Source organism: Pseudoliparis swirei, chromosome 6 (genome assembly GCF_029220125.1).
Source record: "Pseudoliparis swirei isolate HS2019 ecotype Mariana Trench chromosome 6, NWPU_hadal_v1, whole genome shotgun sequence".
In the NCBI taxonomy this organism is placed as follows: Eukaryota; Metazoa; Chordata; class Actinopteri; order Perciformes; family Liparidae; genus Pseudoliparis; species Pseudoliparis swirei.
The window spans coordinates 25045743-25175586 of NC_079393.1; the positions used below are offsets into that span (position 1 = coordinate 25045743).

The 129844-nt window shown below is 43.0% G+C and overlaps 3 protein-coding genes and 1 long non-coding RNA gene across 4 annotated transcripts; 2 read left to right on the top strand and 2 right to left on the bottom strand.

Annotated features, from left to right (window-relative positions):
• The first annotated feature begins 7123 nt into the window (after positions 1-7123).
• Positions 7124-14137, top strand: olfml1 (olfactomedin-like 1). Its single transcript, XM_056417551.1, has 8 exons — positions 7124-7554; positions 8716-8819; positions 9844-10034; positions 10150-10253; positions 10989-11180; positions 12330-12510; positions 12592-12751; positions 13736-14137. Exons 1-8 carry the CDS (start codon positions 7426-7428, stop codon positions 13890-13892), a joined length of 1218 nt encoding a protein of 405 aa, XP_056273526.1. The 5' UTR covers positions 7124-7425; the 3' UTR covers positions 13893-14137.
• Positions 14138-15034: 897 nt separating this feature from the next.
• si:ch211-266k8.4 (carabin) lies at positions 15035-107549 on the top strand. Its single transcript, XM_056415753.1, has 16 exons — positions 15035-15242; positions 20313-20400; positions 21084-21191; positions 28172-28364; positions 28601-28726; positions 29405-29528; positions 30136-30205; positions 35715-35829; positions 36145-36262; positions 42459-42565; positions 62929-63027; positions 64584-64777; positions 70575-70681; positions 75739-76024; positions 98359-102215; positions 102363-107549. Exons 1-15 carry the CDS (start codon positions 15079-15081, stop codon positions 98467-98469), a joined length of 2010 nt encoding a protein of 669 aa, XP_056271728.1. The 5' UTR covers positions 15035-15078; the 3' UTR covers positions 98470-102215; positions 102363-107549.
• On the bottom strand, positions 40277-41809 carry LOC130194696 (uncharacterized). The gene is made up of 2 exons (XR_008831940.1): positions 41520-41809; positions 40277-40952 (listed from the first exon to the last, which is right to left on the bottom strand). It is a non-coding gene; the product is annotated as an uncharacterized LOC130194696 (long non-coding RNA).
• Positions 107550-112793: 5244 nt separating the features above from the next.
• On the bottom strand, positions 112794-115533 carry rassf10a (Ras association domain family member 10a). The gene has a single exon (XM_056416850.1). The coding sequence runs from the start codon at positions 115193-115195 to the stop codon at positions 113750-113752; it is 1446 nt and encodes a 481-aa protein (XP_056272825.1). The 5' UTR covers positions 115196-115533; the 3' UTR covers positions 112794-113749.
• Between the last annotated feature and the right edge of the window lie 14311 nt (positions 115534-129844).

Sequence of the window (129844 nt, forward strand, 5' to 3'; positions counted from 1 at the left end):
CTTTCCTCTTTGACAGAGCTTATAGTTAGGGCTGAATCAGGTTTGCCCTGGTCCAGCCCCTTGATATGCTGCTATAGGCTTATAGCTGCCGGGGGACGTTTTAGGATGCACTGAGTACCTATCTCCTCTTTTTCTCTCCTTAAGGATGAATTTTCATCTCTCAATCACACGTTACTAACTCTGCTTTCTCCCGGAGTCCTTTTGACTTCACGCCTCATGGGGTCATCGGACCCTATGAGACGACGTAGATCCTATCTCCCTGATGGATCATCGAGGTCTGGGTCCTGGAATTCCTGCTCCTGACTACGCCACTGTCCTGTTGAGACTCCGCCCACTGTTGAGACTCCGCCCACTCCTCCTCCCCACCGCCATCTGCCTGATGGATCGTGGAATATGCCTACTATGAACTATTCATACACTCTGTCATATTCATTGAATGTATTTTAACTCTAAATCTGTCCTTCTGTACACATTACATCTATTGCATCTGTCCATCCTGGAGAGGGATCCTCCTCTGTTGCTCTCCTGAAGGTTTCTTCCCTTTTTTTCCCCCTGAAGGGTTATTTGGGAGTTTTTCCTGGTCCGATGTGAGGTTTTGGGGCAGGGATGTCTATGTGTACAGATTGTAAAGCACTCCGAGACAAATTTGTAATTTGTGAAATTGGGCTATACAAATAAACTGAATTGAATTGAATTAACATTGCCTTCAGATTGGGGGATGCACAGGCTTAAGCACATCCAGAGCTAACCTGAGAAGGGGCATCATAAAGGCCAAGCACTGCTACAAGCTGAAGATAGAGGGTCACTTTTCCAACACTGACCCCAGGCGCATGTGGCAGGGCATCCAGGCCATCACCGACTACAGACCAAGCAACGCCTACTCCACCGCTACAGACATCTCCTTCCTGAACGAGCTGAATGACTTTTATGGTCGCTTCGAGAGGGACAACAGGGACACTGCCACCAAGATGCCACTCAGCTGACCCCCCCTCTCCTCTCACACTCTCCACCACTGAAGTATTCACAGCACTGAGGAGGATCAATGGACGCAAGGCTGCTGGTCCTGACGGTATTCCTGGACGTGTGCTCAGGGCATGTGCGGAGCAGCTCGCTGGGCCATTTACTGACATTTTCAACCTGTCCCTTGCCCAAGCTGCTGTGCCTAAATGTTTCAAGACCACGTCCATCGTGCCGGTGCCAAAACACTCCAAGCCAACTTGCCTCAATGACTACCACCCTGTTGCACTCACTCCCATTGTCATGAAGTGCTTTGAGCGGCTGGTTCTGGCCCACATGAATGTTTCCTTCCCACCCACACTGGACCCACACCAGTTTGCCTACCGCAGCAATAGGAGCATAGACGATGCAGTCTCCACAGTACTGCACTCTGTGCTCACACATCTGGAAAATAACAACAGTTATGCACGACTGCTATTTTTGGACTTCAGCTCTGCATTCAACACCGTCATCCCCTCCAAGCTAATCACTAAACTTGGAGAGCTGGGCACCAACACCTCCCTCTGCAACTGGATTATGGACTTCCTGACCAACAGAGCACAGTATGTAAGGTCAGGCAACATCTGCTCCGCCACACTCAACACCGGTGTGCCACAGGGCTGTGTGCTAAGCCCATTCCAGTACTCCCTCTTCACCCATGACTGTCAGTCTGTATGTGGAACCAACTCCATCATCAAATTTGCAGACGACACAACAGTGATTGGTCTCATCAGCAACAACAATGAGACAGCATACAGGGAAGAGGTACAGCACCTGGCCATGTGGTGCGCCGACAATAACCAGCTCCTTAACACAAGCAAAACCAAGGAGCTCATCGTGGACTTCAGGAAGAAGAACAAGAGCACGCACGACCCCATCCACATCAACGGGATGGCCGTCGAGCGTGTTTCCAGCTTCAAGTTCCTGGGGACCCATATCTCGGAGGACCTGTCCGGGAACACCAACACCTCCAGCCTCGTTAAGAAAGCTCACCAGCGCCTCTTCTTTCTGAGGACACTGAAGAAGAATCACCTGTCTTCAGCCATCCTGGTGAATTTCTACCGCTGTGTGATCGAGAGCATCCTTACCAACTGTGTTACAGTCTGGTACGGCAGCTGCTCTGAGAGACTGCAACGGGTGGCGAAAACTGCCCAACGTATCACAGGTACTCCACTCCCAAGCATTGAGGAGGTCCAGAAGAAACGCTGTCTGCATCGAGCTCGCGGCATCCTGAAGGACTCTTCTCACCCTGCTCACAGACTGTTCTCCCTTCTGCCCTCAGGCAGGCGCTTCAGGAGCTTACGGTCAAGGACCAGCCGTCTGAGGAACAGCTTCTTCCACAGAGCTGTTACTCTTTTGAACTCTACCCCCCTCTGATCATCATACACTCTCTATCCGCACTGTAGACACTTTGCCATTTGTTGCACTATTGAGTTAATATGCACTGAATACTTGCACTAGTTTAGCAACCCCAGGAATATATATTTATATCTCCGCATTATTTATAACCTGTATATCATGTATTTATTATGATACTTTCTGTTGCACTTCTGGTTAGATGCCAAACTGCATTTCGTTGCTCTGTACTTGTACATGTGTAATGACAATAAAGTTGAATCTAATCTAATCTTCACTACCAAATGCAACAGCGGATGAGAAATTAGAGGCTAAGCAGTGGAGGTTCCACAGTGTTGACGCTGCGGTGAAGTTTGCTTGAATTAAACCTAATTAATTTCCATACCTGGGGTTGACTTGGCATTCACCTTGGCTTGCTGCCCCAGGGAGCGTCCTGGTAATTACATTTTTAAGCGCGCAGCCACGGGAAGTAGGACGACCCACAGAGTGGCAGAGAGACAGGGCAGAGAGAAAAGGTCAGAGAACAAGTGTGAAACAATACTCGGAACAAGGGGGCAGATAAACAGATATTTTCCATTTAGCTATATGTAATGGGAATGATGAGGCGGTTAAGGAAGAATGGGATTAGTCGTTGTGAGTGGAGAGGGTTAGTCAACACGCTGTCAGTCCCCAACTCTGTTTTTCAAAATAAACTTCCAACGTAAATTATACTTGGTTAGGGTTATGTCAAAGAAGTACTTTTGCTGTGATTTTGCTGAAAATAACAAACCTCCGTTTGTTACATAATTCACTTACTCGCCGTTACCTAAGTACGTAAGTTATGTAAAAAAGGTAAGGTAAAACACTGAAGGGAATGGTTTTACAATGGAGTTAGTTGAAAGCCAAGTGAGTCTCAAACAGTAGCTAAAAATAAATACCGGCCCAAAAGGGCCATGGCTGTATTTAACGAGTTGGGTTTGAAAACATGTTGGGAAAGTGGCGAAAAAATAGAAACAAGACTGAGGATCTACAGCCATGCTAGCTACTTCATGAGGCTTTGATTGGGCACAGTGGTGCCTTAAGTTCAAATGACCGTAGCATGCTCAGCATTAGCAGGTAGCCATGTTTACCATCTTATGCTGCGTTCACACGAAAAGCTTTGCGAAATTTCCGCTGGAGTAGATTTCATGCAAAATCAAAGCACAGACGCAAATGGCGCGAATGGCGCAGCGGCGTGAATGGCCGCCGACGTTTGTTGTATTACCACAACAAATATACAGCAGAAATAGTGGGTATTTTTCCATGGTGATAACCGCTTCCACGGAGTAAAGCAATGGAGATAAGCCACGCCCCCTTTAAGGCGTGAATGAAGGGAATGAAGCGATTGATGTGAATAAACCACAAATAGTCGGGAGTGTAAACTCACTCGAGTAAAGCGAATATTCGCATTTTGGTGTCAACGCAGCATTTGCGTCTCCCCATGCTAAACACAAAGGACAACCAAGGCTGATGGGAATGTCCTCGTTGCACTGGAGGAAAGGTGTGAGCAGCGGTTTGCCTTTTTCGTAAATGTGGTTATTTGCCTCCTCGCAGGACGTTTGATGAGAAGATACACTCTCATCTGTACGTTCGCTATAAGGCTGCAGCTACAGATACTTGATGACTGGAAATGGATTAATTAAATATATTGGCTCTGTACAAATCAGAATCTGCCAGCCAGCAACCCTAAAGCTCACAATAGTCTTTTCTTTTTACTTCTTGTCCTCGTCCACCATTCAACCTCTACAGAGTGGGCTGTGTCCGGGCAGAACCTGTTTACATCGACTGGTATTAAAGCCTCATCTACCAAAAACTAAAACTGTCTGTAAAAAGGTCAAAGTTGACATCGCTCATTCTATCACTCAAAGACACACATTCAATCACACACGTACACTTGCACCCTTGAATACACAAGTGCACACGTACACATTTGCAAATGTACTGTTTGTTATTGTTTTATGTTTGTTATGGTCTGTCAAGGGATTATGCCAATTAGCAGAAGCTACAATATGGCAGAGTGCATCAAATGGTGACATTAATGTTTTAACTGTACGTGGTCCCTTTTAAATAAAGATAATAATAATAACATACACAAATATATCCAGGCACAAAGTAATTGTCGAACTTTGAGAGAGAAACTGCTGAGGAAAACAGCTCAAAGGAGCACAAAAAAACAATATGAGCAAAAATAAAATCAGAGATATAGCTTTGAAATCCAACACACACACAAACACACACTCACATATACATATACACACATACACACACAAAGCTCCATGGATTGCTCATGTCAGTTCTGAAAGTGAACACAGTTGGATATCTTGCTGAGACTCTCCGGATATTTTATATGTCTCTTCCACAAACTATATAAATTTTTAATGAGGTCACATCACGTTGCATGTGTACGTGTAGGTGGGGGGGGGGAGGGGGAGTTGCTTACAAGTAATCTGATCCCCGAAAACAAGACAAAAGCCGTACATGGTTTTACCTTGCCACGGTTACTGACTCGCTAAAAAAAACAAATGCTTTCTTGTGGGCTGTTTTTTTTTTTTACAGTTGCCAACCCAACATTTCTTTACTCTTTTTTCAAATGCACTACAACATTACCACATTTCTCTTCATCAACATGCAGCTCAGCAAACCATCAAAATGCATGTGATACACATACAGGGCCCAGTCGTACACCTGGTGCAATGCAATGCGGCCTAAATAAGTAGTGCAATAAAGTAGTTCAACAAAGTTGAGCAACAAAGTAGTGCAACAAAGTAGTGCAACAAAGTGGGGCAACAAAGTAGTGCAACAAAGTGAATCAACAAAGCGCTGCAACAAAGTAGTGCAACAAAGTAATTCAACAAAGTAGTGCAACAAAGTAGTGCAACAAAGTAGTGCAACAAAGTAGTGCAACAAAGTGAATCAACAAAGCGCTGCAACAAAGTAGTGCAACAAAGTAGTGCAACAAAGTAGTTCAACAAAGTAGTGCAACAAAGTAGTTCAACAAAGTAGTGCAACAAAGTGGTGCAACAAAGTAGTTCAACAAAGTAGTGCAACAAAGTAGTGCAACAAAGTGGTGCAACAAAGTAGTGCAACAAAGCGCTGCAACAAAGTAGTTCAACAAAGTAGTGCAACAAAGTAGTGCAACAAAGTGGTGCAACAAAGTAGTGCAACAAAGCGCTGTAACAAAGTAGTTCAACAAAGTAGTGCAACAAAGTAGTGCAACAAAGTGGTGCAACAAAGTAGTGCAACAAAGTGAATCAACAAAGCGCTGCAACAAAGTAGTGCAACAAAGTAGTTCAACAAAGTAGTGCAACAAAGTAGTGCAACAAAGTGGTGCAACAAAGTAGTGCAACAAAGTGGGGCAACAAAGTAGTGCAACAAAGTGAATCAACAAAGCGGTGCAACAAAGCGGTGCAAAGCACAGTGCAGTATAACTGCTATTTCTAGTTTCAGACCAACGCGTTTTGCCAAACTCGGCACAGCAGAAGTCAATGTGGACTTCACGGTCACTGTGACGTTGCTTTAATTAAAAATGCATTGATTTCAAATGTCATGAGCTGTTGGCTCACTTCAGCTCAACCCCCCTCGAACCTCTGTGTTTTTAAAGAAGCATATGCATTTAAAACTGTTACGGCTCGATTTCAAAACTTAGCATGAATGAAAAATAATTTAAAATGCAGGAACTCCTAATGGGGGGGGGGACCACACGCACACACACACACACACACAATGAACGGCTGGACTCGGAGTGTGCCGTGGTACTCTTGCTGTGAAGTGGCACCATCTCCTGGTAGGAACCCGCTTACAGAGGCCTGAGAGCGATGACACGCTTTAAAGATTTCCACAGAAGATGTTACGATGTGTGTCACGATGGGTTGGCGTGACCTCCATTTACCCTTGCCGTGTTCACGCCGAGCTCTCGGCTCTGTGAGCAGCGTGCGCCAGGACTCGAGCGTTCCGATAAAAAACTGACAACCAGATGTTGTCTGTCAGAACAGAACAGGAAACGGGCCCAGGTGGCTCTCAGGAAAAAGTCTCAAAAAAAGAAGAAAATAGCACCAGATGGACAACCAACAGCAGCCACCCGGGAATTATTCATAAATGTCAGTGACCAAAATCACAGATAATAATAAGACCAGAAACTAAGTCAGATATCTGCTCATTTCTTTCTGTTCTGACTTGCACAGCCACCAGTCTCATTCAGTCTTACAATAAGCACTGCTTTTGGAGGTGACGGTGATATTAGATGATATGATGCAATTCTCTTACGTTGTCCTCTAGAATTACAGAAGCAAGAAATGACAAGGCAGCTGCGCAATACTTGCTTTGTGTCTGTATAATATATCCTCAAAAATAAAGCCCGTAATCCAGCCGGGTGGAAACACCCTTTGTGTCTTGAAAGAAGATGCAATACTAGAGAACCTTTTTTCTGATTTAGAACCTTTCAACTGTGTGTATTTATTCCCACTGACCTGGTGCAGTGTTACAAGTGTGTCAACCAGCTCTTGTTCCCGTGTGCTGACTCGGGGACGTGTCATTGGGCCATCTGGAGATTATTATTACAATAGAACATTTCAGGGTAGGACAGCAGAGTCTGAACCCTCTCCCTCTCTCTCTCTCTCTCTCTCTCTCTCTCCCCGTCCCCCACTTATCTTTTGTATTTTCCCTCTCAGGCCTCAAATACACAAACTCCAGAGAAGGGAATAGGGTTGGTTGAGAAACTGAAAGAAAGAGAGAGAGAGAGAGAGGGAGCGAGGGACTGGGAGGGACTGTGCGAGGGTGAGGTTCACTTGGATCCAAATCTACCCAAGACAAGCAGGACAGAAAGCTCTGCGGCTGCAACTCTTTAACGTAAACTGAACACAGCAGCCATTAAAGGACCGTTGGGGATTTTTCTTTCAACATAGCAGAGACTTTTTTAAACCCAGACTCAACCCGTATATGAATCCATCTTTTAGTGGTTTTTTTTCTTTTCAGTGTGCAAGACCGTTTTCAGTGAAGTTTCACAACTTCATTGCAGCTGCGGTTTGAGCTCGTGACCTGTCGACAGAAGGCCAAGACATGTCGGGCAGGCTGGTTCTTGTCCTTCCGCTGTGTCTCTATCTGGCTGTGGGTTTAGTCCAGAGCCAGGGCTCCTCCCAGGATGCCTTCATCATCCAGTACCTGGAGAGGAGACTGTTTCAGATAGAGGTAAGGTTCTCGATGAATGCCGCATCCGCCAGGGTGATAACATTTCTCGTGAGAAACGCAAATCCAACCTTAAAATGAACAATTTTGAAAAATGAGTTACATATGAATCAGAACATCTGGCTGCCATCTGGTTGTGGCGTCCTTTCATTTTTTTTAAACCGCCCGCCCTCCTGTGACGGGTTATCTGGCAACAAATATGTGTTGCGTGAGTCGGAAAGATCTGTAGAGATACTGCACGGATCAGTGAGGTCATGAACTAGAATGTTCTAGAACAGGGGTTCCCAAACTTTTTAGGCCACGCACCCCCTTCTACATCCCGACCGGGTTCACGCACCCCCAATCCCCCACACCTTGCGAGTGACTTTTTATTTTTCTTTGCTCCGAGAAGAGTTGTTGACGGGGGGGGCATCCGTCCCGATGCGCGCACAGACCGGCGTCGGAGCTCTGCGGACGTATTGAGCACCCCTGCATTCAAGCATTAAATAACCAAGAGTTTTTTTCAGCGTGAGAAATACGATGTGTGGCGTGAGTGCGTGACTTAAGACCGAAATGCGTGAGTCTCACGCTCAATGCGTGACACTTGAGAGCCCTGAGAATGTTTAATATTAATTATTACACCATTAGACCACCATTACATTTTTCCTCTCGCGCACCCCCTAGAGACAGCTCGCGCACCCCCAGGGGTGCGCGCACCACACTTTGGGAATCCCTGTTCTAGAATGTACTAGAATGTACTCAATGCTGTCCAGTACCAGAATGAGTACTTAAAGTGTTACAGTAACCAGTGTTGGAATGTAACTAAGTACATTAACTGGCCTTTACAATACTTTTGAGGTACTCGCACTTGGCTTAAGTATTTCCACTCAACAATACTTCATACACACAGTGTTGCACTCTGGGACTCATGCACAGCAGTCTCACAAGCATGTCGGAGAACCCAGTTGGCCTACAGGTACAGGTCTCTGTGGAGCCAGGGTTTATTTTGTGGTTTGTCTATTCTGGGCTACTGTAGACACACAAAACACATCAATTGTTAGTTTTAGGGGATCACACACTAATAAAAACAAAGTATTGAGTATTCCATTTCTGCCCATGAATCTCAAAGTACATGTATTCTTGCTTTAATCCTGTAATTACAACATGTTTTCTCTGTGTCATCAGGAGCGTCTGAATGAATGTGAGCAAAAGACAGTGAGCGTCACCCAGAAGACCTATGACCTCTCGTCTGAAATCAGGGGTTATCTGTCCACTGTCAGTGTTCTGAAGTAGGCCGGTTCAAAAAACAGTGAAAACACTTTGTCATGTGACTTAATGAAGAAACTGCAGCAGACACTTACAGCTGCAGTTGATCATTTAAATGAAAATACCTTGTTTCACTGTGAGCACCAACTGTCACTGTCAGTAGTACATGAGAGAGATAATCTGTCAGTAAACGAGGTTCCCCTGCCTCCTTTTAGTGCTCCTTATGACATCGGCAAGATTCCTGGTCCGTGAACATTTATTGACAGCTTCGTTGGTGACTCCCTTGCCCTGATTGGTTGTTTTTCTTTTGGGGCGTGGTGCACTCTTGCAAAATGCCATTAGGAGCACTTAACAGGAGGCAGAGGAACCGTGATCAATCCAATTCAATTCTGTTTATTTTGGAAAGCTCAATATCAAAAATTCCGAGTTTGCCTCAGAGGGCATAACAGTCTGTACACATACGACACCCCTGTCCCAGGACCTCACATCGGATCAGGAAAAACTGAACTCAGAATGTATGAATAGTTCATAGTCGGCATGGACCATGATCCAGAGCTCCACAATTCATGAGACAGAAGGAAAGCCATGACAGGAGGCATCAGACCCAGCCAGGTCCAATGGACCCTATGAGACGTGAAGTCACAAAGACTCCGGGAGGAAGCAAAGTTAATAATGTGCGATGGAGAGATGTAAATTCATCCATAAGTAGAGAGAGAGAAGAGGAGATAGTTGCTCAGTGTATCCTAAAACAGCAGCCTATAAGCCTATTGCAGCATTTCTAGGAGCTGGACCAGGTGAACCTGATTCAGCCCGAACTATAAGAAATATTAAAGAGGAAAGTCTTAAGTCTACTCTTAAATGAGGTGACTGTGTCTGAGTCCCGGACTGAAAGTAGAAGCTGGTTCAATAAAAGAGGAGCACCCATGTCTCACATGCTACTGTCAGATTATAGTGACAGTTAGAGCAAATATGTCGACAAGTTATTTGGATCAAAATGACCAACAGCAGCTTTAATGTGTGTGAGAATCTAATTATTTGTCTCCGTAGATCAGAGGTGAGGAGCCAGGTGGACAGCGTGTCTGAGCGTGTCGAGCGGGTGGAGAGGGAGTTGGAATATCTTGAAAACAAGATGCCCACACAGACCGATATCGAGATGGAAGGGTCCCTGCTGGAGCAACAGATACAGGCTGCTGAGCTGGACCTGCAGCAGAAGAAAGCCAAGATCAGAGTGGAGAATGGTAGGAATGGTGGGCCAAGAAATATAAAAGATACTAAATGTACTGTACAAGTGTACAGTAGTGTGTGTTGTACGTTGTGTGCGACACCTTGTTCTTTTCTCTCCGACATCCCCAGACTGCAGAACGGCACTGAGTCTAATCAAGTCTCTCAAGATTGTGAAGAAGGCAGGAGACACCTACGGTTCCTGGTTCAAGGACCCCACTGAAGGATCAGAAAAGGTCTGTTCTGTTTGAAACGATGATGTAATGATGGGCTGCTTCCAGCGGGGAGATGGCTGATGTTCTTTCTGGCCAGAAGACTGGGCTTATCTTCTTCTCAGCGTGGAGCTGCTGGTGGACTGATGGATATTAATTGTGGGATAATTACATTTATCAGGAATGGAGATATGGAATGAAATAAAACACACCTGCTGTTAACAGTTGATTGAACTATCATAGATATGGGTTCAAGCAAACTTTGAGAAAAGTTTATTTATTTATAAAGTTGTTCGGCTTCCATCACAAACCAAAATATGCTTCCTTGTCCAAACCCAGTTGTCTGCTCCCAACAAATGCAAGAAATCTAAAACACAATGTCACCTGTTCTCCCACAGTTAAAAAAACTGTGCTCCTGCCAATCTAGCAACACCTGACCCTAGTGCTCCCCTGATTATATTGGCCATTGTCTTAATTGACAGTGGCATTACGCCCCCTACTGGTGGGAGGTCCACGAAATAGAAACACACAAAATGGCTCTTACAATGTATTTTACTGTATCTTGTTATGGTAGATTAGCTTTGACTTTCAACGCAGTAGGGGCAGCCTGGCCCGTCTGAGGCATCAGAATGGAAGTGATAAATGGTTGCAAATAAGCAAAGATGCATTACTACCACCTATCATTGGTATCACATTTAAACCAAGATTGGGGGAGTCAAACCTGAGTTCCACAATAAAGATGTTCTTCTACTCTTTCAGGTCTACCTGCTCAGCGGCATTCGTAACGACACTCTGAATGAGTACGTCTCTCTGCACAGTTTCACGGAGAGGACCACCACACCCCCAGTGAGGGAGGTGCGGCTGCCTTCAGATTGGCAGGGGACAGGTCAAGTGGTCTACAATGGATTCCTCTACTACCACAAGGCAGACACTCCCAACCAGATCGTGAAGGTGTGTGGAATCAATGTTGAATACTGTTGATTTGCATTAAGTTTTTCAAATATAATTTAATAAAATAGTGTGTTCATACAGTGGTCATGTTGAAGGATCCTATTGTTTTCCAAACTGCTGTGCAGTTTTTGGCTGGAAACTGACTTCAGATCCTTTCAAAGGAGCTTAGTCATGGGAATTTTGTATTTTTTTTGGCTCTATTTTCCTGTTAGCTGAGGTCAGTGAGCCAACAATGCCAACATAAACAATTCTGTTACAGTGAAAGGAGTGGAATTTTCTCAAGATACTTTTAGTGTTTTAGAACAGAACGTTTACTGGGGAAAAGTGTGTGTGTGTGTTTTTTTCTTTAAATACAGGAGAAACACGTGTTCTCTTAAAAGTAAGTACCATAGATGCATATCCATAAACCAGTAACCGAATCCTATTTACTTTGAGGATCCTGGCGTTTTCCTCTAGCGCCTCCAAAAGGTTGAGTCAGGGTTAGGTTGTCACTGAAATCATGAATTTTTATTTTCTGTTTTGTATTGATGTGAATTATCGAGCAGAGTTAGATTTTTTTTTAATAGCTAGCTTTGTAAGTTACCCACAAAAATATTGTTAAATATTATAACTAACGACTTGGCAGTACCGGTAGGCTCTGAGGTCCACGAGTGGGTATGAATAGCTGGTCTAAAATGCATTAAGGGCATTTCTGAACCAAAGTTGTGCTCGTTAAACGGTGCATAAGCAAGACTTATGGGGCAAAGGGGTGTATTGAGTCTCTAAATAAATCATTCTGTGGGCTTTGCCATCTAAATGGCGGACTGGAGAAGCAGGTAGTTGTCTGCTTTGAAAATGCCGTTTCTGAAAGGCTAAACACAGTGGATTGAAGCAGAATATTTCATTAGATAAAACATATTGGGACTTTTTTAAATGACAATGGCTATCTTTTCTTGCTTTTTTTCTCCAATACATTTGGGTTTTGGTAGCGGATGTAAGATAGGACCCTTTTTCCTTGCTGACACAAACCTTGTTAGTTCACACATCCAAGTATTAGGTTGGAAACTTTAGATTTGTTTTCAGTTATAGCAGACAAGTTGCCTGATATAACTGAAAACAAATCTAAACTATATCACGGTAGAATTTATGAATCAATTTCTATACATAAAGGTAGACTTGTTGAATGGTACTATGGTGGACAGTACACTGGTACCAGGAGCGGGTCGTCTACCGGTCTACAGTCTGAACCCCAACACCTACCTGGACCTGGCTGTGGACGAACTCGGCCTCTGGGTGATCCATGCCGACCCTGAGTACGAAGGAAACCTGGTCATCACCAAACTGGATAAAGGTAGACACTACCCACATCTATGCATGTACATACATTTAAGAGTAACTTGCTATATATTAGCACTTTGTTTCTCCCCATCAGCGAGTCTGGCAGTAGAGTACACCTGGGATACTCAGTGTAGGAGCCAGGATGCCGAAGGAGCCTTCCTGATATGCGGGACCCTCTATGTGGTCTACAACACGCGCTATGGGGGTCGCTCCACCATACAGTGTCTCTACGACATCCATGACACCATCCACAGGTCGGACTACACACACACAGTATCGCCCAAATACTCACACAAACTTGTACTCTTAGCCCTCCCGTTACCTTTGGGATCAATTTGACCCCATTACATTTTTAACGTCTCAAAATATATAATTCATGTTAAAGGAGCCCTGTCCTGTAGCCTACTTGGGCTACTGAGGCGTTTTGGTTTCCTCTGGTCTTCTGCTGCTTGCTGCGATTGGTCCCGACAATTGCCTCCGACACGTTGAATGTTATTGAAACGTTTTAATGTTGTGAAGTCCGGTATAACACAAAGACTAGCTCACTGCGATACGGTCAAAACCCTTTCCCGTTCCGAGGTCAAAACACCTGCCGTCGCCAATTACATCTTGATGACATAATATAGGTGTACAAAAATACCCTCAACAGCGCCACCCAGTGTATACATAAAACATACATGTACCCTCACAACATTTGGCTCTTACAATTCACATCATGTTTTTTTATTTACATTCATAACTTTTCCTAATCTACACACATCTGTTTTGGTTGTTTTGTATGATATTGAGGTCATTATAACATGCAATGTTATAATATTCAAAAAGCTTTAGGGCCCTAACATAACCATCTGTAGTGAGAAAACCACTGATAGTGGAAATATGGTTCCCATGAAGATATTGATAGTTCACACAACATGGGCAACATGTATAAGTTTTTACATCAGCCTTCTAAACACTTTCTTATTTAATAGGGGTATTTAGGTAGTCAACAAACACACATAAAGTACCTGACACTTAAACTTGGGAAATGTTTTGAATTATAATAATGTTCTGGAGAATACAATTTAACTCAAGGGTAAAAGATGTTCGTATATTTGAAGGTAACAGGAGGGTTCAACTATCCGCATGTGTAAACAAAAGAAAAATGGACACCAGATCTTTTGAATCCACATTTGCAACTGAAGTGATCGTCATCATTTGATTCTCCATCCCCCTTCTCTGAACCACCCGGTCTGCAGCAATGAGAGTCCCGTGATGTTCTTCCCGAAGCGCTACACCAGCCACAGCAGCATCCACTACCACCCCGGAGAGAAACAGCTTTACGCCTGGGACGACGGCTACCAGATGGTATACAAGCTTGTGACGCGCATAAATGACCAAGTCACTGCAGAGTGAAGATGCTCGACAGTGTTTATCTTTTCATAAACTTGCGTTATCACCGAAGTTATGCAAAAAACATCACAAAGAAATGCATACTTTTGATGAGTATATTGTAATCTACTGTTGGCAATGGATATATATACCTCCATCACTATTAATCCTTCTACAGATCAACCAAAGGCATGTTATAAATCCATTCATCCATCCATCCTTATAGGCTTTTCACTTTGTATTTTCGCAATAAAGAACATTTAAGTGTTGTGTGTTTTCACTTGCCTTCAATGAATGATGATTTTATAGCATGTACAGTAAGATTGGCTGTGCCATTTTGAACTGTTAATGTCATTGTTTATGTGTTTATCACTTGTTTGCCAACTGTGCAAAGCTGTGACTTTATTTTATGAAGTTGTCACATTAAAGATCTCTATTTCTTCTTCTTGTATAAATATAACTGGAAACATTCATCATTAGACAACGAATAATCAAGCCAGAAAAACAATATAGGCAATAGAAACAAGTGCAAGAAGATGGTGAATAGATGGTGAATTTTGCTAATTTGATAGGGTGAATAAAAAAGTTTCTTGATTTATGAGATAAGAGTTGTGAGGTAAGTTGGAAGCTTAAACAGTATATCTTTACACTGTACATCACAAGATGATTAGTCCTTCCTGTACACATATAATGACAAAGAGAGCGGTGATGAGTGCGAAATGTGTCATCAGTGACAAAGCATAAAACTGAAAAAAGTGATTCTTATGAGGCAGCAGCACAACAGAATGTGACTTTAATAAGGTACAAACACATTCCCAAATGTCCCTGCAAAGAGAGGTAATGGGTGTCATTCCTACGGCATATGGTCAGGGTCACGTGTAGAGAATAGCTGGTCTTCTGCATTCAAAATAAGTCTATGATTAAGAAAAATATCTGCAAAGCGTTTGACTTTTTCTATCAGTGGTTGGCTAATCTGTGAATCAGCCCGCGCTCCTCTTCCTCGTGTCTCTATCACCTCGTGCTCGTAATGCATCTCTTCTCTGTTTGAACCGTCTCTGATTCATCCCGCCCACTTTCTTTTGGTTGGTGGTGACGCGTGGCAAAGGGGGCGGGTCTAATGTGACTGTTGAGTTTTGACAAGACAGCGGGGACTGAACGCGCTGGCTCTCTGTTTTTTGTCGGGTGGCCGAAAAGTGCATTCAACAAACGAATGTCTTTCAAAGCCACGAGAAGGAGAAGCCGGAGCAGCGGTTACGCCGCCAGGACAATCTCCACGACGAGGCGGCGCAGTGACAACTCGCGTTTCGATGAATTCGGCTTCGCGCTGACCAAACGGAAGGACCAGAAACTCCATCACCGAAGTCATGATTACAGGTGCGCGCGGGGAGGGTTCGTTGACGTGAACTAGCTGCAAGCAATAGCGAGTTCAGCCAACCTGCTGAGTTAACTGTTAGTCAGCTAGTTAATTAAGTTAGCTTGTATGTCGAAAGTTCTCGAAGACTGTTAAGTTAGACGCTTGCATGAGTTAACTGAAGTTTCATTGTGTTCAGTTTCGTTCGGTTGTTGACGTGAAGTGAACGTATTTACGTTATATGACGTCACGTGCCATTCATTTGGCTACTGCGGTCAAGCCAGCCGCCACTTCGAAAAACACAGTCAAGCCAGCCCGCAAGATTTTTTTCAGTACACGTATATACCAGGCATTACGGTGCGAGTGTGTGAAAACTGTTTTCAAAATAAGAGCGAACTTCCGGTGAACGTGATATGATGAAACACGTCTTTAAATACAGATATAGTGATAGATTAAACTAATTGAAGAGATGAAAAATCACGAATGGTATTCATGATGAACACATGAAATGAAAGAAAGTAATTATTCCAATATTGGGATATTCTGATTTAGAATTTCAAAATGAAAGCTAAAGAAAATCACATTCATGCGCAAATGGGTGTCTAATTTCAGAATAGATTTAGAACACAATGGTGCGTAGTTACAAAATACTTTCACTTCTGATTCATGGTAGAGTACCTCAATGTGTCATCCAGAGATGATCAAGACATTCTGACGTTTGATTTCTAAATGAAAGCACTTCATAAAGAAAATAATAGTTATATATTTCCAATATTTGATATTTCTTTGAAGCAAATCTGTAAGTTTCTTGATAAAAATTACACTGTGGTCTTGTTAATGGTGACCTCTGCTAGGCCCATGAATATTTTCATGAGATATTACTGTGTAGATTTTGAATGAATTCAATTTAAAGTTAGCAAAAAATAAACATTATTAATATTATGGCAATATTTGGATTTTATTTTAAGCAAATCTGTAAGTTTCTTGAAAAAAGTTACACTGCAGTCTTGTTATTGGTGACCTCTGCTAGGCCCATGAATATTTTCATGATATATTACTGTAGATTTTGAATGAATTCAATTTAAAGTTAGCAAAAAATAAATATTATTAATATTATGGCAATATTTGGATTTTATTTTAAGCAAATCTGTAACTTTCTTGAAAAAAGTTACACTGCAGTCTTGTTATTGGTGGCCTCTGCTAGGCCCATGAATATTTTCATGAGATATTACTGTGTAGATTTTGAATAAATTCAATTTAAATTTAGCAAAAAATTAATATTATTAATATTATGGCAATATTTGGTTTTTATTTTAAGCAAATCTGAAACTTTCTTGAAAAAGGGTACACTGCAGTCTTGTTAGTGGTGACCTCTGCTAGGTCCATGAATATTTTCATGAGATATTATTGTGTAGATTTGGAATGAATTCAATTCAAAGTTAGCGAGAAATAAATATTATTCATATTATGGCAATATTTGGATTTTATTTTAAGCAAATCTGAAACTTTCTTGAAAAAAGGTACAATGCAGTCTTGTTAGTGGTGACCTCTGCTAGGCCCATGAATATTCTCATGAGATATTACTGTGTAGATTTTGAATGAATTCAATTCAAAGTTAGCGAGAAATAAATATTATTAATATTATGACAATATTTGGATTTTATTTTAAGCAAATCTGAAACTTTCTTGAAGAAAGGTACAATGCAGTCTTGTTAGTGGTGACCTCTGCTAGGCCCATGAATATTTTCATGAGATATTACTGTGTAGATTTGGAATGAATTCAATTCAAAGTTAGCGGGAAATAAATATTATGGCAATATTTGGATTTTATTTTAAGCAAATCTGAAACTTTCTTGAAAAAAGCTACACTGCAGTCTTGTTAAGGGTGACCTCTGCTAGTTCCATGATTATTCTCATGAGATATTACTGTGTAGATTCATAGAAGGACTTTCCATATTTGTTTTCCAAAATATTTTATTTTGGGAATTAAAGGCACAAACTGCAGCTCCAGCTGCTTGCCCTGGCTCTCTTCAGGCCTTCATTGTCCATGTTGAGGCATTCTTCGTGGTACCAATTAATGCATCCGTCACATTGGATCTAGAAAATTCAAGAAAGTTTCAGATTTGCTTAAAATAAAATCCAAATATTGCCATAATATTAATAATATTTATTTTTCGCTAACTTTAAATTGAATTTATTCGAAATCCCCACAGTAATATCTCATGAAAATAATGATGGACCTAGCTGAGGTCACCACTAACAAGACATCATTGTACCTTTTTTCAAGAAAGTTACAGATTTGCTTAAAATAAAATCCAAATATTGCCATAATATTAATAATATCTATTTCTCGCTAACTTTGAATTGAATTCATTCAAAATCTACACAGTAATATCTCATGAGAATCATGGACCTAGCAGAGGTCACCCTTAACAAGACTGCAGTGTACCTTTTTTCAAGAAAGTTTCAGATTTGCTTAAAATAAAATCCAAATATTGCCATAATATTAATAATATTTATTTTTCGCTAACTTTAAATTGAATTCATTCGAAATCCCCACAGTAATATCTCATGAAAATAATCATGGACCTAGCTGAGGTCACCACTAACAAGACTGCATTGTACCTTTTTTCAAGAAAGTTACAGATTTGCTTAAAATAAAATCCAAATATTGCCATAATATTAATAATATCTATTTCTCGCTAACTTTGAATTGAATTCATTCAAAATCTACACAGTAATATCTCATGAGAATAATCATGGACCTAGCAGAGGTCACCCTTAACAAGACTGCATTGTACCTTTTTTCAAGAAAGTTTCAGATTTGCTTAAAATAAAATCCAAATATTGCCTTAATATTAATAATATTTATTTTTTGCTAAATTTAAATTGAATTTATTCAAAATCTACACAGTAATATCTCATGAGAATAATCATGGGCCTAGCAGAGGTCACCAATAACAAGACTGCAGTGTACCTTTTTTCAAGAAAGTTACAGATTTGCTTAAAATAAAATCCAAATATTGCCATAATATTAATAATATTTATTTTTTGCTAACTTTAAATTGAATTCATTCAAAATCTACACAGTAATATCTCATGAAAATATTCATGGGCCTAGCAGAGGTCACCACTAACAAGACTGCATTGTACCTTTTTTCAAGAAAGTTTCAGATTTGCTTAAAATAAAATCCAAATATTGCCATAATATGAATAATATTTATTTCTCGCTAACTTTGAATTGAATTCATTCAAAATCCAAATAGTAATATCTCATGAAAATATTCATGGGCCTAGCAGAGGTCACCACTAACAAGACTGCATTGTACCTTTTTTCAAGAAAGTTTCAGATTTGCTTAAAATAAAATCCAAATATTGCCATAATATTAATAATATTTATTTTTTGCTAAATTTAAATTGAATTTATTCAAAATCTACACAGTAATATCTCATGAAAATATTCATGGGCCTAGCAGAGGCCACCAATAACAAGACTGCAGTGTAACTTTTTTCAAGAAAGTTACAGATTTGCTTAAAATAAAATCCAAATATTGCCATAATATTAATAATATTTATTTTTTGCTAACTTTAAATTGAATTCATTCAAAATCTACAGTAATATATCATGAAAATATTCATGGGCCTAGCAGAGGTCACCAATAACAAGACTGCAGTGTAACTTTTTTCAAGAAACTTACAGATTTGCTTAAAATAAAATCCAAATATTGCCATAATATTAATAATATTTATTTTTTGCTAACTTTAAATTGAATTCATTCAAAATCTACACAGTAATATCTCATGAAAATATTCATGGGCCTAGCAGAGGTCACCATTAACAAGACCACAGTGTAATTTTTATCAAGAAACTTACAGATTTGCTTCAAAGAAATATCAAATATTGGAAATATATAACTATTATTTTCTTTATGAAGTGCTTTCATTTAGAAATCAAACGTCAGAATGTCTTGATCATCTCTGGATGACACATTGAGGTACTCTACCATGAATCAGAAGTGAAAGTATTTTGTAACTACGCACCATTGTGTTCTAAATCTATTCTGAAATTAGACACCCATTTGCGCATGAATGTGATTTTCTTTAGCTTTTATTTTGAAATTCTAAATCAGAATATCCCAATATTGGAATAATTACTTTATTTCATTTAATGTGTTCATCATTAATACCATTCATGATTTTTCATCTCTTCATTTAGTTTAATCTATCACTATATCTGTATTTAAAGGCGTGTTTCGTCATATCACGTTCACCGGAAGTTCGCTCTTATTTTGAAGACAGCTTTCACACGCTCGTACCGTAATGTCTGGTATATACGTGTACTGAAAAAAATCGTGCGGGCTGGCTTGATTGTGTTTTTCGAAGTGGCGGCTGGCTTGACTGCAGTATTTGGCTTGTTTGGAAAATCTCTAAATTAAACTGTCGTGTCGCCAATACTGCGTATCTATATTTGACAACTTACTCAGCAAAACAGTAACTACGTGGAAGCAAGATGGGCACAACAATAAAGTAACGTTATGTCCACTTTTCAAAAAAGTAACTTCGGTGGCTAATAAATTAAATGGCAATAACTTCTATTTGAGATGTAAAACATGTCTCTTGTTGCTCACAAGGGGGACATATGAAATGATTGATCAGGCTATTTTTGGTGGATTAAGTGAAGTAGCTCACTTATAGTGCTTTGCTATTTGACTCAAAACACAGAACACACACACACAGAAATGACTTCTGCTGTCACGTGATTCCATTCAATTTATTTGGCATAGCCCCAAATCATAAATTACAAACTTTGCCTCAGAGGGCTTTATCATCTGTACACGTGACATACTACATCCCCTGTCCCGGGACCTCACATCGATACAGGAACCGCTCCCAAAAAAACCTGAGAAAAAGGAAAGACACCTCAGGGAGAGCAACAGAGGAGGATCCTTCTCCCCGCATGGACAGGAGTACAACAGATTTTCATGTGTACAGATGATGCAAAAGCCCAATAAAAATCCTCTTCTTGAACAGGTCAAAAATAATCAATACTGGATTAGCCCCTGCTCACCATGATGTTGTGTTGTCTCTGTCAGCTTCACCCAGCTGAGCTCGCTGAGGGTGAAGGAGCTGTGCGAGCTGCTCAGCTACTGGAATGATGCCAGCTTCATCTGCAAGAGCCAGGTGAGACTACTGGGAACTACACACTACTCTACAAAAAGTTCCTTCATTTTGCAGTCCCAGAGTTCGTACGGTCATGGAAAATCTGGAAAAGTCATGGAATTTGTAAATGGTTATTTCCAGTCCTGGGGGAAAAAAATCCCGAAAGTCATGGACATTTGTTATATTCATATGTGCATTTATGCTGCCTTTTAAATGACGCTCAAAATATAAGCCGGCATACTCGTACATTTTTCGCGCTGCAAGTGAAGGCACCGTAACTGAAAAGACATAAATGTTTATACTTTTAATCAAACTATTGTTTCATTCATTTGTGTCGTTTAAGGTTATACTGTATGCTTTGGAATTCTCATAGTTAGTTTAAATACTAATTGTTCTCACTTTCATGTATACACCGAGATTTCACAAAATATTTGGTCATGGAAATTTAGTTTACTTTAAAGTCATGGAAAACCATTGGTCAAAATGTGTATGAACCCTGAACACGCTACTCAACAAAAAGTTACATGTTACAATGTTTCCAAAAGCAAAACAAATTCGGCCTTCATTTTGCAGTACCGTGGCTGTGCGTTCTTCGCTTCTAATAATAATAATAATGTCTCCCTTATTGACCCCACAGTGTTGAAATTCTTTTCTGCATCATACGCTGCTTGTTTTTTCTTGCAACCTTTCCTTTTTCCCCGCAGATTGAGCGATTCATCAGGATGGGTGTTCCTCCAAGCCTGCGTGGCAGAGTGTGGAAGTGTCTCCTCGCCATCGACAGTCTGAGGGAGAGCAGTGCCTTCAGCTACCAGGTACGAGGCGAGCGCCGGCGAGGAAGCCTCTGGTGCCATTGTGCGTTTTATTGTTGCACACTGACGAATGCTTCTTTACTACGTTTCTCTCATGCTGTAATTTTACTCTTTCTTTTTGCTTTTCCAGAATTTAAGTGTGTGGTAGCAAAAAACAAATGATATTAATAGCGTGATAATTTTCAGTGGCCATAATTTCAAAATTATTTTCATCATGTCAAATTTAAAAATCATAGAAATCAACTGCTAATGCGTGCAGTTTGGCCTTTGTGCCTGCAGGTTGGCTAATGTGACGTTATGGTTGATTGTCAGGCAAAAATAAATAGTAAAAGAAACAAGATCTCTATAGAATAAGGCCATAAAACCAGATCTCTGTAAAATAACACCGCACCTGGGTAGAATAAGACCTGGGGTCTCATTTATAACCAATGTGTAAACACAAAACAGGGCCTGAAAGAGGTGTACTCCACTTACCACACAAAGATTGTGATCTATTAAAAACAAACAGACATGAGGCATCAATACAGGTATAATAATGCCTCTCACATTTAATCTCAGTCAAAGCAGTGTTATTTGTGCTTTTTCTATGGAGACGTAACTATAAGCACATTTCAAGATATACACAAATACAAATTTGGAAATTGGGCACTGGCCAGCAAACACAAGGTTTTAGAACTCATTTTTTTTACTGCAAACCTTTATTGGGGATTGTATTGTACACATTGTTTTATAAATGAGACCCCAGATCAGAGTAGAACCAAATTTGGGGAGAGTTACAAAGTTTTTATCTGTCATTGTACGACCGGCTTCTATGTGGCCAGACCTTCATGCAATTTCTTTTCCAAATCGATGCCTAATATTTAAAATCCACAGTATTTTAACATTTTACTCACAAAAGACATTGTGACTGGATCAGTTCTGGAGCTTATAATCATGTATGTATATATATATATATACACTACCGTTCAAAAGTTTGGGGTCACTTAGAAATGTCTTTATTTTTCAAAGAAAAGCACTGTTTTTTCAATAAAGATAACATTAATCAAAAATACACACTATACATTGTTAATGTGGTAAATGACTATTCTAGGTGGAGACGTCTGGTTTCTAATGAAATATCTCCATAGGTGTATAGAGGCCCATTTCCATCAACTATCACTCCAGTGTTCTAATGGTACATTGTGTTTGCTAATCGCCTTAGAAGACTAATATCTGATTAGAAAACCCTTGTGCAATTATGTTAGCACAGCTGAAAACAGTTATGCTGGTGATATAAGCTATACAACTGGCCTTCCTTTGAGCTTGAAGTTTGAAGAACAAAATTAATACTTCAAATATTAATCATTATTTCTAACCTTGTCAATGTCTTGACCAATGTTCCCTCTAATTTGTCATGTGTCTGGGCATACACACAAGCTCCCTGAGCACACTGAGGACCACTGTGAGCAACATCAGATGTGCACGCTGTGGCCACACACCAGTATCACACCTGTTCAAAACCTTGGATCATAGCAAGTTACATGGCTTATTAAAAGAATCAAATTACAGCAGCAATTTTCATTAGTTTACTTTTAATATAAGCGATTTGGCCCACTTAAGATGAAAAAGACAAAAATCTTGTTGTTCATGAGATGTATAGTATGTTATATATGCGAGAGTCCTGCTTTGGCCTGGCTGTGGTCCAGTTGTGGCCTGGCTGAGGGTCCTGTTCTGGAAGAAATGAGACATATACACCTTTCAGACATAACATTTTGTTCACATTAAAACATTCACATTTTGCTCAATGACATGTGCTGTAGCTTGTGATACAGTGTAAATTCCTGTAACTCTTTGTCTGTAAAATATGTAATTACACCGTTTTTTTATTAGCATTTCTACTACCCATAAATTATCTAGTAACAGCATTTAATGATTAAACCCATGAATAAAAAATCTTAATGTCACTAGAATATGCACACATTTTGACTTAAATGTTACCTTATTTTTCACGTCTGTCCTTCTCACTTCTCCAATGGTTGTACACTTTGTCCAGGTTGATGCTTCGTCTGCTTCTTGCTTTGACTTTATGCGCATCAGCTGGTCCAAATGTGCCACTTCAAGTACTCACATACTTTGCCATGTGATTGTGGATTTGTTGAACTGACAGCATTGATGCATTCATTTTGATGGCAAGTAAAATATTGTCAATGAGAACTTTAACTTGCTTGGGGTCAGATTTTGTTTTGTGTGACAGCTCGTTCCTTTTCTCTCTGTCGTTTGCGCTCTCCCGCAATAATGAACCAATCACCTTTCCCACCTTGAGTCTTCGTACAATTCCAACAGCTTTCAAATGACTTTTCTGCTGAATGTGACGCTTGAGGTAGTCCAACTTCCATTCAGTCCACAATGTTACCGCTGAAAGCTCATTTGCTACTTTGGCTTCGCTGCATGTTTTGCAGAGTTGACCTTTCTCACTCGAAAAAGACAAAATCTCACCCAGTTTCACCGCTTGTTCTTCTATTTGCACATACTCCGACAGCCATTCCATCCTAAAAGAACCGCATTTCTTTTTTACTTTGGCTTGGTGAGTGGATGTGTCGCTGGCGTTGCCCATTCGTTTCGCCATGATAAGGGGTTGTATCTCATAACCCCGCCGTATTGTTGTTAGCTAGCTAACCTGCATGGTGCGTATGGGCAGGGCACTATCAATGCTCTGATTGGCTGCGTAGCGTAAGTAAACCGTATCGTATCATTGGCTGGACACCTGTCACTCACTGTGTTACATTGAAAAATGGTACAAAAAACACATTATTGGTTTAATTAATTAGATTAGATTAGGTCTAATATTAGATATTAATTAATACTTTTATGGTGAATTTTATTTTATGCGCTGCATAGATTTTCTTGTGCGCTGAGAATGTGCGAGCAGTGCGCGATTGCATAGGCGCGCAGCTTAGAGGGAACATTGGTCTTGACTATATTTTCTATTCAATTTTCAATTCATTTGATAAATAAAAGTGAGTTTTCATGGAAGACACAAAATTGTCTGGATGACCCCAAACTTTGGAACGGTAGTGTGTATATATATATATATATATATATATATATATATCATACCTGCAAACTTGTCACCTTTCGGTGAAATTCACCTTTTAAAAATCAAAATAGGTCATCCAAGTGAATCGTGTAGATCCGAAGAGTTTTTGTTTTGGGGGGGGGGGGCGGCGTTTATGAGATTGCAGTGAGACACGGAGAAAATGCTATGTGGTACTCTTCGCAATAAAACTTCTTTGATGGGACGTGTCGCGTCTCGGCCAATCAGCGTTCAGATGTCCACAGCGTTTAGGGAATTTAGGTTAGCTTGAATGTTAGCCCGCTACATCTACTGCTGTCACGCTGCACGGTGTATCGACACTAACAAAGTACCCGTACGTTAAACACGATATGATTTAGCATATTTTTAGTATCAATACTTAATTAAAAGAGCGCACGATCAGAGCGCACGCGCTGCTCCGTGTCAAGCTGTCTGCACGCAATGCGCTGCGCAGCGCTCACAGCGAGTGGCGTCACGTGGCGGAGCTTTTGAGACTCAAAGTCTTCAGCTTTTTTTAAAAAAAGAAGAAAAAGATGATTCCAGAAGTGAAATGTTTCACATACCTGCAAACTTGTCACCTTTCGGTGAAATTCACCGTTTTGAACTCAAAATAGGTCATCCACGTGAATCGTGGAGATCCGAAGAATTTTTGTTTTTGGGGTCACCTGGCCCGCTGCCGTTGAGATTGCAGTGAGATGCGGAGAAAAGTGTGAAGTGGTGCTCTTCGCAGTAAAACATCTTTGATGGGACGCGTCTCGGCCAATCAGCATTCAGATGTCCACAGCGTTTGGTGGTTCAGGTTAGCTTGAATGTTAGCCCGCTACATCTGCTGCTGTCACGCTGCACGGTGTAGCGATGCTAACAAAGTACCCGTACGTTAAACACAATGTGATTTAGCATATTTTTAGTATCGATACTTCATTAAGAGAGCGATCCGAGCGCACGCGCTGCTCCGTGTCGAGCTGTCTGCGCACACTGCGCTGCGCAGCTCACAGCGAGAGAAGTGGCGGAGCTTTAGAGACCGACTTCGGCTTCAAAAATATAAAGATGCCAGAAGTGAAATGTTTCAGTATGTAAAGTTGTGTAACTCTACAGCTGCTCATCCAGATGAACTGTGTATCATCTGGTCAGAGACTAACGGCCTCATAGTGTATAATCAATGCTATGATGGAACCATGTAGTTTCATTCATATCTGGCTGCAGGCACGTGCACAGACATTTTGGGGGGCAGGTGCTCAAACCAAAAAAAAGGACACCCAATGCCAAAAAAAAATTCTGACAGAGTTGAAGCATAAGCAGCAATACACTAATGATGCTGTCCTCGACCTGCGTTTCCTCTGGGCAGCATCAGACAGCTAGCTTACATTTTCTTTATGAATAAAGATGAATTACTATATAGCAACAACAGTACAAGCGTTCTGATTGGCTAATGGGTCGTCATGCCAGCCACGTATTGCCCTCCTCGCTGGTCTGATATGGATCCGTATTGCCCTCTTAAGTCATTTTCAAAATGAGCGATATTGATAGACATCAACAGCCAAGAGCAGTGGTCCTCAAACTAAGGCCCGTGGGCCGGATACGGCCCGCCTCCACATTTGGCCCGGCCCTCTGAACAAGAGAGGCCTTATGATTTTTTTTTCAGTCTGGCCACGCAAATCCTAGACTAGCCCCTGTTGAATAGAATGGAATAAGAATTCTCTCTCTCTCTCTCTTTTCTCTCTCTCCTCTCTCTTCTCTCTCTCTCCCTCTCTACTCTCTTCTCTCTCTCCCTCTCTCTCTTTTCTCTTGAATTATCTCTCTCTCCCTCTCTCTTCTCTCTCTTCTCTCTATTTTCTAAACATAACTAATGTCAGTAAACAGCTGGACGAGGCTTTGAAATCACAGAGTTTTTGTTTGTTTATTTTTTTAGGAAACAACGGACCAGTTGTGACGTCATGTTTTCAGCAGCGCTAATGTTGTGGTTGATTTATCACAAAACAACGTTAGGGGACAAACACTGTCATGACCTGTGTGTCTAGTGCTGCGGGTCAGAGGAGAAATAGGTGCACCCGTTCGGTGGCGCGAGGAGCACTGCGCGGAGGAGGGAGGGGCGAGGCGGGGGGAGGGAGAGGAGGGGGGGCTCGTGAGCGCCGCGGAGCGGGTCTCGGCGAAATTCTCACAAGAACTCAAATAAATGCCCCGTCGGATATTAAAACACATTTGGGGGGACTTGATGACAGAAAGAGTAACTTTTATTCTTAAATACGGATGAATAAAAAAAACGTGTCTCCAGCAAAAAGGGCACTTTACTCATCCAGGGCAAAGGGGTTGGTGCTTGAGCACCACAAGGGCTCTATCTGTGCACGTGCCTGTCTGGCTGTATTAATACTAATATTACTGTCATTTGTTAAGTGTTGAAAAAGTTGGTAAAAAGTGAACCATACAGATGGTTTATTTATTACTATTATAGTGACAATGTATATTTGTTATTACTATCATTATAGGGCTGAGTCAGAGCGGAGGACCTTTTGTTCTTAAACTGTTTATTATCATTATTTAGATTTGTGGTCAGAACAATAAAATAACTGTAGTTGTGGTTCTAAAAGCTTTGAGGCTTCAAACAACGTGGATGTGGTGTGGTCACAACAACAAAAAAGAAGGTCTGCAGGGTTGAATGACTTTAACCATATAATATATAATGACAACTCATATTTTTTTATTACTATCATTATATCATTAATAATATTTCTACTTCATACATTTTGTTAAACTACCAAAGTTCAGCTAAAATATTATTAGATTAATCAATTAGTTGCTTAAGAGAAGAAAAAAAAGAACAAAATTGTTGATAATAATTTCACTTTAAATAATTAAAAAAACATTTTATGGTTCCAGATTCTTAAATTTGAAGATGTGCTGCTTTTCCATTTTTCCTACATTCAGCCACTTCCCGGGGTCGGGGCCTCTGATGAGATATCACAGAAAGGGTGGGTGGGAAGGTTTATTATATATTATATATTATTGGTTATTGGATAAAAGAGGAACACAAGGAATTAATGTCTTACATAATTTAGAAATTAAAAAAGTGTTCAAGTGCACAACATTCAGGAAGTTACTTGATTTGTAAAATAGTGTAACGTGGGACTTGTTAACCTGTGTGATTGTCGCTCAAGTGGGCCGTAGAGATTTCTCTGAATGGGGCTCGCTCCTATTCACACCTGGGCCCATGCAAAATAAATATTACTGAATATTTCAAGGTGTGGCGGCCATCTTACCGGGTTCACCATCATCTTTCAAGGTGTTGTACTATTATATATATATATATATATATATATATATTCTTATTAGAAGGGTTTGTGGGCACTGACTTAGTCAGAGCAGATGACCCCCACCGTTATCACCTTTTTCCACCCCTCATGAGTTTGCAGGTATTTTTTTTTTCTTCTCATTTTCAACATTATTTATCATAAGCTACTGGCTCATGTGTTTTTTTTACCTATCACAATAAAGCTGAACAAAATGTATTTAAAATGTAATAAAGTCTAGAAACTGAGATTCAACCACTTAATCAAAGTCTGTTAAATAATGAATTAATAGATGATGCAGAATAAAAACCAAATTGACCCTCTTAATGGGCACAGTCCACCTTTAGTTTACATGCTTTAGTTTCTCTACTCCCACTAGATTCAAATGGAAGCCGGTCTTTTTATTGACCCGTTTCCAGATTTAATTGCGCAATCTGCGATCCGATGACTATCGCTCTTTTCATTCATTACACTTGAGCCTAACTCTGAGTGAATAGACTCAGTGAGGCTCAGGGTTGGGCTCTGTATCTTAAACCTGCTTTCTGTTACCGTGCCTGGTCATTCATTTCTAGAACTGTTACTGATTGATTGGTAATGGCCGAATGTTTTTGTTTCCCTCCCAACAGAAGTGTCTCCTCGAGGTGCGAGGGCCCCTGGTGGACTTGGGAGTCAGCGAGTACGGCATCCTGTCGGCCATCGCCACATTGAGCGACACCCAAAACCATCTGGGCTTGAACCAGGGGCAGACCTCCAGCTCTTCCGAGCTCAGATACTCTGCAGACGACATCACGCTCTTCAGACAGATCGCCCTCGACCTACGTGAGCTGAAACGGGGGGAATGAAGCCTTTGTGTGTTAAATGTTTTTTCCTCCTACTTTTTTCTTATAAAAACATTTACTGTTGATTCGTTGGAAACAAGGCCGCATATTTTGGGATATTTTCTATGCGTTTACATTATTATTATTTTTTTATGAGTAACGGTTTTCTTTTAGTAGTATGTGATCGTTGAATAGAGGAAAAGTATACTCATGTCATTTATTTGATCTGTTCCACAGAACGTTCTTTCCCCACCCATCGCTCTCTGATGGGGGACAGCCCAGAGGCCGTCGAGGGCCAGGCTAAACTCTTCAGGGTCCTCATCGCTTATGGCAAATACAGCCCGCAGGTTGGATACAGCCAAGGTAACGGATTCCTTTACAGTTCTCATGTGGGACACATGAGAACTGTCCTAAAACAGTATGAAGTCCTCCAAAGAATGTTTCCGTGATTATATTTGGTTTGTTGACCCTGTTCTAAACGCACATGGGGAGGACATCTTTAGTGACACAACTCTTCTGTGATTAAATGAAGGTATCTGCAGTACATAATGTGATCACTAGGTAGAAGCAGAGTACTGTAAATATAGAGCAGGGCTGCTACACAGTGTTAACGGGACACGTAGAGACAGAAATGACACGCTGTTGTGTAGATACGATCAACAACAGAAGGCTGTTTAGTTTAATAAAAGAACAAAGATGTGCTATAGAGAACATTTCAGGGGGGCGGGCCATTTTTTTTTAATGTCATGCGATCTACCAATACTACGCCGCGATCGACTGGTAGGTCGCCGCGATCGACATATTGAGCACCCCTGATATAGAGTTACCTCTCCATCAACATCTTGTCTCAAATTTAACGCATCTTTTTATTGTATTATTAATTACACATCAGACAATAATATTAAATTTGGACTAGTTGTGTTTGAATTTATTGAACTATTTGATACATTTGGATTCATATAATCACTTACATTTGGATGAAAATTCTACTCAAAATCATGTATAACTACTGTATTTATTTGTTGTGTGTGTGTGTCACAGGGATGTCCTACTTAGCTGCGGTGCTGCTGATGCAGCTGGGGGAGGAGGAGACGTTTTGGGCTCTGACCGCCTTGCTGGATAAACCCAAATATCTCTCTGAACTGTTTGACCTCAGCCTCGCCAAGTAGGAATGGGCTTAAAGTTTATAACGGAAGAAAATGCATACATATTAATAAATATACAAATGTACTATGACTAATTCCTCTGTAATGATTGTACTGATGTTTTAAAATGCGCTCAAAAGTACTTTCAAATTAATTATTTAATGATAATACATTTATTTTGTTCAGGTAATCAAAGAAACCTTAAAAGTTCAACAGTAAAAGCAATAACTATAAAAAGAAAACTGACGACAAACAAAAGCAAAAAGAGAACCCAGCCTTTGGCATTTTGTGTTTCTTTTTGTGAGCCAAGTACAACTAAATGCTGACCAGGGCATTTTTTAGGCGACCCAAGCCGTTACAATTAAAGCTCTATACCTTATTTTAGGCATTCAACCAAACACACGTTGACTGTGAGACGAGGGAACCTGACTGATTTCCAGGTTTTACGACTCAGAACACTTTGATGGTGCCTTTTATGTTTGGCACTATGTCGGTGATATGTTTGAAATTCCCAGAATCTAAACTTGTTGCAGTTGTATCTGAAAATTGTTTTGTGATTGCAGTTTTCATTGAGTTTGGTGCCATCTGGCAGACACAGAACTAATCTGTTATCTTTGGTCCAATCAGGGTCCAGCACCAGGCGAAGGTGTTCCACCAGTTCCTGAAACACAGGAAGCCGCAGCTCTCTCAGCACATGGTGAGTGCTTTAGAATGTTCACTTTGTCGCTCTGTAAAATGCCACTGTGACGAAGAAACTGGTACGAATTTGATCACGTACTCATCATGAGCAGACACTGCAGGCTGCGGGTATAAGTAGGGTGCTTCTGTTTGTACTGGAAATGCTTTTAGTTGACTGAAAGGGAGTACATAGCTCCTGGGGGGGACAAAACTAACACACCCACCTTGAAAGTTTGTGTGTTTCAGGCCAGAAATGGCCGAGTGATGAGTAGTTCATCTGCGAGGCAGAGGCCACTGTCATGTATCCATCAGCGACTGGGCCTCTTCTGAATGAGGCTCCAGGCTTATCCTGTTCAGCCGTACGCCGGCTGCACAAAGGGGAGGCACGAGCCTGCAGCTGTGTGGTTTCCTCCCTCCGTCCCCCCTGTTATTTCTCCACTGTTACTGAAAGCATTCGGGGAACCTCACAGCAGACGTGCGTGCATGCACTTAGATAGAAATTGAATGTCATTTTATGGATAAGGAGATTTTTGGGCGACGGTTAATTACAGAGTCAAAAGAAGAACAAATTAGACTGAAGTGGTTGTGTTTACGTACCTCGTCAGGGCTGCATGAGCAAACATGGAAGCATTTATTATCTATCTAAATCAGATTTACAATGCTTCAACTGACATGACCTGAGGCGTCTATGAAGGATGCTGATTAGGGCTGCAACAACGAATCGATAAAATCGATAAAAATCGATTATTTAATTAGTTGGCAACGAATTTCATTTTCGATTCGTTGTCGCACGATTATTACGGCGCTCAATAAGTCACGGAGTATAAACAAAGTTGAGTTGAGCGCAGAGCGGCGCAGGAGAAACAAGAGCGGAGGGAGAGGACAGAACGCTGCGTTGTGAGAGCCAATCAGCGCTGAGCTGCTCCTCTGTTGATGAATCTAATTGGCTGCTGCTGCTCACGTGGCGCTGGATGCGGAAGTTATTCACGTAGTCGGAGACATTCACGGAGCTAAGTGCGCCTACGGGTGATGTCATGAACCCAGACACCAGGGCGCTACATGTCACGACGTGTGTGGCATTTCCACAAGAGTATAACGTAGAAAACGTGGTTATTTATTCCGTGGCGGATAGCGGAACATATTTTTCCATGGAGAAAGGCAACGGAGATAAGCCACGACGCCACTCGCTGTGCTGCGCGTGCAGACAACATTTAACGGAGCGGAGCAGCGCGTGCGCTCTGATCGCTCTTTTAATGAAGTATCGATACTAAAAATATGCTAAATCACATTGTTTTTAACGTACGGGTACTTTGTTAGTATCGCTACACCGTGCAGCGTGACAGCAGTAGATGTAGCGGACTAACATTCAAGCTAACCTAACTTCCCAAACGCTGTCGACATCTGAACGCTGATTGGCCGAGACGCGACACGTCCCATCAAAGATGTTTTATTGTGAAGAGCACCACTTCACATTTTTTCCGCGTCTCACTGCAATCTCAACGGCAGCGGGCCAGGTGAAAAAAATAATGAATCGGAACGCGTCTCTGATATTGTTCAGGGGGCCGGTCCAAATGTGGGGACCACTGCTCAGGAGAGGAAAGCTGTCAGTCTGTTTGTGACGGGTTCATCACCATGGTGACCAGTGAACAGGTTCATCACCATGGTGACCAGTGGGTCTCCAGGGCCTTTCCATGACTTTAAACCAAATTTCCATGATTAAACATTTTGTGAAAACTCTGTCTATACGTGACAAAGTGAGAAGATGTAGTATTTAAAATAACAATGAGAATTCCAAAGCATACCGTATATATACCGTGTAAATTAAAATTTGAATAAAACAAATTTGCATTACTTTTCCAAATATTTTGGGATTTTAGTTTTTTCAATTACTTTTCTAGGCCTAATAGCCATTTAAAAAATTCCATGACTTTTCCAGGTTTTCCATGACCGTACGGACCCTGTTTTGAATAAAGGGTTGACATTTTGTTTTGTTTTGTTTTTTTATCCGATTAATCGATTAAAAGATAAAATAATCAACCGATTAATCGATTATCAAAATAATCGTTAGTTGCAGCCCTAATGCTGATCAAAGCATTTATTTTCGGTATGGGCTATAATGAGCAAAGAAAAACAACAACCGTAACCAACAGATTGGATGATTTTGTAATGTAATGTAGAGCTATTCAAGTGTGCGCTGTGGTATTGAGGCAAATGGAAGCATCGGATCAGGAGCTCCTAAATGTTAGATGATCTGCAGCCGTGGCACTAATAACTTTATAGGGTCATCCTAAGCATGAAAGTTATGTTTGTACTTCCGTGACTTCATATATCTGGACATCTCCTTGGGGTACATTATGTAGGTTGTTCATTTCTTTTTTTTAAGAGGTCATTGAACTGTACTCTTAGATACTGGTGCGTTTACACACCGGACATTTGATTTTCTGTGTTTGAGTGCGTCACAAACATGAACCCAGTCATTCAGTGGTAATCCAGCTGCTCTTTAAGAGGACAGTGTGTGTGTCCTATATACGTCACAAGAGGTATGAGAACTTTGAGAGGCTTATTCTGGTATTTAATTTTTGACCTGTGGTTAGACCTGCCTTATTACTTGACCCCATAATTAGAGTTCCACTGTCATTGTGCAATTGTGATTGTGCGATAAGCTATTGAAAATCAAAATGGGTTTTCACAAGAAACTGAGCAAAAGTATTCTCGTTTCTCATCTTCTCACTAAAGCCTAATCAAAGCCAATTGGCACTCAGAAGTTTATGTGTTGGCAATATCTTAAAAGCTTATTTTTAGTTTTGAACAAAGTCTCCCAAATGATATTAGGAAGCAGAGCAGGTGAACCCTCTGAACCCCAAGCAAGTGTCGGGGTGTTTCTGGCTCCTGCCACAGTCTTTCTCTGTGGCCCTGATATTACACACTTGTAATGCCATGAATCATGAAAAAGAAAAAAACCCAGGATTCATTTGATGTATTAAACAAAAATTGGAAAACAATGGAATCGATAGAAATTCAACATTCTTCCAAGTGTTGCCAATGAAAATGTGTTGAAGCTCCACGTGCTGCCTGAGCTATTGACACTGTTACAACTTCTACTCTGAGCTCAGCAGCCTGCTCATTAGTGTATTCCTAGTTGCTCTGAGGAGTGTAGTTTTTATTTATTTACTTCCCTAAAGAATACGTTCGTCCTTCATGATGTGTTCAAGGGCCGTCAGAAAATTTGGTCGATGCACCATTTAAATATCTCAACAGCTATTGGATGAATCGCATCGGAGCTTTGTTCCCATTTGTAGTTTTTAATACCCTTTTAAACTACTGGACGCATTGCCATAGGGCTGCAACAACGAATCGATAAAATCGATTATTAAAATAGTTGGCAACGAATTTCATTATCGATTCGTTGTGTCGCGCGATTATTACGGCGCTCAATAAGCCACAGAGTATAAACAAAGTTGAGTTGAGCGCAGAGCGGCGCAGGAGAAACCAGAGCGGAGGGAGAGGACAGAATGCTGCGTTGTGAGAGCCAATCAGCGCTGAGCTGCTCCTCTGTTGATGAATCTAATTGGCTGCTGCTGCTCACGTGGCGCTGGATGCGGAAGTCATTCACGTAGTCGGAGACATTCACGGCGCTAAGTGCGCCTCCGGGTGACGTTATGAACCCAGACACCAGGGCGCTACATGTCACGACGTGTGTGGCATTTCCACAAGAGTATAACGTAGAAAACGTGGTTATTTATTCCGTGGCGGAGAGCGGAAAATATTTTTCCACGGAGATAGGCAACGGAGATAAGCCACGACGCCACTCGCTGTGCTGCATTTAACGGAGCGGAGCAGCGCGTGCGCTCTGATCGCTCTTTTAATGAAGTGTCGATACTAAAACTATGCTAAATCACATCGTTTTTAACGTACGGGTACTTTGTTAGTATCGCTACACCGTGCAGCGTGACAGCAGCAGATGTAGCGGACTAACATTCAAGCTAACCTAACTTCCCAAACGCTGTGGACATCTGAACGCTGATTGGCCGAGACGCGACACGTCCCATCAAAGATGTTTTATTGCGAAGAGCACCACTTCACATTTTTTTCGCATCTCACTGCAATCTCAACGGCAGCGGGCCAGGTGGAAAAAAAATAAAAATCGGAACGTCAATACGTGACAAAGTGAGAAGTTGTAGTATTTAAACTAACAATGAGAATTCCAAAGCATACCGTATATATACCGTGTAAATTAAAATTTGAATAAAACAAATTTGCATTACTTTTCCAAATATTTTGGGATTTTATTTTTTTCAATTACTTTTCTAGGCCTGCTAATAGCCATTTAAAAACGCCATGACTTTTCCATGACCGTACGGACCCTGTTTTGAATAAAGGGTTGAAAATTAAAGTTTTTTTGTTTTTATTATCCGATTAATCGATAAAATAATCAACCGATTAATCGATTATCAAAATAATCGTTAGTTGCAGCCCTACATTGCCATTATAATTTGGTAACAATATTCATGTCCACCACAGGATGAAGTTCAATAACTTTAATAATCTTTTCACTTTGTCCAAAAGTTTGATAAATGCCTGAAAATCTAAAAACGCAACCATCAGACTCCGCTGTCCATTTTGTCTAATGCTGACGACCGAATGCTAACATGCTAACATGCTTTACCACAGTAAACAACATCTGCATGTCGCCGTGTTTATGCCCTTCGTCCTTTTACTTTTTCCTGGCCATGTCGCAGCTGGACTGTTGAGAATCTTCAATCTAAGTGTGTTGGCACACTCCGATCAATCACCGCTTCCATTTGTGTCTTTGAAGAGACGTTTGTACTTCACGTCGACTCAGCAGGTCTGGGAGGAAAGTGTTGCTTTAGGAGCCTACACACAACTACACACTCACACACAACACAGAGGCTTATTGTAGGCACAATAGTTGACCGCCCTTCTAGAAAAAGCCTATTACAGATCAGTGGTCAGCGTTTCCTTTTGTAATGGAGCCCTTCAGTTAAGGCAAGCAAGCCACAAACAGGTTTCTGGGCTCGGGTTCTACCCACCGGACCTCAGCAAACGGGGACCCAGTGCATTTTCTATGCGAAGGACCCTGAATGTTTTCTTCTCTCGTAGACATGCGGCAATATTACGAGCAGTTAACGCACCCGGGTTTGTCTGGAAACCACATTTCAGAGATTGAGTTATGGTGCTACATTTGAAATGTAACATATCGATGGTTGTTTAGTTGCCGCCACACGGCTTTTAACATGGCACTGCTGAGCAGGTGACCAGCAGTGTATGGTGTTAACAGTGCAAACAACGACAACAGTGCTTGTAGAACAAAGAAAAGTGTTATCGGGTGGGCCCAGTGACTTCATTCTCTGCTCGGGTTGTTTGCAACTCTACATTTTTAATTTAGCACGTTTCCACACAAACTCGATTGCATACGTCTCGGATGAATGTTTGACAGAAATTGGCAGTGAAACATGGATACATGTTTTGGTTATGCCAAATCACCCCCCCCCCCCCCTCCGCCGCAGGAGTCAGTGGGTGTCCTGTCAGTCCACTTTGTGATGCCATGGTTCCTCACTCTCTTCACTTCCCTGCCCTGCTGGGACTCTGTCCTGGCTGTCTGGGATCTCATCATTCTGCACGGTATTCTCACACACACACACACACACACACTCGGACGGACGCGTACAAGCAAATTGTAGAGTTGTCATTTGCTCGCATTCATTTAGTGGGGAAGAGGGGAATAAAATAGTTTAAATACATAGTATTTAAGGACCAAGCCAATAGTTACTGTATTTTTTTAATTATTTGAGCATAATTGAGGAAAAAGATTAGCACTGTTCATGGTTCAATTGCTCACATCATTAATTGATTTCCATCCTCTTTATATCTTTTACATCTTTATATTAAATGAAGCATTGTTGATGTCCAGCAACTGCGGTCTCCTCTTCTCCCCAGGCCTTTCTGCTGTGTTCCGTACGGCGCTGACCATCGTGGAGCTCCTGGAGCCTCGACTGATGGAGCTGAGCGACGAGGGAGCGCTGCTGTCCCTGCTGCTGAGAGTGCCTGTGGACGTGTGAGTAAAGTTCACGGAACGGCTTTGTTGATAAACACCGTATAATAATAATGCATACAATTTCTATAGCGCTTTTCATAGTACTCAAAGACGCTTAATCTGCTCTGCAGATATAGTGTTCGTTTTCTGTTTACAAATAATCTATATGAAAATACATATGATTATAAGATATATGGAGGGCTTGTCATTACCCTAAAAAATAAATGTCATCTTTATTAGGGGTAGAAATTCATTAAAACAAGATGGTACAAAATATATTTTAGGTGGAGATCAGCATTAATACTCAAGTGGCCAATGCATGAAAATGCTACGTTGTAAACAACAAATCGTTACTGCCAGCTGTTGACTAGCTTTTTCCTACTTGTATAAGTGAGCAACATTTGGAACAATTAACTAAATCAGACATGTGAAGCTTTTATATTTTAAAGTTTTCCTCTGCATGCTGCTCACAATACTCCCAGTGCTGCTTCCAGAGAAGCTAAGCGCTAAAGTACGGAGGTTCCACTCGGTTACATTGAGGCGTGTACAAGCTCCAAATGGTACAAATGGGCATTGACAGTGAAATGACAACATTGTCACAATGTGTTCATATGTGATCTTGTAAAATGTAGTTTTTGCTGAGAAACTGCAATAAATCCAGTTGTTTCAGGAAGATGTTTTCACAGTATTATACATTAGATATTAAAGAGGGAATTATGACCTCTAACTTCCTAGCGATAGCTTTAAGCAGCTTATAATACATAATTAAAACTACTAATGCCCTTTTTTATTTTTAATCACAGCAATTACTCAAAAAAAGACAATAATTGAAGTCATTATCCTTTTTTAATTGAGTGTTTTTATGCAAAAAAAACACTATAGATGACATTAAGAAAGTTAGGGGATACAATTTGCATCCACTTGTTCAAATCTCTGTGGATTTGATTTATTTACCAAGAGGCCTATAATTCCCATATAGGACCGTCAAGCCCCTGATGTGTTGTCATATCAAAATGTCCCAGACCAGGCTCATGAATATGTCCCTCATAACAATGTGCAGCAAAGTTCTCAGAGCTGGGAGAACCCCGGGCAGCTCATGAATATCAATCCGCTCGTCAGGACTGGACATATTTTGACACAAAGCATTCTGGGAAAAAGTTGCTGTGGTTGTCTTTGTGACATGTTTTGGATTAAACATCCTTTATGCTCAATTAGTTTCCTCAATGGCAGCCCACGCTGCTTTCAGCGGGACCCCTCTGTCCGTCCCTTGCCACGTTGAATACAAAAAAAAACGCCACATGCCGGCGGACGTGTTTTGTTGACATGGAGCTGTAGTTATGGCAACTCGGCAGGGGTCACTGGGTTTGTGTATACAGCCAGTGTGTGTGACGGACCGGTGCACAGTTATCCAGTTTATCATATTTGTTTTCATAGATAAGTGCCCTACAACTATTCACACTCCTCTGGGATCACATTGTAGAAAAGGTTACCACCGTTTGGACCGGAGTGTGTGTACCTTGGACGGAGATGTGTGCGGTAGATACATTGAGACTGCCGCCACGTTGTTTCCATAAACGTAGCTGTGTCACAGGCAGTGATAAAGCACTTTATCTTGAGCCAGACGGAGGGGGTCGGGGGGGGGGCAGGCATATGTGCGTGCTTGGTATGCACCAATGACTCGCAAAGTGGATTATGAAGGGCAAATCTTGAGTATTATTGCACGGAACAGCTAAATGGCTGTTAAACTGACGGATATATTTTCTTTTAATGATTTAATTGCGACATCTTATTGCCTGCTTTTGTAACCGGTGAACGGCACAAGCTGGTTACCACAGTAACCGATGCTCTCTGCGCGAGACCCTTACTCTGTTTGTGTGTATGCACCCAGGGCGGCGCTGGCAGCCCCTTTCTGTTCTGGCGCTCCGTGGGCAGCCTGCCACCGCGCCGCAGTGAGGAGTCCTTTCTGCCCGTTTGGCCTCCTTCCGGGAGCATCAACACTAAGTGGTCCGACCGTCTCCCAGAGGCAGGATCCCCTTACGCTGGGAAGATACTAGAGAGGGAGATAGATATCTCTTCATCCTCTCTCAATTTCCCTTCAAGTATCTCTGCTCTTTTACACTCTGTGAATGGTATAAATGGAAGAAGTCATCAACCATTCTGATTAATGGTTGAAGGGGCTCATCTGTCTCTCGTGCGTGACCAGTAAAAGAGCAGTGTCTCACTTTTTCACCACCTTGTAGTCAGAGATATGACTCCAAATATGGCCACTCTTTAACCGGGTGCAAAAATTCCACGATTGTGATGTGCAAAATGCTGAACTCAAAACTTCAGAATCGGATTCCATAAGCTAAAAATTGACGCAGACTGAAATATATTCATAATATTGCAACCATTGGATGGTTACGGGAACCCACACTGCCCAGAAGATGAATGGATTTTGAGCAATATTGTCTTGACAACTTTCGGATGGACTGCCACTAAAATGTGTCGCACACATTCATGGCCCCCTTAGAATGAATTGCAATCACTTTGTTTACCCACTCCTCATAATTCTGCACCTAGCTAATAATACATTTTAAAATTAATAGAAATCTACACTAGGATCTCAATTGTTGCCAGATATTGTTGTTTAATGGTTTGAAAATTGTGATGATACACCTTAAAAAATACTCATAAGTTATAATGAATATTATGGTAAAGTATATCCGTTATTATTATTTTTTACATTTATAACATCCACTGCCAAACTACTTCCTCTCTTTCCCCATCCATGTTTCATTGTCTTCCTGTCAGTGTGTCCATATCTCCTTTGCCCAGCCCTGTCTCTCTCTCGGTGTCCCCCCTCCATTCCCCTCGTCCTCCTCACTCCCTATACACACAGTGCCCTCCACCAGTCCTACCTCTTTCTCTTTTGTCTATACCCCTCACCCCCTCCCTTCTCCTCTTTCGCATCAGTCAATTCCCATAAGTCTCTGCGGGCTCTGTGGGCTCTGTCCCTCCTCCATCCCCAGTTTTCTCATTTACTCTTCTGCGCCCCCTCTCCTCCTATATGCCTCCTTTCATTCGTCCTCATTGACACACTGACACCCTCGTTCAGCTAGAGGGGTCCGCACATCATTTGTTTACTTCACACTGACAAGTCTCTGCTATAGTTTATTTTTATTTTCCCTTCTCTTTCAAACATATCCAAATGCATGTCCACCGAGGAACACTTAGCGCGTCGCTCTTGCTTGCGGTCTTTCTTCTTTTGACACTTTGGCACGATGCATATTTTAGATTTTTTTCACTTCTTTTAAAGTCCATGGCTGTGTCTACTACCGCGCACTTAACGAAGTACACTGCAATGCAGTACACTGCAATTCAGTGCACTGCATTGCAGTGTACTGCGTCGCTGATGAAGTGCTGTCTCAAATGGAACACTTAACCGTTCACCACTTGGCGGAAGTGACGTATGCAAATCTGCTTGCGATACCCCAACCCTTAAAGTGACCAAATGAAGCACTTCTTGCCCTCTTGTTGTCCCTTGTTTACCTTTCTCCACCCCATGTGGAAACTGCGATACCTCCACAATCGCGGCAGGAGCCTCCGCCTTCTGGCTGAAGTCGAGATGGTATATGTAAATTTAATTGTGTGATTTTGCCTTACCTTCACAGCATAGCTTCATGTAGTAGTTGCAATTAAATTCTCCTCGCTAGGTATGCTAAATTCTCAATTATCTTTGTCAGAAGTAGCCTTCTTCTTTGCAATCCACATAACCACCATATGGAAATAAAACATGACAAATCTGTACATGTTTGTCCCTAGATTCCAATTAGTTTTAAGAATTATCCACTGAAATGATAGTCATCTGCTTGAATTCACACAGTAATAGGCCTACTTTGACTGACTGTACTTTTATACACATCTCTGTTGTAGTGAAGTTCACCCTGATACAGGAATCAATTAGCAATTGAACACACAGGCATATTAATTTGTTGTTACAAACATGCATCAATTCTAATATAAATCAGAAAACGCAATAAAGACTACAAAACCTCAATGACAACATTTTATTGATAAAATGACTTACATATTAATATAATCTTCCCTTCCCCTCCCCACACACTCTACAGCAGCCACCCAGTCCCAGGCGGCGCTGCCGTATCAATGTTGCAATGCCACTGCTGGCGTTGTATTTTGATGGCCACAGTGACATGAGGGTGGACTTCAGGCTCACCGGGAGTCATTCAACGCCCTCATGGCTGTGCTGGGCACTGACTGACCACGGTTGGGGCCCCGAGATCTCCTGTCTAGTTTTTATTTTTTGGCTTGCCAGCGCCACCTCCTATCGGGTGGTGGCCAGGGCCTTCGACAGGCCCCGGGGCTCAGTGCATGATGCCAGGGTCCTGAATAACAGCCCCATCTTCTATGAGCAGTCATCCCCTCCACCAGGATACTGTATCCTTGGGGATGGTGGCTCCCCCTGCCTGTCCCAACCCATCTGCCTCATGACCCCTTCAGGCAGCCTGTCCGCAACCACCTCCAAGCTACAACTGCTGCCTGTCAAAGGCGAGGGGTGTTGTGGAGAGGTCCTTCGGGATACTGAAGACGCGATGGCGGTCCATCTTCTTAAAGGCCCTGGAGGTGGATGTGAGGTGCCAGAGGTCATTGGAGCCAGATGCAGATGTCGGGAGGGCAGCAGAGGACCAGCCAGCACCTCCAGGAAACGTCTCTGGGGCAGGAAACAGAAATAGGATAGCCATTCAGTGCTCTGTCCCAGACCACGATTACATTTAAATTAATACATACACGACATTAAAAAAACAACACACGATGATTGAAAGCTACAATTATTTCTAGAAGGACAAGCTTAGATAGCTATCGTAACGGTATTAATTATCGGGCGGCGTGTGTGCAAACGTTCGCGGTGTCATGTTAACCCGTTATTAAACTGAGCATATCCATTGTTAATCCATTATTAAAATTGCTATTTCGATTGGTTAACAGAACAGCCGTTGTTTAACACTGTCCGACGACTGACATAGCTATCTGTCGTCGGACTTGCCGCTGGAGCAAGCGCCTGGAGCCGACCTGCCCCCGCTCGTCAAGCGAAAAGTGTCCGATAAAAGTGCACCTTCGTCGGACTGGCCGGGTGGTGGATTAGCCAGCTAGTTTATCATAACTGCCATGCAGATCCAATGGCATCTAATGCTACCTAGGTATGCTCACTAATCTGAGAATGGCATGTTAGTAGTACATTGTAATACCAGTACAATGTGTAATAACCGCTGATACTTACATTTACGGTCTGTAGCTTCGTGGTCTACCGCTTGTGCTGTCCGCCATTGTTTTAGAAATAAAATGAAAAGCTGGCGAAAGGGCTCCTCCTCTTCCGGTACGTAGCCAAGATGGCGGCCGCTTAGTGCGAGTAGTGTCCATCGTTTTACACTACATTTTTTGCCCGTTTGCAGTGCACCATCCGGGTACTTTCAGTGCACTGAATTCTGCTGGATTTTTCAGTGGCGCACTTCGAACACTGAAAGTCAGTGCTCGAAGTGCTTAAGTGCGCGGTAGTAGACACAGCCCATGTCTTTTCCTCTGCGACCTGATCCAGACACTTAGTTTGAAATGGTCAGTTTGAACCTTCTCTGTTGTAACCTTTTTTTTTCTTCTGCAAGCCGTCCCTGTGTTGAGGCACTAAATATGCTCTGAATTTCGAATTCAGCACCTATTTATGGAGTAATGAGTGTGTGATTCATGTGTGAGACACTGTAAATACAGTGTCTGAGAGAAGTGGGACAACATCTAGAGTTGCCCAACTGTTGCCTGCATCTACTTAGTAAATGGTTTACTGCCACTATCTTCTGTGAAATGCTCGCCGGGATCGGTTAAAAAAATTAAAAAGTTAACTCGACCATCATTCATCCCTCTGTCCCACAATCCCTTGATGTTCACTCACTCCCGAGCGCTCCATCTATTGCTGTCCACCACCACTCATCCTCATATCTACTGGGACGGATCACTCAGCCGTGTGATCCGTCTGCATTACGTGTCACTTCTTCATCACCTCCTCCGTCTCTTTCTCCTCTCCCTCCGTCACTCTCGCATGAATGTTGCATTATGTGCACCTGAATGTCCGCACATTCATTTTATCAACAGAAGCACGAGGTCAAAAGAGGTTACAAAATGATGTCATTCTTTTGGGGGTTGTGAAATCTCATTTTACTTCCTCCCGCAGAGCCCAGTACGCCGTCTTAATCCCTGCCCTGTGGAACACTGAGGTGCAGGACTGGGAGCTCAAATGTATGAACAGTCTGGTGTTGGATGAGAGTCACCATGGACCAGGTACCACACACACACGCACACGCACACACACACTCACAAAGCAGGCGTTCTCAAGCAGAAGCTAAGGGACACGAGGGACCACTCTGAGCACAGTTGCTCAAACTGCGCCACCTCATTCAGGCTCACATCACTTAACCCTCGACACACACGCTGATCCTGTTACACGCAGCAGACACACACTGTTTTGTTCTCTTTACGCTGATGTCAACGTGCATGCTGGTTGGTGGACTCCCCGTCTTGTTCCTGAGAGAGCCGTCGTAACAAAAGAGGAATAGTTTTCTGATTCTTTTCAGACTATGTTGAGTTTGTCTTGTTTTATTATATTTATATATTATGTGTGTGTGTGTCAAATCATTTAAGGGAGAGAGTGTGTGTACGATAGATTTTTTTATGTTTTGAAGGTCGTTCATGTATCAGCTCCTCAAGATCTGGAAACCCCTCACCACTGCAGTCTCGTCCTCACAAAAGATTGGAATGTAGTGTGTACGTGCGTGTGTGTGTGTGTGTGTGCATGGCTGCAATTGTGCACACATGCTAAGTTGTGTCCGTGCATGCAATTCGACAGCCTCAGAAAGACAACAGCGAGGATGAGTCACAGGTTGGTGGCTGCAGGGCTGTTTGTCAGTGCAGCTGGGAAGGCAACAAGGGAGAGAGTATTTTCAAAAGGAGAAGAAGATCTGAGAGGAGAATGCAAGGTTTCCTTTCAGGGCAATTGGAAGCCACGAAAGCATGTTTTACAGTCTGAGTAATCCGTCGACCTGGTGTGTGTGTGGGTGTTTGAGTCAGGATGAGTCACCCTTATTTGTTGGCCTGTCAGACTGTCTAGCCCTCAAGGCAGCGGTGGGGAAACAAGCTGATTAATTTGCCGCCTGCCTCTCCGACAAGATCCTGTGATTTCTCTCTCTCTCTGTCTCGCTCACTCACTTTCACTCACTCTAGTCTCTCCGTCACCGAGCCCCGTCACTACGTTACAAATCCTGTACCGTGTGTGTTCCACGTGTCCCATCGACGGTGCAGCCCCTCTGCTGCTGAAACCAAACGCATGTCGTCAGCGGCCAATCGGAGCGTTGTTTGCCGTGAGAAGTCAGCGTCTGTGTTTCCGAGGCGGCTGGTTCCAGAGGTGTCGCTGCTCTAGAGGTTGAGGCTATTTTGTGATTTCCGTCTGTAGGGTTAAAAATAGTAATGATGCATTTATTAATACAGCGCTAGGTAATCACAGGCAATTTACCTAGAGGTTATACTAGCATAACGCACCCAAAATCTTCCCACTAAACATGTTGCGGTCAAGCTGCATTGTGGGTAATGGTGGCACCAGGTTTTGAAAATGTAAGAAAAACACACAAGAAAAAGCTGATATCTGTACTTCTGCTGCATCGATTGTGATACTTAAAAAGAACTGTCCCGGGTAAGAATGACAGTCATCAGAAATGCTATATTTTGATGTTGTGCTCCCTTAAATGGAACAGCAGAGCCGTTGTTGTTGTTGTTGGAAAACAAATACCCAGAAAATGTCCGCTGGGAAAAATATCTTAGAGGATTGACTAATAGATGAAATACACTGTCTTATTGGCTAATCCAGTGAGATGTTCGACCAATCCAGGTACTTCATCGCATTGACAGGAAATATAAATGCTTCACATTGACTTGAGAAATCAGTCTCACTCATTGTTTTACGACATTGCCCATAAAGTCCTAATACAAGCACAGATGACAAGGGAATAGACCATGTGATTGGGTCTGTCAAATTCCCAGATGCTCGACAGACAAATCACATCGCCCTGTCGTACCGTTTGGGATCTTAAACTCAGTTCTGTAGGTTTTGAACTCGCCTTCTAAAGCTTGTTTGCTGGCTCTTTCCCTTCGGAGGGCAGCCAGAGTCAAAACAAAAGAACGTGTTAGTAGTAGAGAACACGACTGACTATGTATATATTATTTCATCTTCATTTTGAATTATTTATTTATTTTTACATGAAGGTGACTACAAAGGTTGCATGCGCTTCCTTCGCCTAGTGAATGATATTGTTGAAGCGCGTTTTCATCGTGGGGCTCGTCCAACTGCAGGCTGAGTCAGCGCTAAAAGGACAAAGTTGAAGTGACTAGGTTCTAATGAGTCAGCATTCCAAGAAGCTCCGAGAGCAGTTGGACGTCCTTCTGTAGGTTACCTTCCTGATGAATCTCCCCCTTTCTCTCCCTCCTTGTTTGTCCTTCCTCACTCCCGTGTCCTTTACACTCGGCCTCTCCTTACCTCCATGGCGTCCTCGCATGCTCTCCTCCCCTCTCCTCCCCCCACCGTGACTCTACTGGTGTAGCGGCAGATGCCAGTGTCCCTTTCTCCTCAGCAGGCTCCCCTGATACCGACGCTATTTTCTTCCTGTCCGCCTGCTGCTCGAGTTCTCAGTGCAGTGACTCAGCACACATTGTATTCAGTGCCCCTGAGCCGGTTCCTGCTGCCAGTGCTGCTTTCATAACTGGTATAATATATTGAAACTTAATGACGGTTTAACATGCTTTGACTGTCGTGGCTTTGCAGGATTTGTGCAGTGTGATTTATTGACGCATTGGTCCATCAGCAGGTAGTTCGTTAGGTCGTCCCACTCGAGTCCCACCACTTGACTTCGACACACGCTGTTCTGTGTGTGTTCTTGCTATATTCTCTAAATATCTATTTGTTTCCATTCTATTCACACCATTTTTGACCTTGTAGTGTGTGTGCATGCTGTGTTCCTTAAAAATCTGTTGAATACTTTTTGTAAAAAAACCTCTCTGCTTCTTTGGCTTTTGATAAACGGATCGGCCACAGAAAAATTACTCATTGACTTTCAGATGAATAACAACAGAGGTAGGCATTTTCGAAATGTACATTTGTTGCGCAACATGGATAAAGGGAAACTATTTGTGTGAAAATGGAGTTGATGGTTCATGTTGGAACAAGCAACGGTCAAGTGAAAAGGAATCGGCCAAGGGTCACAGCTGGAGCGGCCACACACACACACAAGCAGATTACAAGTGTGATGAAGAAGGGAGTTCCAAGGGTCATGAAGTGGACTTTACGACCTCCAAAAGGTGTAACACTACTGTTGGCTCCCTAAGGGTTGAAGCAAAGGGGTCACCATCGCAGACAAACACAGGGTGTTCCGCTGAGGTTATACAGCTCATGGCCCTCGCCAGGCTCCTAACAGACGAATCCCGGTCGTCCCGGTCGTTCCAGGTCCTTTCTGTGTGGAGTTTGCATGTTCTCCTCGTGCCTGCGTGGGTTTACTCCGGTTTCCCCCACCATCATAAAGACATGCACCGCAGCCTCACCCCGGTTCGTATGGATGTGAATGAATGTTGGTGGTGGTCGGAGGGACCGTAGGCGCTGATTGGCTGCCTCGCTTCCGTCAGTCTGCCCCAGGGCAGCTGTGGCTACTGATGTAGCTTACCACCACCGGTATGACTGTGTGTGTATGACTACTGGACTCTGGACTCTGTAAGCGGGTATTTAGAGAAGCGCTATATAAAATTGAAGGTTATTATTATTATCCTCAACATTAAAGTAAAGTGCAAGACTGAAGCGAGAGATAAAAATACAATCTGTCCAAGATGTTCAGTTAGAACCAGAGCAACTCAACAGTCTATAAATCACGTCATCATTATATTGTACATGCTTAGGATTAAAGGTGCTAACTAGAACCATATAGGTTCCCTTCAAACTCAACATAGAGAGTAATACATAGAACCCTCTATGGGAAGTACTATAGAGAGCCCTTTTACGATGTAATGATTTCAGCCAGAACCCCTCTCTGGGACAAAGACGGTTCAATTCCCTTTCTTCAGAAAAAGGTTATTTAGTTGAAGGGTTCAGAGAAGAAGCAAATGGTTCTGGTCAGAACCTCGGCCCCTCAGGAAAAACCCCTTTGAACCCCTTTGTTAGATCCATAGGTGGAACTGATGCTTCACGAAGGCACTCCGTCATTCTGCGATGTGACATCGGACTTATCAAATGTTTCGGTCGACCTTGACTTGTGTAAATAGAGCTCACCGTGAAAGTCACCTTGATGTGACTCGCGTCACGTAACATGGACCTGTGTTTGCGTAACGGCTTGTTTATCCAATAATTGTAGTAGTATGCAGACATTTGCTGTGCTACAATTGTTTTTAAATCTGTGATAAATGATGTGACCCGTGAACTGGTAGGAAATATCTGGGTCATCTTTATTGTGGTCTTGTGGTCTGAGGTCATTGTTGGTTCTGGGCTTCATCCATTAGTCCCGCAAGAATGTCACCTCTCTAACCTGGATAAGGCTTCTTAGCTGTGGGCACTTAGCCTACCTGTGACCCCACAGTTTGACCTGCTTTCTAGTAAGCTTTGCTCTTTATAAAGTGTTGTCCTAATCCCCCACCCCTAGCTCTTTTTATGGTTGAATTGGAATGCCACCTGCTTCATCAGCCCTAGGCTAACCTACAGCCCCCCATTAGACACTTCTCTTGTTAGTGGGGCCTTTACTTGCATAATCTGCTCTGTAATGAAGCACTAGGGAGCCTTTAACGGATCTCTTTATCGCATATAAGGGGGTCTCTGTCTCACGCTGCACAAGGTGGAATTACTTGACCAGACTTCCTGCAGAACCGGAGGGTCACAGTGCTCGTGGCGTATAGGTCTCTGATGGTGAAATCCACCTCCTCACTAGCCTTTCTCCATCTCCTCGGGGACATAAAGGGGTCATGAGTTAAGCTTGTTTACGCGCTATCCACCGCACAGTGGCCTCGATATTGCCGTTAAATGCTGTCTGCACGCACTGCGCTGCGCAGCGCTCTCACAGTGAGTGAAGTGGCCCGTTTTCCGTTACGGGGGCGGAGCCTGTTTTTAGTGATGGGGGCGGAGCTTGTTTTTAGTGATGGGGGAGGAGTCTGTTTTTTGTGATGGGGTGGAGCCTGCTTTTTTGTTTTATTTATTACTAGTATAGATAAATATACCAGTCTCGTATTTATGGTACCATATTGTTTTTATGGTGTTGTATTGAATTCTGGTATCGGGTATCATGATATTTATGGCAGGTATGTAATAGAAGTTATAATATGAGTATCGTGACAAACAGGTAGAGACAGAACAGATTCAGGGAAAAGTCCATGAGGACTGTTCAGAAAGAAAAAAAAGGAAGTTGGTTCATGAATGACTTTAACCATATTATATATAATGACAATGTATATTTGTTATTACTAGTGCTGTGAAAAATAACGCGTTAACTCAGTTAATTCAATTTCAGGTTTAACTAGTTATTTATTTTTAACGCATTTAACGCATGCGCAGAATGAGCTTCCAATCCGTCTGTTGTTGGTCGTCGGGACGAAAAAAAAAGTCACTTGCAAAATGAGCTTCCAATACACCACTTCAATCTGAACTCTGTCCGCTCTCATGCAGACGGTCTGTTCATCGGTAATGATCCTTCCGCAGGTTCACCTACGGAAACCTTGTTACGACTTTTACTTCCTGTCGATCAGGGGTCTCAACACGTCGATCGCGACCTGCCAGTCGATCGCGGCGTAGTGTTAGTAGATCGCATGACATTAAAAAGATTGGCCCGCCCCCTGACATGTTCTCTATCGCACGTCTTTGTTCTTTTATTAAACTAAACGTCTGTTGTTGATCGTATCTCCACAGCAGCATGTCATTTCTGTCTCTTCGCGTTGCGTTAACACTTATCGATCTCCGTCTCGCGCACCACAGAGCTCCGTGCGCGCATCAGGACCGAGCAAAAAAAAAGTCACTTGTCAATCTGTCCACCTGTCCGGGCCGGTGAGGTTTCAGCTTTGCAGCGGTGTCCCCGCCGTCCCTTTCATCACGGTCCAGTTCATGAAGAAAACCCACAGTCAGTTTGCCTCAGCAGCTGCTAGAGGAAGACTAGAGGCCTTTAGATTGTATCATGGTGGAGTTAATGGTTGACAAACAAGAGAAAAATGTTCTGTTTAACCCTCCTGTTACCTTTACATTTACTAACATATTTTACCCTCGGGGTCAATTTGACCCCAGCAATTAAAACCTCCAGAACATTATTAGAATTAATATTGCTTCCCAAGTTTAAGTGTGAGGTACTTTATGTTTGTTTGTTGACTACCTAAATAGCCCTTTAAATAAATAAAAAAGTTGATATTTCTTATATGTTTGACAGTGAAAAACAGCCTGGGGTCAAATTGACCCCAAAGAACACCGACATTAAACATTGAATGGGGTCAACTTGACCCGAAAGGTAACAGGAGGGTTAAACATTCTGTTTAGGATGAAGATGTATTAATGTTCCATATGGAAGAAAACTGCTAAATAACTGCTGAGTTGCAGCACCATTGTATAGAAGAATGTATAAATGTATATATCCTTCTTTTGTCATAAATCTCTATGTTCTCACAAAATATACCGAGAATATCGGTAATATGTGATTAATCATGATTAATCCACAAAAACCTGTCATTAACCCGATTAAAAATGTTAATCGTTTCACAGCCCTAGTTATTACTAACATTATAGGGCTGAGTCAGAGCGGAGGACCTTTTGTTCTTAAACTGTTTATTATCATTGTTTAGATTTGTGGTCAGAACAATAAAATGACTGTAGTTGTGGTTCCAAAAGCTTTGAGGCTTCAAACAACGTGGATGTGGTGTGGTGACAAAAATAAATAAAAAGTCACCTGCACCCCCCCCCCCCCCCCCCCGTTGTCACCTTTTTCACCCCTCATGAGTTTGCAGGTATGATATTTGTTATTTCTATTATTATAGGGCTTAGTCAGAGCGGCGGACCTTTTGTTCTTAAACTGTTTATCATTATTTAGATTTGTGGTCAGAACAATAAAACTACCATAGTTGTATTTCAAAAAGCTTTGAGGCTTCATCAAACAACGTGAATGTGGTCAACCCCCCCCCCCCCCCCCCCCCATGTCACCTTTTACACCCCTCATGAGTTTGCAGGTATGAGTTATACTACGAAACTAAATATTTTTTTCAAAATGTTCCTATATGGGACGAAACTACTGATCTGTTGGAAATTTAAACTTTAATGTGGTGTCATGATTCAATAGATAAGGCCCATTAACGCTGCGAAAATTTAAAAAATGGCAAAGGGGTTTCAGCGCAACCATTTTTCCTTGGCTTTACGCATATATGTCTGTGTGAATCAGGAGTTGTCAAGGAGGAACAAACGGCCAAATTCCTTCAGCGGGAGCAAGAGAACAGCGGTTTCCACGTCCTCATCACAACCTCATTCAATTAGCACACGACAGACGGTCAGGGATTTGGGCTCGTTTTGCATACGCTCGTTAATTAGATCAAATTAGCGGCGGGACGAATGAGTTACTCCTGAATAAATGTGTTAGATAGTGGGATTAGGAACCACAGGTAGCAGAGGAGATGAGAGCGGCTAAGAAGAGAGGAATGAATCTGGTTGGAGGGAGAAAAAACTGAAAATGAGCGTTTGAATCGCAGCGAGCCCGGAACACGTTCCTCCTGTGTGAGAGAGCGTAACGTTGCACTGTGTTGTGTTCATGCATGTTATTGTAAATAAAGCAGCTAAATTTGTGTTCTCAAGTAGAAATGGGGGAGGTGCTGATTTCATAATCCATAGATTCTCTTAATTGGCTTCACTTCTGGTTTTTAAAAAAAGCGTGTTTGAGGAAAAGAGGACGATCAACTAGAAAGAATGCTCGAACAATCGAAAACACGAAGACGAGTCGGGGTCCTGATGATGACGGGAGCTTCTCTTCATTTGTCCGTGTTTAGCCGTAACATGACACGGGTGAATACGTAACCATGTGGAGTTTAAATTAGAGGCCCCGCGCTCTGCTTACGTCACTCGTCATTCTAGTTTGGCAGCTGTAATTACAGGTTTGAAAGTAGAGATATGGCTTCTTTTTTTAGTCTTTTTTTTATTTTTTAGTTCCGTCCCTGTCCTCCCACTCTCTATTTCTCTTCCTTTATTCATCCCTCAACCCGTCTCTCCCTCCTTTTGTCATTTACTCTTAGTGTTTAGAGTATTACATCTGTGACGAGCCTCCAGCCTGTCCTGGATTATGTTGTGCGTTAAGGGGGAGTCATATTTCCGTGGCTATAATTCGAATGTCACACAAAACACCAATATTGTGCGACTATTAATTTATTTATTTTTCAGTAACATGGTTGCTTTTGTACTGCACATGAAGCCATCAACCAATCCCGTTGTGCGGAACAAACGTTTTCAATATGCAGTGTTCATCAACACAGAGGATCAGTACTCCGAACCAAGACGGCAAACTTACCATACCTTGCACAATAAAAGCCCCAGACATAAACTGAACACTGCGTAATCGTTTACCGGAGGGAACTCGAATTCAGGCCGAGCATTATGCTAGGGGGAAGCTCAGTAAAATAGCTAAATACAACAATTGACCTCTGACAGACTGCCAGACACGACCAGTGTTCCTAAAATCAGTCTGAATCTTTTATTTTAAAAAGTGTTCCAACTAGGGATGGGCATCGAGAACCGGTTCTGTTTTAGAACCGGTTCCCAGTGAACCGATTGTTTGGGATCGTCAGCCAAATTCTTTAACGGTTCTGCTAACGGTCCTCTGTGGCGTTGCGCATGCGCGAACTTTTTTACTTTCTTCTTCAGACTGCAGCAAACATGGCAACTAGGCAGAAGCGTTCTAAAGTTTGGCTCTATTTCACACGACAAAATGACAACTACGCCACTTGTTACGTGTGTAAAAAGTCTATTTCGTCGAAGGGAGGAAATACAACAAATATGAATAAGCATTTGAACACAGCATGGAATTAAATGACAGGAATGTCATGTGTTCGATGCAGCAGCAGCTCAGCTTCATCTCTTTCTGTCCAAGGTAAACTCCTCCAAAGTGATCACAACCACTCACTGTGTGAAGCAATTTGCCTTTATTGTGTGTAGTCGATCAAGTTATCTTCTGTCCCTTCGTTTAAAGCATACATTTGAGCTCCGGCATTAGTCTCCCATTATTGATCACTTCAAGTTTGGATTGAAAGTCCAGTTTTGAGAAATGTTTGATCGTAACTGTTAATTATCGGAGGGCGTGTGTTATCAGCAAACGTTCGCGTTATCGTGTTCACCCATTATTAAACTGAGCATATCGATTTTTAATCCATTATTAAACGTAGTGTAGCGACCCTGTGAAGTGGCTGTCAATCACAGTGTGGCACCGTGCATGCTGGTCGAGGGGGCGGGCCTGTGATTGGCGGAGTAGAGGGGAGGCGGGGTTAACCTGTCGGAAAAGGGGAGTTAAGGGTGGTTGACGGGAACCGTTGTTGACGTTCGAGCTGCTGAGCTGAGAGGAGCACGCTGTCTGTGTTGGTGGATGCCCAATAAAGGAGGAGTAATAACGTCGTCCCGTCTCCGTGTCATCAGTGCCATAACGTCCGAGACGTTACAGTAGCATATAGCTACGCTAGCTTAGCAATAGAATCATCCATTTTCAGCCCCCTACATTGAGGCAGAGGTCGTGTTTGCCTCCCCTCTTAATGTGGCTTTATGTCAGCTCAGCAAATTCAGAGATTTTGTTAGTGCCATTTGTTTCATTGTGTAAACCAGCTTTCACTATATAAATAATCTCCATTGCCATCCAATTTAGCTGATGAGGTTCACAGTCAGACCGGTTCAGAGGCTGGTAGTCTGTCTGGGTCACAGGCTACAGCACGTCTTGTACACCTCCTCATATCTTTGTGTTCAGGCATCCTCCAGCCCATCTGAGAGAGTGTTCTCCACGGCTGGAGACACAATAAGTCCTGAGAGATCGCGTATCCTCCCGGAGAAAGCAGACATGCTTATTTTTCTGCACAAGAATTGTTGATGATCCATACAATTGATGGTTGCACACTTGGTATTTGCCACTGCTAGTTTCATTTTTGGCAGCTCAGTTCATATACCCTTTTAAAAAAAGGAAGGAGCACTGTAATTTCTAGGAACATGTTTAAATTAAACAGAATACATTTTATTTAAGTTATGCAAGTTTTATTTTAAGTTCAAGAGGAATATGTATAAATGTTTTAGGTTATTTAAAAAAAATTAAATGTGTATGTATACATACTGTATATGGTGTGTGCAGCATTATAGAAAATTATATAAAAGAAAATTAATGTAGATAAACCCGTTTGTGCTCTTTTTTTCACCCCTTGCCCAATAAGAATCGATAAAAGAATCGATAAGGAATCGAATCGACAAGGCATCGGAATCGTTAAAATCTTATCAATTCTCATCCCTAGTTCCAACTGCCGGTATGAACGGTTTAAATGAAAGATATTCGCAGGCGAGTATCTCACATTTCCCCCCGGTGTGCAAAAGGCCTTTACTTTTTGCTCAGTGGCATCTGGAGTCCCTCTGGGAATGAACTATGACCTCGGCCTTGATGTGTATAAAGGGGCAAGCTCTGAATGACCGGGTGTGGTTGAGGGTCAAAACTCACAGGTCAGTGGGGATTGGGAGGCGAACACGCCCACTGCCTTCCTTTCTGCCTCTTTCCCCCTTTCCTCCCAGTGTCCCCATCCTCTCCTTTGCAATGATAACCAGAACCAAAAGGCAGAAGCGGGAGGCGAATCGTTACTAAATATATGCAACACAAATGCCATACACAAATTACAGAATCATAATACGCACAATATATAAAACATAAACTCAGAACACCATCTCAGGAGTTTTTAGATTTTTAGCTTCTTTTTTGCAACTCATTGCCTCTGTTTCGCCAAGTACTTCTGATCCACCCAGGGTGGAGATGTTTGAGAGGGCAGGCGGGCTGTGGTCGTTGGCTGCGCCTCCATCTGTATTTGAAAATCATCTGCTTTCAAACAAAAAGGCTCTTTTCCTAATATTTCTTTCCACATTTTATTTGATTATGAAAGTGATCATAGCGAAACATTCGGCACCGACGACAATCCCGATACGTGTCTGACTTAAATTGTCATTCCTCAAACTCAAACCAAACTCGGTCCTCTCTCTCCTCCTCCCCACATACATGTGTGTTTCCAACCAAGCATTACGACACACAAGCCTTCCTGTCTGTCGGTTTACACACACTCATGCAAACCAGCATCACACACAGAAAAAGAGAAAAAGCCAACAGCAGTAGTAATTTAGCTGCTGTCTGATTAATGAAGACAGGCAGTCTTTTAGACGACATGTTGATCCCCTCGGGTACTGAAGTATTCCAGTGAACCCGGACTGTCGTGACGAAGACGAGCGTGGGCGTGAAGCATTTGACCGTACTTCTGTTCTGGTGCGCTTACTCTGCCTGAGGACGTGGATGTTCGCGTGTGGTTTGGACCAAATTGTTTTTGGGATTCTTTTGACGTGATAATGAGCGATGATTGAGTGGGTATGCGGTCTGATGCTCATGAGGCTGGATTAGTTATTGTAGACGCCGGTTGCCTTAAAGTGCCTTTGAGCTGAACCCAACAGGTTGAGGCCCCGCTATATATATATATATATTTTTTTATTTTCTTTCTTTTTTTAAAGCTAAGCAAAAAGATCGTGAGCAAATGCCGTTTAAAAAAAATACTTCTTTTCTTTTTTTTCAAGGGAATCTAATTTATGCTGAGCAGTAGGTGGTAGAATGAGTGTTTAATTGTTGTTTTCAGTCTTTTAAATATCTAAACACTTTCTATGGCGCAGTTAACTTTGTGTGTGTTTTTGGCACCATTCCCAGAGCTTTTTTTTTAAAGTTATGTTTCATTCACAGCTTTCCGTCATCTCTTGGCCTCTCACGTGTGTGTGTGTGTGTGTGTGTGTGTGTGTGTGTGTGTGTGTGTGTGTGTGTGTGTGTGTGTGTGTGTGTGTGTGTGTGTGTGTGTGTGTGTGTGTGTGTGTGTGTGTGTGTGTGTGTGTGTGTGTGTGTGTGTGTGTGTGTGTGTGTGTCAGACACACACACAACCCATAGGCTCACACAGCTCGTGAATTTGACTGACTCGTCTGAATGACTTCCGCTTCCAGCGCTACTAGTGGAGCAGCAGCCAGTTGGACTCAATCACGGCACGACGTCAGTGATGACGGCCGGAGCGTCTCAACGCTGACTGTATTGGTCTAATTTTTCGCTTCTCTCTATTCATTCTATTCATGTCTGCGCATTGACTTCGCAAAGCTTCAGGGTGAACGCAGCAGAACACGGCCAAGAAAAATGGTGTGTTGCCAAACTGTCGGCAGCCAATTTTTTACGACCCACAAAAATGGGCCAATGTTGCTAGTGTGAACTGGCCTATACTGTGTGTGTCTTGACCAGTGTTGGGAAAGTTACTGAAAATTAGTAATTATTTACAGTTACTAGTTACTTCTTTTTAAAGTAATTTAATTACTTTACTAGTTACTGTATATCAAAAGTAATTAGTTACTAGGGAAAGTAACTTTTAAGTTACTTTTATGTCTGCTTTTTTAATGTAATGAACAGTACTGAACAATCAAACACAATAAACATATTTTGTAGACCTATTTATTGCAATCAACAGGGCAACAGGCCTTCAAATCAAGCAGTAGTACAAAAGTCCCTTTTAATACTTAACTTTATACAAAATAACTGTCTCTTAGATGTGGATAGGGTCTTTGAACCTGCACATAATTTACAACTCACCACTACATTTTTGTCTTTAATTTCGACGAGCGAAAAGTAATGTCCATACTTCCAGGAGAGAAAGCTCATTCTATCCGCACTGTCGTCCATGATGTGGTTTAATGCTCATTGATTGATTCGATTGGTGTTTATTGTAGCGACCCTGTGAAGTGGCTGTCAATCACAGTGTGGCACCGTACATGCTGGTCGAGGGGGCGTGCCTGTGATTGGCAGAGTAGAGGGGAGGCGGGGTTAACCTGCCGGAAAACGGGAGTTAAGGTTGGTTGACGTTCGAGCTGCTGAGCTGAGAGGAGCACGCTGTCTGTGTTGGTGGATGCCCAATAAAGTGAGGATTAATAACGTCGTCCCGTCTCCGTGTCATCAGTGCCATAACGTCCGAGACGTTACAATATCATTGCGCCACCAAGGTCCTGCGATGTCAGATCAGAAGCAGCTAAAGTAGGCCTAGCTTGTCTTCTTGTCTGCAAGTGTTCATTTTTCACAAAAGAGAGTAACGAGAGTAACGAACTCATTTACATTTCAGTAATTGTAACTGCGTTAGTTGAGTTAAAAAAATACTTCGTTACATGCTCGTTACCGCTAAAAGTAGTGGAATTACAGTCACGCGTTACTTTGTAACGCGTTACTCCCAACACTGGTCTTGACCCCTGCCGAACCCCTGGGGTTCGATTGAACCCAGGTTTAATTCTCAGCTTTTCTCCAGCTAATATCCCCCCCAACCCACATCCTTTTCTCAATCACCTTTTACTTTTCTGTCTGGTATAATCATTTCTTTTTTCCCCTGGGTTTCTCCGCTCTGCTCTTTATCTTTTTGTTGCAGACTGTCCCCAGTAGCAGAGGTTAAACAGTTCTTTGTGTTGTGTGACCGCCTGGTGCGCAGGGGAAGGAGGCGGGGTCACTGGAGGTTGATCAGTCATGTCCAGTAGGCCAGAATAACAAATGGATTGACTCGCTCACATTGTTCTGTGATGGGGGAACAGGCAAAATAGCATACCCAGCAATACATACTCACACTGCACACACAACGTTGACTTGTACCTTACAAAAATGTGTCGAACGGCAACATTGGCATGACCAATATTCACTCTCCTTTTAGCTTTGTTTTGGTCTCCACTGACGACTGCGGGGAATTATCTGGCTGATAAATGCTCATCGATACCCCGGTGGTCAATTTGTCTGTTTTCCATTTGGTACTGGGCAGGTAGCAGACAGTCAATCAATCAAAGCGTTTTTTTGTCAAAATAAATGCCAGCTGTGGGAAACAATGTTGAGAGATGTGAGAAGGAAATCGATTAGTTATTCATTAAACTCAGGGTAATCCTTACTGATCCGTCTGTTTGTCTCTACTATTCCAACTTGTCAACACTTTGGTTTCAGACATGTTGACACAGGGCAGCAACCTCCAGTTCTATGTCTTAAACACCTGCTTGCTCTCTACTGACCAGCAGGGGGCCAACTCTGCTGGTTGTATAGAAGTCTATGAGAAAATGACTCTACTTCTCTGTTATTCCCTCTGTCATGTCAACATCTCCACATTCCAAATATGGTAACATCCATATGTTACATAGCGGTACATGTCTGTGGTCGCTGCTCTGATTAAATACAGGGAAGCTAATATTGATGTCACTGATAGGTCAATCACTCAATGAGCTGAACCGGGCAGATCTCAACCAGAGACATGATTTGGTATTTGAGCAATACATTAAGTAAACATTAATAATAATCAAAATAACGGCTTCAAATAACTGAGCGTATCATTATAGCCATTGCATTCCTTCCAACTAACATATTTAATGTGTCATTACTTTTATTTGTTAAGGTCATTGTGGTGTCAATCCTGACCAAACAAATCTGATTCCAGTCCATGTAAGCTAAGCTCAGCATGACGGACTCTTATTACAGCAAAGAAGACATAAAACAGTCCACAGTCCAAGCGGAGGTTTGCCCTTGTGTCATCACATTACTCGAGGGTTTTGCAAATGTGAGAACCGCTGGCTTAACATCCTTTCTCCAATTATGGCATGATTTCTGGCTCTCAACTTAGCCCAGATTGGATTTACATTCTCTATAAACTGTACAACATGGAGAGCAGAAGTACAGAAGTAAAGTCTTTTAAGATTTTGTCTCCAGGTTTTTTTCCTCCTTCCTTTCAGGACGTTTTCTGTCCGTTTCTTATATTCATCCGGGCCACAGAAAAGCCCCAGGCTCCGCCCACCTGCTTCCAGTTTTGTATCTTGTCATCTCTTTCACTGCAGTTTGCAGGTGTGATGGCAGGTTTTGACCTCACCCCCTTCTCTGTCTACTCCCCCGTCCCCTCCGTAAAATGATCAGCACTTCAAAGCTTCCCGTTGCAGCCGTGTCATGGAGCTTCCGGGCCACGGGATCTGCTGCCTTACATTAGAGCTCATTCAATCCCAGCCGCAGGTGTGCTTTCCCCACGCCGACTCCCAGAGGACGGCCGAGGCTTCAAACGCACCAAAACACAACCTTCAAAAGGCTGCGTGTCATCAGCATTAATTCCTGGACACTGAGGAATCAGCAGAGCGCTCTGAAACTGACTTTGAGAGAGCGAGAGAGAAAGATGGGGAGGAAGAGAGAGAGAGTGGGGAGTAATAAACACACGCTGTCATTCATACCTTCTCATTATCGCCCTGAGTCATAGAGAAAAGCCCGGAGCTGAGCTCACCGACAATGACGTCCTCTGTTTGCGAGTTGTGATTTGGACCACATGTTTTAAGTTAATAGCTCAAAGTGACCTCGTCACTGTTTGCGTTATGTCATCTGTTTTCATATATGTGTGTCTGTCTGTGGGTATACTGTACACGCGTATATGTACACACCACGTCCGAGTTAGTGAAATATTGAGAGCTCGTTGTACCCTGTGCTTTTTGTCACATTGGATATTAATTATCTGTTGTCTGTGTGGCGATAACTTATAAATGCTCCATGATTGTAAGACCACTAGTCTCATGAAAGCACATTGATGGTAAACTGGGCAAAGAATTAAAAAAACAATTTCTTCGTGCAACAATGTGTTTTGCTTCAATTTTAAATCCAGTAGAAGTTTGGTTACTGTAATAGGCTGAACAGCCTCCTCAACAAGTTATCAGAAAGCCATTGGATCCCTTACTCAACTCTCACAGCTCTCTCAGATCGTTTGAGATATTTGAATCCTGAGGTTAATAAATCACCATTTGTCCCCAAGATACCATAGAACCGTGGTTAGATACGGTAACTGCTCACATTTGGCTTCCGTCTATCCCTATCGGTCCATCCCAGTCCGTTCGTTCATCTATTGTCTTTTCTACTTATTCGGGACTGGGTTGAGCGAGCAGCAGGCTTTTCAGAGTATTTCAGACGTCCCTCTCCCTTGCAATGTTTTCCAGCTCTTCATGCCTGAGGCGTTCCCATGCCAGAGGGGATATATTATCCCTCCAGTGTGTTTTCAGGGTCCGTTCCGTGGCCAAACACCAGTTGGAGATGACCGAAAACCTCCAAACGGAGCTGTCCAGGACCAAAGGCCCCAAACCACCTCAGCTGGCCCATTTACACCGGAAGGAGCAGCGGCTCTGGATGTCCAGCCACCCTACGAAGGAAGCTCAGTCTGGCCGTTCGTATCTGAGTTTCGAATTACTTCGGTCACTCCCCTCAGCTCATGAAGGTGGGATGGTAGATAGACTTGTGAATGGAGAGCAGAGCCTTCCGGCTGAGCTCCCTCTTCACCACAACGGTCTGGTACATCGCTGCTGACAATGAGCCCAATCGTCTCCTCCCTTGCATTCCATTTCCACGCTTGTCTTTCTTTCTTTCTTTTTTTGTATTCATATAAATTTGAAAGCAGTAACAGTGATATAAACTAGCTAACGTATATCTTTACTTCACACTGGTCATGGTCCACTTCTATATTCATGGTGGGGATGAACATAACTTTAGCTTCAGAATTTTGGGGCGAATTGTCTCGGAGTCGTAGATGTTGTGCGTCTTGAGGACAGCGTTGTCGTTTGTTCCCTACAAATAACGTCCGTTGCGATGACAGATCAGTCGGCAGTGTGATGAAGTGACTGCCCATGTAATTCACTACCTCCCAATGAGTGTATTTAATGTTACGTTACTTTTCAATCAACAAGTCAACAGTCACGCTAGCAGCTTTTGCGTTCAGCAAAGACGTGGAGATTCATCCTCTGCAGACCATGAATGTTCTGGTTTTGTGGTGCTCCATCCAAAACGAGTTGCGGTATTTAAGTCTGGACCAGAGCAGCCGATACCTCAAGTCCAGCCACTATTTTGGCTAAGTATGATAGAATTATTATGAGATGTTGTACCGTCAATTGCTTTACCAACACGTCTTCAACCCTGTCATTACAGTATGAGTATAGGGTGTGTTATCTGTGTGTGTGTGTCTGTGCTATGGCATCTATCATTATGGGGTTAGTCTAATTCTTTATTTTGGCATCAGATGTGTAAAGTGAGAAGCTGAGGCATCTTTGGTGGACTTATATGATTATCTGACAGCCGTCAGAGATGTCGCTCTGTTAATCATACCATATTTTTTTTTCTTTCTTTTGTTGTGCTATTTGGACTGATTTCAATTTACAAAAAGATGAATGATTTGTCCTCTCACTTCAATAAATCATTCAGTCTTCTCAGACCAGCTGTTCACTTCAGGGTGACGGAACAACCTCTTCAATAACAAGCTACTGTTACAGAAGAGGCAGTTAAATTACGGCTGAACTTGATCCAAGATTAATTTATTTGAAGCCGCCACTTTGATGCCGAGCCAGTTTCGGTTGAACTATAATAAGTTTCAACGACTAGTGTCATGCAACAGTTGGGCAACTGAGTTAAAAGCCTGTAAAAGGAAAATCTGAGCAAAAGCAGTGGATTTAGCTTTTTAAACGTCCAAATAGTCTGGTTCAACTGGAGGAAGTGTTTAACCCTAAAGAATGTAAGATACTTTGGCCCAGAGAAACGGTAAAACACACTTTATTCAACAATTAGCAAATAGCACCACACGACAGACTACAAAAACTACTGCAACTATTAAAATATGCACAACGTATAGTATTTGTCCCTCTCTGTCTCAGGTTGGCGACACAAAGTTGGTCACTTAGTCCAAAAAAAAAATTCTTTATTTCTTTCTACTGTGGGTCAACTCCAAACCTTTTTTGGGTAAGAGACCCTCTCTTCCTTTGGCGGTTTGTGTCTTCATTCAAAGCACCTTTACCCCGAGACCGGCCAGCTGTGGTCAAGAGAGAAGACGAGACGGCGTACAGGTCTAGTTCAGTTTGAGCCCCTTCGCACCGTGTCAGCAGCAGCAGCTTCGCTCCTCCGTCGATGTCGACGCAGGATGCGTTCGGGCACAGATTTAAGTGTCGGCCTTTTGTGTTTTAACAGCAATTTGAGTCAAACAAACAACAATCAATGTGTTAAACTAGAAACCTTAAGCCCGTTATAGAGTGACTGAACATGAGACCAATTCTGTTACGCAAGACGTGTGTGAGACGGATGACTGTGTTGGTGTGGCCAAAATAACCTCTTCTAAAAAAAGCATATCAGCTTTCAAGACTTCAAACTTAAAAACATAAACGGATCAGTCGTTCTTGCCTTCGTGGGACTTGAATCTCAGTTTGCATCTACGTCTGCAAAATGACCAGACCTGAAGTTTTTTCTATTGCATATATATCTAAACAATTTTCTATTGCATATTCATCGACGCGACCCTAATGAGGATGAAGCGGTATTGATAATGGATGGATGGATATATATCGAGGGTTATCACTTTCATGCGAAGGAAAGAATATACATTTCTGTAAATGTTAGGATTTATTAGTTACAGGAGATGTTCTGTATACTGTGCAGTGCTTCCTTTTAAACTTGGAGACTGAAACTGGCTGCCGAGCGGCAGCTTCAGGGGGGGACGTAGAACCGGCACAGGGCTGAGCCCCAGCGATAAATCACAGTCACTCAGACCTTTTCATTACAACCCTGAGTCATACAGAAACACTGCAGCTGAGCTCACCACTGTTTGTGCATCTGTAGCGTGTTTTGTGCACAGCTAATTTAGCTCTATGAAAACATGTATCCCTATAATATAAAAATGATTTGTGATTATATCGTCTGGCCTCGTAGCCGATCATCCAAGAGAAGCGAGGCGTTGTTAAAAGAGGTATATATTATTGTATTGTCGGACCGACAATCCCTGACTAATTTCCCCTCTTAATGTACCTTTTTAAAACGTCATGTGTTTAGTCTCTGGGTGGCTCACGGCAGACACGCTGTGACACGTCAAGCATGTTTTGAAGTGGAAGGGAACCTCTCCTTCACCGACGTCTGGCAGTGATCGAGATAGATCGGAGGGAAGGAAGGAGAGAGGACATGAGGCAGAGGGGGAGAGAGCCACGGGCAATCTGGGGAAGGGGAGGGTGTGTCTGGGAAATGGAGTTGTTTTAACATCAAAGATAACCCCGCCATTAGGGCCGGGAGACACCGCACTTCATCGTCGGCTCTTCCTATTTGGCGGAAGCCGTATCCTTGAAGCTCGTGGTGAAACACTGATATGTGCCGTTACAAATTAGAAGTCACTTCGCCGGCCTCCCGCAGGACGCAAGCCCGCACGTTGACATCATCTCGGCCCAGCGAGGGAAAACATCAAAGGCCCAAATCATTGCTGCTGCCGTGGTGAACTCTAGTCCGGGGACTCGCTAATTAATCTGACTTGATAAACACAGTTTTTTTTATTTTTTAGTCTGCCATAAAATCAACTGTTATAAAATATACCGGCAGCTTTTATTGTACATGCTGCAAGGGTCAATTGGCAATCTTCAGATCGCTGTCGACGAGAACTAAATAGCAACTTCTGACAACTTTAGAAAGTGTCCAAGCTCAATAAACCAATTTATTTAGAAAACTGGTTTACCCCTTTGGGAATAGGTGGCAACCGACTGTTCTGCTGTAGAACCAATGTGGAAGTGTCTTAAACTTGCGTTCTCTCTACTGACCAGCAGGAGAGACAAGAAGTCCCATTGTCTAGAAGTCTGAGGAAATGACTGTACTTATCTCTTGATTTAGTCCCCTATTAAACATTGTAAACATAAGTTTGTTGTCTCAATCTCTAGTTTCAAGTATTTTTGTCAATACATCATGATGTTCATTTAGTAAATGTTGCTCTATTTGGAGTAAATAGACCATAAAGCAGGGTATGTGTTAGGGCCGGCTTACTGTAATTGACAAGTAGCTGCAACAAAATCGCTCAAGGCTTCAACGCGCCAGTCCACAATCCAATGATGTCACGAAGACTAAGTCCACTTCTTATAATATGCTTGGGAGCAGCGGAGCTTGCTTGAAAATGTTCTATAACAAAGTTACAGCTGATATAAACAAAAGCTATTTATTTATACAGAGACAAAGCCACATCAGCTTCAATTGACTGTTCTCCTCCTAAAAAGAGTATCTGTCTCTTTAGCCACTAAATGAGTGGAGTTGTCGGTTGGGAAACCAGAAGAATGATGCAAAGTGAAATGAAAGGCTCCACTCAGCTAAAGGGGCAACATTTCACCGGAGGTACAGAACTTGTATTGTATTGATTCTGGCGGTCCCTGTGGTCAAAAGCAATACCATACCATTTAAGTTCACCGGAGTCCGTTTTAATTTGTACAGCCCTTCCGCCACCTTGGTTACCCACAAAAGTAACTTGTCCTCAAATAGTCAAAGATGTTGGTGTGTTATGCTAGTAGCAGCTCATGTAGCCTGATGTATTAAATGTGGTGCTCTCTTTCTCAGAACCGTGTCCAGAACCGGAGGCCATTCCACCAACCCAAGTCGGTGAGGAAAAAGAAAATGTACTGGCACCTCCAGAAGCAGAACAGACCACTGAGACGGGTGAGTGTGTGCATGCTCCTCAACATGTGTCCTTCTACATTTTAAACATTGGTGTCATTGTATTTTTGTTTTTTTGGGGTGTTTGCTAGGACAACCTTGGTCTATGCAACATGTCTAGACCTCCCACGTCCATATATCTTAGCCTGACTGCTGAATGGTGCCGGCTAAAACAGGAAAATAAGATGTCAATGGCACTAAATCACAGCGGTTTCAACATAGAGGTTTGAATGGAAAAGGGTTGACGAGTACAAGCCTGCAGAATAGTGCATTAAGTCCCAATTCTGCCACAAGACGAGCCTCGGTAATATTTGAACGGAGTAACTTTGTCATTGGCCAGCCAGAAGACTGAAAACCCTAAAACAACACGTGAGCCGGAGGCTCCATTGAAAAACAAGCGCACGCTTCCAGTTTTGCCGCCGCAGTTCATCACCCCTTGCCAAACATGCCGCAAGACGAAGCTTTCTATTGGCTAATAAAATAGGTAAATAAACCTCTGTTATGCCTTGTATCCCCAAAAAAAGTATCCAATAGTGCTATTTTTTAACCATCTTTAGGTTGGTCAGGTATGTCTGTTTTTTATTTGTACAGCACATTTTGAGACGAGTTTTGTCCATAGATTTTTAGACTTTGATCATAATGTAGTTAATAAACATTAGATGTTGTTTTGCACTTCCTAATTTGAGGAGTTTTGTGTATTTTAAAAGCCCATCTATGGAGGGATATTGCACATTAGCTTAGGTTGTATTTCCAGTGGTTCATTTTATATCCTTGACCCCATACGAATAAACTTAAATTAGCGCTGATTCCAAACTGAAAAGGGACGTTTGCTGTTTGTGTGCAAGCGGATCATCATACCGAAAACACAAGGCGAAGGTAATCTAATGAGCTTGTGTCATTTCAGCAAATGGGTGTGTACAGTAAGCTCTCTACTCGTCCCCAGGGGAACACGGCTCCACGACCACTGTCGACTCTTGCTCTACTGACTCAATGAATACAAAATAAATAGAAAAGCAAATGCATCACATTTTCAGGCCGTTCTGCAATAAAGTTACAGGAGGTAGCATGAATCCTATTAATGCTAAATCAGTGTTGGCGTTTGCTTTGTCGTGTTGTAGAGTTGGAAAAGCAAAGTAGGTTTTCTTGACAGTAAAACGTAGACCCCCCCCCCCCCCTCCGCCCTCCGCCTTGACTATGAGCTCCAGCTTCTGCGTCTGTTTGTACGAGTGCTGATGCACACAAACACGGACGGTACATTGTATAAGTGAGTCTTTGTGTTCACAGCTTGCCTTAGCGGGCCGATTCTGCCCCCTGAGTCAACATGCTGAGCCACTGATAACATTAATTTGTGTACAACAAGGACACATTCACATACATACACAAACACACACACAGGCGATTCAGTGGGTGGGGGGGAGGGGATGCCTGTAATGGAACGATAGCTTATTTTGTTGACGGTATCAGATGCCATGATTCTGCATGTCTGCAAACATGGACGTTTGATTGTAATAAAAGTCTTTGATGATTTCTGTTTGGTTGTTGTTTTGTTTTACCTACAGTATCTGTTGTCGGGTCTAAAGGTGTACTGACCCGCATGATGCGCCTGGCCCAGCGCTACCTGTTGGACCCGATGGGCAGAAAGAGGACAGAGGGGGCGCGGCCGTCTCAAACACAGGCCAAGCCCAGACAACGCAGTCCTGCACCCGGACGAGTGTTCCGGAATCGGACCTCGTCTTCACTAACACAAGCTCAGGTAAAGCTCTTATGGTAACTATAAAGTATAAAGTAACTATAAAGTAAAAAAGTGGACAACTCGTTCTCTAAAGCAGTGGTTCTCAAACTGTGGGGTGCGCCCCACTAGTGGGTCGCCACAGCATTACAGGTGGGGTGCGAGAGGAAATGCAGATGTTTTTATTTCAAGACCTTTATTAAGAACTTCACATAATACAAAGTACATAGTCATAAAACTAAGTCACTAATAAACAAAGAGCGAAATGCCTGTACTTTAGTGTAAATGTTTACATTACGGCCTTAACAGGTTACGCTGCGCACGAGATTTGCCAAGAATCTCGTGAGTTCAGCTTTCCTCTTGTTGCCCTTCAAAACAAGAGCTCAACATAATTGAGAGTGGCCATATCAAGCCTGCAGCCTTGTTTTTAAAAGAGGTCGTGGAAAGCTCATTGCAGCGTATAATAATGATCAAACGTGATAACTTGCACATATCTGCATTAGTTTTGTTTTGTTTTGCAAAGGTTGCACATTATTGTTTTGAAAAGATATGCAGTGTAACACTCGGTAAAACTATTCATTGACAAATATTTGAACTTGTTTTGTCATAGTTTTTCACATGTTGCACTGAATTGTTATCTTGAAAACATATTGAGTTCAAAATAGGTTAATTGCAGCTACAAGTATTTGTATTCTAATAAAGTAATTGAAAACATAATTTTTTTGTCTGATGGAACAATCTGGTTTAATTGAAAGTAATTGCAAAATATTAGAAGTCACAAAAGGTTGTTATTTCAATAAAAAAATCAGCATGGACCATTTTATAAGAAAACCCTGATAAACCAGGACTTTTATTACACCTTATTTGACCTTCAAAGTCAAACAAAATGTGACGAATGAATACATGGATAAAAATGCAACACATTTTTATTTGTCGAAAATAATGGTTTCCAGTTACCCGATCCAGCTATTTGTGTCTGTGGCATCCTTTCGTCTCAACGTTAGCTCGTCCATTAGTTTGACATTTCGGAAAATGTATATATTGCTTGTGAGCGAAAATACTACTCGTGTCTGTACATTCATTATGAGGTACAAAAGTACAAGGGAAATTGTCTGTAATAAAATGAAATCTTTTTTTAGATAGATAGATAGATATATACTTTATTAATCCCCAAGGGGAAATTTGTCGTGACAGTAGCAGCAACACACAAGAATAAAAACAAAACACAAAATATAAAAAACAGGGATGAAAGATATAGAAGTATACAAGTAAAATAAAAGTAAAATACAAAACAAAATATATATGTAAATATACAACACACATGCATACACAACACACAACAACACTGACAAATCAAATACAAAAAATATTAAATATAGACAGAGTGCAAAAAGCAAAGTGTGTGTATGAGTGCAGAGCAAATGAAATGAAATGTGTGTGTATGTGTGTAGTGCAAACAAATGAGATGTGTGAAGTGCAGATCAACATAGTGTAAGTATTTAGTTATTGTTGTAGTTATTGCACTATGATCTGGCAAGAGGTGAACTGTTGTAGAGCCTCATAGCCGCCGGCAGGAATGTTCTCCTGTATCTGTCCTTGTGGCAGCGGAGCGTGAGGAGACGTCTGGAGAAAGTCCTCCTCTGTCCCTGTAGGAGGTGGTGGAGAGGGTGGTCCGGGTTGTCCAATATGGACACAAGTTTCTTCAACGTCCTCCTCTCCACCACCTGTTCCAGGTGCTCCAGCTGGCAGCCGATGATGGAGCCAGCCTTCCTAACCAGTTTGTTAAGACGGCTTGTGTCACTGCCCGATGCTGCTCCCCCAGCAGACAATGGCAAAGTGCAGCACACTGGCCACAACCGACTGGTAGAATAACCACAACATCTTGCTGCACACGTTGAAGGATCGAAGCTTTCTCAGGAAAAAGAGTCGACTCATCCCCTTCTTGTACCCAGCGTTGATGTTGGCCTTCCAGTTCAGTCGGCTGTCGATGGAGACGCCCAGGTACTTGTACTCCTCCACCATGTCCACTCCCAGGACACTCAGAGGTGGAGGAGCTGTCGCCTTCCTCCTGAAGTCCACCACCATCTCTCTGGTCTTGGCCACGTTCAGCCGCAGGTGGTTCTCATCGGCCCACTTTACAAAGTCGCTCACCACTGCCCTGTACTCCTCCTCCCGTCCATCCCTAATACACCCGACCACTGCAGAGTCATCAGAGTACTTCTGCAGATGGCATTACTCCGTGTTGTACTGGAAGTCACTGGTGTACAGGGTGAAGAGGAAGGGAGACAGAACAGTTCCTGTGGGGCTCCAATATCACTGACCACCGTTCCAGACAGCACACGCCCCATTCTGACAAACTGTGGTCTGCCTGTGAGGTAGTCAGTGATCCAGGAGATGGTGGACGCGCCCACACCGACCACCCGCAGCTTCTCACTCAGCAGCAGTGGCTGGATGGTGTTAAATGCACTGGAGAAGTCAAAGAAAGTGACTCTCACAGAGACACCGGTTCCATCCAGGTGCGACTGAGCTCGTTGCAGCAGGTAGATGATGGCGTCGCCACTCCCACATGAGGCTGGTAAGCAAATTGCAGAGGGTCCAGCGACGATTTCACCTGCGGCGGAGGTGGGCCAAGACCAGCCTCTCCAGCACCTTCATCACATGGGAGGTGAGGGCGACCGGTCGGTAGTCATTGAGGCCAGATGGTGTTGACTTCTTTGGGACAGGGACCAGGCACGACGTCTTCCACAGCACCGGGACCTCCCCAGCCTCAGGCTGAGGGTGAAGAGGCGCTGCAGGACACCAGACAGCTGGGTGGGCAGGTCTTTAGGACCCTGGGGCTGATGCCATCAGGACCTTCAGCTCTGCGCTGGAGTAGTTTCTCCAGCTGTCTTCTCACCTGGTCAGTCGTCACAGAGAGGGGGAGGTGGAGGAGCCCATTGTTATTGAGGGCTCGGTGGATGTGCAGCTCAGCAGGGGGGACAGAGGGGGAGGTGTTTGGGAGGTGTGATGTGTGGAGGAGACAGGAGAGGGCTGTGAACTGAACCTATTGAAGAAACAGTTCAGCTCGTTGGCCCTCTCCAGGGAGCCCCCTGGCTGTCTACCTCCCACCTTGAAGCCAGTTATCTGCTTCATCCCAGACCACACCTCCTTTGTGTTGTTCAGCTGGAGTTTGGCCTCCAGCTTCCTCCTGTAGGAGTCCTTGCCCTCCTGAGCTTCACCTTTAGGTTACGCTGGGCTCTCCTCAGCTCATCCCTGTCTCCAGACCTGAAAGCAGCTTTCTTCTTGTTAAGAAGCGCCTTCAGGTCCCTGGTGATCCAGGGCTTGTTGTTGGGGAAGCAGCGCACAGTCCGTGATGGGATGGTGGTGTGTTCACAGAACTTGATGTATTCCGTGATGCAGTCGGTCATACTGTTGATGTCCTCCACGTGCGGTCCACACAACACATCCCAGTCCGTTGACTCGAAGCAGTCCTGTAGAGCGTCGTTAGCCTCCAGAGACCACCTCCTCACAGTCCTGGTGGTCACCGGCAGCCTCTTCACCAGAGGAACATACCTGGGTGTCAGCCGGACCAGGTCATGATCAGACCTGCCGAGGGGGGGAAGGGCAGTGGCACTGTATGCGTCCTTTGTATTAGCATACAGCAAGTCCAGAGTTTTATTGTTCCTTGTTGGGCAGTCTATGTATTGATGGATTGTCAAATGTAGTTGGTTTTGGAGAGCGAGGCCAGCCGCCTCCCCCTTTTTTTCTTGCCAAGCCGAGTCCTGTTTACCGGACAGGTGTCACAGCGGCATCGATCTTCTCTTGAACTTGCTGCAAGGAAGGGAATAATTGTATTTCCAGCTGGCTAATGATTAATCGCCATACCTTTCAAATCATCTTCCACTTAACCTCAACGTGCCTGTGCACATGGCAGGTGTGCTTGGCAACTCTCCCTCTGCCCTTGAGGAACCCATCACTTTGCGCCAGCTGTTTTGATTGTGCCAGTAAAATGAGGCTCTCAATGTTGGTTCATTGGTAAACAATGTTAATAATGCATTAAGGCGTTCTGTGTGGCCTTCTCACCTCCCCCGCCGTTGTCTCTGCTGGCTACCGCCTGAAGACTCTTTCCTAAACAGTGTAGAGCTTTTCTTTTCGCCATTAAAGAAATCGGGATCCACTGAGAGCCAGCAGCGGTCTGGAACAAAGGGCCGGGTGTCGGTTTCAACAGCGCCATTCAGATGCCCAAATCCTTCTGCCAAACCCAGGGGCCGCAAGGCTCACCGCCGTGTGATTTATAACACTTTAGACACAACCGAGCTTATCTCGGTTCTCGCCAAGAGATTTCACAATATTTGGAAAGAAGGTTTTTCTGAATGTCTTCGTCCCTTCTGCCAGCACAGTCGCAGCCACCTCTGAAGGTTCAGGTCAATTAGGGATATGACTTGTTATAATTTTAATATAAATATATATAGATTCAGTTCAAAGCGAGCAGAAGCAATGTAGACGAAAATAAGAGATGGAAGGCAAGGGAAGAAAAGAAAAAATGGATTGTATTTTTCTGTGATGGGTTTTTCTTCCCTCAATCATTTGGGGATTGTAGCTCTTTAGAATGTCTTTCTCTTCGTTGTCCATCGAAAGGAAGGGACGGCATTCTCTCCCTTGACATCTGTTACGTCACATTGGTCATTATAAATGATTGAAGCTTTGCCCAGGCATGTTTCTCGGGATAGTAATACATTTTGCAGCGTGTCCTCTCGATATTTGATGGCCCTCTGGGTAAAGATGGCTCAATATTTTAGTCATCCTCGTCCCCTTTTTCACACTCTTTAAATCATTCGTGGTCAAATCCATTTTAGGTTCCTAAGTTGTTGTTCCTCCAGCTAAATCGTAATGTGTTGATGGCCATCGGGTCAAAATTCTTCTCTTTTTTTGGGACCAAATAACTCAAAACAACATTTTTTTTAAACTATCAACGTCCCTATTTTAGCTGTACTTTACGTTAGGTGCTAATTAGCTAATTAAACAAAAAATAGGTAACATGCTTCTAAAAAAGTCCTGTAACATGAGTGTTGGCAAACGGATGAAGAAATACAGTAGGATATGCCCTTTTAATGGGAAGTACTGTAAATGGGATTGAAAGTCAAGGTGTAGCTTAAAGTGCCACACACACGCACACACAAGCATTGGGCCAAGTCCAAAAACGGATTAAAACGCATCCTTTCAGCAGCACATTGTTGATGCTGGTGAACCACACAGACTCCAGGGGGTGGGGGCTGGGGCTCAGGAGAAAGGCCAGACATTCCTCTTCCCGATGACGGATCATCTGCTTCATGTGAGATGGATATCCTCGGCAGCTTCACTCTGACTCGCAGACTGTGTATTAAGAGGTGGCCGTATCATAGTAACGTCACCTATCGGTTTGTGGACTGATGTTTTGATGCCTTGAGTCGGACGATTTGGCCGTCGCCGTATTGTTTTTAGTTTTTTTACCAATGAACGGAAGTTCATGTATGCCATATACATCTTTGGTAGCAGTAGAGACCTGTCAATCACAAGGTAGTCCCGCCCTAAAGCATACCCCTTTCTAATAGTCTCTTTGACTCTCTAAATTATTCATCATTCACTAAATGACCAACATGCTATATCAAAGAAGACTAGAGATTTGGAGTAGAGTAATTCTCTAATAGGCTTCTATACAATCCGACTTCTTTTTGCAACCAGTGAACTCACCCCCTGCTGGTCAGTGCAGAGAATGCATGGTTTAAGACTCTTCCGCATCGGCTTCACTTGGCGTGGAAAAGGAGATTGTCGCCTGCTCTGACTCGCTTGCTTCCTCTTTCAGATCAGAACCCACATGCGGAGCCAGCAGAGAGGCGGGGCTCCAAAGCCGGCGGGGCACAGGACCGCCGGCGACGTCGCGGTGACGGATGCAGCCGGAAGAAGTGACGGGTGAGGACAAAGGTTAAACATTGCAAACAAAAAGACAGGCCTTGTTTCTTTTACCTTTCCACTGTGGACCTCTCAATGTGAATACTAGCATGTGGCTGCTAGTCGTCTATTCTTTACACCTGTACAACACAGTAGTCCCATAGTAACCCTAATCTGAAGCTCATGGGGTCATTTATTTATTCTGTGTTGCAAACTCGTACATATCTCAGTTTGACCTCTGTGGTATTTCGGTGCACAGGAGCAAGCACGGAGGTACACGAGGTTACGTGAAGTCATTTGTTGATATTTTGCTGTAGATTGTGTCTCTGACGACACCGCTCCCCCGATGGCCTCGGCACTCTGCTGGAGACTTTAGGATTCTGTCAACAACAGCAAGCAAATTACAAAACAAAACACTTCCAAATGCGCTGCGATAACACAATAATGAATCAAGAGGCTTCTTTGATTTAACACTTAACAGCAAGTGGATGAATATGAGGGATTCTGATGTTATCCGAAGTTCACAGCCATTTCATACTGTATGAAAAGCTTCTTCTTTTAGTTCATTAAATCCCTGCAGCCTTTTATTTGGGAGGTGTCCACAGTTAGTTTATTGTCATCATAAAATTGAGTTTTGCAAAGAAATATGGATTAAAGTGGAGGCTGAATTAAGGACTCTCAGCCTGGAAAAGAATCTGCTCTCAAGTCTGGTGGTTCATGAACAGGCTGGGGTGGGGGGGTTGTCTTTTTATATCCTTTGAAATGTTCTCAGGCTCCTCTTAATTCACCCGCTGTCGAGCCCTCCGTGCACAACCCGTGCCAGTGTGTCGTGTTTTCAGCCAGAATGCTTTATATTGCTCCTCTGTCAAAGTAAACGTGGCACAGGATTGTTGCATTAAGTTACATTTCACTTCAGAAAATCTGGTATCTGTTTTATTTGTGATAATTCTAGATTTGATTTGATTTTTGAGTTCTTGATTTATGGTTTTGTCTAACCACATATAATAAAGACTGACCCTGAGCTGGAGACGTGTTTGCAGCTCGATGGGCAGAAGCTCGCGTTCTTCTTCATCTTGTCCATCTTATTCTAGTGAACGCAGGAATCCACACTTGTGTGCAATTCCTTTTTTTTTACTTTGCATCAAACGATGGGCAATTTTAAAAGCCTGTTTAACCTCGTTGATGTTCACGTAAAGGCATCAGAAGCGGCGGTAAAGATGTTCCCCGCTGCTACGCTGGACTCGAGTGTGACTTCTGCGCCTTTTGTGGAACCCACTCTTGGTTTATTTACCATTGGAAAGTTGCACTATTCCCCCACGTCTCCAGGTATTGTTTCCTCTTCATAAACCAGCTGCTCCTTCAGCAGCACTTAGAATTTCACAATAGTCCTCTAGTCCTCTCATTGTGACGTTGTTTCTTTCTCGCTCTGACAGGCTCAAAACAAAAGGCTGTCACTCTTGTGCGTGTGTGTGTGTGTTAAGCATACTTGTCATTCCTCGCAGGCTGAGTCTTCGTGTTTAGTGGTTTCGGTTTGTTTTAACCGGGCTGCGGGGTCACCAGAAGGATTAGTGGTTGTAATCGGGCGGCACATTAGCGGTAGAGAAAGTGGACACGGCTGTCTGCCAGATGTTGAAAACATCAGTAAGTCTTATTAATGAGACTAAAAACAACAAATACCATGACGAGGACAGCTGAGTTACGGGGGCAAGAGGAAAGGAGAAACGGAGGTCAGAGCCTCTTTCGATCTGGAGGACGGAGGAGGTCGAAGGGGAGTACACGCCGCTGGCATAAACGTATGTCACACACGAGAGAGAGAAATGAACAATTGACACAAGATTTAAACTAATAATGAAATTGATGTGTTTTTCATTCTACTGGGACTTAAAAAGATAAATATAGACATTTGTAACTTTTATATTAAGTCCTTTTAGACATGGAACGTGTAATATTACCGGCTTTATCTGTCCGTGAAGAAGATTACTTTTTGTAATCATCCAACCTAAGTTTCTGTTATGCAAATGCTCCTCGCGGCTTTGTGCAAAGAGCCGCAGGGATCGAACAATATTTAGCCTCTGGTGCTCTCGGAGTTATCGGAGCTGCTGAGGGGCAGCGGAGAGGCGGGACAACATAATATAAAGAAGGAGGAGCGTTTTCTTTTCTCCCACAGGACTCATCGCTGCTACATTTAAATACCAGGGATCTCCGTGCCACTTTCTCATCGATTTATTAATAAAATGAATTCTGTTGCCAATCTGATGACATCCAGCGGTTCGCAAGAAAAGCTCTTTCCACACAGCATGAGAAAGAAAATGTCATGTTGTTCCTATATATGATATAATATATATATATATATATAATTATATACGTGCTCTTCCATGACAAAATGCAAACCACTCTTGCGAGCACTCGGCGCAGAACAGCTCTGCTCACGCAAACACAATTGCATCTTGTGAGGAGAAAACCATTCTTTGAGGGTCCCCTGACGCACCTTCAATCACTGCTCCTCCTCTCGGAACTCTTCACCTGCTCACGTGCAAAACTTCCCGTGTTTTTTTCTTTTCTGACAATAAGTGGGCGGACCGGGTTGGATCTTGCTTTGTAGGGGGTCAAAGTTCAAGACTCGCTGCCCTAACATCGCCTTAAGGGTCACCCTGCTTGAATACCACGGTGCCTTGACACTGTACCACGGCCGTGCCACATATCTATCACTGCATTGTGTCGTCTAAGCATCTCTTTTGTCTCCCTTCAAGTTATTGTCAGACATGTTGTATTTGTGAGGAAACTGGGAGAAGCAACGCGGAGCACAGGAACAATAGTAGGAATGCTCTGCGCTCCTTTTGTGGCATGTCACTCTCTTGGGATTCCCCCTGAACCTCCTGCATATAAGCGTCGTTTGATTACTAATTCAGCCCGGTCGAGACGTTTCAGAGGCAGGAAATGTCGACGGGTCAGACCGTTTTAGGTTTTGATAAAAATATATATATATATATGAATGATGTAACATTAGCATCGTTTATTGTGTCCCTTTTGAAATATAATATTGTAATTGAATTGAATTCAGTTTATTTTATTTTATATAGACCAGATTCACATATTACAAATTTACAATCTGTACACATACGATATCGCTGACCTTTGACCTCACATTAGATCAGAGGAGGATCCCTCTCCAGGATGGACAGAAGCAATAGATGGCATGTGTACAGCAGGAAGCAATACAGAGTTACATAAACACATTCAATGAATGACATAAATTATGAATAATCAGTAGTAGGCATGGACTACGATCCAGATAACCAGGATCCATCTAAACAAAAGGAGGTAAAGAGGCGGGGCATGGCCATGGCAGGAGGCGGGGCCAATTGATCTGACCCAAACGCATCACAGAAAACATTGTTCTATCGTCACGTGCCATTTTCAACGTGAGTTGAGCAGGAAGAGAGGGACGGCTCACTCCTTCCCCCACACTATATGTGGTTTGCATAATTCTTGTCATGTGTGTGATTTATGTTGGCTGAGCCACGCCGAGGTCGCCTCTGGGCCCGGATGGTTTGACAGCTGATAGCTTGTCTTCAGGTCAAGACCCCAAATCTGTCATTTTTTTGGCATAACGGCTTTGAAGTCGCAGGATCAGAATCATAAAGGCTCTCATTACTCTTTCATGTTTTACACACACACACACGGGTGCACTTTGTTAATTTTGCCTGCGTTGGAATGTTGATGACGCTGTCGCATGTTTTGCCTTTTGCCAGCTCTTGATATTTTAAGATCCACCTTGGATGTTTCTTCTTGCAGCATTTGTAAAAAAAAGATTACATGTGATCGTGCTCCCGGTAAACACTGTGAGCTCCATTTACATGTTTGCTGTCTAGCCTTCAGCTCTGAGCCGCCGCCTCGGTAGCCATGTTGAGAGCCTAGTGGAGTCAATCGAAAGTGTCAGACGGTTCATTCCCCATATTTGTATTTAAATATTTATTTTACGATGAAGTTCTGTTGTACTTGTTTTAACAAACTTGTTTTCGCAAATAAATAAATTTTATTTCATTTTTTAAAATGCTGTTAAAATGGCTTCACATTTGGTGAAAAGCGCATTGTTCCTTGTTTATGACTGTGTGGGATTCAGAGCGGGCCCGTCCTCTGAGGACTCAAGTTCTGTAGAATGACTTGTGACGTGTAAAACAATGACTCGACAACATTGCACTTTCATATATATTCAAAATACTGGCACTGTCATTGCAAGTTCTTCACACACACACACAGACACACACACACACACACACTCTTGAAGGGGTATGGGGGGGGGGCTTGCTCTTATGAAGAATACATGCAGGTGTTTCCTGTATTCTTCAGGTGCTGCACCTGAGGATGAAGGGCTCATCACAACACAGTGGAAATCCAGTTGTAATCCCATCTGAGGGTTTAGGGAGCAGATGAAGATGAGGAATGTGATTTCTCTCTTGATGTTGTTGTTGGTAGTGTGGGAAACTTTTAAGATGAACTTTAGATTTAATTCATCTCCATTTCCATTATCCAAACCGCTTATCCTTCCTGAGGGTCGTGGGGCGCTGGAGCCGATCCCAGCTGACATTAGGCAAAGGCCAGTCCATCTCAGGGCACACATGGAGACAGGCAACCATTCACTCACATTCACACCTACGGGCAATTTAGACATCAATTAACCTGACTGCATGTCTTTGGACTGTGGGAGGAAGCCGGAGAATCCGGAGGGAACCCACGCTGCCACGGGGAGAACATGCAAACTCCATATAGAAGGACCGCCCCGACCGGGAATTGAACCCGTGGGCCTCTAGCTGTGATGGCCTCTATGCCATCTTAAAATGTCAAATACGCCATGAAGAATTTGACGCATCAGTCAGTTCAGTATTTACATCCAGCAGTCGACGGGCACCATTCTGGAAAGTTAAAAGAACAAAAGGCCTCCTAAATAAGAAAAAGAACAGTTAATGTAACGGGAAAGCACTTTATCGATGCTTTACAATTTGGCAACTGCAACTCCCGTATTAATAAAGATTCTTTGGGGAAATTAGTTTAATCTCTGAAGTGATTTTTGTTTCCAGACCAGAGCCGGCCCTCAAGAGGACCTGCACAGGACCTTCTGGCAAGGCGGCCTGTCGCCATAGCAACCGCAGCCTCGGCCAGCCCCATACCGGAGACAAGTCCCTCCGTCTTCTGCGGAGCAAGAATAACCCGCCGAGCCAGACCTCTCCTCCCTCCTCCTCTGTCCTCCCGCCGTCCCTCCGTTCCTCCACCCTACCTCCATCTTCCTCCTCCGTCGCCCTGTCTCAAAGTCCTCCATCGTCGTCCAGCGGAGAGCAGAGAGACACGCCCAGGACGGCTCATCAGGTAAGAAACTCGTAGGATTCTGTTGTTCCCGTCAAATAGGTTTGAAATGCTGAGGATGTGAATGATGTTCAGGTGAATGTCATTCACATCCTCAGTATTGCATCACATCCTCTTAATGTGCCGGCTGTGAAATACAATTTAAACCTGCGACGATAAAAGACAATTTACAGATAATTAATAAACACAAAGCGATTTTTGCCCCGATGTAATAACACTAATTTGACATCAGAGATGATGTCAGAGACGAGAATAGAAGACATTATATTTGGGGTGTTTATCACTACACCCATATGGCAAAAGGGAATAATATTAGTCAAGTTACGTCCTTTTGATTTTTGCAATTTCCCACTTGAGGAAATAGATCTGACAACGTAGATTTTAAATTGGAATTCCACTCAGACCACAACAACTACCTCTTTTTTTCCCTTCTTTTATTTAGGTAGGTTCACTCCTCATGTGACAATCCATATAACAAAGCAAAGTGTTATTAGTTAGAATGATGTGTAAAACCTTAAACAGAAAAACCACATTTCAAGTTAACATCTTAATCTGTGATAAAGCACCAGTGCATTCTGACTATCTATATTATACATTTCACCACAGTTATCCCAGCTGTGCCTCCACCAACATGAGATTAGTAAATAATTCACAAAGTCACCGCACAATCGGTCCATAAACAAACCAGCTACCTTTCATAACAACAACAAACAATTCCCTGTGTCACGTGAGCAGGCTGCGGAGCCCCGTGACGCGTCGAGTGCTCAGTCGTCCAACAAGTAGAGTACGGAGCCGCTCTTACCGGCTGCCTCTCCGGACTTGGAGACGTTTCTCTTTTGCGTGTTCGATCTGTCGCTCTACCTCGACTATTTAAGAAGCCCGCCGTTGCTTCCGGTAGCTTTTTAGCTCCGCCCCGTTTCCCATGTTGGATGTTAGTTAAAAGTATTTTACCAATTGCGTTGTTCATTTGAATTTGCAATTATTTCCCCACGTTCCCAATTGCTTTATTAATTACCTTTGCATTGAAAATGCGGAAGGTTATGTTTTGATCGGCGTGTATTTATTTATTTGTATGCGTGTTCCTCGCAGAACAAAAAAAGTTTAAAACCGAATCGAATGAAATTCGGTGGGATGATTGGTTCTTATCCGGGGACCATTTGATTAGATTTATGGATTGATCGGGTCAAAGGTCAAGGTCATGAAAAGGTCAAAATCTTCTTGAATCGCATGAAATTTGGTGGGATGATTGGTTATTATCCGGAGACCATTTGATTAGATTTTGGGATCAATCGGGTCAAGGTCAAAATCTTCTTTTTACCATAGCACGGTCAATTTTTATCCAATTGGTATGCAACTAATGCCAAAATGTTCATAATTCAATGCCCAATCTTGTGATATGCGAAGGTATGCGCTCTACCGAGTGCTCAATCTAGTTTACAATTGAATTTATTTTTATTTTTATTTGTTCTTAGTTTTTATATCTTTTCTATAAAATCATTTTTGACTTGACAGTTATACCCCCCCATTCCCCCCTACTGGGATTGAATCACCACGTTATATTCATTATAATAATCATTCGAACAGTTTTGGGGATTTTGAATTGATGCATCCTTGATGGCAAGGCACATTTATTTATAAAGCACATTTCATACCCAGAGGCAACCCTGAAGTGTTTTACAGATTGCACATGATTAAAAACTAATAAAAGCAAGCCAAAGCACACAGAATAAAATCAATGAAGCATACCAGATAAATGAGGTGTTCTTTTAAACTAAATAAAAAGCAGTGAATTTGAAAGTAATGAGGAACCAGCAGCCAATGCGGGGATCTGAGGACTGGACTCGTGTGCCCAGCCTGTTGTCACAACCCTATACAAAGGGTTATTTATTTATCGCAAATACGCATCAACGGTATTGACAATAGAGTAAAATCACTGTTGGGTTTGCGTAGTTGTTGTGTTTGAAAGACAAACCGAACCTTGACATCACACCACAGAATTCACAGCATGTTCAGCCGCTGCGTCGTCAGGAAGTGTAGTAGGATGAACTAGACCCGACTTGCCCAGCGAGCCCTTTTCATTGGCCGATGACGGATGCAGAAGGAAGCTGCGGTCAAGCTCCGAATGAGTGTGGCGGGCAGAGCAGAACCCACATCACAAAGCAGATCCCGTTTCACACTATCAAACCAGCACCTGAGCCGGTGCTAATCTAGTTCCAGGCTCCGTTTGGAGGAAGTCGCTTATTAGACGGGCGGCGACGCCCACATCAAACGCCTTCAGGCTGATAAATCAAAACGGCTGCCAGAGAAACCTGTTTCTTTTTAAACAATGAAGTGCAAAATAAACTGATAATGATCCGGTGTGTCAATCAGTAAGAATAGTTGTTTAATTTATAACCGTGGTTTTTTTTGTGTGTAGTGGCATTCCACAAGACACGGCAATCTAATATTAAACATCAATCATGTAACAAGTTAGTTGTGTGTGTGTGTGTGTGTGTGTGTGTGTGTGTGTGTGTGTGTGTGTGTGTGTGTGTGTGTGTGTGTGTGTGTGTGTGTGTGTGTGTGTGTGTGTGTGTGTGTGTGTGTGTGTGTGTGTGTGTGTGTGTGTGTGTGTGTGTGTGTGTGTGTGTGTGTGTGTGTGTAAACCTTTTACATTGCTGAAATATAGTTATTGAAAAACTTTGTTTTTTTTCTACCAAACCTTTAAAAAACAAAGTTCACCAAAGCCTGTCGACCTGTTGTGTGTATTTGTGTTATGAAGCACGCAGTGTTGGGGAATATCACCACAACATTCCTTTATTCATTTGCTTAGTTGAAAAGCAACCTTTTAATTCTGTCACCGTGTTTTTTTGTTTGAGGAAGGCTGATTATTGATTCACCACAAATGTTTGTTTTTGCTCGTGTCAGAATATATTTTTACTGTTTATGAATGTTTGATATAACTCGTCATATTCGTAACCACAAAAAAACAGAACTGCTGCCGGGCGTTTAACCGACGCGTGTGTCTGTAAACACGGTCGGTCTTTAATGGGTTTTATGAGACACCGAGCGAGTCGGACCCATCCGGTTGTGTTTTTCCATGGCGCCTCACAGCAGCACAGGGTAGGGACGCCACAACACCGAAATAGACCTGCAGCTTCCTGTTTAGTGGGTTACACACCTTCTGTACAACATGTCCCTCCCAAAAGTCTCACGTGTGTGTGTGTGTGTGTGTGTGTGTGTGTGTGTGTGTGTGTGTGTGTGTGTGTGTGTGTGTGTGTGTGTGTGTGTGTGTGTGTGTGTGTGTGTGTGTGTGTGTGTGTGTGTGTGTGTGTGTGTGTGTGTGTGTGTGTGTGTGTGTGTGTGTGTGTGTGTGTGTTGCACTCAGCACATACGACATCCCTGTCCCAGGACCACTGTTCTCTTTTGATGATGTTAAAAAACTAAGCAGGAAGAGTTGCATGAGAAAATCTGCGACTAATTTTCGGTTCAGTGGAAACCACATTTGAACACATCGGAAAAATAGTGACAGATGGCAAAACATGCACCCCAAAATACATTTAGTTAGTGATATTTAGATATTGCCGTTACATTCAGAACTAGAACTAGAAGATGGCGCACGCGGCACATCGTGCCTTCAGATCTTTTTACAGATAACGGCATCGCAAAGTAAGTTATTTGACTGGCGTGAAAAGTTGGGCTCGACAAAGAACCAGATGAACGACGAACACGGAGGACGTTTAGGAAGGAACGTAAAAATAAATGAAGCTGCACAGCATGCACACCTCTATACAGTAAGTGAGGCATCAATTTAGCTTCTTACAGAACCTGAGCTCGCTGCAACACCCCACCGACTGGCCGCCGAACACCATCTTCATCAACATCTTCAATATTAAGACGACGTGTAACTGCGTAGCATCTGCTTATATCTTAAATACTCCAAATATAATGTGACAAAAAAAGGGTGGACGTCTTTATTCTGTTGCCTTCTGGCTTGCGTGTACAACTTCTCACTTGCAAAGAAACAAGAAAGACGGGCAGATACAACATTACATTACATGTCATTTAGCAGACGCTTTTATCCAAAGCGACTTACAATAAGTGCATTCAACCTAGAGTACAAACCAAGAACACAGGAAGCAACACTTCCTCAACTCAGTCGAACCACAAAAGCACCACAATAAGTGCCATCCCAGTGCCACTGAAGTGCAAATCTGTGTTTTAATCCAGATATAGTCGGAAAAGATGTGTTTTCAGTCTCAGGCGGAAGATGTAGAGACTTTCTGCTGTCCTGATGTCAATGGGGAGCTCATTCCACCACTGAGGAGCCAGGACAGCAAACAGTCTGGATGTAGAGTGATTAGCTCGAGGTGCAGGAGGCACAAGACGATTGGCTGTTGCCGAGCGGAGCGAACGTGCTGGGGTATACGGTGTGACCATATCCCGGATATAGACGGGGCCCGATCCGTTCATAGCACGGTACGCCAGAACCAGTGTTTTGAAGCGGATGCGGGCAGCCACCGGTAACCAATGGAGAGAGCGGAGGAGCGGAGTGGTGTGGGTGAATTTCGGGAGGCTGAAGACCAGTCGAGCTGCTGCATTCTGGATGAGCTGCAGAGGTCGGATGGCCTTAGCAGGTAGACCAGCCAGGAGGGAGTTGCAGTAGTCAAGGCGTGAAATGACCAGAGCCTGGACCAGAGCCTGGACCAGAACCTGTGCCGCCTTCTGAGTAAGAAGAGGCCGTATTCTCCTGATGTTGTGCAGCATGAACCTACAGGAACACGTCGTCGCAGCGATGTTGGCTGTCAGGGAGAGTTGACTGTCTCGTGTCACCCCGAGGTTCCTGGCAGTCAGGGTAGGGGCCAACACAGAGCGTTGAAGGTGGTAGTCAGGTCATGGGTGGGGGAGCCTTTCCCTGGAAGGAATAGTAGCTCGGTCTTGTCAGGGTTGATCTTCAGGTGGTGAGCAGACATCCACTGAGAGATGTCGGTTAGACAGGCAGAGATTCGCGCCGCCACCCGTGTTTCGGCCGGTGGAAACGAGAAGATCAGTTGGGTGTCATCAGCATAGCTTTGGTAGGAGAAGCCATGCGAACGAATGACAGAGCCGAGAGAATTTGTGTACAGAGAGAAGAGCAGGGGACCCAGGACAGAGCCTTGAGGAACCCCAGTAGTGAGAGGACAAGGATCAGACACAGATCCTCTCCAAGTTACCCGGTAAGTGCGGTCGTTAAGGTAGGAAGAGAAAAGCGCGAGTGCAGTGCCTGAGATCCCCAGTTCCTGAAGAGAAGAGATAAGGATCTGGTGGTTCACGGTGTCAAATGCTGCAGAAAGGTCTAGAAGGATAAGGACAGAGGAGAGAGAGGCTGCTCTAGCAGTGTAAAGCTGCTCAGAGACAGCAAGGAGGGCAGTCTCTGTTGAGTGGCCGGCCTTGAATCCAGACTGGTGAGGGTCAAGAAGGTTGTTACTGTGGAGATAATAGGACACTTGGCTCAAGATAGCTCGCTCCAGAGTTTTGGAGAGAAAAGGAAGAAGAGAGACCGGTCTGTAGTTGCTGACTTCAGACGGGTCGAGCGTGGGTTTCTTCAGGAGAGGGTTGACTCTCGCCTCCTTCAGAGAGTTAGGGAAACAGCCAGTTGAGAGGGAGCTGTTAATAAGATGGGTGAGGAAGGTCAGAAGGTCAGGAGCAATAGCCTGGAGAATGGGAGACGGGACGGGGCCAAGGGCGCAGGTGGCCGGGGGGGCGGAGGTCACCAAGCTAAGAACTTGATTGGGAGACGGGGGTGAAAGAGGAAAGAGAGGGGGATGAAGAAGTTAGTGTTGGTGAGGTGATAGAAGATGGATCAGTAAAGGAGGAGCGTATGTCGTCTATCTTGTTTGTAAAGTAGTCGACAAAGTGGCTCGGCAAAAGGGTGGAAGGAGGAGGGGGACGGGGGATCAAGGAGGTTGGAAAAGATAGAGAAGAGTTTTTTGGGGTTAGAGAAGGAAGACTGAATTTTGGTCAGGTAGAACAAGCTTTTGGCTGCAGATATAGAGTAAGAGAAGGAGGAGAGAAGAGATTGATAGAAGAGCAAGTCTTCCGCTTGATTTGTTTTTCGCCATTTTCTTTCCGTCGCTCGCAGGGTGGCTCTCTCGGCGCGCACCAAGTCTGACAACCACGGAGCCGGAGAGGATATCCGAACCGGTCGTGTCTTAAAAGGACAAAGAGAATCAAGAGATGAAGACAGGGAAGAGAGGAGAGTGTCTGTGGCAGAGTTAGGCTGCATGAGTGAGAAGGAGGCAGTTGAGGGGAGAGCAGATAGGACAGAGGAGGCCAGGGAGGCGGGACAGAGGGTGCGAATGTTGCGGCGTACAGGTGCAGAGTCTGTTGATATGGGTGGGTTGTCAGTACCATAGAGCGAGAGAGAGTAAGAGATGAAGAAGTGGTCAGAGACATGGAGAGGAGTTACAGTGAGGTTGGAGGTAGAGCAGTTTCAAGTGAAAATGTAGTCAAGGCGGTTGCCGGCTTTGTGAGTGGGAGGGGAGGGACTGAGTGAGAGGTCAAAGGAAGACAGTAAGAGTAAGAGATCACATGACTTCTCTGTCTGGATGTTGAAGTCACCCAGAAGGATGAGCGGGGGGCCGTGTTCCGAGAAGTTCGATAGGAGGGCGTCTAGCTCTTCCAAGAAATCTCCCAAAGAACCAGGGGGACGGTAGAGAACAACAATGTGTAGTTGAACCGGATGAGTAACCGTCACAGCATGGAACTCAAAAGTCAGTGGGATAAAGAGTGGAAGCGGGTAGGGAGAGAAACACCATGTGGGTGAGATGAGTAAACCTGCACCTCCACCCCGACCAGAGGGTCTGGGTGTGTGGCTGAAGGAGAAGGCAGAGGAGAGAGCAGCCGGATACAAGCTGCATGTTATATCTTTTTATGTTTATTACATACCAAATACCACAATTATTGGAGCCTCCTTAGCCCCAGGTTAAGGAGGCTCCACCTCCACCTTCTCCATCATGAAGAGAAGCTTATTAGTTTTCTGGAATTGTTTGATATTAAGTTAAACTCAGAACTTTGGTTGGTACATCTGCTCATATAACTCACAACAATGAAGGCTACTATGCAGGAACCTTTCAATACACATTAAATACAAGACTTTGTGATAAAGCATGTACACAAGCCATGACATGGTGTTACAGAGTATATTGATTACATACTGTGGCATCACAAGGGGCCAGGTAGTGGAGGGACGCTACCTTCCCACTCCAGTACAGCAGCCACCTGACAAAATGGCCGCTCGGGTGGAAACTACAGCTCCCAGACTGCCTCACCACGCACCCAGCTGCAGGTGCTTAGGACAACTAATTGAGGCAGGGCTGGGAAGCTTAAGAGGAGACAGAGGGGAGAGCAGAAGGAGGGAAGGAGCTGGACAAGCCAGCAGTGGAAGGGCCTCCAGAAAGAACCCAAGCCCAAGAGAACAACCCAGAGGAGGACTTTAAGTGGTCTTGGCTTGAAGATAAGTTTTTGTTTAAAGAATCTTCCCCCCCCCACCCCCCCCGGGATGCTTTTTGTGGAACTATGGACTTTTTCTTATTTTTGTTGGAATGAATAAACCTTCCCGTTTATTTTAAACATTGCACTTTTGCCAGTTTTTACTTCTCCCTTGCACTGCCCCACCCTAGACGGCACTAGGGACAGCCCGCGACGTGACAATACATTACACACTATCACATTGTAGAAGAAATTCATTATATAGGTATTTTAATACACATTAATGTCTGCTCCTGTGTATGCAGTCTGCAGTGTTAAATCACCTTAGTCCTAGATAGCTTTGTTATGAAAAATTAAAACATAATTTCTAGAGGTTGAATCGATAATATAGATTGATGCCTAAGCCCTGCGTAGGTTTGGTGCGCGTGATTAGGTCGTGGAGAGGACCCTCAAACAACAGGATCTTCTTTCTTTGGTTATAATGCACCGAACCCATCCTTGCATTCAGAGCGAAGAATTGAACTCTTCTTGACATAAAGACCGACTCCCAATTCCGTTGATTCGTTTAATGACCATGCTGGCCCCGTGAACTGTTAATACACAGCTACGTCTGTGCCTGTTTATGTTCGTCATTCAAGCTCTCTGTCTCAAGATCTCCACCTAGGACAAGAGCTCATGCTGGCCTTTGTCTTCGGATAAATTCACAACGACTACATCTCCTTCTCATAGAAGTTCTATGGTCGGACACAACAGACCAGATCACGTGGAAGATAAAGGCAAATGTCTTATTAATTTGTAGAGTCCTCCCCATAATGTCGTCAGACCCTAGTGACAACAATCTGAGCCGCAAGGATGACCTTTACTGGACGCACATGACGATGAGCAGTTGCCCAGCGCAATTACATCGTAGCCCGCGTAACGGCTGCCATCTGCAGCATTCACCCTCATTATTGGATACAAAATAAGAGTTACTCGTTTGGAAACTAAAGCGTGGGAAAATAGGCTCCAGGTTGAAAATGTCCCCCTTTGAAAGGTTAAATGGTTGTCTGGCCCTGTGAGCGAGGAAACCGATAGCAGCTGATCGTTGTGGATACCCTGTCACAGCCATTTGTTTGTTTTTCCTCCCACGTTAAATCAGCTGTACATATGTGGCCCTTGCAGCCTGCGTGTGCGTGTTTGTTCTGTCTCTAAGGATTAAGGGCAAGTAGTGTGTCACCATTTGGTTTGCATGTATGGGAGAGGGAGGTAGTGTGTGTGTGTGTGTGTGTCGGCTGGCGCTTGTCATCTGATCCCGCGGTGTTGTTGTATCCGTTATGTTCAGTGTGGGAGCTGCTCTGCCGTCCCGTATACTCGCCTCATCTCTGCTCCCTGGGGGAAACTTTTGCGTTTACACATGTAATGTTTCACCTACGTGAAAACCAGTGGTGTATAAAGTACCCAAAAGTCATACTTGAGTAAAAGTAAAGATACTTGACTGGAAAATTACTCAAGTAAAAGTAAAAGTCACCTATGAGAATACTACTTGAGTAAAAGTATTAAAGTATCTAATTTTTTTTGTACTTAAGTATCAAAAGTAATTTTCTGATATTAAATGTACTTAAGTATTGAAAGTAAAAGTAAAAGTAAATGCTGTTAATAAAAAAAACAAAGGGTCAGAATTTTTAGAATTATGAAGTTTATTTGTTTGGGTGCTGTGGCCGCCATGAACAAGGAGTATGAGCTAGGATGAACAAAGCAATATATGAATACTATGAAATTACTAAAATATAAAAACACGATTAACACAGAAAAAAGCAGAACCAAAAGTAACAACCAGAATCATCACTTTAAAGTGAAAAATGTATTGTTCATCTTCAAAAGAAGTTGATTTTCAAAATGGACAGATTTCAGTGTCGCTCTTCTGGGGCTGAAGACGAGTCCTGCGATGCTGAAGAGCCGTTCACATGGTGCAGGTAGAGTGTGTCTAGCTTCACAGGCCCTGGTGCAGGTAGAGTGTGTCTAGCTTCACAGGCCCTGATGCAGGTAGAGTGTGTCTAGCTTCACAGGCCCTGATGGTGCAGGTAGAGTGTGTCTAGCTTCACAGACAGCAGCACACAGTTGGGAAGCATTTCAGCAAGTCAACGTGATCCACGTCTCCATCCAGCTGTTTGTTGCTGTCATGCGCTTGAGATGACGAAGAAGTCCTCTTCATCAGATGAACTGGACCTGGTGGCATCACATAGCTGCAGGGAGGGTTCTTCCATGTGCTTTTTGATGTAGTCCATTCCTGAAATAAAGTGAGAGTATTACAGACATGATAGAATTAATAACACTTCCTAACATGTCATGACCCCAACCTAAAGTTTTGTACAAAATAGTTTGTTTTAATTTGAAGTTCATACATTTAGTTTCATGCACTGTCCGTGCATCCAGAGTTGATTTGTGAATATGCACTTGTATCTCTGTAGTTAAACACAACAACAGTCCCAAATCAATATCGTCGCCATTACTGGACCGTCACTCTTATAATATTAATACAAATAATAATAATAATGCTGTAATGATTAGCATTATATTATAGCTAAGACGACTCAAATCAACAAATTCTCACAACTGTCAACACTTCTTAAGCTCATTAACTCGCTAGAGATCCGTCTGCTGCACTAACGCTAATTGTCTCATTTAATTGACGATAGCTAGCGAACGTTAGCCTAACATACAACATGCGTAGGACAATCAGACACCTGCCTCCCCTCTCCTGCGAAAGATATAACTTACTCCAATCCTGAGGACAACACTGCTAGATATCTTAACAGGTTTATGATGACTAAACATTAACGTTGCGGCTCATGGGATTAATCTTAATTTACCTCAATGTGTTTCCTGAGGTTGGTGAGTTGTTGAAGGCCATATCTCCGTAGCTTTCGGTCGGCATAAGAGGCACTTCATCCGGGAGGAAGAAACTTTCACTCAGACAAAAGAAAAGAGTTCGCCCAAATATGGCCACGGACGTTGATCTTGGTCCCCGTGGTTGTTCGAGTAGCTTCCATTGCTGCTCCACATGAAATGAGTCGTATCTGTAGCCGCTCGCTCACTAACATCCTGGGCATCACTGGGAAGAGAAAACACGCGGCAAGGACCACTGATCCCCAACCTGGTGTTCGTGCTGCGTTCAGGTGCGCTGCGGTGTGTTCCACAACAGTCCCCGATGTGCTGTGTTCAGGTGCGCTGCGGTGTGTTCCACAACAGTCCCCGATGTGCTGCGTTCAGGTGCGCTGCGGTGTGTAACACAACAGTCCCCGATGTTTCTCATGATTATTTTTTTCCGTAGTAACGAGTAACGATACTGTTTCAGGGGAAATGTATCGGAGTAAAAGTACAAGTTTTCATTGCAAAATGTAGTGAAGTAAAAGTAAACAGAAATATAAGTAGTAAAATAAAGTACAGATACCCAAAAAAACTACTTAAGTAAAGTAACGAAGTACTTCTACTTCGTTACTATACACCACTGGTGAAAACACACTTACACGAATCGGGGGAAATTCAGTGTGAGATTGTGTATTTATTTTATGTGTGTGAATTGTGGTTGTTGGTGCGCCTTTTTTTGCCTTTTTGAGTTGTGCATGCTTCACATGACGACCCACGGTGCAAAATGAATCCCAGGTGTTGCCATATGCAGGAAAACATCATGCATGGATGCACTGAATTAACAAACGCACGCACATACACACACACACACACACACCACCTCTGCCATTGTGAAGAGAATTGTTAAGATGCAGGTGTAGTTGTGTTACATAACAGGGCAGTGAGGATACGGGGCGGATGAGTGATCACACACACACACACACACACACACACACACACACACACACACAGAGGGCTCGTCCTATTTAAAGAAACAAAGGGACAGTGAAAGGATGACTGCAGTGTTTCGGCGCTCAGAACCAGGTGACGCCTCCATGACGACCACAAACAAACCGAGCACGGCTTCAGTGGCTGTTTAATGAACCGTAGATTACCATCGCAAGTCACAATAACCTGTCACGAGCTGACACTATGTTGTCTTGTATTAAATAATTTGACAAATACTTAACGCAATATACAGTAAATTCCCGTGACTTTTAACTAACTCATTCAATGTTCACAAATCACATTGTGCCTTGGATTATGAATCACTGACTCCTTAGTAGACAAGCGGAAAAGCCAGTCACAGAATTTTAAGTTTCAATTGATTTATTTTAACGTTCGTAAGATCTCTGCTGTAAACACGTACATAAAGCCCTTACATTCGCTCCTGTGGCTACTGTAAGTACACAAGATAACATGCATCACTCGTCGTTTTTAATTTATTGGCTAAAAGTTCGATAATTTTAGAAGTGTGACAAAGCGTCTGGTGTCTTTCCTTCATGCATTATGAAGAGTTATTTATCACGGAGACTTTCAGCTGCACTTCCTTGTCACTGTCATCAGAATTTAGGAGCTGCTACTTTCTTTATAGCCTGTATTTATATTTTCATTTGTCTTTCACAAAGTGACAAATGAAATATGTCTTATGAAGTATGATTGCAGCTCACTGGCAAATTAATTATATATAATATAATTTATATGTTAGTCAATTATGCACATGTGTTTCTCTTTGTGTTGAACACTGTTCTCTTAACACACAACACCATTATAATTGTAATCATTCATGACATCACTCCAGATTCCCCAGAAATCTCCAGCTGTTGGTGTGTGTGTGTGTGTGTGCATGTATGTGTGTGTTTGTGTGTGTGTAAGCAGACTTTACCCATGTGAACGGTGACATTCCTCAGCTCACACACAAATAGGGAGGGAAAAAGAAGAGGAAAAAAAGCAAGACTCGCACTGATATCCCAAACACTGTGGTGTTTGTTTGATCAAAGAGACTCACGCACACACGCACACACACATACACTGTACTTCTTCAAAAAAACGTGTCAACCCCTAAGCCTGAAAAGTTTGAAAGGGAAATACAATAGCAGGGGTGGATTAACTGTTTCAACCTCTGGTTGAACTTTATTTCCACTTGAGTTTTTTGGCATACACGTACATGTTCAGTCCTAAAACCCCGGCACCTCTCGTTCTACAAGTCATCATTAAAGTCATTATATAGGGTATTACTTCTTTAATTCAAACATAACTGGTTATTAAACTTATTGTCATAATTATAGTAATACTTGCACAAAGTTCCAGGGGCTTACACTGAGGGGGGAGTGAATGGCAGCATTGGCCCACGACTCGCTGTTTATCTAGAAAGGTGAACAAAGGCCAACAGGTATAAATGTAAAAGCGAGTCAACCCTGAATGGACCACACCTCACTGTTTTTCCAAGAGCTGAATGGAAAAGGTTGTGTGTGTGTGTGCGTGTGTCCCCCACCCCTCCTCCCTCCTCCTGACGCCTGCAGTGAAAGGAAGTGATAAATTGAATAGATTGAAAATAAATTCTGAGCTACGCTCGTTGTTTTTCCACCAATGGAACAAAGGGAGCTGTCAAACTTGGAAAAATTGACAACTTATGGGTTTTTGTTCGAATTAATTTCATACATTGTCGGTTATCTACAATCTAGTCATTGCAATAAAAGGTCAAAGTTAATGACGGAGGGGGGGGGGGGGGGGGGGGAGCCTTCAGGGTTAAAAATTAAAAGGGCAATGCCGTCAAAGTCTAGTGTTGAGAATGTTTTGTGTGGTTCATTGTCAACAGTCACCTTGAGGGACGTTGACGTCCTCGTCGTCATTTCCGCCGATCTGGCTAATGCCGTCAGAACATGTATCCCAGTCGACACCAACAAACTATTTGAGTCACCACAGTAAACCACAGCAGCTCATTTTGTTTACATTCCGGCACGATCGGGAATTCCCCAAAGCTGACGGAGAATCAGCCTCGCGATCCGACTCGATTGGAGATTCCCTCAAACGTGAGGAAGCCTCTCCTTTTTCCTGTGTCAACTCAAACTGGTCACATGCTGAGTTCCATCTGCTAGCGATTGGGATACAGTGGAGATGTTGGCATGCCCTTGATCAAAAGAAAGTTTGGTATGAATCGGACCCAGCATGTAGGAGAAGTGGCCAAGTCAATCGGACATTCTGGGTGAGGGGCGTCACCGGTCAAACTTTAATGGGGCAATTTTTTTTAAACCAAAGTTTGACGAATTTGAAGCTTGACAAATTTGGTGAGCTTTGGGGTATGTTGCGTACCAACAACGAGATGTTGAACATGGTAGACATTACGCCTGTTTATCAGCACCATGCGAGTCTTCAGTGTCAGGATGTTAGCGTGCTGATGTGAGCAAAAGTTGGCATGAGTAGCACTTGGGACTGGAAAGGGCATCGACTACAGAAATTCAAACGCTATCAACGGAACATCAAATTCCACTCAGACCTCTGGTGTTTGTGCAGTTTAGGAAATAGTAAAATAAGTGAATGTGCTTCTCTTGTGCCTCTGTAAGAATCTGACAGAAGGCTGACCTTTTGCACAAAGGAAAACCAGTTATATCATATTACTAATATTAGAAATAAGGGTGAGGCAAGGAGGTGTTAAATCAAAAATGTAAAAGTCGAACTATACCACCATGTCGGGCATCCTGGAAACCGTTGAGCCATCCACTCACTCCGATTCTGACCTGATCTACATCCAACCTGCTTTGAATGAACTGCATGCTGCAAGTCTTTAGTAACTTCCCGGCACTTCCCATGTCTCAGATTGTATCTGACATCTGCCGCGTCTCCCGGTGAACACCTGCAGAGGACCGGATGAGGGAGATGGGGCCGTAAAGGTTGGTGGCGGACGATCGTCTCTATTGTCCCTTAGCTCGACGCCGAGTTGTCAAAGTAGCGTCTCCAGGTTAAGAAAGAACGCAACATAAAAACATACAGTATCGGTGTGTGTTCTCTTTTTAACTTTTATAGTGCCATCAAGAAGAGCCAGAGATGTTGACCCCACTCCCCCGAATTCATCTCTCCTCCACGTTTTTCTCAATTACCTGTCGGAACACCTTCCCCCCAGTCTCGGAGGATGTTTGTGCTCAGCCCGCACCATGGGCCATTTCTGCAGTCGTTTGTTGGGACCCTTGTTTGACAGTAGCTGAGGCAAAGTGAGCTTCCAGTTTCATCTTCTGAGTTTATGTGGCGGTCTGCAGTGAGTCCGAGGTCCATTCAAATGAGTATGACTTGTATATGACGAATGCAAACGGAAGATTCACAGGCGAAACACACATACTCGTGCATGGCCATTTGTAGTCCAGTTTTAAGATGGGGTAGCTTGTTTTTTAAGCTTTTATTTGCAGTACGTGTTTGGTGAATTTGGAGCTGGTAGTTATGACCAGTGGCGGTGCGTCCATAGGGGGCGCTAGGGCGCCGCCCCTCTTAAAATTTTGAGATGAACAAAAAAAGAAGAAGAAAGAAAAAAAATACATCCTGTCAAAAAAATTATATGCCAAATCATTTAAATAGTAAATATACCGTGTTGACGCGCTAAATGTGTGTGGGAGACCGTCAGCCTGTCATCAACCACTTAAGTTAATGTGAAAAAATATTATATCGCCACTCATTATCACGGAGAGAAGCCCCGCCCCATTTTCGGGACACCGGCCAAACGTGTGTGTGCGGGAGCAAGCAAACATTTCAGTCGTTTCGGCAAGGACGGCTTCTCATTGGCGGATGAAACGTGAATCTTGGGGCACAAAAATGTGCGCTCTGGCTTTCACGTGACTGGACTATTCGGCAGATCAGAGACCGGTACGTTCCCTCAGCCAGAGCACTCCACGGAGCTACGGGAGCAGGTTGCTAACGGAGCTGTTAGCTGGAGGCTCAGTGAGTAATGCGCTGTTTAGTTTCCCCTGTCTGTTGTTCCAAAGTCCTGAGACTGAAACTCTCTGGACTACAACAGGGTGAGGGATCTAAAGAGCTTCAGACAAGTGTAAAGCATGAATCTTGCCGCAGTTATCTAGCTAAGAGCATGAAGCTAACTCGCTAACAGCCTGAAGCTAACCCTGTTTGCAGAGCAGAGCAGCAGAAGGAGACCGAACTGGCATCGAAAACACAACGAAGAAGTTCTGAATAACAGACACATTCCCTCCAGAATAATGGAAACAGGCTGGTTACAGACATGATTGACTTTAACCAGAGAGTTATTGAGAAGTTTGACCACTTTAAAGAGGAGGCTACCTTTCTTTACACGTAGTGGGTCTACTCTGTCAAACACCCAATGTAACATGTGCTGCATCTCTTTCTGACTCTATTCTGCTCTGAACCTCTTTCATGTGAGGGTGAAACTCTTTTATTTTGCAAACCTCTGAAACCCAACCCAATGTTTCTTAAAGCATTCTGCTCTTAACTCAAAGTCACAGTGTGTTGATAGTTGTTGTTGGACCATGTTGAGCACGGTGGTTTCTTGAAATAAAGCTTTGTTTTTTACAATATTCTACTCAAAACCTCTTTTCTTCTCATTGTTGAGTGCTATTTAAACCGCGTCGCCCAACTGCGCCCCCCCCCCCCCCCGGCAAAAAAAATCACCAGCCGCCACTGGTTATGACCCCAAAAAATGTCGGCGCTAACATTAGCATGGTTTGTTAGCACTTACTTAATCTAACATTAGCACATTACACTAGTCACTAAAGGTATGCTAAATGTCTACAAATGCTGCTTTTGATTTCTAGTGATTAAAGACCCACCCGGCTTCACAGGAACAGTGTCGTATGCGACAAAGACCCTTTTGTCTGCGTCGCTCTAAAATCCCTTAATATTTATTCAGTGTGTGCAGTTAGTGACAGTGTGGGCTCCATGGTAACTGACAGCTTGATGGTTATCAGCGGGGGGAGGGGCTTAGCGAAGGGTCAGCGACGTGAGACTTTGCTGCTCTGTAGCCGCACTAGCAGATTAATGTAATTTAGAATCCATCCACTGTTGGCTCAATTGTCATGATATATAGGACGTGTGTATGATTGTCCCATATGTTGGCTTGTGACCAGATACCGTACACGTGATATTGTCGTCGGCCTCGGCTGTGTGTTTGTGTTTGTGTTAATCGGTGAACGTTAGCTAGCTTGATGTTGATATTAGCATTTAGCTCAATGCTCTGGTTTATTGAAGGCTGCTTTAACACCCGACTTCCTCTTTTATGCAGCACAGGTATTTATCCTAAATAAAAGGTCAGAGCGGTTGAAACTCGGTTGAAACTGCTGTGCTTGTATCAGACTGTGTGCTTCCTCAGTTCATTCAGTCTCCTAAAAACGGTGCGATAACCATCCTACAGTAATAATATAACAGATTGCCTCCTTTTGGTCCTGTTAGCCTTTATACTCAACGTGCGCTGGATTTTAAGTCTAATAATTCTAATTAGTTAGAAAATGAATAAACAGCATAAAGTGCAGCATAAACTTCTATCACCAGAATAAAATTGGCTCACGTGGGTCCTGATGATGCAGGAAGAAAATATCTAAAATGACTTGACTTCATCATCTTGGTTCATTTGTAAAAAGGTCGGCGTGAACAGGAACAAGACCAGAAGTAAAATATCATATTGCTCAGTGTAGTTCATTGTAAACTGTCAACTAACTTTTAACTTGTTACGACCCCATCCACCTATCTTCAGATGCGTTAAGCACTGCTACACGAATACCTAACGGCAGTCTTACCAAATTGTGATGAACTGGCTTACAGTGAAATACCGCAAGTTAGACATTGTTCCTCTGAGGTGTGCTGGCCACCGGTGTCGGGTGTCACTGGTGCATCGCTGTGCTAAGAACCTTGTTTGGCCCAACGAGCCGGGTAACCGAGCCCACTACACTACAGGGGATTTGGTTTTACTGGTGCAGCACATCACGGCTCTCTTCTCCTAGCCTTGTAAATGAATTTTGAATTATGCATGCTTTTTGTTTGTTTGTCATTGTTCAAGCTTGAGTGCAAAGTGCACACACACTGTGTATATTCCTATACATGTGCATGCATAAAAATGTATGTGATGTGGACCCTTTTTATTGTGTGTGTGGAAGGAACCTGAGCTCAGTGCAACAGGCCGCTGTTACCTGGCTAACACTCGCTGTTGGAGGCGCACAATGGACGTAACATGGCCGTGTGTGTGAGACGGAGCTCTGTCCCCCATACAGTGTAACTCGGCACGCCTTTTGTCTAAATTATTCCCACCCAACTATAGCGTGGTCACAACTTGACACCCAGTCTAAATGTTTTAGCGGCTCCATTGGGGCTCCTTATGACTAGAAACTGCATCACGTCTGCAACGTTGTTGCATAGGGGAGCAAACCACGTTAAACTCAACTCCACTTTAGTGGCATGTCATGCGGGGACTCAGTTTGCCAGGCCTCGACATGTTGTTTTTTTAGTTCAGTATCTCCTGATAGACGTGAATGCTACCATTGTCCTTTTATTTTATTTTTTGAGGTTCGGGGGGGGATGTTTTCAACAGATGCAAAGCAGATATGAACCGTGGAAGTCCATATCTCTGGTTTATGATCGCTATTGCATGTTATCGCAGCCCAGAGACCAACCGGGGGGCAAAATCTTCAAGCTGAATTCTGTAGAAATGCTTGTTCTGCAAACAAAAGATGTCATTTTGGGGGATTTGACCCCCTCAAAACGCAGTGACACAGTGGAAATAGTAAGCGCTGCAATGCTGAGGTGAAGCTTTGAGGTTTTTTTGTGAATTTGCTCCCTGTGTTGAGCTTTCTGCATCAGATATCAATGGGCAGAGCAGGTGAAGACTATCAGCATTTATTTTCTTCCTCCGTATAGTTTTGGTTAATTTTGTGTTCCATCACCTTGCAAACATATCATTCGTTATTTTTATTTTAGCTTAAGTTTACAATAAATAAATAAAAAAATGTTAAACTTCATTCATGAGTCAGTTTGTGACAATTTGGTTGGCTCGTCCAGGATCTGAACCCTCATACCCAGAGCATGAACATTACATAGGATGAGGGAACGCTTTGACCTGCCTGTGGCACTGCAGGAAAGTTCAGGGGGTCATCCTCTGGCCACCATAGATATCTGCAGCAAACTGCATGGCAAGCCATACTATGTGTCCAAATTGGCCGAAACTGGCATCCCAATATATGCTTTAAATAGACCACATTCAAACTAGGGCTGCAACAACGAATCGATAAAATCGATAAAAATCGATTATTAAAATAGTTGGCAACGAATTACATTATCGGTTCGTTGTGTCGCGCGATTATTACGGCGCTCAATAAGTCACGGAGTATAAACAAAGTAGATTTGAGCGCAGAGCGGCGCAGGAGAAACCAGAGTGGAGGGAGAGACGGAACGCTGCGTTGTGAGAGCCAATCAGCGCTGAGCTGCTCCGCTGTTGATGAATCTAATTGGCTGCTGCTGCTCACGTGGCGCTGATGCGGAAGTCCTTCACGTAGTCGGAGACATTCACGGAGCTGAGTGCGCCTCCGGGTGACGTTATGAACCCAGACACCAGGGCGCTACATGTCACGACGTGTGTGGCATATCCACAAGAGTATAACGTAGAGAACATGGTTTTTTATTCCGTGGCGGATGGATGAAAATATTTTTCCACGGGGAAAGGCAACGGAGATAAGCCACGCCCCCTCACCGAATTAGGCGTTTACAGGACTGTCTCAGAAAATTAGAATATTGTGATAAAGTTCTTTATTTTCTGTAATGCAATTAAAAAAACAAAAATGTCATGCATTCTGGATTCATTACAAATCAACTGAAATATTGCAAGCCTTTTATTCTTTTAATATTGCTGATTATGGCTTACAGCTTAAGAAAACTCTAAAATCCTATCTCATAACATTTTAATATTTCCTCAGACCAAGTAAAAAAAAAAAAAAATTTATAACAGCTGAGTGTTTGTCAAGGCTCAGGAAACCCTTGCAGGTGTTTCGAGTTAATTAGACAATTCAAGTGATTTGTTTAATACCCTACGAGTATACTTTTTCATGATATTCTAATATTTAGAGATAGGATATTTGAGTTTTCTTAAGCTGTAAGCCATAATCAGCAATATTAAAAGAATAAAAGGCTTGCATATTTCAGTTGATTTGTAATGAATCCAGAATGCATGACATTTTTGTTTTTTTAATTGCATTACAGAAAATAAAGAACTTCATCACAATACTCTAATTTTCTGAGACAGTCCTGTAACCCATAAATAGCCAACTCAGGAGAGTAAACCGCTGTCAGTCTGTTTGTGACGGGTTCATCACCATGGTGACCAGTGGGTCTCCAGGACCTTTCCATGACTTCAAACCAAATTTCCATGATTAAACATTTCATGAAAACTCTGTGTAGACATGAACAAGTGAGAAGATGTAGTATTTAAAATAACAATGAGAATTCCAAAGCATACCGTATATATACCGTGTAAATTAACATTTGAATAAAACAAATTAGCATTACTTTTCCAAATATTTTGGGATTTTATTTTTTTCAATTACTTTTCTAGGCCTGCTAATAGCCATTTAAAAATGCCATGACTTTTCCAGGTTTTCCATGACCGTACGGACCCTGTTTTGAATAAAGGGTTGAAAATTAGTGTTTTTGTTTTTTTATCCGATTAATCGATTAATCGATAAGATAATCAACAGATTAATCGATTATCAAAATAATCGTTAGTTGCAGCCCTAATTCAAACTATCTATTTTTGTGCACTACAGCCATGTCACTCGTCGCCCTGTCATGAAGGTGATGGTGAATGAAGGGTCTAAATCGATATCAGAGGTAGGAGGGATGGTGATGGCTTCCACAATTCTAGTCAAATAAGTTCCCTTCGATGGGAGGAACTGGATCTGCATCCAGAGTTCCGGCTCCAGAGGGAGTGTGAGAGCATTTTTATGCGTCGTTCTATACCTTCCTGTTTAGTAGTGCCTGTGCGTGGGTGGCAGCCGGTGCGTGTTGGGTTTTCGTTTGAGCCATATGTTGTCATACTATGGTACCATTATATTGGGTGCACCGCAGTTTTTTTTAAACTTAGCCTCTCTGGGTTTTAAGTGCGATTATCCGGGTTCATTTAAAGGCTGCGGACCGAATAGTGAGGGGCCACCCTTCGCTGGTTTTGCCCCACAGGCCGAAGGCTGAGCCGCTTATCCTCGACGACCGCCTTGGCCGCGAGCTTGTGGGGGACGATGGCGAGGAGCGCCGTTTACCCAGACTGTCGGTTCTCCCGTGGAATTACCCCGACAGACTCACCATTGTGGGGAACGTCCAGACAGAGGGCTGTCCCCCGAGTGAATGGCCGTCCGCCGCCGGGGTCTGTCTGCAACCACATGCGGCTAAAGCCACCGTGGCTAACCTGCTCGGGGTAATCGCTGCACACCAACTCATACACACACACACACACAGTGGAAGCATCGGGCCAATCAACTCTGACTCGCGCAGACGAGGATCATTCTCCCACAGACACCATCTCTCTCTTTCAGGTTCCCCCCTCCTCCTCACAGACATTTTAACACTTTTAAATCAGCGGGAGATCGATGTCCACATGATGCCGTTTAATTCAATCATTAATTCTTTTTGCAGCTGAAAGCGAAGGCTTCTGTCTTAATATACTGTATGCTCGCAAATGTACATTTGAAAAACAAAATGCTTGTATCTAGTTCAATTTTTTTTTTATGAATTGAAAAGTATTTGGTGAATTCAAAATGATTGAGGAAAATAAGATAGGCAGATGCAATGAAAATAGCAATGTAGGCACTTGGGAACTATTTATATTCCAAATGAAACTCTGAAAATGTCTTTGTCTTAAAAATGAATGTCTTAAAAACATGTTTGTGTTATCTTTCAATGTTTTTCTACATTTTGAAACTGTTTTATTTTTTGTTTAATTAGTCAAATTTTAAATGTATTAATTAATTTAAAAAACATGCCATTTTTACACTTGAATTATGAAAAATACATTATGGTTTATTAGCTGATGTAACCTTTAGCCTAGGTTTGTAGAGATGTTGGGGCAGGTGGGGGGATGACATCACAGTAAGCCGAAATACCGATGAATGTGGACCAAGCAACAGAAGTACTGTTGATGTCACAGGAAGTCGAGGCCCGCTGGGCTGTGATTGGCTGATTAACCCTTGTGTTGCCTTAGGGTCATTTTGACCCGAATCAATATTACACCCTCCCCCCGCCTTAGGATTAATTTGACCCCATTCAATGTTTAATGTCGGTGTTCTTTCGGTAGTCAACAAACAAACATAAAGTGCCTCACACTTAAACTTGGAAAACAATATTAATTCTAATAATTTTCTGGAGGTTTTAATTGCTGGCGTCAAATTGAACCCAAAGGGTAAAATATGTTAGTAAATATAAAGGTAACAGGAGGGTGAAACATTGAATCGGGTCAAAATGACCCATAGGCGGGGGAGGGTGTAATATTGATTCGGGTCAAAATGACCCTAAGGCAACACAAGGGTTAAGCAGAGTAAAGCGCCACTGAAGATAAAGGCATCTAAAATATTATTAAAAGCTTTAGTCCAACCGACCGCTTGGGTTTAACAAACGTCTGTGGTGTGTCGCCACTCAAGTTCCTCTGGGTTTTTGACTGATTAGCTCGAATTGGGGCTCTCTGAGCACATGAGTCTTGGTCGGGTTTCAGAGGGACTGTGGTACGGTTGGGAGGGAAGATATTATCAGGAAACCATGACCAATAAGTCAATAAACCCTGGGAAATTCCCAGTGGTTTAGAATGGTATGAATACCAGAAAGGGGAAATTACAAAATGTCAAAAGTGCAAAAGGTCGTTCACCTCCAGTGCTCCAATGCTTTACCTTCTTTTGGTTTCTTTTTTTTCTTGCTTGTGAAGAATAGCTTCTATCTTGAGAGGATTTTTTCATGACAAGTATCTTTCCCCCCCCCCCATGTTTCTTCTCTGGAGCTATTCATTGATTTTGCCTTTTGTCTTCCAGGGAATTGTCGTCCCGCCATCAGACCAGCGTCCCGTTCCGGAACGCCAGAGAGTCTGCGCTGATCTGACACCGAGGAGAGGAACAAGCAAAGTGATACGTTTAGTGAGTTAGTTAGTGATGCGAATCAGGGGATCGTGGAACAAATGGGTAACTCACTCGCACAGGGACACAATTAAACGTGTGCCGGGTCCATCCCCGCATGAATCCATGTGAAGACCTGCTCAGGTCCTCTACACCGGCAAGGCCAGATTTCTACCACAGTATTAAGCCAGAGTCTCTTTATGCCTCTTTGTACGAGTGAGTGCCGTGCGTGCACACAGGCACGTGCATGTAAACCAGATCTACTTTGATACTGCTTTCCTGTTTCCAATTGACCCTGAATCAGTTTTTTATTGTCTTGCACAGTTGGCACAAATAAAATATTGATATTATTTTTAATGGGAGACAATGTAATTTGTGTGTGTCTGGATGGGTGTGTGTGTCTGTGTGTGAGAAATGAGTCAGTATGTTTTCGTTGGGCTTCCAAAACCACAATCATATGTAATTATCTTGAGTCTGGTTTGGAACTTCTTACACTGCTAGATATTGTTGACAGTTCTCACAGTAGTGTTGTTTATTGAATTTCAATTCAAAGGTCATTTTGGATTTATCTGGTATGTTCTAAGATAATATAAAAGGTTAAAAAGCCCCGTCGGCTGATATCGTCTGCGAGACATGAGCCGGTCAACGTCGTGGGCTGCTATCTCGTGCGCTGCTACGTCGTGCGCTGCTATCTCGTGGGCTGCTATCTCGTGCGCTTCTACGTCGTGCGCTGCTATCTCGTGGGCTGCTATCTCGTGCGCTGCTACGTCGTGGGTTGTTAAGTCGTGGGCTGCTACGTCGTGGGCTGTTAAGTCGTGGGCTGCGACGTCGTGCGCTGCTACGTCGTGGGCTGTTAAGTCGTGCGCGCTCACGAGCTCTGAGCTTCTCTCCATTATTTTCCTTCTGCCTTGTCTCCTCCTTGACGACGAGGACCCCACATTTCTTCCTCAGTCTTAGAAGGCGGCCTCTATTCTCACCATCTGATCTTTTGTGTCACATGCTTGTGTGTGTTCATCTTCCTAACGATGCATGTGTCAAACTGTTCCCTCTGTTTCTTCATTACCTGGAAGCCCAAGTGTCTCCCTGGTCGTTAACCTGTTGATTCACTGGCACTATTAATGTCATGAGAGAAACACACCGTGTGCAGTGGATGGTTGGAGGCAACGTCATACCTGTGTTCATTATGAAATAATATGAGAAAAATTAAGCTTTTAGATTTTATATTTGTTCCTCCAGATGATGCGTTCTGTTTTTATGGGAGACATCTATACATGTAGCTGTTTTAACTCACACAAGGCCCTAAAAAAAATATGCTTATTCTGCTTTGAAGAGTTCTATATATTTTTCTGAGATCTTCAGGAGGCCAACTAGTATGAATGTGTCTATTTTCAGTCTTTTTTTATTGATATTTTTATTTTTTTATTCAGTAGGATTTGTTATGAGCAATGTTTTGGTTTTTGCCCCTGGTGCCGTTTCTCACGAAGAATCCAGTAAATTGCCGTTTGGGACGTCCTGGCAGCTGAAGGCTATGAGTCATGTGTATTATTAGTCATCTTTCACGTCTGTAACGTAATATTAGTCATCGTTCACGTCTGTTTGTTTGCATGGTTTGAGGTTCTCCAGTAACTAGAGGTGGAAAGTCATGGAACACGGAAGCTCGACCTTCCTGAAGATTACGTAACTATGCAACTGAACCGCATTCTCATTCACGTTTTATTGAGGGGAAAGTGTTTGTTTTAGGCTGCAGTTTTTTAAACGCGTGATTTGACGGCGGGTGTTGAAACGAAGCAGGATGGATGGAGGAAAATATTCACGCGAGAGGAATTTGAAAAGCTTGAAATCCATAGCTGGGTAGGAACCAATTAGGTTAATGATTGCCTCGAATGTCCTAACATCCTCCCTGTTGAGCTAATCTACAATCGCATTCTTTCATTCCAGGGGAAAGTGGAGGAGAGTCCCTCTGAACCTGCTGTCTCCACACCGCGGTGGATGGCCCTCAACTAGCCTGGGAGAGTCTCGCTTGTCAGTCCTGGCAAGGGCCCCAGCTTCATACCTCATGATAACAGCATAAATATCCACTTCAAAAGCACGTTCAGGAATTAGGTTACACGAGGCTGCAAGGGTCTGACAAGCAGAACTGGTGATTTTGAAGCGGTTGTTTTAGTCATTGTTCTCAGTGGATGCGTGTAAACATCACATGAAAACTGGGTCAGATCATGAGAAATTCAATTACATTTATTTTGTATAGCCCAAAATCACAAATTTTCCTCAGAGGGCTTTACAATATACACATACATTACATCTCTTTCCCAGGACCTCACATTGGATCAGGAAAAACTCTCCAAAATAACAAAAGTAACGATTAAATTAAATTAAAATCATATTTCTTTTAAAAAGCACATACAAATAAAAAATATACAGCAATGTCGCTGTGCAAGGTGTGTGCAGTTTGTTGAATGAACTACTTTCTTTCTACTAAACTACACCCAACAGTTGTATCACTGCGCATAAGGACGCCTGCTTATTTATACTGCTAGCTCACCCGGCACCGCTAAACTAACGAGCTAGCTCACCTGGCACCAATGAGCTAACAAGCTAGCTCACCTGGCTCCGCTGAACAGACTAGCTCGCTCACTTAGTGCTGCCGTGCTCGCTGATAATGCCATGCTGATTAGCTAGAGAGCAGAGAATAGCAGCTGTGTATTGGGGTCTTTCTTATACCCTCTCACACACACACCAGCTTTTCCAGCTTTGCTGACGAGAGCAGAGCCGGGTTCACACACGCTCTATGAACACACAAGCTGCACAGGTAATGGAAAGTGGCGGACAGGAAAGTGAAAGGCAGCATCTGTTTCCCTCTATTCATCTGTAGGTGACGATGAAGAGGCTGGAGTCGGGGGGGGGACATCCTGCTTGGCGCTTTTCCTCACGCCTGTTCTCTCTTTCTCTCTCTCTCGATTTGTCGCTCTAGCATCAGCTTTAAAATCACTAGTAGGTTAGGGTGTCATTTATACTCCAAGTTACAATACTGGCCTTATGTTTGGCTGAGTGGACATAAGCACGCTATCAACATTTTAAGGTTAATATATTTGCGTTCTTGTCAAGAGTTCGATGAGGAGATTGATACCAGTCTCATGTTCATACAATAAATTGGAATATCCTCGCCAGCTAGCTTATTTTAGTTCAGGCCACAGATGATACTTAATTAGCTTCCCAGCACCTCCAAAGCTCAGGAATACATTACACCTGTGTAACTTAATCTGTATTACAGAAATGTTTATACCTAAAAAATGTCTGTTAGCATCTATGTGCAAAGTTATGCTAACCAACTATGGCTTCACAGGGCTCTCAAGTCTCACGCATTGAGCGTGAGACTCACGCACGCCCGCCACACATCGTATTTCTCACGCTGAAAAAAACTCTCGGCTATTTAATGCTTGAATGCAGGGGTGCTCAATACGCCAATCGATAGGTCGATCGCGGTCGCTGCAGAGCTCGAATGTGTTTCCCCGTTTTGCTGTGGTTTTGGAGATCACTGTGGTGCGCACGAATCTCGGTTTTGCAGTACCGACAAAAAGCTTTGGTATCATCCCCAGCCACACGTTCTATCCATTCTTTAATTCCGTTTTCACTTTCCCATTCTTTCGTATATTTCTTCCCGTATTTAGCCCACTTACCGGGTGGCATGTTTCTCCAGTGTAGCTAGCTACACTAACTACCAGACCAGAGTTGGGATCGAGCGGGTCGCGGGAGACTGAGAGCGGCGAGAGCTTTAGGTGCGTGTGTGTATGTGGGCATGTCCCATGTCCATGTGTACGTGCTGATCTGGAGTCAGTTTGGTAGGATTTGGGTAGAAATAAATTATTTCATTTAAAATATGGATTTTTATTTAAAGATATTCATGTAATTTGCATGCAAAATAGGTCTACCCGAACCAGCGGACAAGAAATTCAACCCGCGGCAACACTTCAAAAGTAGCCCAATTCCGCGGGAAAACCGCGGACCTGGCAACACTGCCCCCCCCCCCCCTCGTCAACAACTCTTCTCGGCTCGATGCCGGCGAGCGCAACGCTCAGCTGCGATGCGCGCGCAGGTGAGCATCGGGTGTACAGACCTGAGTTTGGTATCAATCTTCTCCTTCAACCCTCAACAGGAAAGTGAATACGTTATTTTCCTAAGTGTCAAATAGGTAAATGACAGGTCTTGGACTCCCAGGTAGTTCGAGATTAGCAGAGCTATTTACTGTCATTCTCGATGGAATACGATAGTGAAATGTAATTAACTCGCATGACAACACACAGAGTACAGGTTGGAGTCACGCGCATTGTTAGCCATGAGTACACGAAATGACCAGAACCACCAATTAATGGATCCGACCAACATGTTCCTTCATAACAACTGAACACACACTATTTTCAGTCGGCGCAACTCACTGAAGAACCAAATGTGTGTTTATCCAAAGATGAAAGTATTCCCAAACCCTTTGCTAAAAGATGCAGTGCACAGCTGTTTCATGAAACTGCTGAGCTTTTTAAAAGTGAAAGGATTTACGTTGTGTTTGGTCTTTTTGTTTCAGAATTAATCAACTTATTTTATGATTTATCTATTTATATTTGTCACTGTCATTGTAAACCTTCCACCGCAGCCTGTTCCTTGGCCTATATTAAATGCTGGTTTGATGTAATGGGCTGCAGAATCTAAGGATATACTGTATATCTCGAAACCCAGTGCTGACCCCTTTGAGTAACCCGCCCAGTCAGCCAGCCAGCATGATAGCGTAAGGGTGGGCTCGTTATATCTTCCAGAGCAGTCTGTTTCATAACACCTGGGCGTCACAATTTCAAAGTACAGGTTCACAAAATGAATCCTTGAAATCGCTTTTTTTTTTTTTTTTTTTATGAGCAGAGTAAGCTGCAGTTTCTCTTCCTCCTCCAAATCTCTGAATCTTAAATCTGATAGACACCTTAACAGCTTTGCATTCTTTAAACCCATGAGCTTGCCTCTGATCCTATCAAATTTCAATCGGCCCTCTCATTCAACCTCCATTACCCTGCAACATAACAACACACATCTAAACGAGGAAGAAGGGATTAACAGGAGCCGTCTTTTATGAGGCAAATATAAATTGGTAAAATTTTTGGGAGGTGTGTGTGTGTGTGTTTTACAAAGCATGAGGCATCATTGCCTGTCCCTAATTCCTGTGAAAGATGATTGAGTTGTCGGAGCTCAACTCGGATACCACCCACCTGTGGGAACTCGTTTTTGTGTTCACACACACACACATGCACACACACAAGGAATGCTGCATTTTCTGCGAATACTTTAAGTCTGGTGAGAAAAAAAGGATGTCACGCCTCTCACACACAGACATGCACTGATCTGGTAAATGTCCCTATCCTTCAGTATTTAAAAAGAAAAAAAGCCCTGACACAGACTGAGTCTGTTTGCCTTTGACGGGGGGGAAGAACGTGAGGTCAAGGCCGCTTCGCGGCACAGTGTGTGTGTTGACTCCTGGTTGATGTTTAATCTAGAGTCCACATTACTGTGATGGGTGGAGCGCAGCCTCCTTACCGGTGCCGGAACAACTATGCCAAACACGTAGATATAGAAATCACAGTCTGACTGACTTTCAAAGCAGATATCAGTATGTTTGGCTTGAAACCGCTCCAGGAGGAACTACCTTCGACAGGAAATAGTCCTAATATAACCAGTAGTTCTAAAACCAGAAGTCTCTGCATGGCTCAATATCTGTAGGTGAAAAGGTGTCTTTTGGTGACACTGTTAAACTAATCTAACAGGATGTGTTTGCATCACAGTCTGATGGCAATTGTTCCACTCTATCCGACCCGGGGCCCCGCCCATCTACTCAAATAGATCGGTGCCCTCCCTCTGCGACGGCAGTGATGTCAACATCACTCCAGATTAACTGTTCCGATGTTTGATGCCAGTTATTCATCGTGTCTTTCATCTCTCCTTTTTTTTCCCAACAGATGATGCACCGATGCTGCGTCCAAATGTGTCCCCTCCCTCGCTACCACGTGACCAACAGTTCTCAGATCATGGAGTCCTCAGTTGACTTTTCACAAATTATGCTTCCATTTTTTAGCAAAACAAACACGGGACTTTCACTCAGGAGGCCCCTGTCTGTGTCCCGTGTAAAACAGTGAGGAAGAGTCTGTTTGTCTTTAACGGCTTGAGGGTAAACGCTGACTTTAACCTCACTACGTACCATTGTTGACTGTACCTTAATTTATTTACGCGAGTTACGTTGCGGTCGATACTTTCTCATCACAACACAACCCACGATGGTCTTGTTGACAAGTTTGGTTGCCCAAACGGAACCAATCGTTTCTCAACTTGCCGATGTGCGGTCCTGCCACTGATACGAGGCCGACGTCTCCACGAAACACATTTCGCGGTTCAGAAACATTCAACGTATCCCGTTTTCAGAAGCGTGCAACGCCAACATTGTAGTTCTGCCGACTGTGTTGCCAAACTATTTACAGTAATATTGACTTAAATTATATTTGGCTCATGCTAGTGGCTATGTGGGGCTTTAGACCAGTCAATTGATTTTAGTCATACAAATTGGCCTTAAGGGGCTTTATATTCTGTAAATCTTGCATTCTTTTAACCACAGGCTGCATATTAATGAGTCACGACCTTTTTAATATAGTTATTATGTGTAAGGATGCATCATATCATCCGGGTGTTGGTTTTCCTTCCTGTTTTTTATAATGTAAATTACACTGAAACCACTTAAAGGCAGCTCTTCTCTGACTCGTCAAGTCAACAGTACCGATTCTAAAATGTGCAGCTGACATCAAATATCGATAGGACTCGCATCGTGAAACAGATGTTCTGTGTTTACCTCTGGAGTTGGTGTCTGTCTGTGGGTGGGGTGTTCTGTTCTGTCTCTGACATCTCTGTCATAAAATATTGATCAGCTCCTCCGCCCTTCCTCCGTTTGCTTTAATTGAACTGGCAGGGTGAGGAGGCGAGAGGTGATTGAGGTGACAGAATAAAAACCGGAACAGAGCGAAACAGAACCGGCTCGTCGAGTTCATAAACGTCAAGACTCCCTCTATAAATCAGTTTCTAGTTCCTCGTGTTTATCATCTGTTCTCTCTCTCTCGCTCTCTCTGCTTTCTTGGTAATGTATTTGACACAAGAAACTTCTGTTTGCAAAGACGGTTGTGTTAAATAATATTACAGGGATGGGAGGTTACGACATGATGCTGCAGTACAAGAGGCCGACGAATCACGGCTCAAAGGAACCAGTTGAACATTTTGGGAGAACATTTTGAGTATCCTATTACCATTATTAATTATTCTGCGAGCTGAGAAGAACAATTTCAATCTCGATTGAAGTCTCTCATTAATTCTATCAGTCGAAGTGACGTGCAACATACGCTTATATGTTTTTGCTTTCATTTAGAAAAAAGACTACTCCTAATAAGCTGCATGGCTCATGAAAACGTGGGCTTTGCTTATCGGCATATCCCACATGTCCTAATCGGAAAATGCTCCATTCGGGAATATGGCATAATTACATGAACTATATAACATTCTGAATAGTTTTGTAATCTGCATAATAGTGGAATGTTGAGTGTGCATGTAAAATGGCTACAACTATAACTTTCACATTTCATTAAATGGGAAACAGATTTTTTTTATACAGATAATGGTGGGAAAAAATGGAAATGATTTAAATGTATCTCGTGATAATAGTTCCAGTGCAGTTGGCGAAGTACAAATTCTACATTGAGTGGGTTTCTAGCTGCAGAAGAAAAAAAGAAAACACATAGCTGAAAATATGCATCCGCCCAATCTGTCTGTAACCTGCAAACAGCAATAATAAACCGTGGCAGCGCTCTGCGTGGGATGTATTTTGGTCTCCAAACTTATCAGGCGGTGGGGAACGTCTTCACCCCGGGAGACATTCTGACTTTGGAGGCGGTGTTGACGTGAGGCCGTAAAAGGATTTTTGTTTTTGTTTGACACGCTTCTGTTGATCTCTCGATGTTTCCATCCGGTCCCATGTGGGGCGGCGACATTTCTTCTGACTGGAAAAGCTTGTTCCTATTATTTTATTGCTCTTTCTCTCTAACTGTCTCTCTCTCTGTCTCGCTCTCACTCTGGTTCTGTCTCTCTCTTGCCCTTTCTCTTCAAACTGCTTCATACACCAGGCAGTCAGGAAGCTGAACTCTCTCCCACTCCTCCGCTTTTAGACCATCAACAAAATGATGCTACAACTCCACGTCTGACTGCTGCTGCAATACAGACCTAAAGTTGTTTTAGAGTTCTTAATTTATAAATCATAAAATGTCTAAATATTCTTTATTACTTTATTTGTATTGCTCTTATTACAATTATTATTACTCACTTTATGTTGGACAACAGACAAACATACTTTCGATCTTCTGTATGTTCCACAAATGGAAAATTGACAATAAAGAAGACTTTGACTTTTGACTTTGACTCTTGCTCTCTCTTGCACTTGTCCTCTCTCTCTCTTTCTTGCCCTTTATCTCTCTCCCTCTCTCTCTATCTTTCTCTCCCTTTATATCTCTCACTCTTTTGCTCTCTCTCTCTCCCTCGTTTGCTCTCTCTCTCCCTTTATCTCTCTCTCCCTCTCTCTCTATTTCTCCCTCTCTTTTTCGCCCCTTATCTCTCTCCCTCTATCTTTCTCTCCCTTTATCTCTCTCTTTTGCTCGAGCTCTCCCTTTATCTCTCTCTCTCTATTTCTCTCGCTCTCTCTTGCATTGGAGAAGAAAATAAAGTTGCAAGTTGGCGACAGTGAGCTGCAGCGAGTTCACACCTGTCCCCTGGGATTGAATGTAAATATAATGCAGTTATGGCTCTCAGGCTTCCAAATATGTATCCTCCTGTCGATCAACTTTTCTCCTTTCATGTTATCTCTGCTGAGCGTTTGCTCTTCCTTTCCTATTGTGTGTCTTCTAACCTCTTTAAATGTGCACGTGGCTCTTCTGCATCACAACGATATTCAACCTCCGGACTTTATTAGCTCCAATGTGTTTCAGCAAGATCGACTGAATAATTGAAAATGTATTACTAATTACTTCATTAAAAGCAAGTGTTGCATTATTTATTGCTTTGCTTTTGTTACTAAGATCATTAAAGGTGCCTTGAAATATTTAAAATGTGTTGATATAGAAAACACGGCAGAACCTTGAACCATAATGACTTGCAACATTACTGAGATTAGCCGAATTGAAAATAAACTAATTCTATGGAAGTCTATGAGAAAATGACTCGATTTATCCTCTCATTGTAAACATGAGGTTGTCTCAATCTCTAGTTTCAAGTCTTCTTCAATACAGCATGATGTTCATTTAGTAAATTATGATCAATTTTGATACAAGCATACCATAATGTATGCTCTAAAGCGGGCTTACTGTGATTGACAGGTCGTTGCCGTGACCAGAGTCACTCCTCCACATTCCAAACACTGATCCAAGTATCTGGATCGGGTTCTTTTTTTTAGTTAAATAATAAACTGTGGTATGCTAATACAATTAGCATCACACACTGCTGGCGCTCCATTAAGAAGAGAATAAAAACAAGGAAGGGGAAGCAGAGGGTTGGAAGTGAATCTCTCCCGGACAAAAAAAAAATTCTGACCCATGAGAGAACTGCTTGCATCAGTGTGGACGCAAATGAACCGTGGGGCCAATGACACGGTTGTATCACAAGGAATGAACTTTAAACCTTGTCTTTGTGTCAGGGCTGGTTGACCACGCGGCCTCTAATTACATTATTCAATACAATGCCATGTAATATAACTATTGCCCCCACATTGTGACGGCCTCAGCCGTCTTAATGCATGTTGACCTCGGCCAGCCGCTCTGGTCCCACAAGCTGTTTCCACTTCATTATTAACGAGCCGGGTGGATTTTATGGAGGATGGTGGACTAGGACCCCTTCTGCCTCGGGAGTCCGTCTAAATAAATAATATCGCTGACAAGCTCGATAAATCCTGAGCTAAGTGACTTGTTCATCGGGGGTCAGCGCTCCATGTAAGCTGTGATGAAAGGTTAATGAAGGAAGGGGATCTGATTGGACGCGGTCGCTGCACACGGCTTTGGTCCGAGTGCCCTCCTCCTCCCCCGGGATGACTGGTTATAACTTTAGTGATCAAGTAAAGGGTGGACTGTGTTCCGCACTTTGGTTTATGACCGATTACCTCCATAACTAATGGCATACCCATCCGCCTCAGCTCTACTTTGTGTTTAGTGCTAGTTAGCAAATGTTAGCTGCTGTTGAAAGATGATTTTTGTTGTCTGCGTATTAGAGTCGTCACTTCGGGAGAATCTCCCAAAATCCTGGGTCATACTTCTTGAAGATGAGAGGAGGCCCTCGGTCCAGCAGGGAGTGAGGTGGGGGGGTCTCACTCTAATTCATCACGTGTGTCTGATTGCTGCTGGGGGGGTGGGGGTGGGAGAGCTGCTGAAGCACATGAGGCACGATATCCACCCGTCATTAGAAAAATCCACAGAATATACTTCTTCTTTACATCTGTGAAGTGGTTGCAATAAATTCCTTTTTGAAGGGTTTCATTCAAACTGGTTGAGCTCCTGATGAGGTGTTTTAAATTTACGACAACAAAAATAATCCACCACCAGCTGTCACTGAATGTTGACAACACACACACACACACACACACACAGAGCTTAAAAGAGCAATGGAATGCACCCGCTGCATCGTTCTCATTTCACGTCGGATCAGATCTGTCGGAGGTTTACGTCGATGCTAAAAGGCCGTCAGAATGCCTCTTGACTTTTTATTCATCATACCGATTCTGAAATTCTGATGTTTTTTTTATTTGTATTAATATTATTATTATATTTCTTTATGTTTCTTTTAAATACTGCCAGCTGTGTGTGATTTCTTTTAGGACGCACAAACCCCTGCAGCGTCCGTCTCGCCCAGATCACACACACACACACACACATGCAGTCCTGTCTGCAAGCTCTCGTCAGGGATTAACTCAACCACACACACACTCACACACACACACACATCAGCTCTTTTATCCGAGCTGGACAGCTGTTTGTGCCTGAAGCACTGAGGGAAACTCATTCATTTAGTTTGCCGTTTGTTCTTTTTGCCAGTTGTTGTTGTTGTTGTTGTTATCATTCTGCATGTGAGCCGTCTGAGGCCATTTTTTCTGTTGCGTATTCTACAGCAACGCATTTATTCTAGTTCTGAAATAATAAATGGAACATAACTTTCTGCTGTCTTTGGATTGTGGATTGGAAAACGTCACTGGATGGTTGTGAAGTTTCTTATCGGCAACACATTATTGAATGATTTATAAATAATACAAATATGAATTTGTTGCACCTTCATTTGAGTGTCACCCTGACAATGGGCCAGATAGGTTTTTGGTAACTACAACCATTTAAAATGTACCATCTCCAATCATTCTTTCGTTAGTTTTGCCAAACGAGGAGATTGATATGATTATTAATGTGTCCAGTAAATATGAAGCAGCAGCCTATGAAACGTCTGGCTCTCACACGATTTTTTATTTATTTCTTCATCCTTTATTTAAACAGAAAGATACCAGTGTTATGTAATGATATACCTTCTACCAGGGAGTCCTGGACGAGATGGGCAGCAAGTCATTGATTCAAAGAACTTTCCAAAAATAATTTAAGTAAATGGAGAGTTTAAACGAAGTTATATCAAGAATCTGTTTAAAATGCTCAGTGCTTCAAGTCTTGTCCATTATTTCCCAGAAAACATGTATTTTTTGCCAAATTCTCCATTTTTAAAAACACCTCCGCCACAACTGTCTCGTGCACGGACTTGCAGCGCTCAGTATTTACAAAATAAACTCAAATTCAATCATTTTGTTCCAGCACATACGGAATCCATCTTTAGCTTTTCCCTAATGCTAAGCTAACGAACCGCCATTCTGACATCACTCTGTGGGCGTGGAGGCCGGCGAGAAGGAAAGAGGCGGGGCTGGGAAAGCAGAACGACGAGCCTATCGAATGAACACGACGGTGTAACTTAACCGCAAACGGCCTCCGAAGACTCGGCAGAAAGTGGCTTTTCGTCTGGAGCCACTGATGTCAGCCGGTGAAACGGAACCCAGCTGGGATGGAGAAGCCCGCCGGTGGAGGAATGACACGGGTGGTATCGGATGAACACAGAGATCAACCGGCTGGGAGTTGACTGCGCTGTCACCTGATCCTGGACATTTTAAAGTTGTACTGCATCTCTCAGGGATACATATATAATGCTTTATTTTTTTATACTTTCATAAACTTCCCAAACTGATGTTTGTAATGTCCTGTTAGCTAAATATGTCACACCTGCCTCATGAGTCGTACGCCTGACTCACGCCAGTCCATTGACTCTTTGGCACACACGAGTCGTTTCTGTTGCCTTAACTTTAGAAGAAAGTTTATTTTGAAAAGGATTGTGTTGACACAGCGTCACGGACATTGAGGGATGCCAGTCGTCACACCTTAACGGACCGCTTTCCTCTTGTGGCCTTTACCTGAGAGCTCACCTACATTCACATAAACTGGCATTCATGTCTTCCTCTGAAATTGACACCTCCGGATTGGTCATCTAACACGTTGCAGATTTCAGCTCCTTCCGGTGATCGACCTTCAGCTGACCCTTCACCTAGTTTTAGTACTTTGACTTCAACTGATGCCACGACTCCACTTCAGTCCTGCAGAAGTTTAGCCCTCGGATGGATGTATCTGCGGGTTGAAGTAGTCGCGGCCACGTCAACGTAACGTTTTTCATTTTTCATGCGCGTAAAGTTCAATGTTTTGTGCCGTTGTCACTATTTCTTTCCTCAACTCTCGGTGCTCCCGCTTCAGCTGACTGCAACAACGTAGGTGAAGTGGAAGTTGTGTAAGAAACGAATGCTGAACCTTCCGATTGGCTTCAAACTCCCGTCGGTGCTTGGACTTGGACCGAATGACGGAGCCTTCCAATTTAACTTTTTTGCGTTATTTATTGGCCAATTCGACTGTAAAATAACTTAAATGTTAATATACAAATATATATAAACAAATAGAGTTTTGTTGTTCTCACTGTGTCTCCTAAGCAGAGGACTTCCCTCCTTATTCACACCTTTAGAACACCGAGGGTGTGACATAATCCAAAAGCTGGCCCAAAGCCATAACCGTTGTTATGCGACGCGGCTGGAACTCTCCTTGTCGAGGAGGTTTGACTGGTCGAACGATCTATATACCATAACTATTCATATACTCTGTCATGATTCCTTCTGTAAACATGACATATATTGCACCTGTCCATCCTGGAGAGGGATCCTTCAGGACTGTCTCTGAAGGTTTTTCCTGTGAAAGTTCTTTGGGAGTTTTCTGATCCGATGTGAGGTTAAAGGTCAGGGATGTCTGTGTACAGATTGTAAAGCCCTCTGAGCCAAATTTGCAATTTGTGATAACGGGCTATGCAAAATAAACTGAATTGAATATTAATCAGTCAAATTCATCTTTAATATTTCGTAGATTTATAACAGCTGAGTGTTTGTCAAGGCTCAGGAAACCCTTGCAGGTATTTACAAGTTAATTAACATGACATCAATATTTCATATTCTTTTAATAGCATAGCTAATATTGCTCTGCAGGCTAATAGCATTCAACACCGGTTTAGAGATAGCCCTATTTGAGTTTTCACACTGGAATTAGCCTGCAGAGCAATAAGCATATGATCATGTATCATTTGTAGAATGTGAACTCTTCCTAATACAATGGATGTGAGTGTAACTTCATTGCTCCGGGTAATAAGATAATAATAAGACTAATAGATGCAATGCTGCGGTTATAAATTCAAAATGTCATTCATCATTGCTGCGAGCGCCACAGAATAGATTCCATTCACCTCCATTCGTTTGTCTCCGTGCCGAAGCCTCGGAGAGAAAACCCAAACCGATCTGCATCGTCAGAGGAACGTGAGACCATGTGCTCGTTGTTTTGGAGTTATGCGTTATTGAATGGTGGTAAGTTGAGCTGCGTGGGGCATGTGGTTTCATCCTGTCATAATTAATGCAGGAGTTCATGCAAGAGCGACCGGGAGAGCAGCAATTAAACACAACTAATGCGTGGCGAGCGTGGCAGGATGACATTGTACACAGTTCAATACACACACACACAGACACACCTCTCACTGTGGAGTGCTGCGGGCCGAGATAGTTACCTTTCAGTTCAAAAAGAAAAGAAACACACATTAAATGGAAAAACTACAAGAGGGAAAGGTGTTTAGCCGAAGGCTGGGGGGGGGTCTTAACTGAGGTGAGGAGAAACCACGTCATGCCAAATAAAGTCACACTGAGAGCCAGATAGGTTTTTTTGCTCTTTATTTCAACAGTAACATGTGAGATAACGTGCCGACAAAAGCCACAGTGCGTCCGAGAACTCTCGCTACTCTGCAGTTGCATCATGGGAAATGAAGAATCTGGTGCTTTGCCCCTTTTATAGGAACAAAAACAATTCGCGCAGCTTGAATTTCGACCATTACGTCTCTCGTGACTCCCTCACATTTATGGGAGTTTAACACTGAATTGCTGGAGTGCCCTTTGAAGCACCGAATTTACTTTATTTCTACCCCGTGAGGTCGTCAGAATATACATCTGAGGGAATAATAAGATGATTAAAAAGTTAGGAGAAGACAACTAAATATATTATTATTATTATTATTATGCCTCATAAAAAAAAAATTTGGGGGCCTTTTCATTATGAAATTTAAACAACTGCTTGCTTGAAATTCTCACAGTTTAGAGAAATATGCAACTTTTCATGTTTGTTTTATTACTGTTTTAAAGGGCCTGGAGCCCCCCCCCCCCCAAATGGTGGAGGACCAGTGCTTTAAAAGAACAACAGAACTACGACCAAATGAAATAAATAGGACTTTTATTGTTGTTGTTGTTGTGCTTTAAAGACATGTTCACAGAGCACAGGGCTCTTACCTGTATGGCACCGAGGTGGGGGCCTATCCTGACAGCTGTCACTAACTCTTTGAAAAGCCATGACCGAGCTCACCTCCCCTCTGGAGCTGTCTTCTAACGAGTGGTGCTGTTGTTGACTCTCCTCGCTGAGGTCAAAAGGTCAGCGATGGAGCAACTCGGCCTAGAAACCCTCTGGCAGCATGCTGCACCTCCCAGCGTATTGTGCAGCTACATATAGGAATTATTGCTATAGAATGACAGTATCCGTGCTGAGGTGCATTTTGGGCAGGGAGAAATGTCCCCATTGCATAAAAAGTACAACGTGCTCACAAAAGACAACAAAAAGTGAGTCTACACCAGCGACTCGCACACGGGCGGGTTGTCGGAGTCCTGGCTGTGCATGGAGCTCAGACCCGTGTCCGAGTCCTCGTCGTTTGTGTTGCAGGCCTTGGACAGACCCCTGGCCTGCTCCACCCAGACACCGCTCTTCTCCTCCGGCTCCGCCTTGGTGGCCGCCGTCTCCATCTCGCCACCGCCAGTCGGCGTGCTGCCCACCTGCTCTATCTCCATAGTCTCGAATTTGGCCAGAAGGTCCAGAAGTTCGCTCTCCCTGGTCTCCCAGAGGGCCGTGGTCAGGTCCAGGTCCCCCCTGATGGCGTCCATGTCCGTCTTCAGCCGCAGGCCGATGTACAGGCTGGTGTCCAGCTGCGTTTTGATCCTCTCCTCCTCCAGAGCCACCTCGTCCTCGGACAAGCTGTCCGAGTCCGGCTGCGCAGCTGGAGCGGCGGCTGCGCGTGCCTTCGTGCGCATCTCCTCCGCGACGCCGCCGTCCTGCGCCGCGTCCGCTGCCCTCTCGCTGCGCCGCCGCTTCATCCACCGCCGGTTGAGCTCCTCCTGGATCTCCCCGGTGATGCACTCCACGAGCGCCTCGCGCTCCGTCAGCTCCTCCTGCAGCCGCACCACCTCCTCGCAGCGGCGCGCGTAATCCTCGAACTGCGCGACCGCCTCCGCCGTGCTGCGCGCGTCCTGCCGCGAACAGTCCGATGGAGCCTCCGAGGAGGAGGAGGAGGAGGAGGAGGAGGGGGAGGACTCCACCATGTATGTGTCCTGCACATAGTTGACGCCGTGTCTCTTGATGCGGTCGAAGTGTACTTTGGCCTCGTACTGCTCGATCTCCCGGTCCAGATCCTTGATCCTCTGGACCTGCTGGCGGATGGTGTGGTCCTGGGAGATCACCAGGTGAACCAGCGTCTCCATCTTCTCCGCGGAGTCCTGGTCTTTAGAAACAGACTGCTCCTTCTTCTTGTTGTTCATCTTATCCAACTTCCTGAACGCCTTCCGAACTACGCGCCTCTGTTTCTCCTGGGACAAGTTGGCGGCCGCTGCAGTCCAGCAGGTCCGGGCGGTGCCCTTCAGCCCGCCGCCGACTCCCGGGCCGCCGCTCTCCCGGCTCTGGACCACCCGGGCCTCTGCGCTGCGGGGCCCGTTGTTGGGCAGCGACGCCTCGTTCTTCACCAGGACGAAGCGCACGTTCTCCTGCTCGTCCCCCCAGGCGCCCCACAGCCGGAGGACTTTGGTCTTGTTGGGCAAGGTCCTCTCGAAGCCCCTCCATTTCTCCACCACGCAGTAGGACTGCGGGGAGCCGGACAGCATCGCCGCCGAGGCGCCCTGCTGCAGGTTCTGGTCCTCCAGCAGGACTCTGACCACGTCGGCGCACGTAGTCCGCTTGGTCAGCCCGGAGACGATCTTCTCCTCCCGGCCGACCCACACGGAGAGCTTCCCCTCCTCCGGCTCCATCTCCGGTCCGACTCAAAAAAAGTTTCTGTTTGTGGCAAAAGTCAGAGAGTAAAGGAGGAGGAAGTAGTCCCTCGCTGCATTTGAAACTGATTTAAAACATAATCCGCTGTAAACGCGATGAGGAGAAACACGTCCTGCGCGCGCTCCCGTCGCTCGTCATCGGTCTGCACTTTGGAGTTCGCTCAGTCCGAAAGTGACCCAAAAAAATGACATCCACGGCGCTCTGTTCCCGGTGCTACGTGCCGGGACATCGCCTCTCTCCCTCCCTCTCCCTCTCTCTCCCTCTCCCTCTCGCTCCCCCGGTATTTTCCAGCCCTGCTGCTCCGGAGAGGAGCGCGGCGTCCGTGTGTCAGAGCCGGCTGCTCTCTCTGCTGAGAGCCGGACCAAATAGAGAGGGTGCTGAACGGCTGGGACACGCCCCCTCTCTCTTTCTCTCTCTCCCTCCCACTCGCCCTCTTTCTCTCTCCTCTGTCTCTCTCCTTCGCCCTCTCACCCTCTCTCTCTCTCCCTCCCTCCCTAATCCTCTCTCTCCTCACCCTTCACCCTCTCTCTCTCTCTCTCCCCTCACGTTCTCTCCCCAAAACAGATCCACCGACGACGCAATTGCCATGGCACTTCACACCGCCCTTTCCCACCTGGAGGGGAGGAACTGTTGTGTGCGAATGCTGGTTGTGGACTACAGCTCAGCGTTCAACACTATTGTTCCCGCCAAGCTCGACACCAAGCTCAGAGGTCTAGGCCTGCACTCTACCATGTGCAGCTGGATACTGGACTTCCTGTCGGGCCGCCGCCAGGTGGTGAGGATGGGCGGTACCACCTCAGAGCCGCTGACCCTCAACACGGAGCCCCTCAGGGATGCGTGTTGAGCCCTCTCCTCTACTCCTGTACACCCACGACTGCACGGCCATGCACAGCTCCAACGTCATCATCAAGTTTGCTGACGACACAACAGTGTTGGGGCTGATCACCGCCGACGACGAGACAGCCTACAGGGAGGAGGTTGGATCACTGGTACAGTGGGGCCAGGAGAACAGCCTCGTCCTCAACGTCAAGAAGACCAAGGAGCTGATCGTGGACTACAGGAAGCGGAGAGGAGAGCACACCCCATCTCCATAGACGGAGTTGCAGTAGAGAGGCTCAGCAGCTTCAAGTTCCTCGGCGTGCACATCTCCGAGGACCTCACATGGACCACGCACACCACTCACGTGGTGAAAAGGGCCCAACAACGCCTGTATTTCCTTAGGCGACTGAGGAAATTCAACATGGCCCCGCATCCTCAGAACATTCTACACCAGTACCATCGAGAGTGTTCTGACAGGTTGCATCACCGTCTGGTACGGGAACTGCACCGCCCTGGAGCGTAGGGCACTACAGAGGGTGGTGCGGTCGGCACAGTACATCGTTGGAGGTGAGCTTCCTCCATCCTGGACATATACACCAAGCGGTGCGTGGCCAGGGCCAAACGGATGCTGAAAGACAATAACCACCCCGGCCACAAACTGTTCACCCTTCTACCGTCAGGCAGGCGATACCGCAGTATCAAGTGCCGCACAAACAGACTGAGGGACAGCTTCTTCAGTCAGGCCATCAGGCTGCTGAACAAGGACTGAGACCCTCATTAACACTACACACTAGAACATATTCTGTGAATATCTATGGCCATGGTGTATATTTTATTACATTGTTTATATATATATATATTGTATATATACATTGTATGTATATACATATATATATATATAGTCTCAAAAAAGTGTATATTTTATTACATTGTTTTATATATATATATTGTCATGATGTATATTCTATTACACTGTTTTATATATATATTGTTAATACTTTCTTCTTTTTGTGTGTGGATATTGTATAGTTTATTCTCATTCTTATTCTTTTTTTAGTCTGCTACTGCTGTCGGGTGTTTTGCACATAAGAATTTCACGAACCGATTATACTTGTATAAAAGGGGATGTGACAATAAAAACTTGAAACTTGAATTGAAACCTCTCTCTCTCCCCCCTCTCCCTTTCTCTCTCTCCCTCTCTCCCTCCCCCCTTTCTCTTCCTCTCTCTCCCTCCCCCTCACCCTTTCTCCCCCTCACTCTTCCTCTCTCCCTCCCCCATCTCACCATTTCTCTCTCTTACTCCCCCTCACCCTCTCTCTCTCCTTCTCTCCCACCCTTTCTCTTCCTCACTCTTCCTCTCTACCTCACCCTCCCCCTCTCTCTCTCTCCTCCTCCCCCTTTCTCTCTCTCCCTCCCTCCATCTCCCTCTCTCCTCCTGCAGTGATGGTGAACACAAACAGTCTTTGTGGGTTTTCTTGGAGTCTGAAGGGAACTCGGGTTCAATGAGAGCATTTTATTGTCAGAAGTTCACGTTTGTCTGCCGCTAATCCCAAATCTGGCAGTTTCTGCTGTTAATGAGCATTTTGTGTCACGTACCTTTTACATCACTCGTCACACCATTTCACAGCAGAGACTCCAGTAGTTTTATAATAATACAAGTAATCTTTGTTTAGACAGTCCATTTCGGACATACGTAGCTCAAAGTGCTGCACATTTAAAAAACAGAAAACCTTTATTTTACAGAGCAAATGAATGTAAGTATGGAAGAAAGCATTTCATTCTTACTTTTGAAGTGTAAAAGAAAAAGAAAAAAACAAATGAACTGGAAATCCTTTTAGATTTAAAATAACATCAAAAGATAATTAATAAATACACATATTTTTGGATAAAACTATTTGCACCGTACAAAGACACGTCTGTCTTTTAAATGATCTGTTATGGGTTCAGCTCCTGTAATTTATGTTCACAGTATCTTATTGTACTACAGTATATTGTAGAATAACTATACCAGCATGTAGTGATAGTGCATCCTTATGTTCTTTAAAGGTCAAAGGTCAGTGTTTGGATTTGTGTACTTTAAAAAACTTTTTTACTCCATAAAACTTTGTTGGACTTGTGTAGAATATTATACAGCATCAATAATCGAACCATAAAACATGCTGTATATGATTAAACAATACCATTGAACGGGGGCTTTATTTAAGTGCAATTTCATAGAATACTTTTACTTGAGGTAGAATTTTGAGTGCGGACCTTCTCCTTATGAGTGTTTTTGTACGGCTAATTAGATTGCCTAAAAACTTAACGACCCATATTATTTACCTGCATGACATTTAATATTAATTCGGTGTAGCTCCTGAGCAACAGGAGCAAACGACCCTGCTCCTGCTGAGAAGCATTTGGAGGAACATCTCTCACTCGCGTGAAATAACTGAAACTGGTGTGAAATTGGCAGGAAATATTGTTATTCATACAGCATAAAACACGAATATCAGGAGCCGACCTTCTGGTCCATGAGGTGAACATGGTACAACAGGTACAAGACAAGCATGTATACAGCACTCATTAATGAAGTAATAACTGGACTTCTCACATATTCAATATGGTTTCAGACAAATAAATTGGCATCTAGATCAAAATCTATTTATATTTGTAGTGTATTTGCAGGGAAGCTCAGAACGAAGGAAATTATATATTGACGATCCTAATTGGTGAGAAAATCACCTGCAAAGATCACATTAGAAGAAGGAGAATTTGTGCTTTATTATGTTCTTCAAACATTAAATCTACACTAAAATACATATATATTCGTTTTTTTAATTGATTTTATATATATATATATATATATACATTATTTTCTATATGTAGATTGTAATACATTTTGTATAATATATATATATATATATTATACAAAATGTATTACAATCTATATATAAACAATGCTTTCCCCAAACATCTTCATGAAATTCAACTTTTCAGAATAGCAACTTTCTCAGTCGGGTGCTGCAGCTCCTCCACTTGGAGCTTGTTTTCTTTTTTTCATTTTCAATTCATTTTAGTTTATTTTGTATAGTCCATTATCACAAAATACAAATTTGCCTCCGAGGGCTTTAAAATCTGTACACATACAACATCCCTGTCCCAGAACCTCACATCGGATCAGGAAAAACTCCCTAGAGATAGAAAAAAACCTTTCACGGGGAACAAAGTGAAGAAACCTTCAGGAGAGCAACAGAGGAGGATCCCTCTCCAGGATGGACAGAAGCCATGATGTCATGAATCATTACAGAGTTACAACACATTCAATGAATATGGCAGAGTGTATTTTCAATTCAATTCAATTCAATTCAGTTTATTTGTATAGCCCAATTTCACAAATTACAAATTTGTCTCGGAGTGCTTTACAATCTGTACACATAGACATCCCTGCCCCAAAACCTCACATCGGACCAGGAAAAACTCCCAAATAACCCTTCAGGGGGGGAAAAAGGGAAGAAACCTGCAGGAGAGCAACAGAGGAGGATCCCTCTCCAGGATGGACAGGTGCAATAGATGTAATGTGTACAGAAGGACAGATTTAGAGTTAACTTAAAATACATTCAATGAATGTGACAGAGTGTATGAATAGTTCATAGTAGGCATATTCCACGATGGAGACCTCCACGATCCATCAGGCAGATGGCGGTAGAGAGGCGGAGTGGACGGAGTCTCAACAGTGGGCGGAGTCTCAACAGGACAGTGGCGTCGTCGGTAGCAGGAATTCCACGACCCAGACCTCCATGATCATACATAACATCATTACATAACATGGTGTTTGGTGAAGCCAAGAAGCTAAAAGCCCCCGATGTATATGTGCATTGTTCTATCTAGACAACGCTTCATCTTCCTCATCCCCACATGATGAAGCTCACACCGGACTCATCATCACGGAGGATCTAACACACATCCCTTAATCTTCTCCTTTCAACTATTTTTAAGGCCCGAATTTGATCTGCGAAACCCAGAAGGGAATTTATTTACAAGAGGTTTTTTTTTAGGGGCTTGATTTCGACATTACAGTTTTCCTAAATTGCTAAAACACTACTGGGAGGAGGCCCCGGGGAAGACCCAGGACACGCTGGAGAGATTATATCTCCCCCAATGAGCTGGAAGTGTTGTCAACTGCTGGGTCTGCTGCCCCTAATAAGCGGATGAGAATGGATGGATGGATGGATGGCTAAAACACTAAAACCCATTGGCTAACACATTTCTCAGTTGCCTGAACTCCTTTAGCTAATCGTGCAGTCTGTTGTCAATACCTTAAACAAGTTCACATGGTAAAACACAATCTGCAGATCTCACTTAGACTTTTCAGCAAAACTCTAAACACATTCTCAGTCTCAAAACACATTCTGCACTCTAATGCACATGTCATCCATACTGCTAAACATAAGTGGCAAAAAATCAAATAAATCCAATACAAATAGAGAACACTTGTCATTGATTAAACACAATCACTCAACATTGATTTAACTTGTATGATTGTATTGATGTGACACAACCAATATAAACCAGTTTAGAGAGCAAACAGGTGGTTGAGGGTGGGAAGGAGAACGTCTGAGAATGGATAGAAGAAACAATGTGAGAGGACGAGGACAAGTGCGTATGCAAGGTGGGCGACGAGGAGGAAGAGGAGGAGGGCAAGAAAGAGGAGGACGAAAAGGAAGAGGAAGACAAAGAGTGGAACTATCTGATTAGAGTGCACCCCAATTTGAGCCGATTTTCTGTGTCCACCATAGTAAGGACATTCAGAGAAGAGAACAGGTACAGTATGCTACTGTATTTTTACCTTCACATTCTGCGGAAGGCTATGTTTTGATCGCTGTGTATTTATTTATTTATTTGTATGTGTGTGTGTGTGTGTGTGTTATTCGCATTACTCAAAAAGTATTAAACCGAATCGCATGAAATTTGGTGGGATGATTGGTTATAATCCAGGGACCATTTGAATAGATTTTGAGATAGATCGGGTCAAAGGTCAAGGTCAAGGTCATGAAAAGGTACCAAAAAAGTGGCTGCGGCGAAGGTATGCGCTCTCCCGAGTGCCCGTTCTAGTTACCTTCGCATTGAAAAATGCGGAAGGTTATGATTTGATCGCCGTGTATTTATTACCTTTGCATTGAAAATGCGGAAGGTTATGTTTTGATCGCCGTGTATTTATTTATTTATTTATTTGTATGCGTGTTATTCGCAAAACTCAAAAAGTATTGAACCGAATCGCATGCAATTTGGTGGTATGATTGGTTATTATCCGTGGACCAGTTGATTAGATTTTGGGATCGATCGGGTCAAAGTTCAAGGTCAAAGGTCATGAACAGGTCAAAATCTTCTTGAATCGCATGAAATATGGTGGGATGATTGGTTATTATCCGGGGACCATTTGATTAGATTTTGGGATTAATCGGGTCAAAGGTCAAGGTCAAGGTCATGGAAAGGTCAACGTCTTTTTTTTAACCATAGCACGATACATTTTTGTCCAATTGGCATGCAACTAATGCCAAAATGTTCATAATTCAATGCCAAATCTTGTGATATGCGAAGGTATGCGCTCTACCGAGTGCCCGTTCTAGTTGTAATTGCAAATGTACTGTACTACGCTATATGCAGCTGTTTCAATAGACACACAAGAGGCTTCTTCCCCTGTTGCCTCAGGAGAGAACATATTGCTTGTGATGTCGACAAAGTGCTTTGGCCTGACCCGACGACAAGTAGAAGCACATTGATGACATTTTGACTCCTTAGATTTGTATCCCTTTACTGTAGTATTGTATACTGGAGTAGGCCTATAGGCTGTATAATGTAAAAGTAAACAAATGGTATGGCCTTGAACATCATGCTTTCTATTTGTTACAGTGAAGAACAAGAATGACAGTATCACAGAGACAAAGGACACGTTTGTGAGATGCAGAGTATACACTACTGTAAAAATAGAGGTTCAAGGACGAGGAAGAACAAAAGGAATTGCAAAGAGCAAAGCACAGTAGTCATTTCTGATCAATTTTTAGCGACTGTAATAGAACATGTTTTCGTTCATATGAAATTTGTTTTGAGATTAAAAATCTACTTCTCCCTGAGAACTATATGTTTTGAACAATGTCTTTTCTATTTATTGGTGTATTGTTTACTGACTGTTTGATAGTGTATATTATTTTGATCACTTTGTTTATGATTTGAGAGCAGTGTTTGATTTTGAGCACAGGGTAAAACTGTTTTGAGGCGAAAGTTTCATTTTGCAAGAGGATTCAGAGGTTTTTTAAATAGTGCTTGAAGATGAGGCTTTGTGTTTACAGTTTTGAAAAATGTGTTTTAGCAATCGAGAAAAACTGTAACGGGAACTGTTTCCTCCCCATCGGCCGCCATTAGCCCGCGTGCGCTCTGACTCCAGCTCCGAGTGACGCAACGAGCCGCGGTGGGTTGATGAAGTCACTGAGCGTAGGGAAACATCTGGGTACGCTAATGCGTCCGTGCGCGCGCGCGTATCAGACACAAACACGCGGCATTATTCAATCACAGGGCACGCGCCGCTGAACACATGAGATGTGGGGAAAGAGGTCGGTGCTGCGTACGGGATGTGATTTATTGTTCTTCACTGATCTCGTTGTGTCTCAATATGCGTTCTTTGCTGTCTCCTTAGCGGTTAATAAACATGAGATATAATTCGGTTTGGAGGATCTGAGCACTCTTTGTGTCTCAGAGTTTATTATTTGTCCACATAACGTTAAACCACTTTGACTGACGGTTAAGAGATTTATAACTTCATATTTAAAGTTAACTTTAAATTTAAACTACAGTGGTGTCTTTTTACTTTTTACCAAATTGTTCTAAATGATTGTGTATATATATATATATATATATATTTATAAACACAATTTAGATAAAATTATATGTGTCTCTATATATATATTTTTAACAAAATATACATATATATACAATTATATGTGTATATATGCATGTGTGTATATGTATACATAATGTATATTCATAATAATATACATAATGAAAACAACACACTTATATATATATATATATATACATAATGTAAACTAATATTCAAAATTATAATATACATAATGAAAACCAACGTTAGTCACAGAGTTCCACAAGGTTCTGTGCTTGGACCAATTACCTTATATATGGGCAATATTATCAGGAAACACTCCATAAACTTTCATTGTTATGCAGATAACACTCAACGATATCGATCAAAACAGAGGAGACCAACCAGCTCAGTAAAATTCAAGCATGTCTTAAAGACATAAAAACATGGATAACCTGCAACTTCTTGATGTTAAACTCAGACAAAACTGAAGTAATTTTACTCGGCCCTGAGCACCTCAGAGATCAATTATCTGGTGATGTGGTTTCTGTAGACGGCATTGCCCTGGCATCCAACACCACTGTAAAGAATCTCGGCGTTATCTTTGATCGGGACTTGTCCTTTAACTCCCACGTAAAGCAAATCTCAAGGACTGCATTCTTTCATCTACGTAATATTTCAAAAATCAGGCACATCTTGTCTCAAAAAGATGCAGAAAAATTGGTTCACGCGTTCGTTATTTCGAGACTGGATTACTGCAACTCCTTATTATCAGGCTGCTCTAATAAGTCTCTTAGGTCCCTCCAGTTGATCCAGAATGCTGCAGCTCGTATTCTCACTAAAACTAAGAAAAGAGATCACATCACTCCTGCACTAGCTGCTCTGCACTGGCTCCCAGTAAAATCAAGAATCACTTTTAAAATTCTTCTCCTCACCTACAAAGCCTTGATTGGTGATGCACCATCATATCTTAAGGAACTTGTCGTACCATATTGCCCCACTAGAGAGCTGCGCTCACTAAATGTGGGGCTATTTGTGGTTCCTAGAGTCTTACAAAGTAGAATGGGAGCCAGAGCCTTCAGATATCAAGCTCCTCTTTTATGGAACCAGCTTCCACCTTCAGTCCGGGAGGCAGACACAGTCACCTCGTTTAAGAGTAGACTGAAGACTTTCCTCTTGATAGTCTTATAGTTAGGGCTGAATCAGGTTCACCTGGTCCAGCCCCAGAGGCTGCTGTAGGCTTATAGGCTGCTGGGGGACGTTGAGGATACACTGAGCACCTATCTCCTCTTCTCTCTCTACTTATGGATGAATTTTCATCTCTCCATCACACATTACTAACTCTGCTTCCTCCCCGGAGTCTTTGTGACTTCACGTCTCATAGGGGCCATTTGGACCTGGCTGGGTCTGATGCCATTGGCCCTGCTGATGCCCCGCCCACTCCTCCTCTCTCCCTCTATCTGCCTGATGGATCATGGAGGTCTAGATCGTGGTCCATGCCTCCTACCAACTATTCATACACTCTGTCATATACTCTTTGAATGTGTTGTAACCCTGTAATGATTCCTTCTGGTTACATGTCATCTATTGCACCTGTCCATCCTGGAGAGGGTTCCTCCTCTGTTGCTCTCCTGAACGTTTGTTCCCTTTTTTCTTCCTGTCAAAGTTTTTTTTCTTTTTCTTCAGACTTTTTCCTGATCCGATGTGAGGTCCTGGGACAGGGTTGTCGTATGTGTACAGATTGTAAAGACCTCTGAGGCAAATTTGTGATATTGGACTATACAAAATAAACTGAATTGAATTAAATTGAGAAAAAACAATGTTGATTGTTGCCAAAAACATCAGCAACAGGGAGACATGACCACGCCCAAATGAAAGCAGACGGGCTCAAGCAGCTTGGCATCATCAACTTACCGAGCCCGAGCAAAGTCCAGAGGTGACACTCAGGCTAAAGCTGGCGTGTACAGGGAATGTCTCTCACACACACCACAAGTACCAGGAACAGAAGCCACTATGAAAGAGAGAAGGACGGAGAAACAGAGGATCACTGTGACAAAAATGGTTAAACAGAGATGTGAGGGCAGCCCAGAGCACCTTTTTGAAGATTTTGAGAGAGAGAAATGAAAGCACCTCTTCAACATCCATCACCAGTACACACAGCAGCAATTACTGCACACATTTCTAAAAGAGGAGGAAGCTTTTCTTCACATCGACTCTGGCAGTGCCAATATGCAAAGGAGGTGCAGCAAGTCCATTTTGACGGAGCCCACAGGCAGACCACACCTGCCACTTGAACCAGTTCTTCCGTTCCTGTTGGAGAACACCTGATGATCCAAAAGCTCTTCTTCAACGAGGGGTCGACCATGCAATATGGAGGAAAGAATGACTTCTCACTCTCTTGAGCACCATTCCTTTCCAGATGGAATTTACCGCTGTAAAATGGAGTTTCCTGGAAGAGATGTTACATCTGAACCAACTGCCTCCGAAGATGGAAGCCATTCCACCTCAAGCTCTGGGTGTGAAGGGACTTCCTGTCCAGTTGATGACTTCACTGAATACTTAGAAAGTAGTGTGTAGCATTTGATGATGAGCCTTATCCTAGAATCATTGAAGACGATCTTTTCTTTATCTTTTCTTTCCATTCATTTTCACTTGGCCATCCTCCATTCTCATATTCCCATTCCCTTTAAATCAAACTTTATTTCATAGTCGTATAAGATTCCAATACAAGCAATACTCATCATATCTCGCCCAATGTCCTTTTATGTTACCCAGTCATGTTACCTTAATCCCTCCACCAGAAAAGGTTGCATGCAAGAGTGTTCACCGCAGTATGTCAACAACTACATTTGTGAATGGATTTGTGATGGTGTCTGACATTAAACATACAGTACAACATAATATCGATTATTTGTCAATGTGTTCTTGTTCTCTTTTACTCAACCCACTCCCATAAATAATCTATGTCTTTAAAAATAAAATTGTTGTCTTGATAACAAAACATTTGTGTTTGTAATATTCCCAACCTTATCAGAGGAGAAATCTACAGAAACTGAATCCAAATGTGTAACCCCTGAAGAATTGATGTAATTAAATAACAATCTGCTGACCTGCAAAGAATTGCTGCAGGGAAGATCGGCCAACACCGCCATAAATCTGCAGGACCACAAAACAGGCAGCAAAAATAGCTAGTTGCTTTTTCTGATTGTTACAAGCAAGTTTTTGAATTGGCTATCTGTCCTCAAAAGTAAAGCAAAACAATTAATTTGTATCTCGGATTTACATGCAGTTGGTTCCCACTGAAAGATGCCAGCAAGTCTAGTCGTCTGATGTTTGTTAAATCATTTACATTTGATCATACTCATCATTCCGCTCCACCACATGAATACAGATGGGGGGGGGGGGGGGTCTCTCTGGTTTAAAAGGCTCCAGTCTCTTGCCCAGTAGCTCTTTGGTGCACGCAATGCTTTTTTGCACATCAGTTAGGAGGAGGACATTTTGGCTACAAATGAAGCTGCAAAATGACAAATGAAGATCCATTAGTGTCCAAATCTGTTTCTGGAGTGTCCATAGAGCAAGATGGCGGAGTAACATCCTCGGACATGACTGAAATTGACCATGTATGCCAAATGTACTGGGTTTGCAACCAGAGTGTGTTCCCTGTTGAGGTGTCTTGCATAATAATCCAAGTTATGGTCAATTCTTTGACAGTGGGTTTGACTACATACAATTGTATAATCCTGTCCATCTGAAAGTGCATGGACTTGTCCAAGATGTCTGATATGTGTCCTTACATGTTTTGGACTGGATGTCTTGCACTTGGGACTAAAGTGCTCCAACCTACAGCACGCCTGGAGCTTTGCGATAAATTCCACAACTTTTGATCTCTTTCCATCTGTGATGGGCATCAATGACATCTGCAATGTTTCTAAAATATTGAATTATGTTATTTTTGCTGATGACACAAATGTATTCTGAGCTGGGGAGAACCTTCAGCAGCTGTTGGAGGTTGTCACGGCAGAATTGAGTAAGCTAAAGTTGTGGTTCGATGTCAATAAATTATCAGTAAACATAAAAAAAACAAAATTCATGGTTTTTGGTAATAAAAATATACATCCGAATACTCCGGTAGAATTAATGTTGGATAGTGTTATGCTGGAAAGAGTTTTCGAGAATATGTTTTTAGGTGTGATAATCGACCACAACTTTAGCTGGAAACAACATGTCAAGTATGTAAGGTCCAAATTAGCACGAACTGTAGGGATATTATGCAAAACACGGCACATACTGAACTATAAATCATTGCAGACATTATATTACACTCTCATTCTACCATACATGACCTATTGTGTTGAAGTGTGGGGGAACACCTACAAAAGCACCCTACAGCCATTATGCATCATGCAAAAGAGAGCAATTAGAATCGTAAATAATGTAGGATATCTTGAGCACACCAATTCACTGTTCTTAAAATCACATACACTGAAACTTAGGGATATAGTAGAGTTCAAAACAGCACAAATTCTGTACAAAGCTAAACATAATTCACTTCCTGGAAATATTCAAAAGATTTTTAGAGATAGAGAAGGAGAGTATGAACTAAGAGGGAGATGGAATTTCAAACAGCCGATTGTTCATTCAACTCTAAAAAACATGTGTACATCTGTCTGTGGGGTGAAACAGTGGAATAGTTTAACTGATGACATCAAGGAAAGTAAGAATCTGGTGATATTAAAAAATTGTTTTAAAGACATGACTCTGGACAAGTACAGACGTATCAGCATTGATGACGCTTCATAAGTAACGGATAATGGGGACAAGCTTTTTTGTTTTTGTTTTGTTGATTGTTTTATGTATATATGTTTATATGGGTGTGTGAATTTGTATGCATGTGTTTATGTTTATGTATATATATATATATATAGGTATATGTAATGGTTCTCTAAAATAAGTATTTTCATGAAAGCATAGGTTAGGGCACTTATAAGCTTGATAGCTTCAGCCTTGACCCTTTCGGTCGGCCACTTTCTTCTTTTGTTGAAATTTTGATTTTTGTATAGTATTGCTGATCGAAATAAACTAAACTAATAATAATAATAATAACATAAACATACTCAAAGAGAAACCATGGACTGATTCAAGTTGGGTAGGATATGCCATGTTGCAAACCCAGAAAACGTTGAACAACTGGTCAATGGTGCATGTCAAACCCTCTTCTTGAAGAGGGATGGCGGCTTTGTCGTTCTTTGCAATGTTGATGTACTGAGCTAGTTGTCCTGCTAGACACAGGAGCGTGGGCTGGTGGACTCCCACTGGTCCCCCAGGAGATCCCTCCATGCTCAGGATGCTCATTCCAGTCTGCACAATAGTATATCAAATAGGGCTGGTAAAATATCACATTATGGATTTTTATTATATCATGATATGTTATCTAACATATCTCTTAACACATCAAATGTCTGTCTAAATTCACGATACAAAGTGAAATAAATAATTTAATCATATTTCGTACAGAGGTATGACTATATTTGAGAATCCCAATGATAACATTGTAATACTGTAGTATACATCCCTTTACCATGCAGCCCTAGTATGATTAACAGCTGGATTATAAAACATGTGATAGCAAATCAGATATTGGAAAGGTCAGACATACAGGACTGTCTCAGAAAATTAGAATATTGTGATAAAGTTCTTTATTTTCTGTAATGCAATTAAAAAAACAAAAATGTCATGCATTCTGGATTCATTACAAATCAACTGAAATATTGCAAGCCTTTTATTCTTTTAATATTTAATAATTTTTTAATTGCATTACAGAAAATAAAGAACTTTATCACAATATTCTAATTTTCTGAGACAGTCCTGTATATAGCCCTTACGTCAAAGTCAAAGACTCATTAGCATGTGTTGATACTTGAGATTCACAGATAAGAAAAGAGGTGTCACAATGAGATATGTGTTCTACATTTTTTAACACTGGTGAGATATCAATTAAACTATGTGATTTGATTTAATATAGGGAAACACTTATAATTAACTGAGAATCATCTTTGCTCCACTAGATCACTGACAAGATTCACAGTAGATTTTCTGGATGTCACAGTCCTGATTTTCATTCATATTTGGCTAGTACACTTATATATTTATTTTATTCAGTAATTCCAACTAAATGTCACCCAGGTAATGAAAAGATATGACTCAATTTCACCCAATTCAGTAAATGTAAATTATTTGTGATGATATTCAAGGTAAAGAGAAATAATTTTTCTTGAAAATTGTTATGGAATTACAAATATCTCTGGGCTATAAATTGATCAGGTCTGGATATAAAGAGCTTTGGGTTGAATTCTTTGAGTATGGTTCCCTCTGCTGTTCATATAGGAGCTTACACCATTTGGAGTTCTGTGTGGCCACAACATTCATCTATGATAAAGTCATTTCATGTTTGTTTTTTATCAGTTGCCTTGGCAAATTTCACAAATGCATTTCTTACATACAAGATATAGGATCCTTATATGGGATCCAGCTCTCTGGATCAGTATTGGATTAATATACATTTTCAATTCAATTCAGTTTACTCTATATCGCCCATTTGCCTCGAAGGGCTTTACAATCTGTACACATTCGACATCCCTGTCCCAGGAGCTCACATCGGATCAGGAAAAACGTTACTGATAGTATGTAGACAAATTGAAATTATTCTACATACTATACTGTTTAATTTATTTTTCTACATACGACAATTAAAAACATTTTTGACTCACTATTATATGGTGTTTTAATGAGTCTTTTTACAGAATATATTTATTAATAGACATAATTATACAATTACTTATTTTCAAACTATGAGCACTCCTCAAATTCATCTGAATCCATATTCCCATAAAGACATCTACAGAAAATTAATAAAGTTTCCTTTTTATTCACCTCTTGCCATATTGTTTGTGTG

Coding starts and splice junctions, on each gene's coding strand:
- olfml1 (XM_056417551.1), top strand. CDS start 7,426: ATGTCGGGCAGGCTGGTTCTTGTCCTTCCGCTGTGTCTCTATCTGGCT. Junction 7,555..8,715: donor GGAGACTGTTTCAGATAGAG/GTAAGGTTCTCG, acceptor CTGTGTCATCAG/GAGCGTCTGAATGAATGTGA. Junction 10,254..10,988: donor CCACTGAAGGATCAGAAAAG/GTCTGTTCTGTT, acceptor CTACTCTTTCAG/GTCTACCTGCTCAGCGGCAT.
- rassf10a (XM_056416850.1), bottom strand. CDS start 115,195: ATGGAGCCGGAGGAGGGGAAGCTCTCCGTGTGGGTCGGCCGGGAGGAG.
- si:ch211-266k8.4 (XM_056415753.1), top strand. CDS start 15,079: ATGTCTTTCAAAGCCACGAGAAGGAGAAGCCGGAGCAGCGGTTACGCC. Junction 42,566..62,928: donor TGAGAGTCACCATGGACCAG/GTACCACACACA, acceptor TCTCTTTCTCAG/AACCGTGTCCAGAACCGGAG. Junction 76,025..98,358: donor CGCCCAGGACGGCTCATCAG/GTAAGAAACTCG, acceptor TTTGTCTTCCAG/GGAATTGTCGTCCCGCCATC.